Source organism: Taudactylus pleione, unplaced genomic scaffold (genome assembly GCF_031769625.1).
Source record: "Taudactylus pleione unplaced genomic scaffold, aTauple2 ptg000244l, whole genome shotgun sequence".
Classification (NCBI taxonomy): domain Eukaryota; kingdom Metazoa; phylum Chordata; class Amphibia; order Anura; family Myobatrachidae; genus Taudactylus; species Taudactylus pleione.
The window spans coordinates 2097099-2222500 of record NW_028284646.1 but is presented as its reverse complement, the minus strand read 5'-3'; the positions used below and the strand labels follow the sequence as shown (position 1 = coordinate 2222500).

The 125402-nt window shown below is 43.2% G+C and overlaps 1 protein-coding gene across 1 annotated transcript; it reads left to right on the top strand.

Annotated features, from left to right (window-relative positions):
* Positions 1–3945: 3945 nt before the first annotated feature.
* Positions 3946–116436, top strand: LOC148516632 (elongin-A-like). Its single transcript, XM_088479748.1, has 11 exons — positions 3946–4068; positions 48345–48401; positions 52417–52529; positions 55517–56177; positions 85302–85398; positions 90824–90991; positions 92162–92259; positions 93184–93364; positions 102715–102838; positions 111368–111498; positions 116171–116436. Exons 1-11 carry the CDS (start codon positions 3994–3996, stop codon positions 116230–116232), a joined length of 1767 nt encoding a protein of 588 aa, XP_088335874.1. The 5' UTR covers positions 3946–3993; the 3' UTR covers positions 116233–116436.
* Positions 116437–125402: the final 8966 nt, after the last annotated feature.

The following is a 125402-nucleotide window of genomic DNA, read 5'->3' as shown; positions in this document are numbered from 1 at the left end:
AATGAGATGCAGACAGGCAGTGCTAGCACATGTAACATACAATGTCAAACCGGCATTATCCTCAACTACATAGACTCAGGGTCTGGTAGGCAATAGTGCTACATACACTGACCCCTTTTTATGGGGAGAGGTGTGCAGGGGGACTGGACCACGCATTTCCTGGGAGAACTGCGACTGCACCATGAGAAAATGGCCACCGGAGACCTCAGAGGGGGCATGTCCGGTGTAGGAAAGCAGTTCAGGGAAGCCAGACCGCAGTGGAAAGACGTAAGGTCTTTCCACCATTTTGTGAGTGACAGCAATCTGATTCTGTGAGAGAGATTAATCTGCAGTTAACCACAGGGTGTGATGGCATACCATATCTATATTGCGCAAGGAACACGTCCATTAAGGCATCAGCCTTTATGATTGTAATTTCATTGCATTTTGAAGTTTGAGTGGCAGAAAATCAATAGGTTTTGTGAATTTTCAGATCATGTCTAAGCAGCCTTAATGGGATATATGAAATTGTAAGGTTTTTTGTCTATGGAATTTCATAGCTTTTTTAAAATGTATTAACTATCAGGGTTTGGATGAGCAAACCGGGCGACCTGCAGGGGAGAAGGGCAACAAAATGGTACACTAACACAGGTGGAAGAGTGGACAGCACACAGGAGATTGTTTTGGGAGGTGCAGAGTGCGAGACGGCTGCAGGCATGTGGGGTAGCAGCAGAAGCAGTGGTGCAGAGCAGTGGCAGCGGTGCAGTACAAAGGGGGCATCAGTGGGTGACAGAGGGCTCATTGGTAGTGCATATGCACCTGAGAAAATCAAATCAAAAAGTCACAGATGCACGAATGCAGCAGTGAGATCCATCTACGCATCTGTTAAAAATTGAATGTGTAAAAAAAAAATAAAGCATAGCCCCGCCCCCTAAAAGACAACCAGCACCGGGATTTGCAGCCGCAGTGCTGGTTGTGCTACATACAGGGGACAAACAACGTAGGGGTCCCCCATATTAAGAACAACCAGCACCGGGCTTTTCAGAACCTGTCCTTGTTGCCTAAATATGGGGGACAAATGACGTAGGGGTCCCCCGTATTAAGAACAACCAGCACCGGGCTTTTCAGAACCTGTCCTGGTTGCCTAAATATGGGGGACAAATGACGTAGGGGTCCCCCGTTTTTAGCGCAACCAGCACAGGGCTCTGAGCCAGTCCTGGTTCTGGAAATACAGGGGGGAAAAATGCATAGGACCCTCCTGTATTTCCCAGAATCAGCACCGGACTACTTCTAGTGGGGGGGGGGTGATGCCACAGCCAGGGGAGCCCTTTCACGGGACCCTCCAGCCGCAGCATCACCCCTGACCGCTAGTCAGTCCAGGCCAGGGATCCCTGGGGAGTTGGGGGTCCACCCTTCTCAGGGCATCCCAGGCCCAGGCTGATAGCCCGGGGCTGTCTCCAGCACCCCTAGGTGGTGGGTGCTGGGTTGATTATGTCAAGTGTGGTGCATTTGAAAATATAAATATTGGCTTTTGCTGCGGAACTACATTTCCCAGCAAGCCTCCCCCGCATGCTGGTACTTGGAGAACCAATATGCGGGGCATTACAGGCGTGCTGGTAGCTGTAGTTCCACAACAATAGCAATATTAATAAAACACACAACACACACCGTAGAAAAGTATAATTTTATTAAAACATACATGCACACACATATGCACACACACTATCTCACATACTCACCTAGTATCCCTGAAGCCAATCTGTCCTCTTCTCCAGTAGGTAATCCAAATGTGTACGTGAGCTGAGGGGAGGAGCCGCTTAAACAGGAAAGCTGTCTCCCCTGGCTGGTTATTAACCCCTGGGACGCTGGTTTCTCGCACCAAATTGTCCCTGGTGGTCCAGTGGAGCGCGATGGCCGGAACCTGCGTCCACACCCAGCCATCTCCGGTCTGTCCCCTGAGACCAGAGGTATCGACTGTCACACGCTCGCGACTCGCCTTACCTGTCACCTGATGTCCGGGTGCACTCTGGGTCCTCTCCGGGGCCCTGGCTAGCGCTGACCCCGGAACACCTGCTGAGATCCCCAGATCAGTACTGGCGTCGCGGCAGCAGAGGGGTGATGGAGCGGCAGCGCAGACTTCCCACGGACAGTCTGCTGCTGCGTGCTCTTCTTTGTAAAATTTAAATAAAGAAAATAAGCTTATGGGGCTGTTTAAACAGCCCCCCTGTGAAATAGTGACCCAACTCTGGCCGGGAGAGTGGACCCAATGCATGGTGCCCGGATTGGTTCCCATCACCTACACCCCAAGGTCTCCCTGTGGAGCCTATGGACCCTGAAGAAGAAATGTGATATATGATCATTTTCCTCAATAAAAAAATGAGCGAGTCTACATGTTTTGTCTCATTTGTTTGATATATTCTGTATATAATGTCATACTAGCCTACTCTCTCGCAACAGCTGGGAGACTTCAGAAAATCGGGTGGCGCTCCCGACCGCCTGGCAAAGTGGGCAAGAACCCTGGAGGCAGTTGTCACCTGCCCCCAACCGCCTACTTACCTGGTGAAGTAGGCAGTCCGGGTGGTATTTGACACGATTTGCCCTGAATCGCATCATCATATCCATGCCCCTGCTGTACAATGCCAGAACTGTAAGAATTGTATAGCTGGGGAGTGGTCATGATGATGTGATAGTGCCGCCACTCCTTCCACACTGCCTGCTTTGCAGGGCCAAGCCCCGTATTGCCCTCTATGCAGAAACGGCCCTAGGCATAGACAAACTAAGCAAATGCCTAGGGCATTTGGAATGCTTGGGGGCATTAAAGCCCACTTAGCATCGGTGGAGGTTTGTTGCAGGCACGGCTGGGGCACCTGCTGCCGGCTGGGCAGAGACTCTGGCAGCTGCTGCTTTCAGGTGAGCTTAGATTGGGCCTGGCAGCAGCAAACAGTGAGCGGGCAGCAGCAGAATAGCCGGCAGCAGTTGGCGGGGGTGGGGCACCTGGACGGCAGCTAGTGGTTAGCGCCGGGCTGGCTCATTCAGGACTATAAGTAATGGTTGCGGGAGGCCTGCTACACCATGGGCTTTTGTGGAGCTCTGAGTAGTGAGTCACACGTCATGGCTCTGGGGTCCACCTCCAGCAATCAACACACATAGCTGCGGCCTGCCAGCCTGAGACCCGAAAAACAGGTCCGCTGCCCGCGGCTTGCTGTACCTTGTCGGACAGCTCTGCAGGCTACGCTCAAGTAAAGTAAGTTTGGAACTGAGAGAGGGCTGGGGTGCTGTGGTGCTCACAGCTGGGAGAGGGGTGCTCTGCTGGGGTGCTCTGCTCAGGTGGTAGGTGAGGGTGGGTGCTGACACTGCAGTGCTGGGATAGGGGGGTGCTGTGCTAGGTGAGGGTCCTTTCCTTGAGGACACACCCCCTTTCAGAGGGGGGCACCACCCAAAATCTTGCCTAGGGCACTAATTTGGCAAGGGCCAGCTCTGACCGCGGCTATGATGACAGGCAGCCAAAATGTCAGCAAGTATGCATATTAATGGATAACTGCAAACTTTTTGCAACATTGGTCAGGTTTTCAGCAGAATATAGAGGGTATGTCATACTGCTCTCTTCTATTCCATTGATGCTTTCTGGAACATCTAGAACACAGAAACAATTGTATGGCATGTTTATTTGTATACTATTCCAATCTTCTTTAAAGCAGCAAAAAAATCATAACACAAATTGGCAGGAAAATTATATATATTTGGGGATCTGAATGAAAAAAAAAGTATTAAATTCCATTATAATATATACACGTCTGCCTACAACATATTGCTATAATTAAATATACATTTGAAATGATTTCTTTTGTTGGTTCTAACTGCTAACCAATACCGTAACATGGTAAGTTTTTATGAAGTCACATGATGGTCCATAGCAGGTGATTTAGGCAGTCACATGGTGCAATGATGTCACTTGTGACATCAGAATCCACTGACTAGCAACCACTACCTGCAAGGAGCTGCTGAGCCTGCAAAATGGACCCTCAGATTAAAGTGCAGAGAGTCCAGCAGCTCAAAGAGCGTCTTGGCCACACACTGGATCCTAGAAAGGTATTATTCCCAGCACATACTATTGAAAAATAATAAATGTTCAACATCTTAAATTTGCATTTATGCCAGCCCTTTGCATCTAATGTTAAAATTTGCATAGCTAAACTCATCTAGGGGGTAACAGAAATATTAATTTGGCTCCAAAACAGCTAAAAGTGTTCTATGTTTTATGTGTATCATAATAATAAAATGTATACCATGGTGTGTCCCTTTAGGCACAATAAAAAAGTCCATGCTCCATACATCTCAATATGACCCCTTTCATCTAGTACAACATTTTCAGTTACTGAGCTACCCACTTAATAAGTGACTTGTGCTGCATAAATTGGTCTTTTAAAAAAATAAATAAATAAAAAAAAAACACCATCTTCATTAGTGAATAAAGCTGAGCAAACTGCAATAGTAAATGAAGTAGGCAGTTTAGTGGCGGAGCATTTTGCGCATGTGGAGTAAAGTTGCGCAGTCTGATACTTTGATACATTAAATCTAAATTGCACGTCTCTAACTTTTTTAAATTTTGCAGGTTTTTGGTTGGAATCTTTTAAGGAGAATTGTAAAAACATTGTATGATTTGTTGCTTTTGTTTTATTAATGGTAAACTGCACTTGGAAGACAATGAGTTACTAGCTGCACCCTGTAATTGGGCACAAAATCTAAAGTTCACATGCATCCACTAATTGCCAGGTATTCAGGAAGTGTATTCACTGCTTTGTTTGTACTCTGGCAGGATACTATATTGGAACAGGTGTTGGGGGAAGTGCAGAGCTGCTTATAGCTGAGAGAGGGATCATCTTGCACATCAATCCCATTTGGTGTAATGTGTTACATTTTGAGACAGGGGTTGGTGCAACGTGATTACTATATTGCAATACAGGATTTTATAGTCCTAAATAATTACTTCTATGTACTGTAATTTTACCCAGTTGAGTTCTGACAGTTTCTACACTTTATTTTTACATCTGTCAAATTTCCCTCAGTGCATATACATATTATTAAATGAATAATTTCTAAATAATTGCAGGGCTCAGGGAACAACTTGTTTTCCATCTGTTTTTGCTCTTCATTACCTTTTGTGCTTTCATATTTGATACCAACCCTGATTAATTTTTCTGATTTCTGTTTGATTCCTTAGGGCAGTGGTCTCAAACTCGGTCCTCAGGACCCCACACAGGTCACGTTTTCCAGTTCACCCAGCAGGAGCACAGGTGTACTCATTTCTAACTGACACATTTTAAAAGATCCACAGGTGGAGCTAATTATCGCACTTGTGATTCTGTGAGGAGGCATGGAAAACATGACCTGTTTGGGGACCAAGTTTGAGTACCTGTGCCTTAAGGCCCCCATAATTCAGCAATTGATTGCAGCAATCATGCAATTTGCAATCGATTGTGTATAAAAATCTTTCCCTTTTTCAGTCGATTGTGGTATCTCTGCAATCGATTGAAAAAGGGAAAGATTATTATACACAATCGATTGCAAATTGCACGATTGCTGCAATCAATTGCTGATGTATGGGGGCCTTTAGGGGCATATTCAATTAGTTGCGAAAAGTCAGTTTCTGTGGAAAAGTATCGCTGGTGACGTTTCGCCAGGCGAAAACTTATTCCCGTATTCAATTCCAAAGACTTTTCGCCGGTGTGGAAAGTCAATGCATTGGAATAGGTGAGAAAGATTAGCCTACGAAAGCTGTCAAAAAAAGTGCAGAATTGGGGTTTTGGGGTGCAAACTTGCGGGAAACATCCTGCACCCTTGGGACAGCCCCCAAAAGGTAAATTCTGTAAAAAAAAAAAAAAAAAAGTTTAAAAAATACTTAAGAACACCCCAAAAAATTACTTTGAAAAAGGGGTCGAAAAAGTACAAAGTTGGGGGACAACCTTTAAAACCAGCGAAATAGACTCCTGGGGGGACCCCAAGGATGCCCCAGGTGTTTTTAAATTGCAGGTGCTTGTGGTAGGTGGATTTTTAACGTTTCTTAACATTTCACTTTAGCAACTTCAAAATATGCAAACACCAGTTTTCATGTACCCCAAATTTGCCGGGACTACTTATTTTCTGCAAAAAAACCTGCAAAATGCTATTCTTCACCACTTGTGCAAAGATGCTAATTGGCATCTATTGAGAGCATTTAAGTACCCCAAATACCTGCAGCAGGCCTATTCAGGGGTTTCTACAGTGATCCCCAATGTCACTGCATCTTTTGGGGGGTGTCAGGCTGATTTCCCCAAATCTGACATTACTTTTCGCTGGTTTAGAATTTGCCGGGTTCCGTTTTCGCTGATTTGTAATTGAATACGGGGATAAGCGGGGATGAGTGCGATACTTTTTCGCATGGAAAACCAGCGATGTCGGCGAAAAGTCCGGCATGCGAAAACTACGGGACTATTCGCTTCTAATTGAATATGCCTGTAATTCTATAGCTCAGATACACTAGCCTATATCAAATTATGTTCTTGCTATGTATTATGTACCTAAATTGAGAAGACGATATCCCAATTGAAAGTACTTGGCATAATATGCCTCTGACTTGATGGTAAAATATGGATCTTTTGAGGATTGGAAAAGTTCTGAGACACTTCATGAACTCAGGATCACTTCCCAATTTGTCCTACTTTATTACCACTTCTTTCTGTTCTTTTTATATCTTGCTACCAAGAGAAAATGGCTTATTCTAAGGGCCTGATTCAGAGGTGGACCCAAACGCCGTCGCAGCTGCGACTCTATACACAGCGATTATGCCAGAACATACTAATGTCACAGCCATTTGTACAGAGATGTCCATCTTCTGTGTCTCTGATCCGCAGCAGATGGTTGCTCAGAATGTCCGTTGGAAGTGTGTCGCCGGGGCCTAATCCACTGTGTACAAATTCGCAGTTGTGCGCTTAGATGTGGTCGCGGCCTGTCTGCATTTAACTTGCCACCCCCCATTTTCCCCACGAATGGTCCCTGACTGTTAATTACTTTGTGTCCAAATCCTTACTGCCATCACGCATGTGGCGTGTGACTCATACCCATGCACAGTACAAAAGGAAATCGGAATTGCGTCCACCTCTGAATAAGGCCTTCAGTCACTTCTATGGCCGCTTTTGCCAAATGCTGCGGCACTGTATTTTCATGTCTTAATGCGACAATCTGCCAATGTTTGTTGCAAATCTGTACATTTGAAAGTGCAAGCTTATCCTGGCCACTGTTCTAGAGTCCATAGATGTAACAGACATCATTAGTATCGGCACTTGCAGCACACCCATGCTAGGTGCAAGAGATCTGTCAGAAACAGGCATCCCTTACCAGAACCTACACCTGCTATTCGTGTCAATAAGAAATTAAGTACCGCCGGTATGAATCATTGAACACATGCAAGTATTGGATACTGTCCCTGTGTAAAGGTAAAGTGATCGCATTAGTGGTCAATTTACTTTAATTTGCTGCCGCACTACTGCGCATTCACAGTCTGCTAACCACGCATGTACGAGTGGTAAGTGCTGGGGAGGGATTCTGCAGATCCCTCTCCCGATCCTGTTTGTGGAATGTAGCCTATAGGCTAGAAAGGCTAATGCCATCTTGTGATGGCCATGGGGACCAAGCATTCCGGAGCTTGGTAAATTCAACAAGAAAGCAGCCCCCTATGGGGGTTTGTTTTGTGGTAAAAAAAAAAAAAAAAAAAGGGACTGCAACGGATATAGATATCTGCTGTGATCCTCTGTAGATACATTCAGGGGATATTTATGCGGGTGTTTTAGGGGGTGATCTCCCACAAATAATAGTTAAATATGCCCCTAATTAAACTGTATGTAACACCCCTTCAAGGATGCAGAATTATAACAGTACAACACGATTCAAGACTCCTACTTACCTACTCACCAGGAACCTGCTGGAGACTCACAATTTTTGGGGGCTCCCTGAAGAGTGAGTACTCCTCTCACATCCTGCCCACTTCCTAGTGAACTGGGCAGGATGAGGAGAATAACACCATGAGGACCCCCTCCTGGGGGGCCTAGTAATGAAATTCTATGCTAATTGCTTAATTTTGGTCACACCCCCTATTTGCGGCCAAATGACTCAAATATTCTAGTCTCCATCTCCAGCTTCCTGTATCTGCTCTTCGGGCTTATAATAATTATGAAAGTAGGTAAGTATGTAAAGACTACTAATGCGGTTAAACATTGGGAGTGATACCCCCGGTTACAAACCAAGCTACTATGAAAATACAGTTTACTGACACATATTAGGATAGCATAATTGCTTGTTATAAAAATATGCTACAAACTCTTTGAAATTGAGTTGCCATCAAGAAAGTAATTTAGCTGCAAGAAAAATTGGTATAATATCTTAACTTTCCATGAAAGCACAGCCCTCAGATGCAAATACTACATATACACTTTTCTAACAGTCAATAAGGATACAATAAACTATCTTCAGTATTAAAAATGTACCCTTGATATGACATTTACATCCAATATTATATTATTTAATCTAGATGTAAAAGAGATTAGAATGTGTACCACCATAGACATTCCGATAGATGGTGGAGTTCCTCAATATTAATATGTCGACTATGTAGAGGCAGTGGTGATTTCTATTAACATAAATAATAATTCACACAGCACAGTGGGGTTCATTCAGACCAGCTCGTGAGCGGCAGTACGCTCGCAAGCGGGTCGACGTTCCCCCACTGCGCATGCGCACAACGGAGGGAGCTCCATCGTGCGCATGCGCAAGACCCGGCGAGCAACGGGCTCTCCATCGCTCCGGGTCTCGCCCCAAAGGGGGCGTGATGTCGATGTTGTTTGACAGCACGCCCCCTTTGGTGGGCGTGCCGGGGGCGTGCCTGCCAGACGGAGGCGTTCCCATGGCAACGCCTACCGTCTCAAGCCGGCCCCACTGACATCACTAGTGATGTCAGTTGGAGTGATTTTGGCTCTGATAGAGCCAAAATCACTCCAGGGCTTGTAGCAGCGAGACCCTACCGCAGGGTCTCCGTCGCAAGCCCGATGGTCACGATGGTCAAGACATCATCATGGACGCTCGCATATGCTGTGGGTGGTCACCCACAGCTATGCGAGCGTCCATGAGGACGCTCCAAAAAAAGATAGGAGGGCCTTGATTCAGAGCGAGCGCTCTGGTCAGAGCGTTCAGCTCTGAATCAGGCCCAGTGTGCAGTAGATAGTGAAAGTCCTGATGCATTGTTGTAGGGTCCCACTTTGCTCCCTTTCAATGCCAAATAAACTGCTTAGAACAGGGGACTAAAACTCTGTCCTCAAGGCACCCTAACAGTCCAGGTTTTAGGGATATCCATGCTTGTGCATATATGATCGAACTGACTGAGGTACTAAGTAAGTCATCTGTGTTTAAGCATGGATATCCTTAAAACATGGACTGTTAGGATGCCTTGAGGAACCAGTATGGGAACCACTGGCTGACCCTGAAGGGTCAACAGTAATATTGGCTGCAATGTATAAAGATTTATCCAAGTAATGTAATAACCAACACTCTTCAGTACAGATGCCATGCAGCAATAGGTGATGAACCTTCTTTATAATGATTACAACTGGACGGGTATTGCAATCTTTATCCACCTCTTTGTGGCTTTAATTTTTGTTATAGTGACTGCACAATTTACTTGGTGGAAAAACCCATTAACATCTTAAGGGGGGAATTCAATTAGACTCGAAAATATTCAGTTGTTACATGCGAAAACTTTGCACACTGTTCGCCCAAATGTGTTGCTTTTTGCATTTATCGTGTCCTATTGCAAAAAAAGTGAAGCGTCATTCACCTGAAAGGTTTTCAATGTGTGATATGCGAAAGTACAGCTGAAAATAGGGAAATCAGCCTGTACACCCCCCAAAAAAAGTTAAACTAATATAGTGTAAAAGTGTTGAAGTGTTTTAGTGACCATAATCAAAGGGTTTGGGGTTTTACATTTGCGTCAAATGACTGTTTATATGAGATTGGTATGAAATACCGCCGGACATATATCCAGACACTGCAAGCCCGGCACCAGTGAAGATCCCGACTGCTCTAAAGGTAAGTACTAACTAACCTGACTCCCCCCTAACCCTCCTTTAGGGGTGCCTAACCTCCCTCCCTAGTGCTTAACCCCCCCTTCCCCTAGCCTAACCCTAACCCTTCCGGGGGGTGCCTAACCCTAAGTCCCACCTGGGAGCCCCTAACCCTTACCTCCCCTCCCCCGCAGCTGTTCGCGCCTGGCTTACTTTCGGTCGATATGTCAGGCTCCCGGCGTAGGTAAAATGACAGGCATTGGGATCTCGACGCCTGTCACTAGACTCTTGCCGGAATTATACAGATGGGAAGCCGGCGGTCGGCATTTCGACCGTCTGCTTCCTGACTGCATCACGTATATATGCATTACTCTCTAACAGTGGAAAAATTATAGGAAACAATATCTTTTTGGGAAAAAATACTGTAGTTAAAGTGGGGTGTACATTTAAATGGGTATAAGTATGTTTTTGTGTCCTAAAAGTGTATTTTTAAAAACTGTTAAAAATACACCTGTCACTTGCACCTGCAATTTTAAAAATACTTATCCCACCCATACAGCCCCCCGAGATACCTAGCCCACTACTTTAACACAAATTCCAAGACTTTACATTTTCACCACAAAAATGACGCGGTGCGATCGGGTGGGCGACCGCCCAATATGCTGATTCCCCCCTGTCTCACCCGCATAGCAATCCATGGAATCGCACATCGCATCCCCTGATCTCATGGTCCTGCAGACAGATCAGGGGGTGCGATGCACAATCCCGCAGGAGCGCACTCTGCTCGATATCAGGACCATACACAGTGCGATCTAGCAGGTAAATCGCACCAATCAGTCGGATCACCTGCTATAGCACCCCGTGTATGGGAGCCTTAAGAGACCTTTTCCTTTTTTGTCATATGGTTACGTTAACAAGGGTCCAGAACCAAATTAAATTATTTATGGTCAATGTCATAGATAAACACAAGCACAACCCTATCAACCACCACATAATTGAACCTAAGGATGACAGTTGAGCATAATTTACTTATTTTATAATTTTTTTACGGAGTTCCTCAATAAGAAACATGGGTGGCACACAGTAGACTCTTCATAAATTTCAGATCCACACCCATGTGGACCTTAATATGGCACTGCCTACACAGGAGGGTGGTTCTAAGCATCTGCTGTCTGAGCTGTTGGTCATGTGACTGCTCAAGCCTGACCCTAAGGCAGATTTTTCTATAGCGCAGACCAATAAGGAAGCTGTTAGGTATGGCCTATTGGAGTTCATGAATTGATATTCTGAAGTGATACAGGATGGACATGTCTGAAGTGATGTATCACATATACGGCATTACCATACGATCTGCTGTACAATGGCGTGATACATCCTTGCATGTCCAATGTAACTATGCCCCATCATCCCTGGCATCGTCCCATCTGATGTGCAGCACATCCAATGGGAAGATGCGACCACCAATTCATTGTACAATGAAATGAGTGGTTTTTCAAGCTATACACTGTATACGATGGTCCTTCTGATGTCTGTCACAGGATATATCAGATAATGTTTACCCAGCTTTAGTGTCTACTGGTAGGCTCTTTCAGAGAATCTCAGGATAGCATAAAATGGTTACAATAGAGAGTTAAGAAGGGAAAAGGAGGTGGGTGGAAGAGAAATATATATCACTGCTGCTGAATCAATCCAAAGCAGTGAATTCTCTAAATTTTGTAACTTGTTGTAAACACTGCTTATATAGTAGATACATTGTTACTCCAGTCTTGCAATTCCAAATAAATGTAGCTCACAGTCATAGACCACTATGTAGATATTAATCTAAATATCCCATGTATTGCACTTACTGAATGATGAATACAATTTTGTCTCCTGCTCAGAGACAGTGCTCTGTAATAATTGCTCTGGGCCTGATTCAGAGCCGGACGCTATTTGCGCTGGCTCATTCAGAAAAAGGGGCCGGCTATTTAAATTGAGCACTCGCTCTTTGCGGTCTGTTGACGCCTCTATGTCTGAGCGAGTGAACGAAACTTGCGCTCGCCATTATGTAAAGATGCCCCCTGGCCGCTCGCATCATATGTCATCGCTATTTATTAGATTAATCGAGTACATCGAAAGGCGTCTGAACTGCTCGCAGTGCTTATGGTTGGATTTTCCTACCGCAATCATGCGAACAGTTCAGGCTAAGAAACAACCAAGTGACGTGGTCGATGATGCTGTTTTGTTAATTATGCACACCCTTAAAACGCCCGTTTTGACCGTTTGGCACGCCTGCGTTCGGATTTCCACTCCCCATTTTCAAGCACCTTCCCCTGTTACCACCCACAAACGCCTCATCCTGTCACTCAAATTAGCAGGCACTCGCAATTTTGCGAACACACGTTTTCCAACCGCACTGACTGGTTGGCGCATGCGCATTACGACCCATACGCATGCACAGATGTGCGAACATCGCTCGGAGCGAGCGGCCGCTTACAAGCGGCTCTGAATCAGGCCCTCTGTTAGGTATGGCCAATCGGAGTTCATGTATTGATATTCTGAAGTGATACAGGATGGTCAGTGCCCAATCCCAGATAAGGGCTGCCGAATATCATGTGTCCGAGCAGCAAAAAAATGATTCATGACACTGTAGGTATGCACTATCCAATATTATACTGATGTGAACGTGATGTGCTGAATCATGCAATCACTGCTGAAGTTGATGAAGTTATGGCAGCAGTACAATACAGTGGATTACCGGCATAGTGGGAGAGATGTATCATCCGCTAACACTTGAGTGCTAAATAACAGGGGTTGAGTGTTAAAAAACAAGGGCACTTCTATCTACAAGATGCCAATGTGCCACCCAATGTATGAACGGTCAGTGGCACTGACTGTTCTGGACAGCTGCAGCTGTCGTTCCCCCACCATCACAGCAGGGGCAGCTGCAAATGAGATCTCGCTATACTTGCGAGATCTCGTGCGTGCCCAGTGGAGCTGGCCTGAGGTAAGACAGCGCATTAGCACTAGGCTGATGCACTGTGGGCTCTGGCAGGGATCGCCGGAGGTGGGAGTTTTCACTCCTCCACTCTGGTAGACGAGATGTTCTTGCATCTCGTCGGTACTGCTTCCTGCTTTGCCTCGGTAAAGAGGCAAAGCAGGAAGCGTTATGGAGGCACAATGCGTGCCACTATAATAGATCTCCCCTACTATCTCTTGATACACCACAGCTGTTCACCATTGCCTTGCATGTGTGGCAGAAGAGCTTTGCCAGTGATTTTTTATCAGTTGAACTGTTCTTTATAGTTAAAAAATAAATTACTTCTGCCAGGTAAGTGTAGTACATTATTTCAACGGCAAAGTCTGAGGTAAGTCACTGTAAAAAAACACTCTACTCCTTCCTGTGTTCGCTTCCTGATAAGAGCAATTCTTTATCAGTTGAAATGTTAGTGATGGAAAAAAAAAACATTTGTCTGTCATGTATTGTAAGTGGAATACAATTTTTCTACCTCAGATTCTGAGGTAAGAATCAAAGCTCTGGCATTGACCTTTCCCAATGTAAGGGACACTCCCTCCAGATGCTGTTACCACTAGTGTGACAGCAAAATGTATACAGTATCCCTACATTCTATAATGCATGCCAGAGGTGTATCTAGGTGTCTGAAAGCCCTGGCAAAGTAAGGGACTGGTGCCTTCTCCACCCCCCCAATAAAAAAGGGACATGGCCTCATGGGACACATTAGTGTCAATTCAAATTACGCCACACAGTAGTGCCCCTTATTTTCTGTTATTCACACTACAGTAGTAAACCATATTCCTATATGCCACACAGTAGTACCTCTTATACAGTACACGTAACGTCACACAGTAGTACCCCTTATACACATGCATATGCTCTGCAGACCCCATATCAGCTGCAGCCCCCCTATGATGTGATGCTCTGCAAGCCTCATATTATGTGGTCTCCGTTGTGATGTGATGCTCTGCGGACGAAGGCTCAATGAGTGGAGTGGGGGATGTACATGCACAGAGCACACTGAGCCAGCACCGCCGGGTCTCATCCTCCTGCCCATGGCTGCTGTTTCCTCCCCCTTTCTGCCATGCACAGAGCCTGGGATGGGCTGGCACCTGTTGGCGGAGGGTGGGGCAGTGCTCACCTGTTGCATGTACACTCCAGAGACCCCTGCCCAGTTCCTTCAGCAGGAGCTGTTCTGCATCCCAGGGGCCATGGGAGGAAAGCACTTCTCCAAACTGCTGCAGAATGTGCGCCAGCTGCCCCACCTGTACCACCTGCTTGGGGTGGAGGGGAGCGAGCTGAAGATGGAGGTCAGTGGCTCTGATCCTTATACTGGTGGTTATACTGGTAGGGGTCATTTCTACTGGGACCTCAGTGATGACTAAGGATGGCTCAAACCAGTAGCTGGCAGCGCTGACACAGCATTTGTAAGTGGTGCCAACTGCTGATTGGTTTGCACCTCCGTCAGTCATCAAAAAGTGAGGAAACTGGATTTGGTGGTGGCTGTTTGGCTGTCACTCAAGCCAGCTGAGAGGGAGGGTGGGAAGAGTGGCTATTGGCCGGCCCATGAAGCTGTCACTTAGGAGGTAGAACTGGAACATCCAGGCCATCGGTTGGTCCAGCGGGAACTGTACGAGTGGCCTATAATGTGATTAAACACCCTGGCCATGGGTATCTTCCCTAGGCCAGCACCACTGGTGAGTGTCATTCTGGCCAAGGGGTAGATACACCCCTGATGCCCACTGCTGCTCATTGGTCCTCTGATCGAACATTTCCCAAGCATTATTGGAAACTAACTGATCTGCAAAGATAGTTTCTCAGAGCAACCACCAGGTATGTTGTAGTCTGCCCTTAGCTGTTGTTAGGAATAGGATTGCAATCTGGCAACAGAACTTACTCTATGCACCATGAACCTTGCCAGGTCTATTAGTTTTTATTTTTTCGCACAGTGCTTACTTTTTTTTTTTTTTTAGCACGTCCTGACCAAGTGCAAAAAATTGTTCTGTACCCCCCCTCAAAATGACTAAGCAATTGGAAGTTTCCAATTAGCTTAATTAGTCAGTAATATTCACCTTCTGCAGTGCTGTCTTCCTTCTCCAGCGGTGTGAGTGTGACCCCTTCCAGTGTGTGTGCTGCTGGTGTCAGTGCATGTGTGTGTGTGTATCCCTGTGTGAGACACCCTTTCAATAGTGTGTGGGAAGGGGGGGTTGCTGCTGCTGCTGCTGCTGCTGTCAGTGTGTGTGCATCCCTGTATGAAAGCATGTGGCAGCCAGGAGAGGAGTGCCGGAATACAGGTGGGTGTAGGTGGCCGCATCTCTCCCTGCAGAATTTTGCCTGCAAAAAAAATTTGCAACCTATTTTTTTTATTGAATAGAGCAGATATCAAGAGCTCACAGTTTTAGCGGGCAAAATCCTGCACCCAATTGCATATGCCCCAGAGGGTTTGCAATTCATAAATTCCTGAAAACTACTGTTGATGGTTGACTGATGCTCTAGTAAAGAAAAATGCTTAGCAGGAGCGTCACATCTAGCCATGCCAACAAGATTCCTTTTAGCCTTTTAAAATGTTACATTCTTCTCTTTAAATACTACTTGGTTAGTCTCATTTATGCACTATAGTACTCATGTGAATGAGGGTACTTTAGCAATTGCCTTTATATGTTTGAAGCTGTTTATTACAAATTACAGTTGTTAAAATGTTCCTTTCAATGCAGACTCTTGCAACTGGAAAGTAAAGTGCATCCTGCTGGATGTTTATATAATGAAGCCTGATTTCCAGGACCTTCAAGGTGGTAAAGAATTACAGTAGTCCTTTTTCAGGGAGATAATAATGTGCACCTTACTGCAGTGTTGCACACCTGTAATTGTGTTTTCACCACTTTATACTTTAGTCAACAAAGAGATACACAATAACAGGTACTGTAACATGTTGCAGTAGTCTTATTCCAACCAGCCAAGGGGAAGCTATAGAATATATATTTAAGAATGTCCATATGCTACTTCCATTTTCCTTGCACTTTTCACATTTCTATTAATTACAGGAATAGTTACAAATCACCTAGTTCCTGTGCAGGACATTTCATAATGTCCCCAATATTTTCACATATGTACATCTTCCAATGTTCCCAACCTATAGATGTTTAACATGGCGTCACATTGTTACTAAAGTGAATTGCTTACAGTCCTTTACCAGATGAGTTTTTTGTACTTTTAAGTAGGGATAAATTTGGTCACTCATTCGATCTTCTGAATCTATTTGCATAGTTTGTTACTGGAATGGAATCTTGATTTTGTATAGCGCAGTGGCTATGCCTGGGTAAGTGTCAGTTCACATGCTGAGGAATGTTGATTGTCTGCACAACTTCGGAAATTGAATGTTGGGCACCTGCCCCATTTGAACTAATAATTCACCTCGCCTTGCCATGAGCAGCCTAGCTGGTGGTCAAACTGACTCATGGGATGTCATATTACAACTGATCAGTGGTATAACTAGGGCAGGGCAGCCGAGGTTTGTGCCCTGGGACCGGCGGCCTGGGAGTTGCGCCGCCGGCCTGGTACAGGCCCCCCCTAGTCAGCCAGTGTAGTGCAGACTGCAGTGAGTGTGGTCCGTACTACACTGTTACACATCGCCGGCGCTGGGTAGCACACACGGCAATGTGTGTGTTTCAGCAGCCAATGAGAGTCAGACACTCTCATTGGCTGCTGTGCCCACTACCCGGAGCCAGGCTGGAGCTTACTCATGAGCTCCACCTTCCGGCTCCTGCAGTGGGTGAATGGAGAGATGTCATGACGTCTCTCCCATAGTACCGAGTGAGACCCAGCAGGAGGATGGAGTAGCAGAGAGCGGCAGGAGCAGGCATTCAGGTAAGTCAAGTCAGTGTATATATGTCTGTCTGTGTGTTTTATGCACTATGGAAGGCACTGTATAAGGGTCAACTCATAGGGGGGCTCACTACTGGGGGCCTTCATAAAGAGGACCACTACTGGGGACACTGTTTAAGGGGCTAAGCATAGGGGGGATCACTACTGGGGGCACTGTATATGGGGAACTACTGGGGGCCTGCATAAGGGGGACCACTACTGGGGGCACTGTATATGGGACACTAATGGGCGCCGGCATAAGGGGGACCGCTACTGAGAGTACTGTATAAAGGGCACTACTGGGGGCTTGCATAAGAGAGACCACTACTGGGGGGGCACTGAATACTGGGGTACTGTATATGGGGCATTACTGGAGGCCTGCATAAGGGTGACCACTACTGGGGGTTCTGCATAGGGGGGCCACTTCTGGGGGCACTGCATGGGGGGGCACTCTATAAGAGTGCACTACTGGAGACAGTGTATAAAGGGCACTACTACATGGGGCACTGCTACTGTGGATATTGCATAAGGTGCACTACTACAGTGGGCACTGCAAGAGGGACACTACTACTCTGGGCATTAAGGTGCATATGGAATGGTAAGGAATGTTCCTAGAGTGATGAGAAAGGGGTGTGTGTAATGTTGACATGCCTCATTTTCTGTGGCTACGTCCCTTGTGGCATGTGACTATACCCATTTTTTTGCACATAGAGGGGGGGCGCTCCATTTTTCAATTTGCCCTGGACTCCAAATACCCTAGTTACGCCACTGCAACTGATGCAGGTCTGGGCATTTCAAAGATGTCACCGTACAGTGGTGCCACCTACCATTTATTTTACATACTGCTATCCCCCATGACTTTTGGTACTTCATTGTATATGTGTGTAATATACATTACATACACACACAGCATAAATTTAACCTGGATCACCCCTCGCAACCTCCTGCCATTAGTCGGCAGTGTGTAGCTGGGTAAGAGAAGGGAGTACACAGTTTTCCTGATTTCCTCAGAGCTCGGGTTTCAGGAAGACTGTCTATCTGCATCTACAGATGAGGATTCCCCCCTTCTGAAGCTTGGCTGGCAGGAGGAGACTGAGAAGAGGTTGCCGCAGCAATTGAGGGCATGGACGGGTGGGCTGAGCCCGGCAGCTGTTGGAAGACTAGTTTTTACCAGGCGTGGGCAAGCTCCTTTGCACTGACATGGTCACAATCAGATGTGAATGTCAGGGAATGCTCATCTGATACGACCACCCCAGGCGAGTGGGTACCATTAAATACAAATAACGATCAGGTGGTTTTGTCTGTCTGTTTTCTTCTGTCCAATGATATCTCCAGTAACATAAATATACAGTGCTTCCTTTAAAGCTCTAGATTTTGTTTAAAAGCAAAAAGAAACAAAATACCAGATCGATATGTGTAATATAGAGGTTAATTTTCCATAGATCAATTGCACAAATATATTTAATATTGGATGTAGGAATACTTTTTGGGATGTAGTCAAAAGGTTGACAAAGTCAGAATGTTGATATATGAAATGTTGACATTATGGTTAGGCTACAGGCGGGGGAGGATAAGGGTTTAGGGTACAGGGGGATAGGTGTGGGCACTAGAGGGAGAGGTAGGGATTTAAGAAATAGTGAAGAAATATGTACCGAATGCCGGAGGATCAGAACTCTAGCCCAGAAGTGACAGTCAAATGCCAGCAGGAACCCAGAAGATGGCACTACAGCTGTCAGGAGCCGGTAAGTCAACACTGGGCCACCAGGATGGAATATCGACATTCTAACATGTTGAGTAATAATTCATGACTGTCTACATGATGAATGTCGACATGGGTGACAACAACATTATGATCGTGTTGACATGATGAATGCCTTAACAAAATAAGTCAACTGCGCTGATATACTCTGCAGTGAAGATATTTATGTAAAGACCAGTAGTTCACAATCAATTTTATAAAAAACATCATTCTAAATAAACATTCAATTATCACAGTTCAGAGTTTTCCTATGGCTACATGGCCGCAGAAACTGAGGTGCTGGAGACATTTTTATTGTGTACAAATTCGCAGACACAGGCTATGACACACCTTGCAAACAGCTGCGACATGTCTGCGTGCTTGGCTGTCACTTTTCATCACCTCCCACAAATGCACCCTGACTGTTAATTACACTGAGTAAAGTCGCTGCGTGTGTCTACGGTAATGTACCTTGACGCATGCTCAGTTTACCAACAATTGCTCAAATGCGTAAATATCGGCATTATGTACAGCTCTGAAACAGGCCCTGCGTGTGTTACACTAGGAACTTCCGTATTTGCTTCAATCAAGTTCAGTTACATATGCTGGTCTGAGAGGGAATAATTTGCAGCATCAAAATGTGGACAGGTAGGATGTAAAGTCACAGTACATTGGACCGTCTGGTCCAGAGAATAATGGAATATTATAATAATTTTAAACGTGGATAGAGAGGGTATAGAAATACAAATACATACTCTGCTATAAATCAAACATTAATGGGAACCATCTGTAATTCTGCATTTGTACATATTTATACATGTTTGTTGCCGTATGTTTAACAGAGGATGTACTAATAATCTTGATATTTAATTTATCAAAATGAGTGTAATTGGCCTTTTTGATCCTAAATAACGTAACATTAGATATTTACTGTAAATAATGAGAGAGAAATACTCTGAATACCCTATTTCCTTGGCAGATAGTGTTCCTCAACAATATATACAGTTATCTCTCTCTGCATGTGAAAAATGCATTAGTGATAAACACTAGACAGTTGGTTATTTGAACTGTGCAATTTGTTGGTCACTGGGGACTTATAATATTTATACTTCCAGAGATGTGTGTACGTTGCCACTGTTTCCAGTCTTTTATCAGGTAACCTTGTGTAGTGTGGACAAGGGCACCTGGAGACTCAAACATATTACTACAGATAGCCTTCCTGCGTCTCTCACAGCTGGCTTTAACAGGAATTGATACTGAGAAATGAAATACTGCTATAGAAATTGCTGCATATATCACGGCCGCTCGTTCCCTAACGCATGATGGCTGCAAGTTAGGAGAATAACTGATAACATTTAAACACACGGAGAGAGAACCTGCAGTAAAAGGGACGATGATATATGTTGCTGTTCAGTTTACTCGCTTCAGCTTTGTGAGGTCAGCCTGTTTTTACCCATGTGGCTGATGGCATTTGCATTGCTCATTTATAGCTCAGAGTAAACTGAGCTGTCTATATCCTTTGGCATTCCCATACATAGCTAGTGAGCTCACTGCACACTCAGCCATTCCAGGCTTCCTAGAGAACAAGAGGCCCTTCCCATACATGGCTGTCCACCTTATACCTATCAGGCATGTTCATTTTCCTGGACTTTCTTGACTAAAGCTGTTAAGTTGTTATGGATGAGAGTAATCCATTCTTAGTACAGAGTTTGTATATGCTGTGTATTAAATGCCAAAAAAATAGAGATCCAACACCTGCTGTATAACCTACACAATGCAAGAGAAATCATTTGCGAGCATATTGGAGAATTGCAGCAAAGGAGTTACATTTGCTGTCATTTAATTGAACATCTAGATTTTTCCTCAACCTGCCTTTTTAAAATGTATCTAATGTGTCTCAAAGCCAAAACAGTAATTTATCGCTTTTAACGCTCTTTCTAAGTAGTTGTAAATACAAACAGATAAAATGTAAACACAAGAGTTAATATTTTTGTTTCTACCTTTTCTCTGCAATCTCTGATATCTTGAGGAAGTTTCCTGGATCAGCTTTTAAAAATCTTGTGCTCAATAAGCATTCATAGAAGGCATGCTGGCCTATGTTACTCTGGTGAGAATATAGCCTACCCAGATAGAGCTGCTCATTTATTTTTCATTAGTCATCATTACTTGTATTGCTAGGTTTGGGAGGCATATAATGTTTTTAGGGTTGATTTGATGAACCCTCTAAACCAGGGATATTCAACATTTGGCCCTCCAGCTGCCGTAGAGCTACATATCCCAGGATGCCTTGTCACAGTTTTGCTACTAGGGCAGGCTAAACCTGTGGCAGGACATCCTGGGATGTGTAGTTGAACAGCAGCTGGAATGCCGCATGTTAATGAATACCGCTGTATTAAACATTCTGCTCAGCAACCATGTAACTGGTTTTCCTGTTCTGCCTGTGGACATGGATGCTCCAGAGGTTTTATAATTTGACATCCTTTATCCAGCCCGACCAAGTGAACTGGTATTCCCAGTGCTGACGTTTCCACCCCGTTGTTCCCATGCAGTACCTTTACCTTCATCCACTTTTTGAAGAGGGGAATATAAAATCTATTTAGCACTGAAAATGATTGGTAAAGGATTTTAGAAAAGTGCTATTTAATTACTTAACTACAAATAAAACCGTTTGAATTAAAGATGCTGAATTCTTCTTACTGCTGGTTAGTCTTGTGTTAGGGTAGTGGCATCCAGTGACTTCTAATGGTAACGCTGTCTCAGCTTCAGAAGATCTCTTACCCTGTTTTATAGTGTAAAGTGCAGCTCTCCCTGTGTGACAGCATTGGCCCAGATTGGGCAGGAGTTGTCTGTAGGAAATACACCTCCTGCATGCACCTGCGAATCCCAGTGTACCATCTGCAGACGCTGTTTTGCATCACCATTGCGACCATCGTTCAGTCTGCGTAAGCTGAAGCTATCTCAGCCTGGCCATCGGACCACCCCTGCAGGTTCAGGAAGTTTGCGCCTACAAAACGAGGGGGCAACACACCCACGTTTTGTATAACTGTCCTGATCACTGCCCCCAAATGCAGCAGCATGTTAATTATGCTGCAGCTAAGGGAGAACTGCGAGTGCACATTTGCAGAACAGGTTCCACATGATTAGTCTCCCAAACTTCGGATATGTACATAAACCATCAGGTTTAAGGGCATATATGAATCAGGCCCCTTATTCAGAAATGGAAATGCAACCGAGGAAAAACTGGCATTTGCAACCTAATTGGAGTCTGTTCTTGCTATAGTAACAAGAGTGGCTCCCTCTCAATGCAAGTTAGTACTGTATAGCAGGTGTGCCAGGAATAAGATAAAGTAGGTGGTGTGGCTTGCTTTAAGTATACAGAAGTTGCCAAAAATCATAGTATGCAATGCATATATATTACAGCAAATGGCAGGATGGTACAGGCAAGTTCCACATTGGTTGGAGCATAAATATATAATAATAATTATTATTACTATTTTCTTCAGATAACACTAAGAAATATATGGACCACCTTCTCCTTCCCAAATTGAGGTGCAAATAGACTTTATTTTTGTAAAATGAGCCCGTAAGTATAATGTAATCTTGCTTTTAAATAACAGTTGCAGCACTTTAACTTAATTTGCATTAATATAGCACAAACTAGTGAGAAAGGAACCAATTTACAATCTAAATAACTAACATTAAAAATATTGTTATCTATTAGGTAGCGATCCAGGAACACTGGGGGTTACAGATATTACTGGGGGGGGAGGGGGCTGCAGCTCCTAGGTAAGATTTCCAAATGTGGCCTGTGCAATACAGAAAAATCACTTCAGTTTTCCTCTGCCTGTTTCCCATAGAACATCTGTTTCCTGAAGGGAGTTACTTAGCTAACCTTTACCTTATGGAAACAACATACTAGCTGAAACTCTTAATTAGGTAAAGGGGTGAGGTTAAATATGCATAAGTGATTTTATTTCGAATTATTGGTTTGAGGCGCTCCTTAGTAGAGTGCGTCTAGTAAGTATCTTTAGGGGCCAGATTTTTCAGTCTTTGTGGTGACTTTCATATGCAGTCCTTGACGCCTGCAGGCAGCCAATAAATATCTGATGTCATCCTGTTTAAAATAACTCAAAAACATGATTTTGTTAATCAGTTTGAATTACTAATGTTAATTCTAAACTTAGCGCAGGGGTTATATTTTCAATAGTTATTGGTCTATTTTTTTTTTTTTTTATATATATATATATATATATTGAGCTTTGATTTGCCCTATTGCGCAAATGCCAATCATGCTTTTCATGTAAGTGGTGTGTGAGTAAACTTTTTAAAAGCTTACCATAATTTATGTTGTATTGTGTATTAGTTTTTTTTTCTTTAGCTAAAGTTAAGTCTTCAACATCTTACTGGCATTCGATCAATAATTTTTGATTAGGGTGGACAGGTAACGGTAAGGACCAAATGATATGTATATTTTATGTGGGTGGGTAAGAACATGCGCCTGATAGTGTAGTATTATTAAAAAATGTTTTGCACGTGCTCAAAATAATCAATGTGCGTACCAAATAGAAAACTTTAAGGCTTATCTGTGGTTTCCGAATGGCTGGGAACCTTTATAGGAATGGCTCAATCAGAGCCAGAGGAGACACGTATATAGTGTAGCACCTCCTTTAGAAATTAATTTGTATAATTTAAATGAAATGCGTACCAGAAAGATACTTTGATATCAGTGTGTTGAAATGTCCTGGTCATTCCATCATTGTCCCAAATTGGCCCCAGTGGTTTGCATATGGTTAGGTTAATTGGCTTAAAATAAGCAGAAAATAACCCTTTCTCAGCAACATTCAGCAAACAGGGGTTTATTGAGACATAATATAGAGGGACATGGAATACAGGAACCAAAAAACATTAAAACAAATAAAAATAAAGTGCTTATCTGCAAATGGTCAATGGCATGGAGAGAGACTGGTACAGAGGCTCCAACGTGTTTTGTCCTGTTGGACTTCCTCAGGGGTGAAAGACTTCCGCAGATATAGAATATATATATATATATATATATATATCTATATTAGGGGTGAGCGGGTTCGGATTTCTGAAATCCGAACCCCCCCCCCCCGATCCGAGGCCGATCCGAGTCAGGCTCGACTTTTCCCGCCTGACTCGGATCTGAAATCGAGGCAAAACGTCATCATCCCGCCTTCCGGGTCTCGCGGGTTTTGGATCCTATATAGGGTACCCGCGTTTGCGCCATTTTCTCACACGGCTATCGACAGTGAAGAGGGAGGGTGGGAGTTAGGGCTGGCTGGGCAGTGTAGTGTTGTGCTGTGCTGTGCTGCTGTTGTCCATAGGGGCTGTGTCCACTACTTCAAAGTCCATAGGGACTGGCTGTGTTGTGCTGTGCTGCTGTTGTCCATAGGGGCTGTGTCCACTCCAAAGTCCTGTGCAGTGTCCCAGTCCTAAAGGGGTGCTGTAGTGTTGTCCAGGGGGTGCTCTGTCCATCAGGGGTGCTCCCCCCAAGTGCTAAAAAAATATATATTTTTTCTGTGTTTGTGAATTGTGTGCGCAGTAGCTGCACGTTCATCAACAAAGTAGTGCCAAGCGTGCGCCTGTGTCATAAGTAAAGGGCCGGCTGGCTTGACCGTTAAAGGGTGCTGTAACCCCCAAAGTACACTCCAAACCAAATAAAAAAATATTTTCTGTGTTTGTGATTTGTGTGCGCAGTAGCCGCACGTGTATCAACAAAGGAGCAGCGCCAAGCATGCGCCTGTGTCCCATAAGTAAAGAGCCGGCTGGCTCATTTCTTAAAGGGTGGTGTAACCCACAAAGTGCACTACTCTCCAGCAAAAAAAAAAAATATTTTCTGTGTTTGTGTGCGCCTTAGCCGCACGTATATATCAAATCGATATAACATAAATGGAGGACCAAACTTTCTCCGATAAAAATAAAATAGAGAAAGATCAAGAACCACTTCCTCCTAGTACTGAAGCTGCTGCCACTAGTCATGACATAGACGATAACATGCCATCAACGTCGTCTGCCAAGGCCGATGCCCAATGTCATAGTAGAAGCCACATACAATCCCAAATGACAAAGTTCAGGAAAATTACCTTAAAAAAACATTTAAATCATCTGAAGAGAAACGTAAACTTGCCAATATGCCATTTATGACACTGAGTGGCAAGGAACGGCTAAGGTCTTTCCCTATGTTCATGACTAGTGGTTCAGCTTCACATGACGATGGAAGCCCTCCTCCCACTAAAAAAATCAAACGAGTTAAGCTGGCAAAAGCACAGCGAAGAACTGTGCTTTCTAAGAAGATATCACAAATCCCCAAGGAGAGTCCAAGTGTGGTGGCGGTTGCGATGCCTGACCTTCCCAGCACTGGACGGGAAGAGGTGGCTCTTTCCACCATTTGCACGCCCCCTGCAAGTGCTGAAAGGAGCACCCACAGTCCACTTGCTGATATGCAAATTGAAGATGTCACTGTTGAAGGTACAACAGGATGAGGATACTGGTATAGCTGGCGCTGAGGAGGAAGTTGGAGAGGAGGATTCTGATGGTGATGTGGTTTGTTTAAATCAAGCTCCGGGGGAGACAGTTGTTGTCCGTGGGATGAAAAAGCCCATCACGGTCATGCCTGGGCAGAAGACCAAACATTCCACCTCTTTGGTCTGGCAATATTTCTATCCAAATCCGGACAACAACTGTCTTGCCATATGTACCATATGTAAAGGTGGAATAAGTAGGGGTAGGGACGTTAACCACCTAGGAACATCCTCCCTTATACGGCACCTGCAGCGCGTTCATAATAAGCAGTCCAGGGACACCTAAATCCCGTTGTCCTGTTGTATCCAAGCGCCTGCAAACCACACAGTCAACTCCCTCCTCATCAATTTCCTCCTTAGTCAGGATCAGAAGTAGTCCTGCAGGCCATGTCACTGGCATGACTGACTCTCCTATCCGGGATTCCTCCGGAGGATCCTGCATTGCTACGCCTACTGCTGCCGCTGCTGCTGTTGCTGCTGCTGGGAGTCGTTCATCATCCCAGAGAGGAAGTAGGAACACCACTACTTTTACTAAACAATTGACCCTCCAACAGTCCTTAGCGAGGAGGATGAAGTACGACAGCAGTCATCCTGAAGCAAAACGTATAACTGAGGCCTTGACTGCTATGTTGGTGTTAGACGTGCGTCCGGTATCCGCCATTAGTGCAGTGGGATTTAGACAATTGATGGAGGTAGTGTGTCCCCGGTTCCAAATCCCGTCTAGATTCCACTTCACTAGGCAGGCAATACCGAGACTGTACAGAAACGTCAGAAAAAGTGTCCTCAGTGTTCTGAAAAATGCCGTTGTACCCAATGTCCACTTAACCACGGACATGTGGACAAGTGGAACAGGGCAGACTAAGGACTATATGACTGTGACAGCCCACTGGGTAGATGTATCACATCACGCAGCAACAGCAGCAGCGTCACCAGTAGCAGCATCTCAGAAACGCCAGCTCGTTCCAAGGCAGGCTACACTGTGTATCACCGGTTTCAGTAAGAGGCACATCGCTGACAACCTCTTAGAGAAAGTGAGGGAAATCATCGCCCAGTGGCTTACCCCGCTTAGACTCTCCTGGGGATTTGTGATATCTGACAACGCCACCAATATTGTGCGGGCATTACATCTGGGCAAATTCCAGCACGTCCCATGTTTTGCTCACACAATAAACTTGGTGGTGCAGAATTTTCTGAAAAGCGACAGGGGCATGCAGGAGACGCTTTGGGTGGCCCGAAAAATTTCTGGCCACTTTTGCCATTCAGCGACTGTGGGCCAAAGACTGGAGCACCAGCAAACACTCTTGAACCTGCCCCGCCATCACCTGAAGCAAGAGGTTGTGACGCGGTGGAACTCAACCCTCTATATGCTTCAGAGGATGGAGGAGCAAAAGGTCATTCAAGCCTATACATCCACCTATGACATAGGTAAAGGAAGGGGTATGCACCTGACTCAAGCGCAGTGGAGAATGATTTCCGTGTTGTGCAAGGTTCTCCAGCCCTTCGAACTTGCCACATGTGAAGTCAGTTCAGACACTGCCAGCTTGAGTCAGGTCATTCCCCTCTTCAGGCTTTTGCAGAAGCAGCTGGAGAAAGTGAAGGAGGAGCTAAGGCGGAGCGATTCCGCTCGGCATGTGGGACTTGTGGATGAAGCCCTTCATTCACTTTGACCACCCTGGAATCCTGGCAATCTGTTGAAATCAGACCACTACATTTTGGCCACCGTGCTCGATCCTAGGTTTAAAGCCTATGTGGTGTCACTCTTTCCGGCCGACACAAGCCTGCAGAGGTGCAAAGACCTGCTGGTGAACACACGTGTCATGTTCCGCTTCAGCTGACAGTCAACAGCTCCTTCTTCATTTTCTCCCGCAACTGGGGCTGCCAGGAAAAAACTTAGCTATCCTAAGCAACCCACTGGCGGTGATGCAGGGCAGGCAGGACCAACTTTGGACATCTTGTCGGACTGAAGGACCTGGCAACAATTTCTGACATGTCTACTGTCACTACATATGATACTGTCACCATTGACAGAATGGTGGAGGATTACATCGGTGACAGCATCCAAGTAGGTATGTCAGACAGTCCATACCTGTACTGGCAGGAAAAAGAGGCAATTTGGAGGCCCCTGTACAAACTGGCTCTATTTTACCTGAGTTGCCCCCCCTCCAGTGTGTACTCCGAAAGAGTGTTTAGTGCAGCCGGGAACCTTGTCAGCAAAAGGCATAGGAGGTTGCTTCCACAAAATGTGGAGAAGATGATGTTCATAAAAATGAATTATCAACTCTTCCAGGGAGACCAGCCTCCAGAACGTACAGAGGGACCTGTGGTGGTGGATTCCAGTGGGGATGAGTTAATACTCTGTGAGGATGAGGATGTACACAACACTGAAGAGGGTGAGGAATCGGTGGATGAGGACGACATCTTGCCTCCGTAGAGCCAGTTTGTGCAGGGACAGATTAATTGCCAGCTTGTTTTGTGGGGGCCCAAACAAACCAATCATTTCAGCCACAGTTGTGTGGCAGACCCTGGCGCTGAAATGATTGGTTTGTTAAAGTGTGCATGTCCTGTTTATACAACATAAGGGTGGGTGGGAGGGCCCAAGGACAATTCCATCTTGCACCTCTTTTTTTTTTCTGTGCATTATGTACACTTTGGGGCCTAGTTTTTCAAACTGCCATCCTGTCTGCCACTGCAGTGTCACTCCTAGATGGGTCACGTGTTTGTGCCGCCCTCTCGTGTCGCTTAGCATAGTCATCCAGCTACCTCGGTGCAGCCTTTTGGACATAAAAACACTATTGTGAGGTGTGAGGTGTTCAGAATAGACTGTAAATTAGTGAAAATTAAGGTTATTGAGGTTAATAATAGCATAGGAGCAGAAAAACCAACACATTCTGTGATTTTAGCTGTTTTTATGCTTTTTAAAAAAAAAAATACAGATCCAAAACACAAAACCCAGAACCCAAAACACGGAAGGGTGGTTTTGGCAAAACCAATCCAGATCCAAAACCAAAACACGAAAAGTGGCCGGTGCACACCCCTAATATATATATATATATATATATATATATATATATATATATATATATATATATATATATATGAGAGAGAGAGATTTATATATTATACACTAAACACGCATGTGTAGCAGGTGGCCAGGGTGCCCAGAGCATGAGTGTGCTACTGCGCCACCCCACCCCCCCAAAAAAAATAAAGTGTGTGCTATATTAAATGACTGCTACATACTTACATACATAAACACACATACATACAGGAACAGTCATACACACATACAGGCAGGGTCATACATACATAGACACACACATGCAGAAGGGTCACACATTCAGTACAGACAGGCAGGGAGGGTGATCGAAATAACTGGTGTATAACCTCTTTTACCTTAATGTGGGCCCCTAAGTATGGCGCAAATCCAGGGGTCCAAGGGGGGCACGATCAGTCTGATCATCCCCCCCCCACCCACAGGAAAAGGAGACTGCAGCAGCAAGCAGTCTCCCATTGCAACCCAGCACACAGCAGCGTGTGCTGGCATGTTGACAGGTAGGAGGAAGGGGTGGTAGCATCGGACACCCAGGCCCCACTCGACTGCCCTGACTGGACCGGCCCACCGTGTGTGTGTGACTGTGTGACTGGGTGCAGGCGGAGCGGAGGGCCACAGAGGCAGCCACACCCCTTGCACTCATATTAGTTATGCCACTGTTTGCATGCATGTTAGCAGACACTGGGGCCCTTTCAGGATCAATGGAATGGGTTTGTAGGTGAGGACAATGTAAACAAAGGCTGCAGGTGTACTTCAGGGTCCAGTCTTCAACCCGGGCAACGGCGGGTATCCCAGCTAGTATATAATATATAGCTAATAGCTTGCCATAAACCTACACAAACAGAGAAACCTTATATTTACATAAATACACTGGGTTATAACAATTGCACTTTGAAGCAAGAAAGACCTCTACAGTGCTTCACTTAACTCCTGTGAACCTGTAAGCACTGTATATGATGGTACTTTAACGGTGATGATAAATATTTACCAGAAAGTCTCAGTGTGTGTGTGTGTGTGTGTGTGTTTTTCTGTATTGTGTACACATTTGTGTTTGAATGTATTTAAAGTAACCAGAGCCGTACCTAACGCATTTGGCACCCGCGACGCGTCCTTCATTTGGCACCTCCATCCCCACAAATCATTCTAAAACTTAAATGCAGGAAAATGTTATACTTTCAATTAGCTTTTTAAACAGCATAGTGCTGTCACAAGTACATTGAAATAAAGGAAAATAACTGTTCTTTAAAGGTAAATGTAAACCTCATCAAAATTCACCTTCCTTAAATAATCATGTTCAATGGAAAGTAATACATTATTTGTCAATCTTGTCTGGCTCATGGTCGTGCGTAAGTAATTGTTTATCAATTTCAATTTGTAAAAACGACTTCACATGAAGAAATATGCACAGAGCAAGTCAAAAAGAATCTCAAGCACAGTACAAGCTTGGCAGCGATGTGCAAAAAGCCCATTTCACAGTAAACTTCAAAAATTGTAATGCTGTCTATTTCTTTGAGTCTTCAACACTGATTTTTGCAGCCTCCAAATGTCTCTAAAGACATAAAATTTACACACTGATACGTTCATCTAAGAATTTATCAAAAATCTCATTCAAATTTGGAATACTCATACACTTCTAAAATTCTGCTTCAGTTACAGCAACTAAAGCTTTTTGGTTGAATAATAGCGAAGATTGATAGAATTTTACCAATTGCCTTAGAATGAATCTCCAATTGTTGACAAAAGTGATCAAGGCATATAAACATAGGGCCTGATTCAGCAAGGATCGCAACTGCGATTATGCACGCAATTGGCCGATTGTTGCATTCTGTGCGTGCGTGTGCATCACAGTGCACGAACACACCACTGCGAGTGAGACTACGCAGACCCATCGCAGAGTGATTGACAGGAAGTACCATTTGGGGGTGGTCCTCAAAACGCTGGTGTGCTAGTGCGTTTGAATGCCATTGCAGGGGTGTGCATATATTATACACTGTGATACCATAGGCAGCTTGTATACTCGCTGCGTGCTACGAGGTTAACAATTCCTGAGTAAGGTCAGAGCTTGTGCAAGTGTGCGTGAGGCTACAATTGTACTCTGTTACAGATGGTTTCACAGTCTTGCTAAGTATTATGGATGTGTGTAAAGTAAGGTGGATGTCCTTATGTTGTGCTATGATGGCATAGCGATCGCAGAGAATTGGCATATCTTCACAGTGAGACTGCATGAGTAATCTCTATTCGCAGTTGCGATCCATACGGAATCAGGCCTATAGTCCTTTTTACTTCCTCTGGTATTGTGAGGCCAGCAACCTTTGCCATCTCTCCTGGCATCCTTTTTCACAACTTTACTCTCCCTCTTCTCTCCATAGAAATTTCCATTTCTTCACATGTAATAGTTTCATAATGAATGGGCCTATTCACAATTTCATTCAGTTGATTATCAAGAAACCATTTTAGAGCTCGGAGTTTTATAATGCTTACATCCAGGCTGATTTCAATCGTTCTTAAATGCTTTTGTGTGAGATTAATTTCTTGCAGGACCTCGCACCTGAAATAAAGGTACAGATGTGTCCTCTTGTATGTTTGCCACATATGGGTGCGCACCCACGATTGATAGGATTGCGTGGTGCGAACACTGCTATGACTTGGCATACCGTGGTGCACATGTCCGTGGCAAGTCGCATTGCGCGATGCGTGTGCACGTTTGCCGTCAAAGCGGCAAAGATGGAAGAGGACATATCTGTAACTGAAAAAAGATAAATCGCATACAACAGCAAAATGTGAGCTTTTCCCAGCGTGCGAAGCCTAATTGTATATGCCTCTGTCTGACTGTATGTCACAGACAGTCAGACAGACTCCATAGTTCCACAGGCACAGCAGCCATTGTTTACATCTGGAATAGCTGTGCACTGGTGCGGGCCACCCTCTCCTTAGTATGCCAATGGAAGTAATCCCTAATTTGATATCAACCCACTGTTTATACATATCAGTCTTTCTTAAATGTCATCTGATTTAGGTTTGTATAAATGAGGAAGTATCTTTTCAATGTATCCAAAGGGAAGGGTTGGGAGTGTTTATAATACATCCTATAGTAGAACACACACACACACACACACACACACACACGTATATATACAGCGGCGCCGTCACTATGGAACAGAGAAGTGGGATGCCCCTAAAGTATTCCAGATGGCCTTGGCATTTGCTTAGAATGCCTATGCTTGGGGCCGGCTCTGCCAGATATTGTATATGCTTCTACTCGTCATATAAGGGATGCAGTCCTAGTGTCCACATTTACAATGTTGACGTTTATAAGGTCACCACCACAATATTGACCATTATGATATCAACATTGAACACTATTTGTTGGCACCTGCAGAATGTTGACATTCTGCGCGGACTGGCAATGGAGGATTAGAGTTAAGTCAGGGAGGTCGGGGTGTGGTTAGGAACTCGGGGGAGGGGTTGGGGCTAGGATTAGCAATACTCACTGCCGAAAGCACTGCAGGATCTATTGGAAGTCATCCTGACATCACTGCCAGACCAGTAAGACACTGCTGGAGCCGCCGGACCTGCCATACCAAGAAAGTCACCTCCGCACCAGCAGGGATGTTTTGACAACAAATGTCAGAATGATGAATGTCGATGTTGTTGTATATTTGGTTAACCTTTTCATGTCAACATGATGAATGTTGACAACATTAATCACATACAAAGAAAGAGATTTTCTTCATTAAAATCCATGGCAAGTATTACAATGAGTTAACATTCACACAGACGGGTAGTTTTCAATATGCCCCCTGCTGCCATTGGTAACATATGATAGTACCTGTATTCAGAGTTGGACGTCCACTTGGAGCTCATTTTGGGCGATGTGTTGATGGTCATTATCCCATACTCTGACTATAGTGTCCGCCAGATAATCATAGGGTATCTACAGATGTGTCCTCACTGGGCATCCCTACATCATACAGTGCGAGACGCAGGGTGCAACTGAGATGCTCCAAGAGCAGTAGTGTACTGTATTTTTCTTAACATTTTGTGTCTTAATCGCATCACAGACACAGCAATAAGCCACTCGGTGTGTTACAGGCACTAGTCTGCAGATGAAGCGCAAAGGATCCTGGCGTAAGGAAAAGCCTGTGTTACACAGGGACTATCACAGATACCCTAACGTCGCACGCCCCATTGGTCAGTTTATGCTAGCAATGCAGTTTAGTCGCTTTTATGTGTTATAATTATGAAAACTGCATGGCCAAGGTGCGTGGGACTGTTAAGAGGGGCCATTTGGCGTGACGGAAGGAACAGTCAGAAAGTAAACATCTGTAAGTTGTTTTGATCAATAAAAACATTGATGTTTCCCCAGGTTTAAAAACTGCTCTTTCTAAGGAGGAGAATCACATTAGACATTTCAGATAAGCCTATATCAATCAGTTTGAAGTGCCATATTACTATTCATACCACATCAGTTCAGATATTAATTAACTATTGTATTATATAGCGCCTGCCTGTGGTGTGTGTGTGTGTGTGTGTGTGTGTGTGTGTGTGTATTTATAACGTTTCAATCATTTATATGATTTTCGTCAGGTAAGTGCAGTGTTGTATTTTCTGAACGTTTGCACAGCCCTGAGTGCCGCACCCAAGTTTTTGTATTTATCTGTGTTTGTGGAGGCACCGGGCGCAGCTACTATTTTATGTGAGTGCTGGACCATTGTGGCTGACTCTATCTATCTATCTATCTATAAAAGTCAATAAAGCCAGCACTTCGCATGAGAGCTGAGTACTTACCCTGGTGCCATCTCAGGTGTGGGTGACCATGCTTGCAGAACAGAAGACAACAGCGGCACTTGAGGGACTTAAAAAAAAAAAAAAAAAAGACTCAATACACAATGGTGGATTCAACGTTTCAGTCAATGAAGAATTTTATCAAGAACGGTTCTCGATAAAAGTTGACTTCTGTGTGTGTATGTATGTATGTATGTATGTATATATATATATATATATATATATATATATATATAAAATCTGTTATGAGACAGAGTGAAAAGTGATGATAAGGTGCCAGCCAATCAGCTCCCAACTGTCATCTCACAGGCTGTGTTTGAAAAATGACAGTTGGGAGCTGATTGGCTGGCACCTTATCACTTTCTTATCACTTTTCACTCTGTCTCCTAACACTGCTTAGTAAATAGACCCCTTATTAATATATCCAAATATTTCTTACAACCGCTTATTGCAGAAGAAGTAAAATTTCTAAGGGACACCAATTTGCTTCTCCAAAAATTGGACAGTTTACAAAATGTTCCTAACAATATATTAATGTGTAGTATTGACGTGGTGTCTTTGTACACTAGTAAACCACAACAACAGGGTTTAGATAGTGTCCATACAGCGAAAACAAGCTTACAAAGTCCAGATATTTTATTTTTCATTTGAAGCCTTAAAGAAAACTCTAGTCCAGAATTATTATTTGTGTAATAATGAATTCTACCTGCAACTAAGCGGGTGTGCCATGGGGTCACATGTGGTCCCCTCTTTAGCAAACATATATGTTTTCAAATTAAGCAAGATTTAATTTTTGACAATTCCAACTTTCAACCATTTGTTTTTTTGTTTTATTGGTATATTGATGATATCCTGGTATTATGGTCAGGGTCTATTGAGTAGTTTAACACCGCACTGGAATACATAAAACGACAGCATCCGGCAATAAAATTTATCTACACCGGTAGTTATGAGGAGATCCATTTTTTGGATGTCAAAATCAGCATGAAGGATAACGAGTTTATAACAAATGTTTATCATAAGCCCACCGATTCTATCACAATCCTACTGTGCATGCCCAGAATTATCACCTATGAGTATTGAAACGTGGATTGCCATATTCGCAATTTTTGCGCATCTGACGCATCACAAAAGACAGTGCAGTAGCCAGTAAAATCGATCAGATGCTCAAAAAATGTCTACAATGAGGCTACAAGTTGAGGGACTTTGAAATAGCGGAAAAGAAAGTTCTGGACCAGACACAACATGATCTCTTGAAGAATACGGTTGAGAAAAATAAAAATAAAGTACTGTAGAACAAAAAAGGATGTTTTTCATCAGTGAATACAACACCTCCAGTAACTTTGAAAAGAACAGCCAAAAAATTATGGCCTATTATCAATACGGATCAGTCTATTAAACCTCTTGTTGAATCTAAGCTAATGAAAAGGGGTAGAAATCCACGTGACTGGCTTGTTCACAGTGATGTAGCTGATAACTCCCCAAAAATAGGTTCATAGCTCCTAGTTAGGAAACCGTTGTGCTATAGGTGCCATGGTTGCAGTACATGCAGGTATTTGGAAATTGTGTAATCACACCAGATCAGGTAAGCATATACCCATTAAGCACGTGGTGTCATGCACTAGTAGGTATGTTGTGTACTGCATTAAGTGCCCCTGCAGCAAGATGTATATTGGGAAGACCAGCTGCACATTCCATGAAAGGATGGCGCAGCATCGGTCTGCGATACGGATGGCTTTGACCAGTAGAGAAGTGGATCAGCCAGATGCCAAACACTTTAGTGAGATGAAGTATTCTCTGGCAAGTTTGACCTATAAAATTATAGATCATATTCCCCCCCCTTAAAAAGAGGTGGCGACCGCGATTGCAAACTTTTGCAGTGTGAAGCTGCTTGGATACATTCCATGAACACAATCTCTCTCTATGGTCTTAGTGAATCACTGTCTCTGGCATGCTTTACTGTAAGGCAATATATACCCAAGTTATTAGGACATATGTTTTGTAAATTCTCTATTGGTTCAGTTACTGTGTGCTCTTGATATATGGCATATTGGTGGTTTATTAAAGTTCCTATCATGGTTTTTAAACATTGTTGATTTTTATTATTGTCTTAGTAGCTGGTATGTGACAGACAATTTATTTGTGCTCTATGGTCTAGCTGTTTTGTTTTGAATATTTTAATATTTATATGATGTACAACAGTTAAATACTCTATATTTAAAATAACATACTAAAAAATATTCAATATTATAGGATACAACAGTGTATGATGATTAGGGGACATGTCTTTTTGTTGTGTCCTTTTCTTCATATTTTTGCTTAGGTTTTTTTCTGCTCACTATCTATAAGTAAGCAGACTGCCGTTTAGCAGCAGATTGTATGTTTAGTTCACTGTTATGGGTACGCCGTGCGGCTCTGATTGGTGGGGATGGGCAAAGAGCCCTGGTGTGCACCGGGATTGGAGTGTGTAGCTGTGGACATGTTACCATGTCAGCAGCCCTGGCCTGCGGTGCTCATGTAGAACGCTGTGATATACGTGTGGGGCTGTGGTATAAAGGTGTTTTGTTGTTTTATTCTATTTGTTCTTGACAAAGGTTGAATAAACTGAAATGTTGAATAGAGTTATATCTTTGTGAATTCCTGGCATATGACCCGTGAGTGCCATCGTGTTTTGTTGGACTTATATTTGGGCTTGGAACACGGAACCTGGATGGCACCTGGGAAAGTAATGATATTATGATATGGAGTGCCGGTCTGTTTGCATTTTTTATGTATAGAGAGAGAAATATATAGATTAGATAGAAAAAATATATATAAATATATAATTAGCACTCTCAGGACTTTCAAAATGATTCACAGGCGGGTCATCAAGTATACCAACCTTTCAATTTCTTTAATTAGAGACTTTCCTCAGGGACACAGAGATTAGATTAAAACATTGGCATACTAGCTGACCCGTCTGTGAATTATTTTGAAAATCCTATGAGTGGCGCCTATATTTCTGGATGAATAATGATGGAATTTATTATTTTATTTTTTTTAACCTAAGGACAGCACCAAGGCAAGCTGCTGTTCTTTAATTAGTGGAATGCCAGTCACTTCTGTATGTATATATTGTGTATATAATACATATATAAACAAACAAGTGCACCTCCTAGTGCAGTAATATCTTTGAAATTAATTGTGCTCAGTAAGATACAGTATGTAATTGGTCCCTGTACCAAAAATCAATTAATTAGTCTTATGGTAATGGATAACTCCACTGGAATCCTCCGCCTTCAACTAATTCCACAAGAATTAGCTGTCAGAGAAGAAACTGTAAGACATAATGGTGTAGTTCATTAGCACAAAGGCATTTTAATAAATTATAAGGACATAGCCATAAAAAAATATATATATACCAGGGCTTATCTGAGAACTGTACTGTCCCATTGTGACTATATCATACGAGGTCATCAGTCAGCATACAGGGAAACTTATTTCACCCAGACACCACCAAGGTGTCACTATTACTTTTTCACAGGCACAGTCCTTCTGATGCCTTGTTGGTTTAAGGATCGAGTGGTCAGCGGCTGCACTGCTTGGAGAAAGAAATAATCACTGAAGGGACTCAAATTAAATGTGTACCATTGGTTGATTTATTATTTGTGCTGGGAGTATAAGGACTGAGATTGGCAGGGATCGTGGGGGGTTAGCCCTGAAGGTTTTGTTAGTATACATACTGTGGATGTGTCCTGGAACTTGGCACTGAGACTGCCATTTGTGTGAAGAAAAGAAAATGTGAGACTACAAGTGGATGGCGTCATGGGAATTTAAGGTCTCTACCATTGTCCTCAGAGACCAGCCTATCTCCAATATAAAGTAGCTTGCAATTGTACACATATTAAAAAAGAAATACAGTAGCTTCAAAACTAAAGAGTTTTGGGATCTGTAATCAATGCTCTTTATGTAAGCAAGAACTTTATTCCATCAAAAATTGTACAACGTTTCAACAAAGTTAATTGTCGTTAATTCAAACCCGAATAAGTCCAATTAAATTGTTTGTTTATTTTTTGCATGATGGGGCTTCAATATGGACCTAGACCTAGCAACACTTAAAGTAAAAAGTATAAACACTGAGTATATTCTTAGGGACCAAGGAAGAGATTTATCAAGGCTTGGAGAGGGATAAAGTACACCAATATAAAGTACATCGATTGGCTCCTGTCAGTTTTCAAACACTGCCTGTAAAATGATAGTTAGAGGTGATTGGTTTGTACTTTGGGCCTGATTCATTAAGGATTGCTATTGTGATCACAGCTCTGTAATCGCTGCAAAAATATGCTAATGATTGCTATCGCAATTCCGTCGTACTGCCAGCATAGAGACGCCCACTGCCTTCCACTACAGCTATCTCACATCCGTAATACCTTGCAAACCTCCATAAACATCGGTAATATAGAGTACCATCGGCCCCTCATGCAGAATTACAGCAGCCCTGACCTTAGAAATTGCTAATTTGCTTGCATGCAGCGAGTACTGAAGCTGCATTTGCAAACGCAATGGCTAATTTATTAACGCCCATGCAACGGCGTTCAGACGGTCAGGCACGCCTGTGTTTCTCCGACCACCCCCCGTCTCCACCCCCAAACACACGTCAATCACTCTGCGATGGCTCTGCGTGGTCTCTGTGGTCACAGTGGTGCCTATGCTCACTGCAATGCATGCGCCAGAGGCGTATCTATAATGGGTGCAGGGTATCCAGGGGGGCCCGCACCGCATGCCCTGCACCCATATTATTTAAAACTTACCTCTCCGAGGTCCCGCGCCAGGTGTCAGCGCTGTGCAAAAAGCCAGAAAAATGGCCGCCGTTTTTTCAGAGTAGTGAAAGTAATAAGTAATGTGCCCCATTATTAGATCATTTCTGGCTCCTTGGGATTTCAATATGCTACTAAATAATGTGTGTGTGTGTGTATATATATATATATATATATATATATATATATATATATATATATATATATATATATATATATATATATATATATATTAGGGGTGTGCACCGGCCACTTTTCGTGTTTTGGTTTTGGATCTGGATCTTTCTTCGTGTTTTGGATCTGGATTGGTTTTGCCAAAACCACCCTTCCGTGTTTTGGGTTCTGGGTTTTGTGTTTTGGATCTGTATTTTTTTGAAAAAAAGCATAAAAACAGCTAAAATCACAGAATTTGTAGGTTTTTCTGCTCCTATGCTATTATTAACCTCAATAACCTTAATTTCCACTCATTTCCAGTCTATTCTGAATACCTCACACCTCACAATAGTGTTTTTATGTCCAAAAGGTTGCACCGAGGTAGCTGGATGACTATGCTAAGCGACACGAGTGGGCGGCACAAACACGTGACCCATCTAGGCGTGAAACTGCAGTGGCAGACAGGATGGCATTGAAAAACTAGGCCCCAAACTGTACATAATGCAAAGAAAAAAAAGAGGTGCAAGATGGAATTGTCCTTGGGCCCTCCCACCCACCCTTATGTTGTATAAACAGGACATGCACACTTTAACAAACCAATCATTTCAGCGCCAGGGTCTGCCACACAACTGTGGCTGAAATGATTGGTTCGTTTGGGCCCCCACAAAACAAGCTGGCAATTAATCTGTCCCTGCACAAACTGGCTCTACGGAGGCAAGAAGTCGTCCTCATCCTCCTCATCCACAGATTCCTCACCCTCTTCAGTGTTATGTACATCCTCATCCTCACAGAGTATTAATTCGTCCCTGCTGGAACCACAGGTCCCTCTGTACGTTCTGGAGGCTGGTCTCCCTGGAAGAGTTGATCATTCATTTTATGAACATCATCTTCTCCACATTTTGTGGAAGCAACCTCCTACGCCTTTCGCTAACAAGGTTCCCGGCTGCACTAAACACTCTTTCGGAGTACACACTGGAGGGGGGGCAACTCAGGTAAAATAGAGCCAGTTTGTACAGGGACCTCCAAATTGCTTCTTTTTCCTGCCAGTACAGGTACGGACTGTCTGACATGCCTACTTGGATGCTGTCACCGATGTAATCCTTTAACAGACAGACGCACGCTTGTCGCTGCTGCTTTGAGGATTCAAGTGCGGCTACAGCCCACACAATTCACAAAGACAGAAAAAAAAAAAGAATATTTTTATTGTTTGTGGAGCACACTTTGAGGGTGTCACCACCCTCTAACAGACAGACGCACGCTTGTCGCTGCTGCTTTGAGGATGCAAGTGCGGCTACAGCCCACACAATTCACAAAGACAGAAAAAAGAAGAAGAATATTTTTATTCTTTGTGTAGCACACTTTGAGGGTGTCACCACCCTTTAACAGACAGACGCACGCTTGTCGCTGCTGCTTTAAGGATGCAGGTGCGGCTACAGCCCACACAATTCACAAAGACAGAAAAAAGAAGAATATTTTTATTGTTTGTGTAGCACACTTTGAGGGTGTCACCACCCTTTAACAGACAGACGCACGCTTGTCGCTGCTGCTTTGAGGATGCAAGTGCGGCTACAGCCCACACAACTCACAAAGACAGAAAAAAAAAGAACAATATTTTAATTGTTTGTGTAGCACACTTTGAGGGTGTCACCACCCTTTAACAGACAGACGCACGCTTGTCGCTGCTGCTTTAAGGATGCAGGTGCGGCTACAGCCCACACATTTCACAAAGACAGAAAAAAAAGAACAATATTTTAATTGTTTGTGTAGCACACTTTGAGGGTGTCACCACCCTTTAACAGACAGACGCACGCTTGTCGCTGCTGCTTTAAGGATGCAGGTGCGGCTACAGCCCACACATTTCACAAAGACAGAAAAAAAAAGAACAATATTTTAATTGTTTGTGTAGCACACTTTGAGGGTGTCACCACCCTTTAACAGACAGACGCACGCTTGTCGCTGCTGCTTTGAGGATGCAGGTGGAATCTAGACGGGATTTGGAACCGAGGACACACTACCTCCATCAATTGTCTAAATCCCACTGCACTAATGTCGGATACCGGACGCACGTCTAACACCAACATAGCAGTCAAGGCCTCAGTTATACGTTTTGCTTCAGGATGACTGCTGTCGTACTTCATCCTCATCGCTAGGGACTGTTGGAGGGTCAATTGTTTAGTAAAAGTAGTGATGTTCCTACTTCCTCTCTGGGATGATGAACAACTCCCAGCAGCAGCAACAGCACTAGTAGGAAGTGGTTCTTGATCTTTCCCTATTTTATTTTTATCAGAGAAAGTTTGGTCCTCCATTTATGTTATATTGATATATATACGTGCGGCTAAAGCGCACACAAACACAGAAAATATTTTTTTATTTTTGCTGGAGAGTAGTGCACTTTGTGGGTTACACCACCCTTTAAGAAATGAGCCAGCCGGCTCTTTACTTATGGGACACAGGCGCACGCTTGGCGCTGCTCCTTTGTTGATGCACGTGCAGCCACAGTGCACACAAGTCACAAACACAGAAAATATATATTTTTTTGGTTTGGAGTGTACTTTGGGGGTTACAGAACCCTTTAACGGTCAAGCCAGCCGGCCCTTTACTTATGACACAGGCGCACGCTTGGCACTACTTTGTTGATGCACGTGCGGCTACTGCGCACACAATTCACAAACACAGAAAATAATTTTTTTTTTGGTTTGGACTGGAGTGTACTTTCGGGGGTTACAGCACCCTTTAACGGTCAAGCCAGCCGGCCCTTTACTTATGACACAGGCGCACACTTGGCACTACTTTGTTGATGCACGTGCGGCTACTGCGCACACAATTCACAAACACAGAAAATAATTTTTTTTTTGGTTTGGACTGGAGTGTACTTTCGGGGGTTACAGCACCCTTAACGGTCAAGCCAGCCGGCCCTTTACTTATGACACAGGCGCACGCTTGGCACTACTTTGTTGATGCACGTGCGGCTACTGCGCACACAATTCACAAACACAGAAAATAATTTTTTTTTGGTTTGGACTGGAGTGTACTTTCGGGGGTTACAGCACCCTTTAACGGTCAAGCCAGCCGGCCCTTTACTTATGACACAGGCGCACGCTTGGCACTACTTTGTTGATGCACGTGCGGCTACTGCGCACACAATTCACAAACACAGAAAATATATTATATTTTTAGCACTTGGGGGGAGCACCCCTGATGGACAGAGCACCCCCTGGACAACACTACAGCACCTCTTTAGGACTGGGACACTGCACAGGACTTTGGAGTGGACACAGCCCCTATGGAGAACTGACTGCACAACACAGTCCAGCCAGCCCCTATGGACTTTGAAGTAGTGGACACAGCCCCTATTAACAACAGCAGCACAGCACAACACAGCCAGCCCCTATGGACTTTGAAGTAGTGGACAACAGCAGCACTACACTACACTACACTACACAGCCCTAACTCCCACCCTCCCTCTTCACTGTCCACAGCCGAGTGAGAAAATGGCGCTGACGTGGGTACCTTATATAGGATCCAAAACCCGCGAGACTCGGAAGGCGGGAAGATGACGTTTTGCCTCGATTTCAGAATCCGAGTCAGGCGGGAAAAGTCGAGCCTGACTCGGATCGGACTCGGCTCGGGGGGGTTCGGATTTCAGAAATCCGAACCCGCTCACCCCTAATATATATATATATATATATATATATATATATATATATATATATATATATATATATATATATATATATATATATTAGGGATGAGCGGGTTCGGTTCCCTGAGAACCGAACCCACCCGAACTTCGGGGATCCGGGGCGATCCGAGCCCAAGCTCGGATCTCCCTGTCTGCCCCGGATCCCTCTCCCGAGGCAAAACCTCGAGATCTGCTGTCGGATCTCGAGGTTTTGCCTCGAGCGGCCATTTAAAAAAAAATGCCTTTGCCTTTAATGGGCAAAGTGCTGATTGGCTGACAGAGCCGTCTGTCACGGCTCTCAGCCAATCAGCATTATGGTGCTCATTTGCATGTAGCACGGACTCGTGAGATCCGTGCTACATGCATCTGTGTGATTGACAGTGACACAGAGCACAGATGGGTCAGTGAGACCCGTCTGTGCTGCTGTGTATTTCAATGACACAGATGCACGCACGGACCAGGAGATCCGTGCTACTTGCATCTGTGTCATTGACACAGAGCACTAACGGGTCCGTGAGACCCGTCTGTGCTGCTGTGGTAAATAAAAAAAAAAAAACCTGTGTAAAAAGAGAAAAAAATGGCGTGCCCCCCCCCAAAAAAAAGAGCAACCAGCCCCGGGCATTAGTGACCCAGTGCTGGGTGTGCTTAAATACAGGGGACAAATGACATAGGGGTCCCCTGTACTTAAACACAACCAGCACCGGGCTAGTCAGAACCAGAGCTGGTTGCCAAAATACGGGGGACAAACGACGTAGGGGTCCCCCGTATTCTGCGCAACCAGCTCTGGGCTCTGATCCGGTCCTGGTTCTGGAAATACAGGGGAAAAAAATGAGTAGGGTTCCCCTGTATGTTCCAGAACCAGCACTGGACTTTCTAGCGGGGGGCTGATGCCACAGCCAGGGGAGCCCTTTCACCGGGCCCCCCAGCCGCAGCATCAGCCCTGACCGCTAGTCAGCCCAGGCCGGGGATCCCTGGAGAGCTGGGGACCCCCCCAATAAAGGGGTCACCCTCTCCAGGGCACCCCAGGCCCAGGCTGATAGCCCGGGGCTATCCCCGCCACCCCTGGTGGCGGTGGGTGGCGGGTTGATTGTGTGGTGTGGTGTAAATAAAGAATATCAAACATTGTCTTTACAAGTAGAACTGCAAGTCCCAGCAAGCCTGCCCCGCATGCTGGTACTTGGAGAACCACAAGTACCAGCATGCAGGGCATTAAGGGCCCACTAGTACCTGTAGTTCACCTGTAAAAAAATGTTTAAAAAAAACACAGGACACACACACCGTGACAGTATAAGTTTATTAAACATACATACACACACACACATGTACACATACTCACCTATGTAACCTGTAGCATCGGTCCACTTGTCCGGTAAAGTATCCATAGGGGACCTGTGAAAAAAAACATACTCACCATCTCCTATGCGAGGTTCTGTCCTCTTCGTTCCAAAGTAGGCATCCCCGGACTTGGCAAAAAAAAAAAACGAAAACGCGATCCACGAACTTAGTACCGTTCTATAGAACGGTACTTCCCGAATGAGAGCTTAGCGGCGGGGTATCACCATGGAAACCCCGCTGCTAAGCGTTCATTGGCTGAGAGAGGCCATCTCCCGTCTCTCTCAGCCAATGAACGGCTCCCTCCATTGTAGTCAATGCTGGGAGCCGCAAGGTTATTAAAGTTTACCCTGCGGTTCCCACCATTGACTACAATGGAGGGAGCCGTTCATTGGCTGAGAGACGGGAGATGACCTCTCTCAGCCAATGAACGCTTAGCAGCGGGGTTTCCATGGTGATACCCCGCCGCTAAGCTCTCATTCGGGAAGTACCGTTCTATAGAACGGTACTAAGTTCGTGGATCGCGTTTTCGTTTTTTTTTTTTTGCCAAGTCCGGGGATGCCTACTTTGGAACGAAGAGGACAGAACCTCGCATAGGAGATGGTGAGTATGTTTTTTTTCACAGGTCCCCTAGGGATACTTTACCGGACAAGTGGACCGATGCTACAGGTTACATAGGTGAGTATGTGTACATGTGTGTGTGTGTATGTATGTTTAATAAACTTATACTGTCACGGTGTGTGTGTCCTGTGTTTTTTTAAACATTTTTTTTACAGGTGAACTACAGGTACTAGTGGGCCCTTAATGCCCTGCATGCTGGTACTTGTGGTTCTCCAAGTACCAGCATGCGGGGCAGGCTAGCTGGGACTTGCAGTTCTACTTGTAAAGACAATGTTTGATATTCTTTATTTACACCACACCACACAATCAACCCGCCACCCACCGCCACCAGGGGTGGCGGGGATAGCCCCGGGCTATCAGCCTGGGCCTGGGGTGCCCTGGAGAGGGTGACCCCTTTATTGGGGGGGTCCCCAGCTCTCCAGGGATCCCCGGCCTGGGCTGACTAGCGGTCAGGGTTGATGCTGCGGCTGGGGGGCCCGGTGAAAGGGCTCCCCTGGCTGTGGCATCAGCCCCCCGCTAGAAAAAGTCCAGTGCTGGTTCTGGAACATACAGGGGAACCCTACTCATTTTTTGTCCCCTATATTTCCAGAACCAGGACCGGATCAGAGCCCAGAGCTGGTTGCGCAGAATACAGGGGACCCCTACGTCGTTTGTCCCCCGTATTTTGGCAACCAGCGCTGGTTCTGACTAGCCCGGTGCTGGTTGTGCTTAAGTACAGGGGACCCCTACGTCGTTTGTCCCCTGTATTTAAGCACACCCAGCACTGGGTTACTAATGCCCGGGGCTGGTTGCTCTTTTTTGGGGGGGTGCACGCCATTTTTTTCTTTTTTTACACAGGTTTTTTTTTTTTTTTTTACCACAGCAGCACAGACGGGTCTCACGGACCTGTCATTGCTCTGTGCCAATCACACAGATGCATGTAGCACGGATCTCCCGGGTTCGTGCTACATGCAAATGGGCACCATAACGCTGATTGGCTTCCTGTCTGCCACTGCAGTGCCACTCCTAGATGGGCCACGTGTTTGTGCCGCCCCCTTGTGTCGCTTAGCATAGTCATCCAGCTTCCTCGGTACAACCTTTTGGCCTAAAAACAATATTGTGAGGTGTGAGGTGTTCAGAATAGAGTGGAAATGAGTGGAAATTAATGTTATTGGGGTTATTAATAGCATAGGAACAAAAAAAGGCCCATTTATGTGATTTTAGCGTTTTTTTTTATTTTTTAAGAAAAAATCCAGATCCAAAACACAAAACCCAGAACCCAAAACACGGAAGGGTGGTTTTGGCAAAACCAATCCAGATCCAAAACACGAAGAAAGATCCAGATCCAAAACCAAAACACGAAAAGTGTCCGGTGCACACCCCTAATATATATATATATATATATATATATATATATATATATATATATATATATATATATATATATATATATTAGTGTGTGTATGTATATATGTGTGTGTATATATATATATATATATAATATATATATAATATATCTGTTAATTATCTATCAAGAACTTGGCTTACCACCATAGGTGAGAGCATCTACATCTTGTGGTGAGAGAGAGCAGTCCCATTGTATTTATCTAGGAAAGGTGCCTTTTTATGGAACAAGTGCATGTGCTGCCAATGGTATCTCAGAAAAGTCATGTTCCTTCCAATCGGGCCACTTCCAGATGAATAAGAGAAATAATCTTATATAATTACAAGAAAAATGGCGCTAGAAAGCCTGACCATTAGCTAACAGAAAGTAATCTTAAATTAATTGGTATATGAAACCCCTTTCCTTTTATTTCTATTATCATTGAGACATTAATTGTATATTATCTCTTTATCCTTCTTGGGTAACAGACAACCAAAATATCACAAGAAAGATGAAGGAGAACATGACTAGTCTATTTGTAGGGCACTTGAAGATAGAAAAATAAAATTTTAACCTTTAAAAGATAGATTACAAATTTTATCCCTAACAAATAGTCAAATAATGAATTTATAGCGATTAGAAAGAAAATTTGTTTAATATGCTGTGCATCAAATCAATAAATTACCTTATTAAACTGGGGAAATGCGGGTGTGTGTTTTGTTTTTAATATAGTCAATAGCTATACTAACAATCATGTTTGACTACTATACCAAATCACTGGACATTGGCCCTGATTCAGAGCAGGACGCTCTGACCAGAGCGCTCGCTCTGAATCAGGGCCCACCTCCATAATTATGGAGCGTCCTCCTGGACGCTCGTATAGCTGTGGGTCACCACCCACAGCCTATACGAGCGTGCAGGTTGATGGTCGCGATGGTCTTGACCATCGCGACCATCGCCACTGCGAGCTGGAGCCTGAGGTTGAGTTTCTCAATCGCAAGGCCCGGAGTGATTTTGGCTCTATCAGAGCCAAAATCACTCCCACTGACATCACTAGTGATGTCAGTGGGCCGGCTTCTGACGGTAGCCGTTCCCTTGGGAATGCCCCCGTCTGGGAGGCACGTCCACCAAAGGGGGCGTGCTGTCAATCAACATCGACAGCGCGCCCCCTTTGATCAGACACAACGAGCGAAGGAAAGTCCTTCGCTCGTCGCGTCTCGCGCATGCTCAGTGCACACCATCGACCCACTTGTGAGTGGACAGCCGCTCGCGAGTGGGTCTGAATCAGGCCCATTGTCAGCAGTTTGGAGGGTCTAAATTTCTAAATGCAGCATTTACTAAGTATTGTTTTTGTGTGTCTATTGCAGGCACGGACTGGGGCTGCAGATCAGCCTTTGCAGTCCCGCTGCCCGTGCGCACAAAAGGGGCGTGGCCTCATCACAGAAGGGGACATGGTTAAGTCTCATGGGGGCATGCCATGAGTCACGGGGGCCTGGCCTCGCTGCACGCCCCCATTTTCAGTATCCCAGCAGAGCAGAGCCCAGGGATGTGGAGCTGCTCGGTAAGGTTTTAAGACCTGACCGGCCCATCAGGCCATTGGCCCTTCTGGAATTTGCCAGAAGTGCCAGATGGCCAGTCCGGCCCTGATCTATTATCTTTCTTTGGCGTTACCTGTTTTTTTTTTTTTTTTTTTTTTTTTTTTTTAACACCCTGTCTGATTTCTCCCTTTACGATACTCTGCTGTTAAATAGAAGTATGAATCCACTGTCACAATGAAGACCCCCATACACTGTGCGATATAGCAGCTGATCCGACATATTGGTACGACATCGTTGCGATATCGTACAGTGTGTGGGCATGATATCGGCTGGTGCGTGCTCCTGTGGGGTCATACATCACACCTCCAGATTTTACTGCATGTTCATTTGATCTGGGGATGCAATGTATGATCCCATGCAGCGCTATGTGGATGGGGGAGTGGATTGCTGGCATATCGGGCAGTCAGCCACCCGATCGCTCCGTGTTTGGGGACCACCCAATATGTTGGCTGTCAGATCGCCTGTCACATCGCAAGTTGTATATCGCACCGTGTATGGGGGGCCTTTAGCCGGATGCAAAGCACTGCACAGATCAGTATGATCTTAGGGTGGGTACACTTGGATCGTGGCTGACGGGATGACCAAGGTAACGATACATTAGTCGCCCATACACACAAAACAATCTAGCACACAATCGCATGATATATCGTTCACTGGCCTTTCCAGGAGCATGCTGCCATATTGTCACATCAGCTGCGCAAAACCGCAGACGTCACAATGTCCCTGACGACCCTTGAGAGTGCGCTGTTGCGGCTACACAACAATGTGCCAGATATATCATCTAATGTGTACCCTGCCTTATATAGCAGATGGGATGTTGCAATGAACAACCCGGTGCTGTTACATGCATCATGTAATGACACATCTCGCCATCATACGGCGCGCACTATGTATCATTACATCGGCTGGGTCATGCATCGTATAGTGTGTGTGCCCAGCTTAAGAAAGAAAAATACAGTAACATTCTGCAAATTCAAGCTGGTAGATCTTTTTGTCTTTGTAATTGTTCTTCAGTCAGAGCTGTTAGTCTATCCCCTACTTCACTTATGTGAGTTAAGAGCCATCAACGCATGAAGCACTGCAGGAGCACTATCATGGCTAAAATCCAAGCTCTTGGTAGTGCTACACAAACAGGTTCACTTGTACTGTAGGACAAAATAGTCACAGGCCACCAACGTAACAATATTCATGTTCTTTTAGACATTTATGGTTAAGAATGTCCTAAATTTATTTATTGTTTTTAAATCTTGTTAGTTTGCTTAATGCTATACTTCTTTACTATGACCTATCAATAATGAACACTGAGTTTACAGTGCACACATGCCCCGGGAAACAAAGCCTGCCCGTCAGCACCATATTTACAAACAAATAAATGGCTATATAGTGCATGTTTCTTTATGTAGGTTTGGAAAGATTTCAGACACCTGAACCAGAATGCTGTAACTATATACAGCTTGCTAGGAGCAACTGACCACTGCAGAAATGATTTTAAGCAGAATTGTCAGGGACTGCATTTTGTGTTGCACAAGATTGAGGAGTATGAAATGGTTTTCTGCACCAAATAAATGGTTCAATCTGCTAAAAGGTAATCCATTTATATATTATTGTACCTACAAAAAATAGAGGCTGTGCTTCAGTGTGAATGACATAACTATACTCCTAACAGTACTTAGAAAGTGAGACTTTTCTCTTGCTTAAAGTTTAGCCCCATTCATTGTTAGAACTTCAACTAAATCTTGTATGTTTTATACTATTCTAGATTTCCAAAGCACTGAAAAGCTTACAGGAACTTGACATCTCTTTGGATATTCTTGTGGTGAGTACAATATCTGGTATTTAACCAATTTTCCTGATTGTGCTCCTATGTGTGTATAATATATCATAGGGAAACCGTTCTGTTTTATGTAACTGTATACAGATGTACTGTATTCATTATTCTAGTAATGAATGCAGTGGCTTCTCAATATATTTGGAGCATGTAACATTTAGAACATGAGTGACGGCCACTTATGCCTGACTTACAGTACATGTACAGTATTAGTCAAGTACACTTTAAATTGTCAACAGTTTTAACACTTTCCATCTTCATTCTTTCATTCATTGAATCCCTGCTAATGATTTTGGCTTGTTAAACTTGGTGTTTGTGTTTTCAAATTGCTAGACACCGATAGATGGACACAGGCAGCTCAACCTGTAAAGGTGTGGGCAGACTGTACTCTACTTTTTTTATTTTAATCCATATTTTTTATGTAGACTTTCCTCTCTTTTTATAGTACTGACACTCAGCCTGTCTATAACAAATTTATAATTCTTAGACATTTTTAATCTATATATTTTTGGGTATGTTGCCAGGTGACATTTCTGAAGGGGTTGCTAAGCTGCCCAATTTTCTCTCTTACTTACATGCATCTGTTTGTTGGGTGATGGCAGTCAGGAAAAAAAAACTATTTCAGGGGCTCACAAAGGCGCTCCTGTAGGCACCCCAACAGCTCAGGTTTTAGAGAGATCCATGGTTGAGCCCAGGTGGTTAAATCAAATTGACTGAGGTACTAATTAAGTCACCTGTGGTCAAGCATGGATATCCTTAAAACCTGGACTGTTAGACTGGGTACTCACTGGAGCAATGGTCATTCGTTCCAACATCAGAACGAATGCCTGTAAACAGTGATTGTGCATCCACACTGGACGACTCTAATGAGAAGAACGTGACTTAGGTGGGAAAGATGATCTCTGATTGGAGATATGTAGTATTTAAAGCCAATGCTTTACTACTGGTGAGACTGCGTCTTGAAGAAATGGCAGTAGCCGAGAAATGCGTCAAGCTGGTCATTCCACTTGCTACAGCTGAACCCATTGTGGGTTCTCTCCCTCTGCACCGACATCTGCCCGGCGTCTCCGGCTTTTGCTGTGGGAACACAGCTGAACATTGAAGGGGCTCCGGCTGACACACGCGGCCACGAGTGCACTCGTCTCAAGAGCTTACCCGGATAGACCTGTGTCGTGAAATCCCCCACACCGGAGATTGAAGGTACCATACTGACTTCATAGCGGCACACGACTGATCCTCTCAGCGTGTCCCCACACCAGAGATTGAAGGTACCATACTGACTTCACTAGCGGCACACAACTGATCCTCTCAGTGTGTCCCGTCTCCTGGTGTGTGCACCGCAATTAATGTTCCTGTACCCAACACTAGATCCCAGCATTGGGACTTTTTACTGTTCCAACAAATCTTGGTTTCATAGAAGGAAACTGTATCATCGGTGCTCATTTGGGAATCTAATATATACATCACTGTGCATAAGGATTGAGATTGACATTAATCCCTCTATTTCTGGCTGCTCACATGGATGCACCATGAACCCACTTAGCTGCTGATACTTATCAGACTACACACAATATTAGTGGATTTCTATTTTTTTCATCCTACCTTTATAGGACACCATTGTTACAAATTGGCAACAGTGTTGCACATTATTGCAGAATTGACATCATAGTCAATACTCACGGCAGCTTCCAGATTAGGGTCTACTGATCATCCTCAGGATTATTGTATCCCGTGATTGTCATTTGGTTACATTCAATTGTAGCTTTTAATCATTTATTTTTTATGTTTCATGTTCATGTCACTGATGTTACTGTTGTCCATGTGTAATTTTTTCTTACTGGGTATTTATATTTGTATTTATTTGTATTTATTTTTATGTCTATAAAGATTTTTTTATTTAATGATTTGTGAGACTCTCCATTCCTGATATTCTGTGACATTTCTTCCTTTTAGTGGATTTATTATCTATATAAAGCATACTCAGGCCTCTAGAGATAGCGCTCCTTTTTTTGTCTTGTAGACTTTAATGAACGACTGAATTATCACTGTTTTGTCATTCATTAACAATTCACTGGCCGCTAGCGATATCGCTAGGTTTGATGTGCAGCACATCAGACCTGGCGACTGTCACTCATGACCGCGGAAGCGCGCAATCATGCATACACACTGAGAGATGATGGCGATATGTCATTACGAAATGGCATATTGGCCAGACATCTCTTCAGTGTGTACCCAGCTTTAGGGTGCCTTGAGGACTGAGTTTGGGAACATCTGACTTATTTCATCATTGCTGGGGCTAACCTGTTCTAGCTAGTGAAGCAGCTGAGGTGGTCGGGTGTAGTGGGCCTGATTCAGACCTGATCGCACGGCAGCGTTCGCTCGCAGTCTGTCAATGTTTCCTTTCTGCGCATGCGTCTGCATCCCAGTGCGTGAACCGGCCACTGCGATCGGGAATCGACTGCAGCGACCACATGGAGCCTGCATACAGTGATTAAAAGGACCTGACCGTTTAAGGGTGGTGAGAGAAACACTGGCATGCCTGGGCATTTAAACACCATTTCAGGGGCGTGCATAATTAAGCCCCAGCGACGGCATATGCATCCTAACGTCTAGTTACATACACAAACATTAGCAATGTCTGTGGTAGAATCAGGTCAACAACAACTTGTGCATGTGGGTCCGATGGTTCTCGATGTTTTCGTTGTCTTGCGAGAACCTAAGTAAAGGGAAGTAGGCGGCATTATATAGTATTGGGTGTCTACATATTGTGCTGCAGTTACATTGTGTATGGGATGATTAGCATGTTTTCGCATTGACAGGCTGTGTGCGAACAGGTCTGAATCAGGCCTATTGCTCTTAACTTATGTGGATCAGATTGATTACATTGGGGCAAGTTGGGAAGTCTAATGGCATAAAAGGGGCCTGTGTAGGGGACTAATGGCATATAAGGGGTATGAGGCGGAGTCTGATGGCATATCAGAAGTATGTAAAGGGTTCTGAGACATGTGGAAGAGTCTGTGTACTATCCTTGCAGGGGTATAGTCTGCTGCTCTTCACAATGTCTGTGCCTACATCCTTGGGGATTTCTTTGTGCACTGTGTGTTTGTCTCTGTTCATTCTTATCTTGTGGTGTGACAAAGGTCAATAAGGGGCAATCTATTAAGCCCCAGGGCTGACTGTCTTTCTTAAATTTCTCTTGTACTACTGAGAATGACCGTCATCAGCTCCATGGACTTAACTCTAATTAATTTTACTAATCGTGAAATGCATAAGAAAAAAACAACAATAATCCCAAAATAACACGTATTCAAACTAAGACTGAGACTCAATCTTGGTAGTGAAATGCTGTTTCCAGTCGTTCAATGTATATTATCCTCTTTGAGTTAGAATCTGGACTGGCATGTCTATATGCACCTAAATTTATCTACTCACTTTATGGGGTATCTTTATTAAGCAGCGACAACCCTTTTATTTGGCTTTTTTGTTTTCTGCCACTAGTTAACTTCAACTTCAGATAATTGCACATTCTATTGTATCAAAAGGGGGCCAACTACTTTAATGCTCTATATAATCCATGGGCTAGACTCGCTACCTTTTAATGGTTGGCTCTCACTATTCACTGGCTACACTTAATTTGGCAGATGACCATACCCCTACCACTATATTATCCTGGTAGGCTATTTGTCCCCAAGTCCAACACCGAGGTTTCCCAAATGGAGTGAGCACACCTACACCTAATGTGTACCTAAAATTGGTATACCTAAGTAGCCGTGGCTGTACAATACATTTTAAGCAAATCATATATTGTTTTTATTACAATTTTTTTGTCATTTGACTACTTTTATTGATCATTTGGGAAAGCACCCTTTCATGTATTCTTTAATATATGCTGTGCACTCTTAAGGGTACCATAGCTTCCAAGTTGGCAACTTCTAAAATTTAAGATTTAAGCTGTTTGTGGGTGGGAGCCAAATATAACAGATTATTATTATTTATCTTTAAGGAAACGGGAGTTGGAAAAACCGTGAACAGCTTTCGCAAACACACTGAAGTGGGTGACATTGCTAAATCTATTGTTCTGCAGTGGAAGAAATTGGTTCCTGAGGTGAAGGAAAAGTAAGTTGTTGCTTTTTTTCTTTGTAGTCTATTCTCGTCATCTGTTCAGCATTTTTATTAGTGACTTATACAATACAAAGTTTATAAAAGAAACATGCTAAGGATAAGCATCAATTGTAAATCATGGGTTCAATACACTGCTTAGACTGCTTGTTAATGTTAGGCTGCCGGGGGGGGGGTTAAGTTTAGGGTGCGATGAGGGAGGGATAGGCTTAGGCACTAGAGGGGGAGTTTAGGTTTCGGCATCGGGGAGGCGCTGGCATTGCAACCTGGTCGGGATGCCGGCAGCAGGATTCTGACTGCCGCTGGGATCCCGAGCGCCGGCATCCCGTACCCAACCCAGAAAGGAGAGAGGGATAGGGGAATGTGATAAAAAAGTGAACAGACTAGGGGCTCTATTTATTAACATTATTTTTACTAAAATAAAGTGAAAAAGGGTGTTTTCAAACCCTTTTCACATTATTTTAGTATCACCTGTAATTATTACAGGGCAATTGGAGTAGAATTCGTAAAATTCTACTCCAACCCCTAAGTATCACTTATTTTTAGTAATCAGATCACATTTCCAATCGGAAATGTGATCTGGCCAAAGTTACTAAAAATAAATTGTGAAAAAAATACCTAGGGAGGCCCTGTGATAATAACGCCACCTGGATGTGGCGTTATCCAGGGTCTCCCCTGGTTACCGGACTCTTGCTCCGCTGTAATGGGGAGAGCAGAGCCGGGAGTCGGTCCCAGTAATCAGCTGTGTGGTCTAAATAGACCGCAAGCTGATTACTGTAAAAAAAATAAAATAAATAAATTGTAAAAAAATTTTTTTTTACTTGCCTGACTCCAGGGACCGGTGATTTGGCCTCCAGAGATGTCTCCCCTCCGGTCAGCTGGTCTCCCATAGTGCCCTGCGGCCCGGTCATCAGGTGATTGGGTCCCAGTGCAGTATGGAGGTAAGTGCTATTAAGGGAGGGGGAGGGGGGTCGCAGGGGGTCTGTGATCGCGGGGAGCGGGGCTCAGTGCCGGGAGGAGGAAGCGGTGGCCGGTCGGTGCATGTGCGGGCACTTTGTCATGGTATTTTTTGCAAAAATACCATGGCTTGTGTGCGGAGGAGATTCACAGGGACAGAGCTTTCTCGCAAGCTCTGTCCCTGCAAGGGATTTGTAGTAAATCCCTGTGATATTGCCTGAATTCGCAATGCGAATTCAGTCGATAATATCACACTACAATCTGAATTCAATATGCGGATTGTAGTAAATAGAGCCCTAAGAGATAGAGGGATAGGGGGAAATCCACTGGGATCCAGATCACAAAGGAGAGGGTATCCAAGGTAAAAAAAAAAAAAAGGCGAGATCTGTAATTTTCTACTGAGGGACTTCAACTTCTCTGAATCAAGAAACTCCAACCAACTAAACCACAATATAGAGTAATCCCTCTACCTATCGGCTGATGATAAAATAATATTTATTGATCTATACAAACTTAACCTTTAACAATGGTCAACGAAGGTTGGGGGCGAAGTGGGTGGCCATCACACAGAAATTATGTCTTTAGCCGCACTGTTATATTTCAAGAGAGATTTAGGGCTTTATTTACTACAATCTGCATTTGTAACACAGATTGTAGTGTTATATTACCGACCTGAATTCCCATTGCGAATTCAGGCAATATCACAGGGATTTATTACAAATCCCTTGCAGGGACAGAGCTTGCGATAAAGCTCTGTCCCTGCGAATACCCTCCGCACACTTATCACGGTATTTTAAAATACTGTGACAAGTGCCGAAGCATTCGCCTACCAACCATCGCTAAGCCCCGCCCCCCACGTCCCCCCTTCCTTAAATACACTTAACTGCAGTCGTCGGTGCTCCGGTCAGCTGACATCCCATACTGCACTGGGACTAAGTCAGGTGACGACCAGGCACCAGTGCAGGCTGGGAGACCAGCTGACCAGAGGGAGGACATCACGGGAGCCCCGTTCACCGGTCCCTTGACTCAGGTAAGTTTTGGGGTTTGTTTTTTTTTAAGCAGTGATCAGCGTGTGGTCTGTTTAGACCACACAGCTGATCACTTCGATCTGCTCCAGGCTCTGCTCTGCCTGTTAGAGCAGAGCAGGAGTCCGGTAACCGGGGGAGACCCTGGATAACACCACCTCCAGGTAGCGTTATAATCGCAGGGCTTTCCCTGGTATTTTTTCACAATTAATTTTTAGTAACTTTGGCCAGATCACATTTCCCATTACAATTATGGGAAATTTGATCTGCTTACTAAAAATAAGTGATAATTAGAGCTAGGAGTAGAATTTTACAAATTCTATTCCAATTGCCCTGTAGTAAGTTTAGGAGGTGTTACTAAAATAATGTGAAAAGGGTGTGAAAACACCCTTTTTCACTTTATTTTAGTAAAAATATTGTTACTAAATAGAGCCCTTATTGTACACAGATAATGGTATAGGAAGAAGTTTCAAAAGCTAGAACTCTGGGTCATCTGGAACATCATTGCCCAAAATCTCCCGTGCAACAGAGATCAAGTCAAAACTGGACATGGCCACCAGATGTGCAAAGGTAGTACCCAAAGCATTCCCACATCTCTAATAAGTCACAGAAATCCTGGAAATATTTTAGAGAGAACATTTGGGCTGCTTTAACCACCTCCCTTAATTCATCTGAAGTAAAGGGCTGGTCCAGGGAACAAGCGTCCTCTGGCAGAGTAGGGAAATTGATATTTGATATGCTCTAGCCTCCATGGCAGACTGTGAGGAACCCACTGCAAGATTATCATATACAAATTTTAAGTACAGTTGTTCATACATATATTGGTAGCACTTGTGTATTATGGAATGTGTTTGTATCCTCTCAAATTTGTTAGCTAAAATAGATCAATTCTATATAACAAGTGTATTTAATTTTTTTAAGAATTTGAATGCATGATTGCTCTATTACACTATAAAGGGAAAAAGCCTGAAACACTTTAACCTGTATACAACTTTGTTCTAGTGACCACAAATCAAAATCCAAGCATGAACTAAAAGATATTTTGGAAGATAAGAAGTTGCTTCCAGACAAAGACTGGTATAATGGAAATATATGTAATTCTCAAGTTGATGCCAACAAAAGGATAGAGACCAATAAAACTGAAGACTCAAACGTATATGAAAAAAAAAATCTGCCCAAAGAAAAGTCCCCTGAGAAAAAAATGCAAAACAAAGAGCAAAGACTTGAAAAACCTCATTCAAATCCCCAGTTAAAAAGAAAGAAGTCCAAAAATATTGAGCCACAGGAGGTGGAGAAACATTCTCTCTTATCCAGTGCTGAAAAAAATGCAAAGTGCTCTACAAAGGATGAAGGCAAGCCTTCGCAACACAACAGGCATAATAAAAAGGATGCTGTACGTCAGAGCAATGCGAAGCAAAGTGTTGACAAAAAAGCAGAAAGCATGTTGTCCACTGAGGAGTTTGACACTCCCTCAATGTCATTTGAGTCATATCTCAATTATGACCAAGTTTCAAATAAAAGGAAAAGGAAATCAAAGTCATTCAATGAATCTCCAAGAAAGATACAGGTGTGCAAGCAATATGCTAATGTGGATCAGATCAAATCTGTAAACCGAAGTAGCTCCGAAAAGAAAAAAGAAGAGGCAGGGGATCATGTGACAGAGGTACTGTAGGTTTAACATTTTCACTTCCTGAGAGTGATGTTGAATGTAGAAGTTTCCCAGTGTCTGAAAGCAAGCCAGTGTACATACATAACATTCTGCCAGATAAGCAAAGAGGAAGTTGTCCAGACAATAACCAATTCCAAATAACCAGTTCCACTATTGCTGGATTCTGTCAACAATGCCCACTCTAGTAGCTGGCAGGAATTAAGTACATGGGGGAATCGGTGTGTACTATAATTAATGTTATAACATATTAAACCTCTGGTACAATCCTTCCTATACCTTCTAAGTCCTGCCTATACCTTCTAAAATTGACGCTATTTGCGTACGCAGTCATACAGTAAAATAAAAGCCTTCAGACCTTGAAAATGTGTTTCCAAAGCACAAAGTATATTATTCAACATAAAAAACAGTAGGTTACACGCTGTGATCTAAAGACAATTTAGCGCAAAGAAAGTATACAGACCCAAGGTACAGTTATACATACGCACGCGCACTGGGACCAGTTACCGGCATCCATAAGAAACCTCCATCAACAGCATCAACATGAAGACTCCAGATTGGAGTCTGTAAGCACATTTATACCCTTACAGGTATAAGCAATACAATAGAAAAGTTTGGCATCGTCTCATTGGTTCCCAGTGCGGGTGCATCTGTTACAGGATATTTAACAGGTTGATTCAAATGGACACAGGTCAGCCTCCAGCCTATTGTCTCCTCTATTCCCCCTGCGTGCAACTGCTAACATTACAAAGTACATTTTGGTGTTTTAACGCTCTACAGTCCATAAGTTGAGAATGCATGTTGCGATCTTCTCACCGATGACACAGGAAAGCTGTTGAGACAGAGTAGATCAGTACGCTACCAAACATGGTTGGCTTATCATGTGCTAAACCTTAGATATCAAATAATCTTTATTTCACAACATTAATAATCACTTGAGTAAACCTTGAATGTTACACTTTAATATTGGGGAACCTTTCATGTAATTTGTGTAAGTGTAAGAGAATATTGCATAAAGTTGCTAATAGGCATGGTGCGTTTATTTCTAGAGTGAAACAGCGCAACTGTGCGTAATGTGCGGTGTTTATGCATGTGAGTCTATTTATGATGGATTTAATATAAATATATATATATATATATCTATCATTCCTTACTAACATTTTTAAACTGCAATGTGTTATTAGTAATGAGTTTCACACCCAAATAGGGTGGAGACCCCCAGCCGTTTGCTGGTGCCAAACTGTCTGACAGTGAAACTAAGGGTTTTCTTCTGCCTGTTTACAAATTCAATTGTGCAGATCATTGTCTGGGTTATATTTCAATTGCCATAGCTATACCTGCCTACATGTGAGGTTTCTTAATTTACATGCAAAAACACCCACAGTTCCTGGTGTATTGTTTTTTTCTAATTACTTTTCTCAGGAAGCTGTTTTTCTAGTTACTAACTGATACTGTGTTTGTTTTGGTATTTTTTTTCTATGCAAGGTTGTCCCCAGAATGGGCTTGTCATGGCTTCTAAAAGGATTACCAAAAACATTGCCATCTGTACTTAGCTCGTGAGTTGTAACTTAAAATGGCGCTGGGAGATCAGTCGCAAAATGGCGTCTTGCAGATTCCGATTGTAAACAGATGCTGCCTCAGCCAATCATCCGGCCTCGACATTAACCAGGGGTTAAAGTGGGCAGGAATGGGTTGGAACTGAATTTCGCCACCTCTAATGGTAGGTTGAACTAGTTCCACCTCCACCAAGTCCCTGCACACTCTGTCTGCCTAGGGAGTCTCAATTTCTTCAGAGTTTCCTCATTTCTGAGAAACTAGCATATAGGTAAGGAAAGAATCAAGAGAAGGCAATACATAAGGGTTGCAAAAAACATTGGGCATCCCAGTGACATAGACTAGTTTGTGGGGACCCCATAAAAGAAAAACTCAGAGGCACGACAGAAAAATAACACTGATGATATATAACTTTTTTTTTCTTTTTAAGTGATCTAACATTGTAGTCTCAGCTGATGGCAGGAGTGATAAAAAAAAGCATCTAACATCTATTTCACACTGTCATAGCCCGAAAAGCTTCTGGAGCCTAGGTGGCCCCAGGCCTCCCGCCATTCACTTTATTGTTTCCTATACACAATAGTGTGTGTAAAGAATAGTTTTTACACTAGTTTTGGCCTTTTGGACTGTCAAACTAGGGTGGTGGTGCTGGGGGGGGGGAGTAGACGGCAGGGCAGATGAGTTCCACCATCTCTCCAGGACACTTTAAGCCCTGCTATAAACCATTTGATTTTCAAATGTACAACCCAGCAGGAGGGGTGTATGTAGGGCACTTGGTAAGGCTGACACCTTGTTTCTTCTTAGGGGTCTATAGGGATACCATGGGGATATTATGGTTGGATAGACCAGGCACCAAACCATTAAAGCTTCAGCTCCCAGGATGCCTTGGGTCCTTCTCCATGTATATCCCGCCCCTAGCCATAGGACTTCAGTTGTTCGTTTGATGTGGCAGTATCAAGACTCTGCTTTGTATCCAGCTTTTATGTTAAGTTTTATTTTATTTTCTATGTTTTTGGGTTGGTAGTACTAAGCATCTGAATTGAGATGCATGTACTGCGACTCCATCTACCTCTGCCGGGCCGCAACACCACTAACTGGGCTGGTGATTTCGGCGGGTCGCGGCTGAGCTTGCTAGCGGCAATGCTGTGACCCGGACTGCAACCGGATGCACGGAGATGTCTGGTAAGGCGATTCCTCGCTTATGGGGAATCATGCACGGCAGTCTTTGTGCCTGGTGTCAGAGACGCACCAGAAACCGCTGCAGTCAGGACCCGGGATTGACCGCGTCCTCACTACACCATCGGGGCCGTATTGTCTGATGCCGGGGATCGGCAGCAGATGCTACTGCTGTCACGAGGACAGCGTACCCGGCTTGTTAACACAGCTTAGGAGAGATGGGCGCTCCCCCAGAAGCTCCTCCCCCAACCCAGATGCAGTCCCTTTGAAGGGTTTTGCACGACTGGGTTGCTCCGCCTACCCTCCACGTGTGTATGAGACGCTCACGGGCCACGCTCGATGCGCCTTGTAGCTGTTTGTTTCAGGAGGGTTTGGATCAGTCACATTGTAAACCTCTCCCTTGGTTAAGGTATATAGTGCTCTATATCCTACCATTCCTTTGTGTTTGTGTAGTTGATTGAGTCAATTGTAATTTTAATTTGATGTGACTGTTTGCTAGCTACTGTATTGACACTGTCTCTTATTTCTGTCTGTCAATTATAAATATCACTGGCCCTCATTCAGAGCCGCACGTTAACAACAGTACGCTCGTTGCGTTCCGATGTTGACTAACCGCGCATGCGTCGGTGTTACACCGCGCATGCGCGTACGGCAAATTGCGAGCTTTTTTTCTCTCGTTCCTAAAATAGCGTACAGGAAGTGACATGTCAAATGTGATTGACAGAACAGGGCGTTTTTGGGTGTTGACGGGGGTGGAGATGACAAAACGCAGGCGTGGCGAAGCGTTTTTGGGGCGTACATACATTAGCAGATGCGAACGTCAAATGTGTTCGGACCGTCTCATACGTCACTGAAACATCCGCTTTCCCTTCAAAATGCTCGCACAGCTTAGGGTCAGGATTACTCGACCACATTGGCGATGGCCTTCTCCTCCGTCCCGGGACTCCACGATGGTGCTGCGATTAATCGTGGCTGGTCAGTAAAGTAATTAGTGTTGGATTGAAATCCGGCTTGGTATGTGTTTGGAAAGCAGTTTATTGGGATAGCACAAAAGCGTACGCAGGTGGAAATCAGAGCTGCTAATGTCATGATTACATAATCAATTAGCGTACATTTTTGGGCTTTTATTTTGGCCACAATTTGGTGGTTATGGCCTATTGTAAAAATAATGTCATCATCTTTTAATTAGCTCCCCTTTTTTTTGGTTTACTGTGGAATTTGCATCGCTATGTGTTTTTTTAAACGTTCCTTAAAGAGGCCTTTTTTTTAACAAAAGAGGGTCAGTTTTTGCGTTTAAGGCCAGGATTAAATGTAACCCATTTGTACAATAATGTCACAATACAATGTCTGTTTTTTTTGTAAAATTTATTGTTTACACACAAACAAATTGGCATAATATTGTATTGCCTTTTTTTGTGGCCAAGATATTTGATCTAAAAAAAAAAAAAACATAACTACTAACATAATCGTAAATACAAAATTTAAAAACATTTCACAAGAAAGGAGAGGGAAGTTTTGACCAGAAAGGAATATGAGCCAAGCACAGAAGGAAAGTGGGAAAAGTCGCCATTGCTGTCACCGTTTTCTCGGCCGTTTGGATGGGTGAGGGTGGGCGCCAGACCGGGTCCGGGATGCCATCGGGCTGGCCTGTCCAGAGGCAGATGTTGTGGCCTCTGGACTAGGCACAGGGCTAGGCACATTTGGAGGATTGCCTGATGTTGTGCCAGAGGTGGAGGATCTGGATGTTCCGGCAGGAAGGGAGGTCGGCTCCACCATGTGCTGGCGAACGAGCTGCTCCAGGGCATCGGCGATGCGGATGTTGGCCCTGGTATTTTCCGCCAGGGCCTGAGCAATGGTCACGTTGGCCGCAGCATTTTGCTCCAGGGCCTCAGCCACCCGTATCAGACTGGCGTCCATCCTCTGCAGAATCTCCGTATGGCAATCCGATTTAAAATTGAGTTCTGTGAGGAGGCCCACTGCCTGCGATGGGGCACGCCCTGGACTGGCTTCTGCAGGGTCCTCAGCCGGATGTACTGGTTCCTCCCCTGCAGAGTCAGCAGAAATTCTGCGGCCAAGGCTCCCCTCTGGAGCAGACTCATCCGCCTCTGTCTCTGTTAGGAAATTGGAGAAAAGACTCACATTAGAATCTACATATTGGCACAATAGCATTTCTGAGATGGTGACATCACAAGACTTACCTTGGCCAACATGAGGAGCCGCAAAGTCTGGCATGTCCGTATCCATGTTGGACACGCCAAACACCTCCACAGCCTGCACACACCCCTGTGCCATCTCTTCTAAGTCTGTCAACTCCAATGACACAGGGGTGGGACCCCCACCTGTCCCCCTTGCATGCCTAGCCCTGTCGGCAAGTTTTTGCTTTAGACGATATTTGAAGTCTGCCCATCTGTGGAATGAATTTGGAACCATTATCCTTTTTTTAACAATGGGGTTTGTTTATAGGATGGGAAAGTGTTTACTTACCGCCGTTTGACATCCCGGGCTAGACGGACATAATCACCCACCCTATTGACAGCAACGGCGACCTCCTCCCACATTCTCCACTTCTGGCTTTGGCTCATATTCCTGGCTGCCTGGGGCAGGATGTCAACGCACTTCTGGATCAAAACCTCCATCTCCTTGCTTGTGAAATGTGGCTGCCTTTTTTTTTTTGCAGCTTTGGCGGGTTGACTGGGGCCAGCAGTCTCTTCCATGTCATCCTCCTCACCTATTTGGGTAAATATGCAGATTTAGCCACTTCACAACTTGCACAATATTATGTTTTAAAATACTCATTGACACAAAATGCATGAAGGCCTTACCGCCGCAATTTTGACCATTGTTTCCCTGGTTTGAAGCCATGTCTCTGCTTCCAGCATGAAATCATCCAGAAATTCTATGTGATTTCGTGACGTATTTATACATGCGTCGTTAGTTTGCGGCCGCATCATTGATTGTGCGTCCCTATGATTCATCCTTAATTTGTGCGGGAAAATAAACACTATTTATGGCTTGGTGTGTGTGGATTCGAGGTGGGGTTGTTGGAGTGTTGTCGGTGAAGTGGTTTGGATTTGGTTGGTTGGTTGCGTTTGGAGGATTTTGGAGAGTTGTTTTTTTGTTTGTTTTTGCTACATTTCTTTGGTTTTTCCGTTCGCATTTTTTTCATTTTTTCAACATCCTTTCCTGATTTGGTAAGTTTTGTGCATTCAAATTTGTGGCCAATTGTTGTATTCTTCTGTTTTGTGGTTAGGTAATTTGTTTAACACTCATTTCATATTTTTTAGTTTTTTTTTGTTTTCGGACCCAAAGAAGTTTTTTGAGGACATCTTATATATTCGAGTTGGGTAAGTCCATTTTTTGTCTTGCATTTGCGAATGAATTACCGCATTTTTGACTGTTGGTGTAGTGACTTGCATTTGCGAATAATTTACCGCATTTTGGACTGTTGGTGTAGTGACTTGCATTTGCGAATAATTTACCGCATTTTTGACTGTTGGTGTAGTGACTTGCATTTGCGAATAATTTACCGCATTTTGGACGGCTTATTCATCATATAATCCAGTTTTGCTTTTCCCTTTTCCATTTTTTGGGTCCATTTGAACCCTATTTGACGTACGGTGTGCAATGTAGTTTTCATCGATGGCCAAATGTGTTTTTCCGTTATTTTCTGTGTTGGCTTGCAACAATTTTTTACCTAAAAAAAAACCCTTTAAATTTTTGACGTCTCATTGTTGCCTTTTTTACAGTTTATACATATCATGACAATACCCCGGCATGTAAGCAGCTATGGATGGTATCAGAAAGCTAAGTTGTTTTTTCTTACTTTTGGGGTGGGTCAAAAGCCTTACATTGTAAACTTTGAATTTCAGATAGATCTGGGGCGAATTGTTCTGGCCCTGCTCCCGGAAGCCGACCAACCTCAAACTCGTCCCAGGCGTAGGCATCGTAGGCATGCAAGGCCCCAGATATTTCGAACACGTGTCACCCTTTTTGGAATGCCCGATGATGAGGTTTTAAGACGCTACCGTCTACCTCCCAAAATCATCATAGACACTCTCTCATTAATAGAAAGTGATCTTGAGCGGCAAATTGACAGTCCAACAGCAATACCACCACTGACGCAATTTATGGCGGTGTTACATTTCTGTGCCTCAGGATCGTTTCAAACAACGGTCGGAATAGTGGCGGGCATCTCCCAATCCTCCTTTTCCCGGATCCTGAGGGCAGTGATGGAGGCACTTTTCAAGCACCTCCATCATTTTATTCAAATGCCTTTGGATATGGGTGCCCTTAGTGTGGCCAAGGCCAATTTTTACCAAATAGCTGGCTTCCCACACATCATAGGGGTTGTGGATGGTACTCACATACCACTTCAGCCTCCAGCACGGCTGGAGGCCATATTTAGAAACAGGAAACACTATCACTCCCTGAATGTAATGGTGGTATGTGATGCCTCCCTCCAGATCCTGTCCCTGAATGCTAAATTACCCGGAAGTGCTCATGACTCCTTCGTCATCCGGCAATCAGGGATATGGCAGAAATTAACCAACCTACAAGCTGGTGATGCGTGGCTTCTGGGTAAGTGGAGACCTTTAGTACATAACAATGTTAAGCTTGATACACAGTGTTCCTGATGTGGTCTATTTTTGTTCACAGGAGACAGTGGATACCCTTGCATGTCCTGGCTGCTCACTCCTTATTTGGCTCCCACACCAGGGCCACAAAGTGCGTATAATTCCGCACTTACAGCCACCAGGCAAGTGGTGGAGCGCTGTATCGGCCTTTTAAAAGGCCGATTCAGATGCCTCCACCGCTCTGGTGGCGAGCTCATGTATGTGCCGGATATGGTGTCTAAAATTGTGGTCCTGTGTGGGATATTTCACAACATTGCCATAAGGAGTGGTGTCCCAATGCAGCCAGAGGATGCCTTACCTGAGGATGGCCCCCCCGAGGTTGGTCGAAGGTCAGTATGTGGGGGGGCCATACGCGATGATGTGGTGGCCAGATTTTTTAGGTAAGTTTGTTCAAAACTCCAGTGTTTATACCTAATGTGTTTTTTTTTTTTGGCAAACATCTAATTTATTTTTATTTTTCTCACCATCTTCTGTTTGTTCACATAATCTTTGGCACTCCAACGCTCACTACTTCCTGCTACCCTTACCAAACCTGGATCTGGTCCTTTTGGGCATATATTCTGGAACCCATATCGCAACGCCATGTTTGTGGAATCATGTTGGCATGGTCCTTCGTCAACCAGTTCTTGATTTTGTGTTTTTATTTAATTATTTCTTGGTATGTGTTGTATTTGAATTTATCACTGTGTATTTTTTTTGGGAGTGACCACTTTGTTTTCTCTGTTATGTGGTGAATAAATGTTTGAAGAGTGAAATGGTCTTCCTTTTTTGGGACGTTAACAGCAAGTGTAACCAGGTTAACACAAGTTACATTTGACTAAGGGGTAAACCAGTACTGACGCCAGATGAGCAAAACTGAAATATGTTTTCAGCTTTCCAATCCACACCAAAAGGAAGCCTGGCCCAACCTTGGGATTTGTAAGATTGGCCTAAGCAGCTTGCGCACCAAGTAGGAACCTGGAAAATGTAGAAATCTGAAATTGACACTACACCCAAAAAGGGAAATTACATTGTTACTGTTATGTGTTTCTGGTGTCTGTTTGACATACAAAGACAAAACACAATCTAACTTTTACAAAAGGGAAATCCTTGCAGGAACTTATGTCAGGCTAAACTATCTTGGTTTTGGTTTTTAAAAATGAGCCACAACGTATATTTGTCTTTAAAATTTTATTGGGAAAATACAACAAAAAAAAAAAAACTAATGCCGAAGGAGGCCAGACAGCCGGTCGAGGGCCACCAGAAGGCCAATTACATGGTGGCGCATCTGCCCCACAACATCCGCCACCTCTTGCCGACGCCTCTGTTCCTCTGTGGGTGAGAAAAGTGTGTGGGTTAATACAACAATAGGGACTCCACAGAAAAACATTAATTAAAAAACAAATCACTCCTAAACCCAAAAACATAAATAAAAAGTGTGGGCTGGCAAAAATACAAGGCCTAGGTACAAATTCCCACAGGTATGATATGTGTATGCTTAAATCACCAGGAAGAGGTAAAGGCAAACCTTCACAATCAACAAAAGTCAAGCCACAAAAACACGAAGAAAGGCACGACACATGATTACATACAAACAGTTTGTGCTTTAAAAAAAAAAAAAAAAAAACATACCGGGAAAAAAATCGGGAGCTCCGGCAAAACCTCCATGATCCTCCTCGGAGGATCCGTCATTCCCCAAAGAATGGGGCGGAGTTATGCTGGACTCCGGGGAGGGGGTAATTGGAAGAGGGGTGGGTGGAGGAGAGGGGGAAGTGGGACGGAGGGGAAGGAGTCCCGACATTTCCGGGAGAGGGTCTGGGAAGGATGGGGAGGAGTGGGGAATAGGGGAAAGATTTGGGGTGGAGTGTTGGCTGGGGGTTGGGGAGAGTGGGCGGGAACGCCGACGTTGACGGCGGAGTCTTGGCTGTCCCCCTAAAATATGTCAAATAAATTGCGTTTAGTTTATGGACAAATCCGGCCAAACAAACAAAAAAAAAAAAAAAAAAAAAACAAACAAAAAAAAATAGCAGTAGAATTAAAAATTCATAAAAAGAGGGAAAACATGCAGACGCAGATATGAGTACAAATAATAAATAGTACAGACAGGAAAACATGCAGACGCAGATATGAGTACAAATAATAAATAGAACAGACAGGAAAACATGCACACGCAGATATGAGTACAAATAATAAATAGAACAGACAGGAAAACATGCACACGCAGATATGAGTACAAATAATAAATAGAACAGACAGGAAAACATGCAGACGCAGATATGAGTACAAATACTAAATAGAACAGACAGGAAAACATGCAGACGCAGATATGAGTACAAATAATAAATAGAACAGACAGGAAAACATGCACACGCAGATATGAGTACAAATAATAAATAGAACAAACATGAAAACATGCACACGCAGTTTGCCCCACAAACACAAACATTAAAACCACAATACATAACACTTACTTGCCAGGATCTGCATGCGAAAGCATGCCAGCAAGCGGGGCGTTCGCCGTTGCAGGTCGGACCACCTGCGCTCCAGCTGCCCGATGTTGCGGCGTGATCCAAAGGACCGCAGGCGGGACCGTACCTCCGCATACGCGGAGCGCTTCTGCCGGTTGGTCATGGGTTCTGGCTGGCTGGTGATCCGGCGATCCATTACCTCCGTAAGCACCAGCAGCTCACGTCTGGTGAATGCGGAGGCTCTCATGATGGCAATGGTGTTTTTCTTAAAAATCATTTTTGATAAAGTGTGTAAAAATTTTCTGATTGGCTAATGTATTTTGGAAATTAACAGGAGCAATTTTATTGGTTAGTGTATGAGTCATGTGTTCGACAGGGCCAGAAATCTCTGGAGAGTTAGGATAGGCTTGATGCAGTGACATGCGTAAGCAAATTTAAATAAAGAAATGAACCCAGGGAAATATGCGGGGATACACAGCAATAGTACAATTGTTTAATTGTGGTTCACATGTTTTTTAAACAATACAAGCGAATGTTTCATCCGTACGTATTCTGCGGGTAAACACAAACACAGACAAGAGTAAAGTTTCTTGCATTGTGTTGAAAAAAAACAAACAATTAAGCTAATTGATACATTGATTGGCATGATACGATTGATGGAGGTAGGCAGAATAAAGGAGCAGGTAATCGACATCTGACAAGGCCACTTCCTGTTTATACTTGTGCGTGCGTTCCTTTCAAGCCATTTCGGGGATGTACGCTCGCTATTTCGTACGCTCGTTAGTTAGAGGAGGGGTCGTCAGAGTTTAGGGAGGAATTTTAGATGCGAACGAAAATACGAGCGAGCCATTGAATTTAAATATTTTTGTATATACGCCTAACGTACGTGCGCCCGCTTGCGTGCGGCTCTGAATGAGGGCCACTGTTTTTTCTCTCCATCCTCTTGGGGAGGAGGTTTTTCTCTGAGTACTTCACATTCAGTAAGATTTTGTGAAGGCTGTCACATTGCAATTATTGCCTTCATTGAACATGTCAAAGTATAAAGGGATACAGGAGGGGGAGGATGTTTATGCTCATTCTTTTTTTAAATTAAATATTTTTTATTGATTTTCAGAGAAAAAGACAAACAAAGAAACAAAACAAATCAAACAAGGAAAGTAAAAAACAAAAAGCAATCTATATATATATATATATATATATATATATATATTCTATAAATCGTCATACTTCTATATTGATTATTGATAACCCTTCATTATAAATATACAAAGAAAAACAGGTTACAAATAAAGAGATCCACATACTAACAAGTGGTTGTGTAGCGCTATTCCCCCCCCCCCACCCCACCCCCCAGGGGGGCTCCTAGATGTAGAGTTATTGACAGACTGCAGCTCATGTGAGGTCTGAGCATAGGCGGAGTTAAGCCATTTGGCCCATATGCGGTCAAATGTAGATTCAGCGTTTCTCGCCAAATAAGTATATTTCTCATGCGCAATTGTGGTGGAGACTAGGGATAACCAATTATAGTACTCCAGCCCCGTGGATGCCATCCAAGAGCGGGCAATACAAACTTTGGCCAGCATACAGACATTCAGTACATACTGACGAGTGTGTCTATCAAGCAAGTGTTTGTCTATAATTCCAAGCGTGCAAACCATGGGAGTAAGAACAGCCCGAGAGACTCCTGTAGAGGAGATTAATCTGAGTATTTTTTCCCAGAATTACATAATCCTAGGGCATTCCCAGAGCAAATGCCAAAAGGTGGCTAAAAGGGCATTGCATTTAGGGCGATTGGAATCTGAACGCCCCCAAACTTGAACCGGCGATAAGGGGTTAAATAAACTCTGTGCAACAGAAATAACTGTTCCAACTGTTGTTGGAAGCAAATTGAGTTGGAAGCTAGTCGTGGACATTCCCAATGCATCCTGCCATGATTCATCCTGTATTACACCCAAATTAACCTTTCATTTAGCTCTGAAAGCTGGCATATCATCGTGGTGGTGAGCTTGCATTACAAAAGAATAAGCGTAAGAAACAAAATGACGAGATCTGTTTATAGACAGAAATTTTTTAACAGGGGAATCCTGAATATTTGGAGTAGCATCAAGGAATTGGTTCCCTAATGCATGTCTGAGCTGCAAATATCTGAAAAAATGTGACGGTGGGAGGCCAAATTCAAGTTGTAACCGAATAAAGAATTTAAGCACACCTGCAGTGTACAGCTGCCCCAAGGAGACCAATCCCCACCTGCCCAAATCCCCCTGGTCTGCAACGCTGAAAGCTCATGCCAGGCTCGAGACCACCATAAGGGGAGTAGCCGGATCTAGGCCCTGTGTCTTCAGAAGTTTTGAGACAGATTCCCATATTTGGACAGCTTGATTAAGTAGAGGTAACGTATTATTAGACATATTACCGCTAAGTAGTGCCTTGCAGAGGAGTAATCATAAGAGCATGTAGGGTCTGAGGATCAGAATCATTTATCCAGTATCACCGATGTGCCAATTGAGACGCAAAATAATACATGCAAAAATGGGGAAGTGCAAGACCTCCTTGTGTACGAGGCCTAGTAAGCACATTCAGTTGAATGATAGCACGGCGATCCACCCAAACCAGAGAGGAAATCAGGCTATTTATTTGAGGAAAAAGTTTCTGTGGAAGGAAAATCAGGGAATTATGAAATACATATAGTAGTTTAGGTTGCAACACAATTTTGATTAAGTTAACCCGCCCAGTGAGCGAAAGCGGAAGTTTACGCCAAATCTTCGCCCGAGCCCGTAGATAGTCCACCTGAGGCACCACTTTTAAGTTCACATAGTCTGGGGGAACATTGGATACCCATATGCCAAGATATTTCAAGGTATTGACCCATTTCAGTGGAAGTATGATACCTGGACTCACAGGGCATGGTCAGTTTTATGCCCATTCTAGTCAGAGTATGGCACCATTTAAAGTTGATAGCAGACCGGTAGTTACTAAGGTGCCTAAGCACAAGTTATCTTTTATCAGTCTGTTCAACATATGGATTCAGATGCATCATCAGAGGATGCGCAAGGTTCTTCTCCAGGGTCTAGCTGGGTGGAGGAGGACCATCCATCCACAGTGGATGTTCCTTCTTTGGTGAAGGTGGTTAAATCAATCCTAGATATTCAGGATGATGAACCAGCTCATAGTAAGAAGACTCCAGTGTTTAAACACCACCGGAAGGTTGTCAAAATGGAGTTTCCTGTATCTGAACAGCTCACTGAGCTTATGGATGAGGCATGGGGTAACCCTGTCAAATGTTTTTATGTGAATAAGAGAATAACATCTTTGTATCCTTTCATGGTTTCTGTATGTACTAAGCGGGAGGTACTTAATACTGTGGATGCTCTTGTGATGCATTTAATCAGAAATGCTACATTGCCTATTCAGTCAGTATCTTCCCTGAAGGATTCCATGGATAAAAAGATTGAAGCATGTTTTAAAGCAGTATTTTCATTATCTGGAGCTGTTACTCGTCCAGCTATGGCTGGAGACTGGGTAGCCAAAGTTGTTGAAGAATGAATGGGAGCATTGGAAGATTCTCTACCAAATGCTACCAGAGAACAGATGATTTATATCTCCCATATACGGAAAGCGGTTTCCTATATGGGAGTAGCTGCTGTAGATGCTGGAATTTTAGCTTCTAAAGCATCAGCAGCTTCAATAGTGGCATGCAGGGCCCTATGGTTAAGATCCTAGAAAGTTGATATAGGATCAAAGAAGGTGATGGGAGTTTTGCCTTTCTATGGAAAAGTACTTTTTGGAGCAGAGTTGGATAAAAGCTACTCTGGCTAATTCAAAGTCAGAAGGTCTGTCATCTACGGCAACTATAAAGTCTAGGCAGGTTTATTTTCGGTCCTTCCCTTCTCAGGAACGAGCAAGGGAACAGCCTTCCTCTAAAGCTTGCCACACACTAGACCAACTTACATCCAACCAATCAACTAGTTGATTGGTTGGAATGAAAATCTGGTAAGGAATGAAAGCAAATGACAATCAGCAATTTGCTCCCAAACGCCGGCAAATGGACAAAAACTGTTGTTTGAACAAATTGTTTAGACCAAACAATTAACAAACTTGTCTAATGACCATTTTCATCTGTTTTCTGGCATTTAGGAGCAAATTACTGATCATCATTTACTCCCATACGTTACCAGATTTTCATTCCAACCAATCAACAAGTTGGCTGGTTGGATGTAAGTTGGTCTAGTGTGTGGCCAGCTTATGACGTCTAGTTTTCAGACTATCAAGTCAACAAACTAAGAGGTCTGGCCCAGCAATACATCCAGCTTCTAAGACGGATGACATACCCTCTGCCTGATGGGACAGGCCTCCTCCTGGGGGATCCTGGGGCGAAAGGCCGACTTCTTCAGTTTGCAGATTGTTGGCGTCAAACAACAGATGCCTGGGTCAGAGAAGTGGTCTCTCAGGGATATGCCCTCATTTTCAGGAGGCATCCTCCCCAGAAGTTTTTTTCACAGATCCTCCAGCAGAGCCATTCACTCCCCACTGCAGGGGTAATAATCCCAGTTCCTGTGTCAACAAGGAAGAGGTTATATTCTAATCTATTTTTGGTTCAGAAACTGAATGGGGCTTATCCCCCTATACTACATCTAAAAACCCTCAACAGGTTTATTATTATTATTATTAGTTACTTATATAGCGCACACATATTCTGCAGCGCTTTACAAATAATATTTGGATTCACATCAGTCCCTGCCCCAGTGGAGCCTACAATCTATGTTCCCTACCACATGCTCACATACATACACACTAGGGTTAATTTATGTTTGGAGCCAATTAACCTACCAGTATATTTTTGGAGTGTGGGAGGAAACTGGAGTACCCGGAGGAAACCCACGCAAGCTCAGTGAGAATATATATCTCCACACAGTTAGGGCCATGGTGGGAATTAAACCCATGACCTCAGTGCTGTGAGGCAGTAACGCTAACCATTACACCGTCTGTGCTCCATATATCCATATACACAAGTTTTGTATGGAAACTCTCCGATCAATTATTTTGGCAACTGAGCCATGGGATTACATGGTTTCCCTGAACATTCAGGATGCATATCTGCATGTTCCTATTATACCATCCCACCTGCAATTTTTATGGTTTGCTGTCCTTCAGCAACATTACCAATTTCAGGCTCTACCCTTTGGCCTATCTACGGCTCCCCGAGTATTTACCAAAATAATGGCAGTCATGACGGCCAATCTCAGGCATCAAAGAGTCAGAATTCTGCCATATCTAGACGACCTCCTGATATTGGCACAAACCCTGTTTTACAAAACCATCTTCAATTGACCATAACCTGCTTACAAAAGCACGTCTGGATCATCAATTGGAAGAAATCGTCACTTTCTCCAACACAGCAGATTGTACATTTGGGAGCTCTTCTGGATTCTCGGGTACAGATGGTGTTTCTGCCAGAGGACAAGATTGTGGCCCTATCGTTGCGAATACGCAAGCTGCTATGCAAGCGAAGGGTATCCATTCTGTTAGCAATGCAGGTCCTGGGATCAATGGTATCCACCTTTGACATGGTGGGGTATGCTCTGTTCCATTCCAGGGCTCTGCAAAGATTGATTCTCTCCAAGTGAAACAGACAGCATCATCTAATAAGGTCTCAGAGGATCCTTCTTACTCCAGAGGTTTGTCAATCCTTCGTGTGATGGCTTAAAAAGGATCATCTGAACAAAGGGCGCTCATTCTGGATTCCAAATTGGGTGCTTCTCACCACAGACGCCAGTCTTCGCGGATGGGAAGCAGTAACAGGTCATCACACCTTTCAAGGAAGATGGACAAATCAGGAAAGTCATCTGCCAATAAACATTCTTGAACTGCGAGCAGTATACAAAGAACTTGTCAGGGCACAGGACCTGCTCCAGGCACAATAAGTTACGCAGCCATGAAAGAAGTGATAAGGGTTCTGATTTGGGCAGAACGTCATCTTCCGGCCAACTTGGAAATATTCATACCGGTAGTACTCATTTAGGAAGCAGACTTCCTAAGTTGCCAGGACATACATGCTGGAGAGTGGTCTCTCTATCCGGGAGTGTTTCAGCTCCTGGTAAGCAAATGGGGGTCTACCAGAGATAGATCTCATGGCATTGCGTCACAACCACAAGGTCCCCAGGTATGGGTCCAGGTCCAGAGACACATAATCAGCCTTCATGGACACACTGGTAGTAAGATGGGACTTCAATCTGGTGCATCTCTTTCCTTTGATCTCAATCCTCCCAAGAGTTCTCAGGAAATTCAAGCAGGAAGGCGTAACAGTAATACTGGTGGCTCCGGCTTGGCCCAGACGTCATTGGTTCACCGACATATGGAATCTGTCAATACACAGACCATATCCTTTTCCTCTATGGCAGGATCTGCTAATGCCGAGCCCCTGCCGGCATCCGGACTTACCTCATCTGGCTTTGACAGCATGGCTCTTGAATCTTCCATTCTAAGAGCAAAAGGTCTTTCCAATTCAGTAATTCAAACAATGCTTACGGCATGGAAGCCTGCCTCTGCCCACATTTTTTAAAGAGTTTGGCATTCTTTTGGTCAATGGTGTTCCCACAAGTATGATACTAAGGTATTTAGGATTTCCAGGATGCTGGCTTTCTCCAGGCAAGATTAGACTGTGGTCTCCGCCTGTCTATTTTGAGAGTGCAGGTTTCTGCACTGTCAGTCTGGTTCCAGAGGAAGATTGCCTCATTACCAGATGTTAGAATTTTTTTCCAATGAGTTCTGCGAGTTCAGTCTCCTTTTATTCCACTGGTAGCACCGTGGGAATTGTCTTTGGTTCTTAAGGAGCTACAAGCTCACCCATTCGAACCTCTAGATTCTGTAGATTTGAAGTGGTTGACAGCAAAGAAACTTTTTCTTCTCACTATCTCTTCTGCTCGCAGATTCTTGGATTTAGCAGGGATCTCTCTTCGCTTCATATTTTTGATTTTTCACCAGGATAAAGCTGTTCTTCCTACAAGGGATGGTTACCTTCCTATCGAAGTGTCCCATTTTTTATGAATGAAGAAATTGTAGTTCCAGCTTTCAGGCTCCAGATCTTTCTGTTGGTGAAGCCTCCCTGGATGTAGTTTGTGCTCTCCGTATCTATATGGAGCATACAAACTCTGTTAGAAAATCAGATGCTCTTTTTGTATTATATGGTTTTCACAAATGAGGATGGCCAACTAATAAGCAGACTCTGGCGAGATGACTATGCTTGACTATTTCTCAGGTGTACTCACAGGCTGCTCTTCCTGTTCCAAGCACTGTGACAGCACATTCTACGTGGTCTGTATGGCCATCGTGGGCATTTAGGCCTGGTGCTTCTGCTGAACAATTGTGCAAGGCAGCTACATGGTCTTCTGTCCACACCTTTCTTAGGTTTTATGCATTTGATAACTTTTGCTTCTTGGGCTGCTTCCTTTGGGCAACAAGTTCTCCTTTCTGCTCAGGAGTGTCCCCCACCCTAGGGGATCTGCTTTGGGACATCCCCATGGTATCCCTGTGGATCCCTATGGACCCTGAAGAAGAAAATCAGTGTTATGGTAGACTTTCCTCGATAACTCCTTTTCTTCGAGGTCTGCATGGCACCCACCCTGGCTGAATGGGTAATTTTTTCTTTCAGTCACAGATTCCCTCATCTTGTGTAAGAGTTTCTGGTGTACAATTGCTTTTCCTTCTTCTCCCTTGAGGCTTGCTAACTAAACTGAAGTCCTATGGCTAGGGGTGGGGTATATATGGAGGAGAACCCAAGGCATCCTGGCAGCTGAAGCTTTAACTGTTAGGTGCCTGGTTTCTGCAACCATAATAGCCCCATGGTATCCCTGTGGACCCTATGGACCTGGAAGAAAGAGTTATCTAGGTAAGTCTACCATAACTATGATTTATTGCAAGCCCTCACCCATACACATGGCCTTATCAAAGGAGGTGTACACTACCCTACATAACTCAGTTGATGGCATCATTAACTTATCCTCTTGAACAGGAGAGGTATTGAATCACTAACTGCACTGTTTTTTTTTTTTTTCCTTCAGTGTGAACTCCAAGTTCCCTATGGGTTTGATACAATCTTGTGCAAGCACCTCTAACAACAAATTACTGAGTATTGTGTAAGCCATGGCACCATCCTCACTGGCATTGAGGCCTTTATCCTTAGACCCTTATGCCACCTGTTCCCACTGCTGCCCTACTTCTCTTGAAGCACTTATAGATGGGTTAATTTACAAGCAAAGCACTTGTGGATACAGAGAACTGATAGTCCTGCCTACATGATCCTCATTAAAGGCCAAATAGTAATACTTGTCTTGGTCTGACTGCCTAGTTCTTTAGAGGTCACCAGGCCGATGCCTGAAAGGGAATGATAACCATTGATCAATATCCTTATGCCACCACTGCATGCAGGGCTGGATTAACGGGAGGGCAGCAGGGGCTATCGTCCCTGGGCCCCCACATGTAAAGGGACCCCAGCCCTAGCGGGGTTAAAGTGGGCCAGAGGAGAAGGAACTAGTTCCACCTCCTCCAGCCCACCTCTGCCTGGTGCCGCAGGGAGGCTCTATTTGCCGGGCGCCCGCTGAGATTTTGTAACTAGCGGGCACCCGGCTACCTCCACGCAGCTGCAGCCGGAGGCTTGAGCTCACTCGTGAGTGCCTACTTCCGGCTCCCGCAGTGCACTATGGGAGAGACGTCATGACATCTCTCCCATAGTGCAGAGCAGTAACCGAGCGGACCGGACAGCAGCGGTGCTTAAGGTATTAGGTTTTTTGTTTTTCTTTTTATGGTGCAAGCAGCTTTACTATTGGGGGCACTACTACAGGAGCATTACTACTGGGGGCATTTATACAGGGGGCATTACTATTGGTACACTACAACAGGAGGCATTACTGCTGGGGGCATGACTACTGGTGGCACTACTAATGGGGGCACTGCATAAGAGGCACCATTCCTGGGGGCACTACTACTGGGTGCACTGCATAAAGGGCACCACTACTGTGGGCTCAGCATATGGGGCTCTGACACTACTGTGGGCACTGCATAAGAGGCACCGCTACTGTGGGCTCTGCATAAGTTCCCCATTGTGCATACCCCCAGTTCGTTCACATTTAATAGGGGCCCCCATATGTTTGTTGCCCAAGGGTCCCCACGGACCTTAATCTACCTTGAATGCATGTACAGATGTACCACATTCCTCTAACTTAAAGACTTGTGAAAGTGCCACTGGGCTAAGCCTGTGCTTTGTCTGAACTTGTGACTCAATCTTTATATGCAGGCAACAAAGTAACCTTGTTCACACTTTTCCCTCTCTCCAGATTTTCCCTTAAATCATGAAATGCAAGCTTAATGTCGGGGCTATATATAAATATTTCCCTATAGTTGGCAAATGGCACTTGAGGTCTCTGCTCACTCCCAGGCCTGCTGGTGAGCTGCATCTTAATAGTGGGGCTACAAGGCCAAGCCCAACAAAGCAGGTACAATATTTGATGTGGTATGTAACTGGCATAGGGGCATATTCATCAACACTAAAATAACAGTTTTAAGGACATTTTCCTTAATTATCGTTTTTTTTTTTTTTTTTTTAGTATTCATTAACACACTTAAGTCCGCCTGCGTTCATTTCCACACTCCCCATACATTAGTATGGGGATGTAGAAATTAGGCTATTGATCAAATTCCGAAAATTATGTATTTTTGGAATTTGATGGTGTTACTACACGCCACTCTGAGGTGGCGTATAGCGGGTTACACTCACCTGCTGTCACCTGGTCCCTCCTCTGGCTGCTGCTCTGACACTATATTCTCCCGGCAGAACACAGTAAAGTTTAGAAAAGAAAAAAAATATATATATTTTTCTAAACTTTACTGTGTTCTGCCGGGAGAACACCGTGTCAGAGGTGGTTGCAGCGGGCAGGGGGGAGGGGGACAGGGAGGTGAGTGGAGGGGGGGGTTGGGGGACACACAGAATTACCGCAGCTGTAGGCAGTGCTGCGCATGCGCTGCTTTTGTGAATGTAACGGCACATGCGCATCACTGATTACAGCTGCGGTAAGGTAGGACTGGGCAGGTAAAAGTATCTATTTCCCAAAACAAAGCTGTCATCGCAAAAATGACAGCTTTTCGGAATAGATACTTATGGAAAGGAGGAATTATGAAATTATTGTACCTTACATTTATATAATAGTAATTGTGTGGTTTGTCACAATCAGTGTACACTCCCTTCTCTGCAATGTCTGAAAGTGGGGATGATGTGCACGATTCTGCTACAGGCCTGCTGTCATGCAAATCCTGTGCTGCAGGGCTAGATGTGGGGGACATGGTCTTAGAGGGATTATGTGTGAGGTGTTATAATCCTCCAGGCCACTATGTAGTCCCAGCCACCTCGCAGGAGCCTCCTTGGGCATCCTTGCTCAGGCATTGACAACCACGGCAGGGCGGTGGGCATTACCCCCTGTGTTTCCCCAGATGGGGTTCACACAGCAGTCGGATTTGCCCTCACAGGGCCTGCCTCTACAGATTTCACCCATGCAGGTTCAGTCTGTCTCCTCCATGGGTGGATACACTGTGTACTACAGTGCGGACCCTAGCGGATACCTCTAATGCCCTCCAGACTATGTCACAGGGGGATAAACCCCTTAGACCGGCTAAAGGCCTATGTCGTCATCCCAATCTACACAAAATGATGACGATGTCACGGATACCGATGAGATTCTAGACGAAGATGACTCTGAGTCCTCTCAGCGATAGGAATCTAAATCTAAGATCAATATTCCGGCTCTGATATGTGCTGTCCATTCGGCCCTAAGCATAGAGGAGGACAAACCACCAGCTCCTCGGTATAAACATACTCTGTTCAAGGAAATAAGGACTACTTCAGCAGTATTTCCTTTTCTGTTCACCTAGTGGAGCACATGGAAGTGGCTTGAAAATAGCCTGGGAAGTGATATCAGCCTCAAAGATGCCTGGCTTATGCCTATTCCTTTCCTGAGGAACATTGTACTAAATGGGAATCACCTCCTGCATTGGACTCTCATGTGATGCGCTTAATTAAAACCGCTACTCTGCCTATGCCGTCCATTTCTTCCTTAAAGGATACCACGGATAGGAAGGTAGAGGTGTGTTTAAAGTCAATGTATTCTCTTTCAGGGACAGTCTACAGACCGGCTATGGCTATCTCCTGGGTGGCCAAGGCTATGGAGTTCTGGGCAGTCTCCCTAGAGGAGTCCTTTCCTTCAGATGCTACCACAGATCAAGTGGCTCTAGTAGGTAACCTCCGTGATTCAGCTGCATACATTAACAAGGCTGCATTTGGATGTCACCCTCTTATCCTCCAGGATTTTGGCTGCTGCGGTGTCAGCTCACCGTTCCTTATGGCTGCGCTCTTGGAGAGTGGACAAGGTGGCCAAGAAAGGATTAGTGTTTACCTTTAAAATGGTAAGATCTTGTTTGGTCCTGACCTGGACAAGATTGTGGATACATTGGCAGCAACTAAGTCTGCGTGTCTACCTTCGGCATCTTCTACTTCAGGATCCCGGACCTCCGTCCTTTTGGTCCTTTCTGCCCCAAGGTAAGCCAAGGGTCAGCCCTCAAAAAGACGCCCAAGAAGCAGGCCTGGAGTACCAGACAGGCCTCCCCTTGGGGATCCCAAGCTGGGAGGCGGACTTCTTCAGTTCACCCAGTGCTTGTCAGACCACCACAGACACTTGGGTAAGAGAAGTGGTCTCTCGCAGGTATGCCCTCACCTTCCGCAGAAGGCCTCCCCATCAATTCTTCTGCACAAGCGCACTGTCAGACACAGACAAGGCACTACAAATCCAGAAGCCATACAATCCTTGCTTAAAGTAGGAGTTGCCATCCCAGTCTCGTTTCCTCAGAGAGGAATGGGTTACTACCCCAATCTTTGTGGTTCAGAAACCGAACGGATCATATCGGCCTATCCTCAATCTCAAGTCCCTGAAAAGATTCCTCAGGGTACCTTGGTTCAGGATGGAACCCTATGCTCAATAATACTGGCTATGGATTCAAGGGATTTTATGGTATCGCTGGATATTCAGGATGCAAACCTGCATATTCCAATTGCTTCATCTCCCCAGCGTTTCCTCCATTTTGCTATACATTTCCGGACTCTGCCATTTGGTCTCTCTACAGCTCCTGTTTACCAAGGTTATGGCTGTCATGGCAGCCCATCTACGGCATCAAGAGGTTCACCTGTTGCCTTACCTGGATGACCTCTTATTGTTGGCAGGGTCTCCAGAAGTACTTCACCACCATCTACAGCTGGCAATTTCTGTGCTTCAGACTCACGGGTGGTTGATCATTTGTACAAAGTCCTCCTTGACTCCATCCCAGAGGATGCTACATCTGGGACCTCTGTTGGATTCCCAACAGCAGAGAATCTTTCTGATCACAGAAAAGATCTCACTTTGCAGATGTCTCTGCAGTTGCAGAGTGTCAATCCACTCAGCAACGCAAGTACTGGGGTCCATGGTATTGACGTTCGACATGGTGGAATATGCCCAGTTTCATTCCAGGCCTCTGCAGAAATTGATCCTTTCCAGGTGGGACAGTTTACCCCATTGGATAGAAGCTCAGACGATGGTGCTCTCTCCGGAGGTGCTTCTGTTTCTGGCCTGAGGCTACAGTCGTGCCACTTTACCAAGGGGTGCCCCTTTTGATTCTGGAATGGGTCCTTCTGACGACAGATGCCAGTCTTCGGGCTTGGGGTGCAGTGACAGGTCCACACTCATTTCAGGGATGGTGGACAGCAGAGGAGTCTGCTCTACCAATCAACATATTGGAGATTCCGGCAGTCTTCAGGGTCCTAGAGCAAGCCAAACTCTTACTTCACGGAAAACCTATGCAAGTTCAGTCAGATAACGTCACGACTGTGGCTTACATCAATCATCAAGGAGGAACTCCTAAGTCAGGTGGCTATGACAGAGGGGTCACTCATTATGATATGGGCGGAAGGTCATCTCTCAGCAATATTGGCAGTTTTTTTTAATTCCCGGAGGTCTCGATTGGAAAGCGGACTTCCTCAGCCATCACGATGTGCATCCAGGGGAATGGTCTCTTCACCAAGAGGTGTTTCAGCTCCTAGTGGACAAGTGGGGCCTTTCAGATGTGGGCCTCATTGCCTCCTGACACAATCACAAACTGCCAGTGTACGGGTCCAGGACAAGAGATGCCGAGGCGTTCCTGGTGGATGCTCTGTCAGTACAGTGGACCTTCCAGTATGCATACCTGTTTTCTCCAGTCTCCTTGCTTCCTCTAGTACTTTGGAAGTTCAAACAATAAGGAGGCACAGTCTTGCTGGTGGCTCCAGCTTGGCCCAGATGGCACTGGGTCTCTGATCTTTGGAGTCTCTCCATCGACACTCTGTTGCTGTTGCCTCAACATCTGGACCTGTTGTCTCAAGGTCCTTGCCTTTACCCAGACCTGGGTTGTCTGCCTTTGACAGCGTGGCTCTTGAGACAGCCCTCCTAAGGTCTAAGGGTTTTTCTAGCTCTGTTGTAGATACTATGATCAGAGCGTGGAAACCAGCCTCTGCGAGGGTTTCTCATAGAGTGTGGCATACCTACTTCCAATAGTGTCAACCCTGAGGTTATGATCCCCAGACATTTCGGAATTCCAGAGTGTCGGCCTTCCTTCTAGCTGATTTGGATTTTAGTCTCCGTTTGGCCTCGCTGAAGGTGCATGTCTCGGCTCTGTCCATATGGTTCCAGAGGAGAACTGCTCCTATACCTGATATCCAGACCTTCCTCCCTTTGTCCCTCCTGTGGCTCCTTGGGATTTGGATGTGGTACTTAGGGCCCTCCATTTGAACCCCTGGCTTCAGCAGATCTCAAATGGCTTACAGCAAAAACACTTTTTTTTTCTGGTCATAGCTTCCGCCAGAAGAGTGTCAGATTTGGGGGCACTCTCCTGTTGTTCCCCATTTCTGATATTTCACCAGGACAGGGCGGTGCTTCGGAATCACCCTGGGTTCCCTCCTAAGGTGGTTTCCAGTTTCCACATTAATGAGGAAACTGTTGTGCCAGCCTTTCAGTCTCCAGATCTCTCGGCAGGTGAGGCCTCTTTGGATGTGGTGCGGGCCCTCAAAATTTATGTGGACTGTACCAGTTCCCTTCGGAAGTCAGACTCCTTGTTTGTACTTTATGGATTTCACAAGAAGGGATGGACTGCCAATAAGCAGACACTGGGTAGATGGCTGCCTATGACTATCTCTGAGGCTTACACTCAGGAGGGCCTTCCTGTTCTGCCTTCGGTTACCACTCATTCTACTCTGTTTGTGAGTCCTTTGTGGGCAACTCGCTGTGGCACTTCGGCTGTTCAGCTTTGTAACGCGGCCATTTGGTCTTCTGTCCAGACCTTTCTGAGGTTCTATGCTATTGATAACACTGCCTCTCAGGATGCTTCCTTTTGGGCGGTGGATTCTCCTCTAGGCACAGGAGCGTCCCCACCCTTAAAATGACTGCTTTGGGACATCCCCAAGGTCTCCCTGTGGATCCTATGGACCCTGCAGAAGAAAATTAGATGTATGGTAAGAACTTACCTTTGTTATCTCTTTCTTCAAAGTCAATAGGGTCCACAGGGCACCCACCCTGACACACCTCACTTCAGACAGACTTCACTCTGGTCATCGGTTTTTCTGTCTCCTGAGTGAGAATGTGATTCTTGAGTGTTCCAGACTTTCTTCTCTCTCTCTTTTATCCTTCTCTGGCCTTTGGCTTGTTATGAACTGAAGTTCCTCTGGCCTGGGGGTGGGGTATAGGGAGAGGCCCAGTGCATCCTGGTAGTTAAAAAATGAACTGCGTGGTGCCCGGATATCCTTGCCATCACCTAAACCCCAAGGTCTCCCTGTGGACCCTATGGATTTCGAAGAAAGAGAGATAAAAAAAGGGAAGTTCTTACCATATCTCTAATTTTTTTACAGTCCCCATATATCTGATATCTGCTTCTGCAATTCTGTATAAAATCACAATCTTCCACAAACAATGCATTAATATAGAAGTATGGCCAGAAAAAGCATTAAAAAAGGTTTGACTTGAAGCAATTACCATTACATGTATGTAGGCCAGGGGTTCCCAACCACGGTCCTCAAGGCACACTAACAGTCCAGGTTTTAAGGATAGCCATACTTGAGTACAAGTGACTTAATTAGTACCTCAGTTATTTTGATTTAACCATCTGTGCACAATCAAGGATATCACGAATACCAGGACTGTTAGTGTGCCTTGAGGACCGAGGTTGGGAATCACTGATGTAGTTTACACCCCCCAGGAGGGTTTGGGTAGGGAAAGAGGGGGTTAGGAACCACTAACGGGGGGAGGTTAGTTACCACTAAGGGAAGGTTAGGGGGGGGGAGAGGGGAGGGTTAGGATACTTACTAGCCACAGTCGGGAATTTGATCCGTCGGTGTTCCACTGTCTGTATTTGATTCAGCGCCTATTCAGCCGTCGGCATTAAGTACCGATTCCGAAAGCCCAGGAGCGTTTGTAGAGAGCAGGGGGCACGTGTGCAGTCTCTGACACCGGCCCCCTTCTCTCTGGCCGGCGCCCGCAGTGCCCAGGGGCGTTTGTAGAGAGGAGGGGGCCCGTGTGCAGTCTTTGACACGGCCCCCTCTCTGTCTGACACTCTGCACCCATTATAGATACGCCCCTGCAATAGCCTATATGTCGTGCAAATAGTGAAATTTATATAAATAGCGATAAGCGTGTTTAAGATATAAATATATATGTGACGTTCGAAAGTGCAGGTACAGTGCAAGGCATAAAAATTTTATAAAATTGTTGGATTTTTACTTATTAATAATTTTTTATCAAGTGAGAGAATAAAATAAGAATAAAAAATCTAAAATAATAAAGCAAGAAAAAACACTTCATTAAATATTTGTCTGCTCCACCAAGGATCATATGGACAAAAATACAGCAAGACATGAATCAATACAGTTTTTTTTTATAAAAAACTTTAAAAAGGATTTAAATTTTTTTTGTATGCTTATTTGAATTCAAGAAGTAAAATAGCTCATATGGCAAGAGATAGGAGCCTATATGTCGAACTGCCCCACCCCATCCATGAGTTTGGTTTTATAGCTCAAATCAGTGGTCCCAGCCCCACTTAATTTTAGCCACAGAAGAGAATGTACCAACTCTGGAACAGCGGCGGCAATGTGTAGAGATGTGCCCTGCAGGAGACACATCTCGATCGGTGGAGGCACTGGCATGTAGCCGGACAGAGCATCATACACCCATACTCCATATCTCCATACCCCCACCTCTAAATTCCCACTTCGAGCACTGGCTCAAATGTAAAAAGTTCCTTTTTTAGCACAGGTTCCACCAATTGAAGAGTCGCTACCAGATGGAGATATATGGGAATCCAATCTCACCAGTAAAGGATAGTAGACGTTCAATAAATTTATATGTAGGAAATTTGCATAAACTTGTTGTGACACGTTCTATGGGTATGCTGCCCGCTTCCTCAGACAGTTTATGCTAGTATCTAGATTCAATTATGTACATAGTGTAAATGCACTATCCAAATGATCATCTTTAATAAAAACAATATTAAAAACAATTAATGTAATCAATAAGATATTCCATTTAAAATGTATTCTACAATAATTTAAAGGGTTAAAAGGGTAAAATAGTGGAACAATTTATGTTGCAAACAAAAATAAAATGTGAAACTAAAGTTAACTAAAAATATAACATTTCTTTGTATGAAATCTGTAAACCGGTAAATAGAAAGGTCTTTTTGTTACAAGGCCACCAGTGCAGTTGTTATATGACCAGCATCATGGAATGTTAGAATAAAATGACAATGATAATGTTGTTATACATATTAATCCACAATAATGAGAAATAAAAGGGACTACAGATATGTAAAGATATATATTTGTTTTTAAAAACGTGCCGTGTTTCAGAACGTTTTTTAAAGGTTTATATAGCTTTAAAGTAAAAGTACCATGAGGCATCATGTGTAATGGGGTATTGACCCATAAATAGTTAAGTTCACAATTCCAAAAAGGAAATGGGAGAACTGAAAAAACAGATAAAATATATACTTTTTAGATGGTCAGTCTTTTAATCCTAATAGTGTGATGAAAAGGCTGCACTTTCTATTCCTACGGATTTAAGAATGTAGCTACAGTATATAGATTTTGTGTAGGCACAGAGTGGGTGTTTTATAGCCGCCATTAATGATATCAGTGTGTCCTTGCATTAGCCTTTTCCTTCGTGCAAGAGATTAGACTGAAAACATACGCACAACTCAGCATAGCTTGCAATTCAGTTAACACATCCTCACTAAACCTATGTGCGAACGCCCCACTACGACCAAGATACCCCACTTTAGCTGCAATTGGAGATCTGTACACCTACCTATGGACGATGTGCAGAGTAAAAAACTGACCTGTGTGCAACTCTGAATCAATCCCTTAGTGCAGTGGTTCCCAACTCTGTCCTCAAGGCACCTTAACAGTCCAGGTTTTAAGGCTATTCATGCTAGAGCACAGGTTGCTTAATTAGTACCTCATCGATATGTTTGAACTATATGTGCTCAAGCATGGATGCTTTGAGAACCGAGTTTCGTAATCACTGCCTTATCTCTAGTTGATTTTTTTTTTTTGTTATTTAGAACATTGTAGGTGTAACTTTGTAAAAATAAAACCTCTGTACATTTAAAGGACCTCTAAACCTATAATGCAAATGCATATACATTTTTTAATTTGCAAAGAGATGAGTGTTAGGACATTGCAGTCAGTCTGTATACAGACTTTTTCTGAAAATGTCTGATACCCGGGAACCAAAATTTGTTCTCCGCAAACACAAAGCCAAATCATATGGACAGCGAGATCGATATTATTAGCAGATACCATGTTTAGTAGTAGCAAAAAGAATAATTTAAACAGGATCAAACTCATGCCACAAGGAAAAAACAGAAACCGTATGAAAACAAGGAAAATGTGATGTATAGATAGACATACCTCTATTTATAAAATTATGTTAAAATTACGGAAATCCCACTAATATGATAGTGCACAGTCATGTTATTCAGTGTGCCCTATTTCCCAATGGCTGCACACTTCCCAGTGTGAACTACTTCCAACTGTGACCAAAACCTTATCGCATATGGTGCATACACACTGTCAGATTTTTCTTCAGATCTGAACGATAACGATTTAAAAAATCGTTCAATCGTTCACACCTGAAGGAAAATCTGACATATCTGACATGCCTGAACAATGAACGATGCGCGTTCCCGATGGTCAGATAACGATATCTGACATCTGATGTGTTTGCAGTCAGACTTGGATGATTCCATTCATTTTAATGCAGTCAAAAATCGTTCAATCGTTCAGATCTTTGGTAAAATCGTTCATCTGACAGATCTGAAAAATCTGACAAATCTGACCGTGTGTATGCTCCAATAGCCACAGCAGTATCACTCCACAAGTGTACACAATAGCATCACTCGCGGAGAAAAGCAGCACCTCACTGACAGAAATACACATCACTGCCTCACTGACAAAAATACAAATTTCTGTTTAATTCACTTACAGTATTATCCAGTTAAATGTTTATTCATTAAAATAATTCAAATGAAACAGCCTATTCTGAAAGATTTTTATCTCCTTTTCTGTATATGTTTCACCCTACATCATCTCCACATAGAACTACAGGGGCCACTCCAGGACTTGGCTGCAGTGGGTAACACCATCTTCCTGATGGCGTTACCCATAGAAACCTATGGGCTTCTCTCTGCCAAGTGCTGATAGAGAGATCCAATCGGATCCCTCCCAGCACCCCCTATGGCACGCACGTCCATCTGCGCATGCACAGAAGGACGCTGGAGGGGCTTCTAGATCATAGACCCAGAAGTCCCTCCACCACAAAGGGGCGCTCTTACCAACAGAGCGTACCTTTGCGGGGATCGTCATGCATGCCGGCGTTGCCAACGCCGGCATGTATGCGATGACCGAAGGAATGCATCGCGAGTGTGATGTGTCATGCATCCCACCCCCCTTGTTTAAAAAAAATATTGTGCTTATAACCCTAAGCACCGTGTGGTAAACTTCACCATAGAGTGAATTTTGTAGTGGAAAATTTTAATAGAGGTATGAGCTTCCTGTCAGAATAATGCAAGCATTTGTGAAGTGTCAAATGCCGCTCTGTATGAAACAATGTTAATCTATTCATCTTGTTTATAATGTAAATATGTGAATTAACAATTGCAACCTACAACAACAGGTATGTGGGAATGTTCTTTGTGAGTTTTTACGGATTTATTTTCAGGTCAAGAAAAGTTGTCTTGAAGATTTACTTAATGTCCCACTTCCTAAAATTTTACTGGATTACTCATTCTTGAATTCGCCTCCCAGTGAATGTAAAGGTAAGGTGGATTGTTTTAGAGTTCACTTTGTTTTGTGGCTGTAAAGCAGACCTGTTAAGAGAACTCACAACTTTCTCCTTGAGGCATGGTACCTGACCTATGGATGCTATGCTGACTTGACGTGGGTGGGATGTGGGGTGGTGGCAATGCTGGTCCATTTGCTCAGCCCTTTACTGTGATCTATTGAGTAAGTGTGGTGAGAGGCACGTGCACAGTGAAGTCACAGCTGGGCTTTTAGTACACTGATCTTCTGGAGCCGATGCAGAGTTTAATTAAAAGCACATGGGGCTCTACGCAAGATAATGGTTTAGGACCCCCTTTCCTGATTCATTGATTTACTTACTGTATCCTATTCATATCTGATAAACACTGATCATTATACACAGGTCACACTGACATTACACACTTGATGCACACAGATTATACTGATATTATCACACACGTGATAAACACTGATCACTATACACAGGTCACACTAATATATCACACAACAGATACACACTGCTTACTATACATAGGCCACACTGATATCACACACCTCATACACACTGACCACTATATACACAGGTCGCTCCAATATTACTTTAAATTAATAAATATTTAATGTTCTCTTGGTGAAATTTTCAAGGAACAGCTGTCCTACTGACATCCTTGGTCTGTGAGATTCCACTTTTTTCTTATGTATATTCTTACATTGAATAGTAGATAACTTTATAAGCCACGCAGTGTGACTTGCCTGGCGTGAGTGAGCCGCCAGGTCCCATGTAAATCTGCTAACGTCGGGCATCTTTTTGGAATGAAAAATGCTGTGGCCGCTACACTTCGTATACAGATTCAGGGACTCAGTTGCACACCGATATACAAGTGTCACATATTAAATTAATCAGCACAGTCTGCTTGTGCGTCCTAGTTGTAACACTTTGTGGTTTATACACTATATCGAAAAAAAATAGATGCAAAAAAGACGCCCACTAGCAGAGCAGAGTCTCTCGGCATCTAGCGCGCTGGGAGGGGCTTTTTGGAGCGACTGCTGCAAAAACGTAGAAGGACACATCTGTGTGAACTGTAAATATGAATGGCATAGATGCAGTACAGTGTTATTTAAATATAGCACTTTAAGACACAGTAGAACAGCGCAAATTATTTATCATTATTGTAATGTCACTTAACCATTCAAAACCATCCTATTAACAAAATCTATTTACGAGTAAGAGTTGTGGTTATATACTGTACTAAGCTCATTATAGAAACTTTACAAATGAGTGATGCAAATATTTGCTATTAGGTAGGGAAGCCAATCCTGGGAACCAGACCCACAGGATCCTGGGGTATAGCCTCAAAATGTCTGGAATTTAGTCCTGGGATTAGAGGCAGCAATCCCAAAATTTCAGAATTAGTAGAAGGGGACCGCCACAGCAAGCAGTGACCATGTTGCTGGAGCCTCAAGGGTTAATGGGACGCGGCAGCTACATGCAGGGGATTGGGGCACACAGTAAATTCCATGAGACACTGCAGAGTAGTCAAAGGAGATGATCTGCAGCAGCAACGAGTGATTCGTCTGAGCTGTGACTGCTCTGCCAGCTGACTGAGGGCACGCAGGCAACTTTGCAATGCGATCCTTGCAATCCTGCAACTGCAGCAGGAGGTGTATGACACCCCCTGATGCATTTGCGATCCCAGCACTATGACGGGGGGAATCTGCATTCAGCAGTGCACTTGCGTGCACTGCTGAATTGGCCCCTGAGGCTGTGGCTTATTGTGAGTACAATTCTCTGTTCATTTGACCACAGACCACAATAACAAGTGTGTCCCGTAACCTTCAGTCTCTACCTGTCAGAGACCTTTATTATCTCCTTTTTTAAAGATGCCCATATGTAGACAAATGTAGAAAAGAGTGTAATTGAAAACTATCAAATTCGTTTTTCAAGGAAAAAAAATTAATTAAAATGTCTCTTAGAGAATAAAGTACCATAAAATACCAACCTGATACACTTTAGGGACTACAGAATAATAAGTTTCTTTGTACAATTCAGTCCAGTGAATGCCAGGATTAATATTATTCTCAAACCCGGGATTACAAAAATAGGTGGGGATTGGCTTCCCTACTATCAGGGGATTAGTGACAGTTGTGTTCCAGAAAAATGTTTTCAGTTACCTGACCACTGTTCATAGCTAATCTATGTGCTACATTTTTGTAGTCCACCGCTGCATAGTGCACGAGGCATGCTCAGTGCTTTAACCAAGGGTGTGCCAGCAGTGCTGTCTTGCAAGGCCCTGGGGCGGCACTGTCGCTACCCCATGGCCCCTGCATTTGACTTGCAGGATGCCTGTAACAGCACCCTGCTGCCAGCAGAGGTGGATTGGCCATATACTTCACCGGGTACTTTCCCGGTGGGCCAATGGCTCAGAGGGCTGCAGATTTTATATTTTTACATGCGTATATTAAAAGTTTTTCCCTTATCGGGGCCGACTCCATCTTACTAATGCACTTCCTGGTGGCTGGCTCCTCCCCAGGGACCAGCCACCTCACCACAAAAGAAGCCCATCCCTGTTCTGCCTCCCGAACCTGTTATTGGGCAATTCATAGTGATGCACATGCCCACTGCCAACCCACTCTCAGTTCCCGGCCTTTACCACTACCGCCGGGAACACAGAGAACACATTGCACAGAAGTGGAGGAATTACAGCAGCGTAGTATCCTGTGGAAGCTCCACATCAGTCATTGGGGACATACAGCATTGGAATGGCCCCTCAGTCTGCTGGTAGGATTCTCACAGCCACAAGAGTAGAGAGCATGGTACCAGTGATAAGGGCATAGATATAACTGGCAAGGGTCTGACAGGGTCCCACTGTGATAGTACTCACGGAGAAGGGGTGGGAAGATGAAGACCTCCCCCTGATGTTCTAGTAATAATACAGCACATTATACTAAGAAGAAAGAATCCAGTCACTCCATAGATACGAGACCTAGAATCCAGCTACTGTCTGGCATTATGTCATGATCACCGACCACCTGGATAAACTGATTTTTTAGGGGCCTGGACAGGCGCAGGATAGCACAGGTACTGAGGCCCACACTGGAAGACCTAAATATCAGGGGTCACCACCAAACCCCAATGCACCCCTCTAGCTGTCCCTGTGAGGACAAGTTCATAATTCATTGTCGCCCCCCCCAATCTGACATGAAGCCCCCAGTAATCACCTTGCTGACCGTACTCCTGCTCGTAACTCCTATCCCCTCCCATGTAATCCCCTCACAAGTAATGGTTTTCACAAAGTCTGCTGCTTCAGTTTTTATGATGGCAATTTGCATATACTCCAGAATGTCATGAAAAGTGATCAGATGAATTGCAATTAATTGCAAAGTCCCTCTTTGCCATGTCAATGAATTTAATCCCAAAAACATAATTTCCACTGCATTTCATCCCTGCCACAAAAGGACCAGCTGACATCATGTCAGTGATTCTCTCGTTAACACAGGTGAGAGTGTTGATGAGGGCAAGACTGAAGATCACTCTATCATGCTAATTGAGTTAGAATAACAGACTGGAAGCTTTAAAAGGAGGGTGGAGCTTGAAATCATTGTTCTTCCTCTGTTAACAATGGTTACCTGCAAGGAAACACATGCAGTCCTCATTGCTTTGCACAAAAAGGGCTTCAAAGGCAAGATATTGCTGCTAGTAAGATTGCACTTAAATCAACCATTTATCGGATTGTCAAGAACTTCAAAGAGAGCGGTTCAATAGTTGTGAAGAAGGCTTCAGGGCACCAAAGACTGTCCAGCAAGTGCCAGGACCATCACCTAAAGTTGATTCAGCTGCGGGATCATGGCATCACCAGTGCAGAGCTTGCTCAGGGATGGCAGCAGGCAGGTGTGAGTGCATCTTCACGCACAGTGAGGCAAAGACTTTTGGAGGATGGCCTGATGTCAAGAAGGGCAGCAAAGAAGCCACTTCTCTCCAGGAAAAACATCAGGTACAGACTGATATCTGCAAAAGGTACAGGGATTGGCCTGCTGAGGACTGGGGTAAAGTTATTTTCTCTGATTAATCCCCTTTCAGATTGTTTGGGCCATCTGGAAAAACACTTGTCCGGAGAAGGAAAGGTGAGTGCTACCATCAGTCCTGTGTCATGCCAGCAATAAGGCATCCTGAGACCATTCATGTGTGGGGTTGCTTCTCAGCCAAGGGAGTGGGCTCACTAACAATTTTGCCTAAGAACACAGACATAAATAAAGAATGGTAACAAAACATCCTCCAAGAGCAACTTCTCCCAACCATCCAAGAACAGTTTGGTGATGAACAATGCCTTTTCTAGTATGATTGAGCACCTTTCCATAAGGCAAAAGTGATTTTTAAGTGGCTCGGGGAACAAAACATTGAAATTTTGGGTCCATGGTCTGGAAACTCCCCAGACATTAATCCCATTGAGAACTTGTGGTCAAGCCTCAAGAGGCGGGTGGACAAACAAAAACCCACAAATTCTGACAAACTCTAAGCATTGATTAGGTAAAAATGGGCGGCCATCAGTCAGTATGTGGCCCAGAAGTTGATTGACAGCATGCCAGGGCGAATTGCGGAGGTCTTGAAAAAGAAGGGTCAACACTGTAAATATTGACTCTTTGCACAAACTTAATGTAGTTGTCAATAAAAGCCTTTGACACTTATGGATGCTTGTAATTTTACTTCAGTATACCATAGTAACATCTGACAAAAAGGTCTAAAAACACTGAAGCAGCAAACTTTGTGACAACCAATACTTGTGTCATTCTCAAAACTTTTGGCCATGGCTGTACAGAGACTTCTGTGCAGGAAAACTCCGCCTCTACTACAGTGCAATTTTCATCAGAGCTGTCGAACTTGCAGCTTGCTTTCATTTTTATGTAATTATGTGTGTACATAAAATTGCAATACTGAACCAGAATTTCCCTGAGCTAAAACTTAGTGCATCCTGATAAGCCAGATCTCATTGTATAATTGAGCAGTGGCATATCAGCCTATGTGAGCAGGGATCATCCTCGGACAAGTGTTATCTAGATGTCATGGCGAGGGCGCAGGGCCAACTGGACCAGCAAGAAGAAAAGTGCCCAGAGCGGTGGCTGTACAACGGCAAGTTAAATGACTGGAGCCAATAACAAGTGTCATGGGGCAGTGACTGTGCCTCCCTCTGGACCCTGCACCTCGTACACACTCCTTGTTACGGCCCTGGATATTAAGCCCTGAGGTGAGAGGCTCAAACCATTTCTCTACAGTTATGTAGCATGGTACACAATGTGCCTCATAGGCCCCGCCCAGTTAAGCAATGCATCTTCATAGCCTTAGGCAGTGTATTTCCATTCAGCAGTTTAGAATTGTAATAGCATATTGTGTTTAAGGAAAAAATATAATTTATTATGTGTGGTTTTTTTTTTTTTTTTTTATAACAGTGAATGTTCCGGAGCCCTTACCTGAAATGAGCTTGGAGTCAAGTGGTTTTACTGGGCGCCGTCTAAATTCAAAAATGTTGGTCTACTCTGGTTCCAAAATAAGTTACCTTCCAAAGATGCTAAAACTATATGAGCAATGTATACGTGTTCTTCAGAATAATATTGACTGTAAGTGTGGTTATATATGTCCATTTCATATTACATTCTCTGCTTTAGAAAAGTATATACAGCTTGATTCTCCCATATCTGAAAATCTTGGGACCACAGAAGCATTTCGGATTTTTCTGTATATTGGAATATTTTCATACCATAACGAGATGTCTTGGGGATGGCACACTCTGCCACAGAGTAAAGGCTGCTAGTGATCCATACAGTCAGGGATTAAATTGAGTCCCTGGATGTCTCATTAACAGGGCCACTAGCAAAATTCACCCCACCAGGATCTGCAGATATGCAGAGGCAGCCAGGAGTGCAGTTGGAGATGGCATCCCAAAGGGCAGTGGGAGAGGACATCTCTGTCTATGTCAGAAGCACCGACCAGCGCAGCAGGTTTCAACCTTAACTGAACATCAGGCAGCGCCCAAGGGAGTTGGGTAAAGCCACCAAGGCAGGTAAAGTTGGGGGAGGAGGACTGATCCAATGAGTCTTTATGGGGAGGCTGCGAATCTCTAAGGCCGAACTCCAGTGGGGAGATGTCAGTTTGCCATCCAATGCCCACCTCAGAGGGGTCAGATAATAGCCAGACAGAATACCACTGTGAGGGTACAATGACAGGCTATGTAGTATGGAGGATGAGCTTGGGAACAAGTACAGAGGTCAGTGTCATTTTGGCGCTTGAAACTTTCAGTTTATGGAACATTTTGGCTTTTGGAACTCCAGATATGGAAGACTCAACCTGTTATCAATGTAATCTAGCATGCGATTTATGTATAGACTATTTAGCCAATAAAATGTAAGCTAAATATATACCATAGCTAATTACTTATTAAATGTCAGTGACAAGTGAATTGTATTGGGTCAATTATTGCTTTTGATAATTATCTGCTTGGGAACAAGAAGAGCCATCAAATAGATTGTATACAGTGACGCATGATTTGATATGCAAATATCTATTGACTACTCAGTAGACATCAAGGTAGGAAGCCTTTTAAATGTACATTTTATTTTTCTGTGATCCTGTATAAAAGAACTATGTAATAGATGGATAATCAGATCTATCTATCTATCTGTCTATCATGGAAGAGTTAAGTTGTTGTCATAAGAGCTCCTGATTCTATCTATATGCATTAAACTATAAACCATTGTACCTACAGTGCATGTATTTTGTTTGCTTTGTAGCCATCCAAGAAGTTGGAGGTGTGCCTTTTGAAATCCTTAAGCCGGTTCTAGAGCGCTGCACTCCAGAGCAATTGAATCGAATTGAAGAATGTAATCCGGTATGATAGAAAGTTTTTCTAACAGATGTATTGTATTGTGAATGACACTTAAGGGGCATACACACTAGACAATGTGCTGAAATACATTGGTGAAAGATATTGGGTGTACACACTGAACGATATCGTTAACTATATAATTCAGTGACATCATCTTGTCACATTCCTGAACAGGCACTTTCTGACTATATCATCAGATTGGTCTGTATGTTTGCACGACAGCAAATATCGACAACGACCCACGGGAGTGTGCATTGTTGGTCGTTTGGTGCATACCAGGGCCGGGCTGCCCATCTGGCACTTCTGGCAAATGCTAGAAGGGCCAATGGCCAGATGGGCCTGTCCAGTGTCAAACCCCGGCCGAGCAGCTTGTACCCTCCAGGCGCTCTGCTCGGCCAGGGATACTGAAAAACGGGGGCATGCAGCGAGGCCAGGCCCCTGTGACTCACAGCACACCCCCCACAGGGGCTAAGCAGCCCCAGTCCATCCCTGGTGCATACACACTGGATGATATGAATGATATATCGTTGAACGATATAGTTATCGTTCACTTTAATCGTCTAGTGTGTATGCCCCAGTACAGTGCCCCAGACAAGGCAGTTTCAAGTAATGGCAGTGCAGCACATGGTGTATACACTGTAAGGGGTAAATTTACTAAAGTGAACGTTTTTAGAAGTGAGTTTTAAAAGAGATGTTACCCATAGCAACCAATCAGATTCTAGCTATTATCTTCTAGAAGGTGCTAGTGTAGAATCTGATTGGTTGCTATGGGCAACATCTCTTTTAAAACTTGCTTCTAAAAATTCTCACTTTAGTAAATTTCCCCCTAAGGCTTGTTTGTTGTTTTTTTTTCTTTGCCATGCTATATAAAATACTAATTTTAACATATAGCTTACCTATTTTTTTTTATATATATATATACTAAAGGCATTTATTGAGGACTCTGGCCACCTGTGGAAAAAGCACTGCGACAGAGATTTCAAAGGTCATCGGCTCTTGGAATATGAGTCTTGGCGAGAGATGTATTTAAGGCTTTTTAGTGAGAGAGAGGAAAAGTTGAGAATGATCACACAGAACATAAGCTCTGCACATTCTGGAAAACCAAAAGGTTTGTTGTATATGTGTTGTAGGATGTTTGCAGCTTTCAAGTTTGTGTTCTGCTAAATTATAATGATATATGCATGATAGCCTGATCCCATTCAGAAAATGGAAACGCTGTCTTAGGCTGTCTGCAAATTAACGTATTTGATTGGATGTTAACAGCAGGAAACTAGAACATTACAGATATGCAGCCGACCTGTACATCACTTCAGTGTGTCCAATCATGCTTTACCCAGTTGTTAAAGAAGAATATTATATTAAATGTTATTAGTCACTTGCTGTTTCCATACACTGTTCCTAGTCTAATTAATTGCCCTTGTGATTTTTCATTATATACCACACCTACTCCAAGTCTTACCATAACTTCAAATAACATACTTTTACTTTATGAAGATGGTATGAAACCCACAACCAATATATACAGTAATAGTTAGTGTTTCGCTACGATCTTCAAGGGGGGAATTGCACCAATCTTCCTGTTCGGAAGGTCTGCCTTGATTGTGTCTCCTCATTGTTGGTGAGAATATGTATTCTTTAAGAAAACCAATAAGATACCTCCTAGTGCAGAAAATCTTCCAAAAAATACCAGTATAAACCAAATGCAATATGTGAAAATATAGTTTGCCCTGGACCAATAAGGAAAATAACTGTGCTTATCTGAACCTTGATATATCATTCTTAATACATCAGCTGAAAATATTTCCAGAGATCCAATCGAGGATCTCAAAGAAATGCAAGCCATGAAATTGTAGTGTACCATTTAGTGTTTTTTTTTTTTTTTTTTTTTTACCAGATAAAAAAATTTAAACATAAAATAGTTTAATATGAAATTTAAATGTAAGTGCCTATTAATCCCAAGACTAAACCCAACGCGTTTAGTCTCTGGCATTGAGACATTCTCAGCACAACTTCATTAGGGGTTAAATATATATATATTACATAGGCAGTGGGACTGTGTCTAACAATAATGCTCAGTAGGTGTCACACCACAACATTAATATCCGCACTGTCAGTCGCAGTGTGAAGTTGTAATTTTTTATTTTTTAAAGAATAAACATTGTACTTTTAAAAATTTGTGTGTGTTCAAGCAGGCCAGGGAGTGGTACTGTGTTAAACAGTAATGTTCAGTAGGTGCTGTGCTACAGCTTTAATATTATAAGCACTGTGAGTCGATATGGATCAGTCGATAGAAGAGCAGGAGTAGAAACCAAGTAATATTGCAGCAGCTGCTGCCAGTCATGATACTAGTCTTTCAACATCTACTAAATCCGGTGCTCAAGGGCATAAGACCAGGCACCTGAAATCAAAACAATATTTCACAATGTTGAAAAAAAAAATCACATCTAATAATAAAGGGTATGTTTCCTACCGAGAAGTATAAAATACATTTTGGTGGCCATACTTGTTCATGTCAAGTCGAACATAATGTCTTTTTTTCCAACTGACCCAGATCTTAAGAGATGCAAAGAGCTCCTTGTGAGCAAGTTGGCAGCTCAAGTGGCACATGACAAAACACATCTCCTCCTTCAGTTTCTCCTGCAACTGCTGCTGCCAGGAAAAAACTGCGCTTTCCCAAGAGACCTACTGGTGATGAGGCTGAGTCAACTCAGTGCAACAGAGTAACACAACATTTTGAGTCTAATCAGGTCTAAAAGAATTGGAAAAAAATTGTGACACGTCTACCCTGAATCAACCTGGTACAGAAACCATCCATAGAATGGTGGAAGATTATTTTAATGAACATGTACAAATGAACATGTCAGACAGTCTCTTTGACTACTGGAAGGAAAAAAAGGCAATTTGTAGCCCCTTGTACCAACTCTTTACTTAAGCTGCCCACCCTCCAGTGTGTACTCAGAAAGTGTTTAGTACAGCGGGAACCTTGTCAATATACAGTGTAGGAGGCTACTTCCTCAAAATGTGAAAAAGATGATGTTCATAAGAATTAACTGCAAATTCCATGAGGAATACCTTTCCCACCAATTACATCAAAGTACACAGACTTCTGTAATGATGGATTCCAGCAGAGATTAGTTAATATTGTGTGGATATGATCATCATGATAACACTGATGTGGGTGATGATGATAATGATATCATCTTGCCACTGTAGAGATCATTAACAACACTGTTAGCTGCCTTAAGCCCATTCATATCTTGTTTTGTAGGGGTCAAAACAAAACAAGCACTTCAGCCACAAAAGTGTCAGTCCTTGATTCTGAACTGTTTGGTTTGTCAATCTGTGTAAGTCCTTTTTAATATACAACATATAGGTGGGGGGACCATGGACCATTTCATTTTGCACCACTTTTATTTTCATCATGGGCTATATTTTTGAGGGGCATTGGTGAGGGTATTTTTGTATAGACAAATATTTGTATTGGTTATTGCTCTAGTACATTAGGAATTTACAACAATGTTAATGGTCAAAGATTCCTGACAAGGGTTGAAACAAGAAGCCAAGAAAATTAATAGTTGCACTGCAGAGCTGAAAATTCCAAATTAGCCTATCTTACACTAGCAAATACCAGAAGGCTAACCATACTACCCCCTCTCCTTCCTTCCTAATTGGTTAACACAAACCCTTGTAGTACATTTATGAGGTGCACCAGAGTCTGAGACTGAGGGATAATACCATGTTTTTTAGTCTACAATGAATCCTTTCTTCCTTTACCTGCCTTCCACTACATGCATACTACACCTCCATTTCCCTGCACTGCCCTCAGGCCTCTGATCTAGTTCTTGATTAGTCAAAACATTCTTGGTTTCTATGGGGTCGTATAGTTTATTAAACTGCTATCCTATTTGCCACTGCTGTGTGCCATAGGCTTTTAAACTGCCATGTGTTTGTGTTACTGCACTGTTGCTCTGTTAAGCCAGCCAGCCTGCCTTTGGGAAATATTAGTGAACAATATTGTGAGCAGTGAAATGGTCAAAATTGACTGCAAATTAATATTATTGATGGTAATAAAACTGTAGGAACATAAACAGGCCCTGTTACATGATTCTAACTTTTTCTTTTTTTTATACATTTAAAAAAAAATACACATCCTAAACCAAAACATGTAAGGGTGGGTTTTCCAAAACGCAACGATGAATTAGAACTAAAACACCAGGTAGGTGCACATCCCTATTAATAACACTCACTATTTGGTGCATTAGTGAGTGTATTTTTAAAAGGAAGCTGGACTTGATTGAACTGATTTGTTCATTATTGTTACCCATTGAACGTCAGCCATTTCTGAATAGTTTGCAACTGGATTTTTATTTATTCACATTCTGACATTGCTTAGTGCCACACTGACACAGTGGCATATTCACAGTGGTTGGCAGTATATTATCCATTCACTTCCCTTTGCACTATTACGCATGTCCACCTCCACACATAAGGAAGCAGAAGGTGTCCATCAGAGAATCATTTTAACACCTGGAGAAATGTTTTGCTTCAGCGACGCTGAAGCAGAATCAATCTTACTTAAAAATAACTTAAACGATCACGTGGGAGTCTCCAGTGTACATGAGTTATATACAGAAATTCTATAGTTGAACAAAAGGGAAATGTAATTATTTTACCAGATTCTGACACTTTCTAACTACTACATTTATAAAGCAAAAAGCCCATGTGGAATTTTGTAAAAACTATACATCCATACTGAATAACTGTTCATTTGATTCGTTGTTACTTGTAATCGATGAGTCAGAGAGAATTGACTATTACTAAAGATAAAATTGCTAACTTTAAGATTTTCCATATCAATACACTTAATCCTTCATACAGCTGGTTTAACGGCAACTTGGATACTTACCACTAATAACCCCCACTGCAAAGCCCCTGATCCTAACTTGTTATGTGCAAAATTAATTTTAGGAGTTGCACAAACTACTTCTTCTATTATGGTGCCTATTACTTACAAACTTCTGGTTGTGCAAAGGGGACCAATGTGGCCCCATTGTACGCAAATGCATACATGTTCATTCCCTTAGAATGTAAGCTCTCATGAGCAGGGACCTCTTCCCTCATGTGCTTCTCTTTACATTTTCTTCTACTCTCTACTACCCATTAGGGCACCTTACACGGGACCGCCAACTCCCGGCAGCTTATTGTGAGTGCTTTAATCACTATTTCAGCAATGTATATAAGTCGTGTCCTTGTCCTGCACTGTAATGTACTGTAAGTTACTTGTTTCTTGTTCACCTATTAGTTCTATGTAAGGCGCTGCGGAACACTTGTGGCGCCATATAAATAAAGGATGATGATAATAATAATAATAATAATTGAAGAACATGATGTCTTTTTCTCTAACCCAGAATAGATAGCCAAGTTTTTGTGAGTCTCTCTCTTTCTCTTTCTTTCACAAGTGTCACATAACAAATTGATCTGTGCAATCGCGCATTGCAAATTAGATGCATTTTTAGGCGAAAAAGATGCAAGAAAGATGCTCAGTGCTAGCCGTGTCTCATGGGACTGCAGGAATAGACATACTTGTATATGATCTTTCAGTTACACTTTTTCTTTCACAATGTAACCAAGTGCTATGGCATTTCTCTGAATGTATGATCCATAAAGCTGCAACCATGTTGCTAAAATCATTTTGCTCTGGTATAGTTGCAGTAAAGATTGGACTATCGCACCTTGGCAAGAGTTATGAATACAGCAGCAAAAATTAATACAATTGATCTTGATTTGGGTATACCAGAATTACCGTAGATTTTTTTTGGCTGCTAGATAGTGGTTAACATAACTACAGTGTTCAACAGTGTGGGATAATTGTTATGTACTGTTGCGTGTAACAATGGTCTTTCCAAAGCTTGTAAAGTGGTATCTGTGCCTTTTGGCTCTTGCAAGTTGTTAGTAAGATTATTTCCGATCTCCCCAGAGATTCTGTGTACAGGGCACTGCCAGTTGTTTTATATACATATTTAATATAAGGGTATATATTCTTATTACTTTGTAGAGTATATACTGTACTGTACAGATGTGTCCTCATATATCTATTTGTCCTGCATGTGCTAAGTCCTTTACTAGTTAGTATACAGGATGCTAAGTTCTGCAATGACTGTCAGAAAGATTCTTCCCCATCAGATAGTCAGTCTAAACAGTTACAAAATTTAATGGAATGGATGAAAAAATCTTTTGTTACTCAGGAAGAATTTTTGCAGTAACAGGGAGCTAAGAAATCTAGATCCCAAAATAGTCTGCACTTTGATTATGAACCAATTTCACCTGAGTCTGTTCTTGAACATGATGAAGAGAATGTTTCTAGTAAGGAGTCAGGTGAAGTTCGAGATGATGATGATAGAACATTCAATTTGGATATTGTGGATAGTATATTGAAAAATATATATAAATATGATTTATAATGATACAATGGAGATTAACAAGATTTCCTATTTGGAGATAGGACCAAAGGAAGCAGACATTTTCCAGTACATAAAGTTCTGATAGAGATTGTTTATAAGAATGTCAAAATGTTGATAAACGTCTGGGTAAGGGAAAGAGAATTGATTGGTTTAAATTATCCTTGATCGGATACATCCTTTCTTGTCCTGGTGTACTATTCCTAAAGCTGATGCAGCTGTCGCTGAGGTTGTTTCTAAACTACTACCCCTTTAGAGGAAGGGGCAATTCTAAAGGACAGCATGGATAAAATAATTGAAAGGTCTTTAAAGAAATTGCATAGCTCTGAAGCAGTGTCCCTGAAGTCTGGTGTCGGAATAGCGTCAGTATTCAGAACCTGGAAACTATGGGCATCAAGTATGCATACAGATCTTTAAAAAAAAAAAAAGAAGAAATTTCAAGGAATTATTTACAGGGGAGTCTTTCTATTATGAGTAAAGCTATTGAATATCTGTGTGAAGCTTTGCTTGATATGATAGTTTTCTGCAAAATCTATGACTGCAGGAGGGATGGCAAGAAGAGCTTTATGGCTATGTTCTTGGGCAGCTGATATCCATTAAAAAAAATAGGCTGGTCTCCTTACCATTTGAGGGTTCCCTACTTTTTGGTAATAAATTGGAAAAGTTTTTTTAATAAAGATGACAGGAGGTAAATCTGTAAAATTACCTCAGGATAAATGAAGCAGGTATCCTATGCCATTTGCGAGAAAGCAGTATAAAGAAGCCATAAGTTTCAAACCTGGGCAGCAATAAAGTGGCAGATACTCTGCAGGGGTGATAAGACAATCCTTTCGCCAATTCTACAGGAAAGGCAATTGTAGACAATGACTACCACAGGATTCCTACACGTGCCAGTAGGGGGCAGACTTCTGGAGTTCACCAGTCAGTGGAAGGAGTCTGTACGAGACTGTTGGAACCTGGAAGTAGTGTCACAGGGATACTGTATAACATTTTTAGATATACCCGAAACATACAAATTTGTGTAATCGAGAGTTCTAGGGTCAACTTTGGAGGTCAAAGTTTTAGAAGACAGCATAAGGAAATTGATCAGCTCAAAAGCTGTGGTAGTTTTTCCACGGTCAGAAGAGAAGTTTTTATTCTCCATTTTTTTTATATTTTTTTTTTGGTAAGGAAAGCTACAGGAGGTTTCCGAACCATTTTAGATCTCGGACAATTGAACAAATGTGTAAGAATAAAGAAATTTTATATGGAAACCCTGAATCCAGTTTGATGGGCATAAGACAAAACTATTTCCTAGCATCAATAGATCTAAACTATGCCTATTTTCACATGCAGAAAATATTGAACATTTCTGAGATTCTGCGTTCAAGGAAAACCTCTCCAATTTACTTGCCTACCTTTCAGTTTGGCTATGTAGCCAAGAACGTTTACAAAGGTGTTGGTGACTCTTTTATATCTTGCCTGAGAACACAAGGTATAGCAGTATGGCCATATCTAGATGATCTGCTAATTGCTAGAAGCTCAAGAGAGAGAGAGTGAGAGAAGCCCTGCACAGAACCATAAAGTTTCTTCATATCACGGCTGGATAATAAATTGGGAAAAGTGTTGGTTAAATCCAGCACAGCAAATACAATTTCTGGGTGTGCAGATAGACACTCGAAAATACAATATAGCACGGTCAGGAGAAAGATGTGGAAAAATCTGAAGACTGGCATCTTTAGTTCAGGTATACAGCAGAATACCATTACGTTCTGGGCTATGCCTATTGGGAATGATGTCATCTACCACAGATATAATGCCATGGGTAAGGTGGAGATGAGAAAGTTACAGTGGAACCTTCTTCAGTACAGCAGGGAAGGGTTTCCTTTATCTTACCGGATAAACCTACATGAAGACACAAGATATTCTCTAAGGTGGTGGATAAGTACAGAAATAAACTCTAGAACAGGGGTCTTCAACCTTGGCTCTCCAGCTGCTGTGGAACTACACATCCCAGCATGCATTGCCATCTTTTTGATATAACAGCATGCTAAAACTATGGCAATGCATGCTGTGGGATGTGTAGTTCCACAGCAGCTGGAGGGCCAAGGTTGAAGAACCCTGCTCTAGAACAACATCATTGTTAGAAACACAGAATTTGGTTCTAACTAACCGACACAAGCTCGACAGGATGGGTAGCACATCTGTTAGCGTTAAGTCTGCAAGGACTGTGGATTGCCAAAGAATGGTTGATGTCCTCAAATTGGAAGGAAATGAGGGCGGTTTGGAATGCTATAACAGGTTTCCAAGATCACTTAAAATGGAAACCTCTAAAGACAATATAGCAGTAGTGGCATTTCTGAATCATCAAGGTGGTTCCAGAAGGCCGAGTCTTAATGTAAGAAGTGACCACAATCCTGAAATGGTCAGAACAGCTCTGTTCCTGGTCAGCCATTCATGTACCAGAGAAGGACAATGTCATTGCAGATTTCCTCAGCAGACACAAAGTGCTACCAGGAGAATGGGAACTGGATGTCCAAGTTTTTCAGAGTATAATGATGATTTTTGGTCATCTACAGATAGACTTTCGAAGAAAGGAAATTATTGGTTATAATTTGCTGTTTTTATGTCAGTTTAAGCAATAAAAAAAAATTGGGAAATCACTTGTAACTCCCAACTAGAATTTCAAAAACTCATTTCCCATCTACACCTCGGCATACATGTCCCACATAATTAAATTTTTAAGCTTTGTACAGAAAATGACCAGAAAAATGACAATTATTTCTACAAATTGCAGTATATGCTTTTTAAATGCCTCTCAGTGCATGATTATTCATTGGCCGGGGTGTACCAGAGATTCTGCACTGTGTCCTGACCTTCTTACTTTAAAATAATTTTTTCCCTACCTTTTCACTTGCTCAGGGTCTGCAAATGAAAAGCCACATTAAAATCCCTTTGAGTCCTGCAATAACTTAACACAGATTTTGCTAACCATAAAAGCAAATGATGGAGGCCGTGTTTTTTTTTTTTACGTGTGGTAACTTTAGTCAACAGAACCCGCAGCTAATTGAATTCGGGCATTTTAGTATAAGCAGGCAACACAGAGGCTGCAGTGCTGCTCTACCCAGAAATTATCTGGTGGGACTGCAGCATAATCTCCTGTACAGTACATGTCTGCAGAAAACTTTCACGTTCATACCAAAGTACCTGCTCAATCTTATACCACTGCCAGAAGTAGCCATTTTTTCCTCTCTCATCCTTTTCTATTTGTGTTCAAAATGTGGCAAATGATCTGCAAATCCATTTTGACATTTTTTCTCATTTCCAGTTAGAAGATATTTTTTTCCTTGAATTGTCAATAATTCATGGACAATAATTATGGAGCAATGCAGTAAAAAACATATAAATAAAACAATACTAATCTGAAGCAAAGAATGAAATACTTTTTAAATTAGTATTTATTAATGTATACTATACTTGTCTTAAAAAGTCTCTATTTGCAAAAAAAAACATGTACACTTTACCACAACAAGATTTCTAAAAATATATTATAATAAAAATATTAATAAAATGCAATTTATATATATGGGTCTATATGGTTGTAGCTATGCAGTAATTGTCTTGACAAAGGTCAATCCAGACCGAAACGTCGACTACTTGTTAAGTGATCTAAGAGTAATTAAAGAGCAAACTTTTTCTACAGACTGGTGAGTGCCCATTTTCTCTGGATTGTTATATGTATTATATATTATATTATAAAAAAAACAGCGGCCATTGCATCGTAGCACTTCACATTTCGTATACAGGTTCAAAGACTCAGTTGCACACAGATATAAACGTGACTCATATCAAATTAATCAGCTCAGTCTCCTGGTGTGTACTAGTCACATCGCATTGCAACTAAGGTGCATTTTCGGCATTGCAACTAAGACACAATTTCGGCAAAGAAAAACAAAAAACTTAGAACTGGACCATGAGTGAGAACACATCTGTATAATTATTTTGCTATTGTTAATTGCAGGTCGGCAGGTAAAACTGGCTTATATCCATGGTATAGCCAAGCCTCCACGGAACATTCGTCGTCAGCAAGAAATTTATGGAACTGCTGGACCTATTGCACAGCCTCATCCGATAGACAAATACAAGTAGGTTTTTTAACTGCACCATAGATACAGTATGTATCGAACCTGTATTAAAATAAACTTGCTGAAATAGTGATAAATTCAACAATAAAGTTTAATTTATTTAATTACCGATTTACATGTTGGGTGAAGGATTACTTGGGTGTGCCACATCCTGCTGGAGAACTCCTTGTACTCCTGAGTCCTGACACACAGCCCATTTCCCATCCTTAAATATGCCACTGCAGTACATTGCACACCCCAGAGCAGTAGTAAGTGGGACATATCTAACATTTATTGAAATACTAGTAGCTCCCATGAACCCCATATTACATTACCCAGCGATGCTACAATGCGATATATTGATATATAGCATTCTTGCACAGACTGCACAATCCGCCATATGACAGCATGACATGGGTAATGTAACTAATCTGCTTCGTGCGTCGCATCGTCCCATCTTATGTGCAGCACATGGGATGGGATGATGCGACCACACAATTCATCAAACATTGAATGTACGTACTATCTGATGGTCCATGCAGAGTGGTCGCAGGTACCATGAGTGCTCTGTACCCAGTGTCAGAATACTTCCCATAAGCATTGAATGTAGTAAAATTCTCTGGTGCAGGTAGAACACAAAGAGAGAAATTTACATAAATACAGTCAAGTATTAAAAGGTAGTTTTTATCCAAAACAAGCACTTTTTCTTTAGTCAGATTTTCTCAATATATAGTAGCACCTTTTTAGGACAGAAGAACTGGAAAATAAATCTACTGCACATTCTTATAAAGGTACCAAGTAACTCACTCATGATCCTCAGATCTCCGTTTTCCTTGTGTTTAATCATTGATATATGTACACTCTCACTCATTAGCTCTTAACTACAGTCTGCCTCATACAAAGTGCAGTGTATGCAATGCTACGGACATATACAATGCAGGGGATCACAGTAACCCTACGAAACGGCAATAGGGTAAACTCGTCTGAGCTAAATGTTTTTTTTTTTTTCCCCTGGATGTAGTCTATCTGACTCTCATTGGCTACCAAAAAAAAAACACTGCCGCCCGGTAGTAAGAGTGTACTACAGGCGCCAGCGTTTGTTACTGTGTAGTGTGGACCGCACTCTGTGCGTCCCGCACTACACTGACTTGAAACCAGAGTCCTGGACCACGGCCGGCAGCTCCCCCCTGCACCACCGGTCCGACGGTGCCCAGGGCACGTGCCCTGCTCGACACCCCTTGGTTACACCACTGGCCGTAGCTCTAGTAATTTTGCAATGAACAGCAATAAAAATTTTTATATTTGGAGGGATCTTCATAAATAACCCCCTTAGTGGACATAAGCTGAGAATAGGAATAGCCTTCACAACAATGACTTTCAGAGTTAAGCTGGCCACACACTAGACCAACTTACATCCAACCAGCCAACTTGTTGATTGGTTGGAATGAAAATCTGTTAATGTATGGGAGTAAATGATGATCAGCACTTTGCTCCTAAATGCCAGAAAACAGATGAAAATGGTCGTTCAGACAAGTTTGTTAAATGTTTGATCTAAACTATTTGTTCAAACAAAAGTTTTGGTCCATTGTCCAGCGTTTGGGAGCAAATTGCTGATTGGTTGGAATGAAAATCTGGTAAGGAATACAATCAACTAGTTGGCTGGTTGGACAGATAATCTTTAGATGTGTGGCCAGCTTTAGTGAATGTACCAAGATTATGATGTATCCTCCAATAACTGTTCTCAAAAGCCATGAGACTTCAAATTGGCACCAGATAGACCTATTGAACAGTTATTAAGCCTATGCTCCAACTAGCTGATATCAAAATATAATGGGATAATAAAGCTCCAACTTTCCATCTTATAATTGACCCTTAGGTGTAAATTGTGTAAATAAGCCTCCAGTTGTGCTAAAGGAAAGAATTGCACAACCCAGGGTGACTTTTTCAACCACTACTAGTGCTAACCTTTATTAGCTCCATGTATTCAGTTAGGCATTGCAAAGAAAGTAGCAGGTACTATAAACATCTGATTTTATTGGGTAAATTTGCTGTGGTCACTTATTCTGGAGCAGCAGCTTACTGAAAAAGTAACTATTAATAATTAATCACCTGTGGTGGTGGTAACGAGAAACAAGAGGCTCATAGACTTTCTGTCTCATGAACAATAAATCTGCATTAAAATAGTTATAGGAATTTAATCACCTTAAATTGTCCAGTCTAATCAGTCTAACTCCAGAAAAGTTTATTCTCGTAGAGTTCAAAGATTTCATTTGGCAAAGGCCATCACTAACCTAGGAAAACCTTAACACACAGTGAGCCCTGTGAGAAAGAAGCAGTCTGGCTATTTTCACTCATGCAGTCCAAAAGCAATGGGCTGCTCACATGAATTACAGAGTCACTGATAATGAATACAACCGTTATGTCCCATATGTTTATGGACTGTGGGAGCACATAGAGGAAACTGCAAACTCTGCCCAGATAGTTTCCTGTTCAAAATTGGACTCCTGACCCCAGGGCTTTAAGGCAACAGTCGCTGTGCAACGGTGCTGCCATTTATGGTTTCAAGTATATTTCTCTCAGCTCAGCAATGCATATGTAATGGGTCTATAGTCAATTGGCCTGACTATATCATTACAAGCCTTATTCTACATATTGGTTGACAATGTTCATCATATTTGATTTATCAAAACAGTGGGTTTATTCAAATATTATTGATTGACTTGTAGTAAGGCATTCAATAAGGGAATATTCTCTCTAACATTTATCCCATAGTAAAATAATAATAATAAAAAAAATAATAAATATATATATATATATATATATATATATATATACACTGTGTATGCGTGTATATAGATATATATAATATATGTGTGTGTGTATGTAAACTACAATTCACAACAGCTGGTGGCATTTGCAAAAGCTTGAAATATCCTGTTGAGGACATTGGGCCTGCCTCAGTTGTACGCTGTTAGCATCGTTATTCTGCCTTTGGACCCCCTTCCTCAAATGGCGGCAGCCTGATTGACAGACTGATTAGGAGGTGCTGCATGCGACGACGCAGGACTCGTTGCACATGTGCACAAAACATGTGCACATGTGCAAAACAGGTTGTGTGCATCAGAGTTATATCAGAGTTAAATGCAAACCATCTGGTTTGCATATAACTCTAATATAGGGCCCATTGCTTCTTTCTCTTCAAATTGAGCTGCTTCAGGGTGATCTTGCCACCTTCAACACAATCATTTTTATTATTATTATATCTCCCCCCCCCCCCCTCCCCAACCATGCATTAAATTACATTATAGAGAATATTCATTGCTTTTCTCTCAAAGACATGAGTATCTGTATACCTGAGTTTGATCATTGGTGGTTGTTTTTCAGTGTACTGTGCCAGTACTGTCTGTGGGTCACAAGCAGAAACTGATTTGTGTACCTGGAGGCAATTAACTATTGGCTGAGTATCTAACTATAGAGTGAAACAAGATCTTGGAAATGTTTTGGAATTCAGTAACTGCCTGTTGCTGTCACACAGACTGCCATGCCTCATGACGCATATAAAATCACATTTACGTTTTTGTACTTTGAGTAATCGTTTATAAAGATGTTTTTAATTAGCAATGACTATAATTTACTTACACGATGGGTCATGAATAACATTGATGTGAACACATGTATTAATTTGGTTAGTGAAGCACTTGTCTGCCAGAGGCATGCTGTGTGCTGTTTTTTTGTTTTGTTATAATTACTTTAGAATTCATACTGTACTTGATTGTTTTTGATGGTGTGGACATTTTTGAATTATATTGTGTATGGAGACCTTTATGTTGAATACGCCTTAAAATGCCATAGGAATATAATTAGTCTTTTTGTATGTGTGAAAGATGGGGAAGCCCTGCAGCTGTTAATGCTGTTTGTAAAGTTGTACAATTACAGTTTACATGACTCTCTTCTTTCTTTACACCAGGAGCAAATTTATCAAACATTGATTTTGTGCGCATGTGTTCACCCCAGTTTCACTGCTACAAAAGTGATGATATTCAGATTTGCTGTCTCCACATCGGAGCAGTGTTGAATTGCTTTGGTGTTTTAGTATTCATCACTGCTACTCACAGAGAGTTGGATACTAAATTAGCACTGTCAAATGGAATAAGATGCAATGTCACATTATAGTGCCCCCAGTTGATTTTATGCACATTGTAATACCTCCAGTTCATATTGTGCCTCATTATAGTTTCCCAGTTCATATGATACAACATTACAGTACTCTCCAGTACATATTCTGCCACAGTACAGTGCCCCTAGTTCAGTTTATGCCGCATTATAATGCTTCAGCTCATTATAATATATACTGCACCAACACCCCTTTGCCACTAGAATATCAACTACACACACCACTCACAAAAATGGAATGTAACTCCATTAGTCAGCCTTATACTACATCAAATGATAAATGGCCCAATAACCATGCGGAAATTATAGTTTCCGCATATTTAAGTTACCCGGCATTCATCATCAGGGGTCCGAATAGGACTTCCTGATATTAAGCAAACGCTGAAAGTTTTTGGAGTTTGCTTGCGAGAACAAGCGCCATCTTCAGATGGTGTTTGTTCTCGGATCCCCGCTCCTTCCTTTGAGGAGTTCCCGAGATGCGAAGAGAGATCCAAGCAGATCCCTCCGCCAGCTCACTACCTCCCCGGCGGCTTTGCGAATGCATGACCTCTGATCATGTGTGGAACCCTACTGGTACTGTGGTACACTTACTCCGGAGTACCTGAATGTACTGTCTCTCATCCCTTCGCGATGACTCTCCTCTGTTCTGGCTATGGCGTGGGTATGGTGTTCATGACCAGCAGGGCCCCCGAATACTCGGGTGCTTAGCACAAAGTACCTGATGGAGGGGAACACATGAGGACAACAAGTGCAGTGCAATAAAGAAATGTTTGGCGCCAGACCATCTCATGATGTACGAACAGGAAAACTTTATTTACACTCCTCCATATCCTCCAGCACAGTAAGCATAACGGTTACAAGCTCTACTTCAGCAACTTCCTCCAGCACAATACTTGCAGCAAATGGTAAATGCTGTATTTTAAGCTTTTTAGTTACAGAAGGTTAGTTATGTTCCACTCCAAATGAACACCTCCAGCGCAGTCTTACACATATGACACAACAGTGAAATGGTAGCACATACCTGATGTTGCTGAGCTCAGTAATTCTACCACAACTCAGTCCAACAAATACTTCACATGGCATACAGGGGACTCCAGATTCAAAGTTCATCGCACTCATCTCCATCCTCACGGGAGACTCCTACTGTGCGGTACATCCCATTACACAGGGACCCTCTCTCCTTCCATCACCCCGCATACACCACGTTCAGGCTTACTGACGTCCTGTATATACCAGGACTCTGCCTCTTGTACACGTCCCACTATCCAGGGACCTTTCACCTGACATGCTGGTAACTTAATGCATACCATTAACTCATTCATTGCTGGGCTTCTCTACTTCAACATATGGATTCCTCTCTAGCCACACTGCCATCTTGCACTGTCCCCTCCCTCACTATGGGGCACTTCTCCAGGGGCTATCAACCAAGGATCCAGCATTATGCATCACAGACACTCACCTTCTGCACACCCGGACTGTCTTTTCCCAGGAGATACCTCATCTTCCACTGTGGCATCAGGCAGCCCTTTCCAATCCTCTTCTAATAAGGGGCTCAATATCAGTGGGGCTGCTCTTTATCTGCAGCTCCCTTGTAGGACTGTGGGGAGAGGTGACCCCCCCCCCCTTGTCTGTACTCGGGGGCTTCTCTAAAACCCCTTATTGCCTAGGGGTTTCTTCCAGGGGGTCCTTGTAACTTGTGGCTCATGGAAGCCACCATGCACTGTCCCCTAGGATGCCAGGGTACCATGGGATCTCCCTCCTCTCATCCCGCGGCCCCATCATGAAATGACTGACCTACTCCTCCTCCACGAGGGCGCCAGGAATCTGAGTCTTTATAGATTCAGGCCCCGACGTCACAAGCTCTCGCACCTGCCGTTAGGCCACGCCCCCTTTTAGTTTCACGAGGCCACGTCCCTTGTGCAGCCTGATCCCTCCTGCCCTCTCGGTGATTGACTGATGTCACCGGGAGGTGGGGTTTAATTGTGACAGTGCTGGGAGGCAGGGCTTCATTTTAGGGGTTGAGCTTAAGTACGGTCGCTGCCGGGTATTACACATGGATGCGTAGCCGTGTCAATTGGGGAGAGGTAAGTAACACGGCTACTTCTGTAGCTGCGCTACTAACTGCGGGCATAGCTGCTTTTCGGAGCAGCTGTCCCCACACCAGAGCAATGATGATTGTTCTGGTGTAAAGTATCCCCCGCTGCGAGTTGGATTCTTAGTCATCGGATAATAGGCCCCTATATCCCATTTGCCACTAATTTTATGTCCCTTATGCATCCTTCTAGGCAGCTTTTAATGTTACACGGCAGACCCACAACTGCATGGACTTCAAGGCTGAGACGATTGCAATTTCCAGTGTATGGTGGGAACCAACTAACTCCTACCTGAGGAGTATACTTCCTAATACAGAAAATTCCACTTTAAGTTGAGATCTTCCTAATTTTGGCACACTATCCCTTTCTGGGACAGTTCTAATCTTGGAGCTAAGGGCCTGATTCAGACACCCTCACTTGGAAGCATTCGCACGCAGGTTGCCGATGTTTGCATTGTGCGCATGCATACGCATTGCACTGCGTGTGCAAAAACCTGTCCGAGCGATTGGGAAGCGTACGCTTGCCGCGCATAGACTACCCAGCCGAGTGAGTGACAGGAGTAGCCATTTATGGGTGGTGACAGGAGTATGTCTTTGAAAACGGGGGAGTGGAGGTCCGAATGCAGGCGTGCCTGACCATCTCAACGCCATTCCATAGGCGTGTATAAGTAAGAGGCAGCGTCATAGTACATGTCACATGGCTGAATTTTACACTGACGTGCTTGCGGTAGGGTGTGGTCAACCACAAGCGCTACGTTCGCTACCGATGGTTGTATACACATCCTGGAGATGACGTTTATAAGTGGGCGTCTTAAGACAGGCTGGTGGGTGTCTGCATACACAGAGCGATCGCATGCCAAGACATAGTGGGCATGCTTATGCCTTGCCGTGCGATCACCTGCCTTGCTGTCACTGTCCCAAATTTGCATACGCATCTAGCGAGCGGGTTTGAATCTAGCCATAAATTCCTACCCTTTTCCTCACTTTACAAGCCTATACTCTGTCAGTGGAAGCTCGCTGATTACTTAAAGATCAATCATAACTGTGGAGCTTTACTGAGGGCAAGAACAGGGGGGGAATGCAAGCTTCAGGAGCCGAAGGTGTCCGGAGGGGCCGCCCACTGTGTACCCGGCAGCTGTCTGTGCCATGTGCCCCCCGGGCTGCAGCGCCATGTGGGCCGTGGGCAGTCTGTGTCTCTGTGACACAGCTGCACCGCACATGTAGCGCTGACTGGACTACACAGTGTCTGTCAGACTCTCATTGGCTGCTGCACCCTCTGCCAGGGCCGGGCTGGAGCTCACTCATGAGCTCCATCTTCCGGGTCCCACAGTGAGTAATGGGAGAGACGTCATGATGCAGAGTGGGCCGGCCTGGGAGGACGGACGGAGGAGTGGATGGTGGCGGCGGGAGCGGGGATTCAGGTAAGTGTGTGTTTTTTTTTTTTTTTTTTTAAATTATATGTATCTACTGGGTGTGGACCACTGCTGGTGGCACTACAAGGGGGGGGACTACTACTTGGTGCACTACAATGGGGGACTACTACTGGGGGCACTACACGGGGGGAGGGACAACTACTAGGGGCACTGCACGGGGGACCACTACTGGGGGCACTGCATAGGGGGGGGACCTCCACTGGGGGCACTACTACTAGGGACACTACAAGGGGGGAACTACTACTAGGGGCACTACATGTGGGGACTACTACTAGGGGCACTACAAGGGAAGGGGACTACTACTAGGGGCACTACAAAGGGGAGGGTGGGGACTACCACTGGGGGCAATGCATCGGGGGACCATTACTGGGGGCTCTATATAAAAGGCAATACTGGGGGTACTGCATAGGGGGGGGGACTACAACTGGGGCCACTATTTAAAGGGCACTGCATGGGGGATCTACTGCTGGGGGCACTGTATAAGGGGCATTGCATAGGGGGTACCACTACTGGGTAAACTGCATTGGGGGGACTACTACTATGTAAGGGGCTTACTACTGTGGGCACAATGGGTGGGTAGGGGTCCCAGTGCATTTCTTTGACAAGGGCCCACACTGCATAGGAGCATCTGGTTAACACTGAACAATGTTTTACCTTCATGGTTCATGAATGCTAGTTTTGGGGTTTAGTGGTCATTTAAGCGTAATTTAAAATAAAATGGTTTTTGATATGGTTAGTTTCTGTACACCACCAAATAATTTTCATATATTGTGTTCCATTATGTATGCGTTCATTTCTTTTTAAAATTTTGTTTTCTTTTAACTACATTTATTTTTTATGATGTTAACCTAGGTTACAAAAATCAGAATCAAAGGAAACCTCAGTCTCAAATCAAAACCCAAGTGTGCCCACTATTGCTGCTGTGCCTGTCAGTAATAGCCAATTTGGTTGTCAAAATCAAGATCCAAAAAAGACTGCAAGAAGTAAGTGTCTGTCTTTACCGTATATTGTATAGATGATCACAAACTAGTGTTGCTGCCCTCTTTCATGAGGTTTGTGAGAGACTATCAGTCAGTGCTCAGTTTAATGAGCCTGAGAACTTAAAATACACATTTTTCACTAAAATACAGCTAGTAATAGTATTCACAAATAGACATGCTACCGTTTCATGTGCTTATCAAATATGAGACTCCTGTACAGTACATATTTGAGATTTTATCTTGGAGGGAAATCTCTTCCAACACAGCTGATTGTCTGATAGTAATATCTAATAGCTGAGTACAAGAACTTGCACATATGTGCATTGGATTGTCTGATAGTAATGTCTAATAGCTGAGTACAAGATCTTGCACATATGTGCATTGGATTGTCTGATAGTAATGTCTAATAGCTTAGTACAAGAGCTTGCACATATGCTGATAGTAATGTCTAATAGCTGAGTACAAGATCTTGCACATATGTGCATTGGATTGTCTGATTGTAATGTCTAATAGCTTAGTAGAATAGATTGCTCACGTGTACAGTGTGATATATACGTTTTCATAAGGTACTAGAACTTACACTTACAAACAGTGGCGTACCTATCATGGGTGCAATGTGTGTGGTGCACATGGGCCCATGGATACAGAGTGCCCCCAGCCGCACAGACTGATTTCCCCACTGCTTCTGGCTGTGCTGTGCCTCCCCTCCCTGTACTCATCCAGTAATGTATTTAGAAATAATGGTACATCAAACAGGCTTTTTATTGCCAGTATTTATGGGATTTTGCCAACAATATAATTAATCAATTTGATATTTAGAACCTGTCTATGCCAGTCTGTGCAGCTCACTCTGGCTTCTCCGTCATATTCAATCCACCTGACAAATTTTGCCATTTTTCTTGGTTCTGCACACAAATTGGCAAAGCTTATCCTCATCTGTGAGGAACATGTGGCTTTTTTATTGTTACTATCCTCCCTTCCACAGTCACAAAAAAAGATAATCAAAGTACCGTACATTTGTAGAGCTGACAGATCCAGACTAAACCAACCTATTAATGAGAACCTACAATGCACAATCTGCCCACAGCAACTGGGAAAGCACTACTGCAATACAGAAATAATAGGATGAGGACCTGTGCCCAAAGTGTTCAGGACAAGGAGCTGGGAGAAGGCAGAGGAGCCTTTCTGCAGTGCTTTTGCTCTGATTTGGTCTGTAGCAGTGCCAGTTGTCCATGGCAGAAAAGAGATACACCTCAGACATCTTCATCACACAAGTGCAAGGGCAGAGGAAAGTAGAGGGAGTAACTTCTGACTAACCAAAAACCTGCTGGATACCCTTGCCACACTGCAATCCACCTGCAAGAAGCACACAATGCACTCCCACAATGCTCCTGACACTACCAAGTAATATATTCCACCCTAGCCAATAGCAACATGCAGTAAAACCCTAATAACCATAACTGCAACAACAAACTCTGGCTTAACGTACTACCTTAACTGCTTAACAAACCTATCGCAATACAGAACAGTGAGGTAATCTGATAACAATGCACAAAAGTAAATACTCCAACAGCCTAATTTTAATGAAGGCATAAAGGGAATAATGCCTTTGACTAACTGTCCAACTCTATGTGCACCCATATTGGTGGTAAAATATGGGATGGAATGCTTTTGGATTTAGTGGGCTTCTACTGACAGGCAAAGTTAATCCTTGGTGGATAATATATTGGGGTTTTGGAGGCATGGGGCAGGTCTTTATGGGCTCCTCTAGTGGTGCAACTGAACAAAAAAAAAGATTGAATAAATTTGTGCAGTCTTCTCTGGTAGATGTTTCCTCTTCTGGCTCTGACATTGAACTGAACACATACGCTTGTTCCAGCTAATAATAGCTGGTGGCATGCTCAGATTGGCTCGCTGCCATGGTCTCCCATTGGCAAGCTTGTATCTGACAACACTCAAGTGTTTCAATGCCAGAAGCCAGCAACAGTTTACCAACAATGGCTCCAGGAATGCTGCATTACCTATTCAGTGGTGGATCCAGATGTCTTTTTTTCCAGCTCTCACCCATCAGTGGCGCTGTCTTCAGCTGAGTACCTGTTCACGTACAGATGTGTCCTCATGCACTATTGCTGCAGTCCTTCTCAGCATGCCAGGTACCGTGCGACTTGGCTTGCATTGAGCGTCTTTTACACCCAAAAATGCATCCAATGGTGCACTATATGAATGATAACGATATATATCATATCGTTATCGTTCATATCGTCCATTTTTCGGTGCCTCCAACCCACCAACGACCTGCGATGCGTGGGCACGTATGGACGATTACTATAGGGACCCGCAATCATTGATCGCGGGTCGCTAGCCGTCGTTGGTGGGTTGGTGGTGTGCTGGATGATCAATATCGATCATCCAGTACACATGGGAGATCGTTCAATGCAGGGGCGTATCAATACTGGGTGCGGGGAACACTGGCCCCTGGGTCCAGGGAGGCCCCGCACCACACACCCTGCACCCATAATTATACTTACCTTTTCGGAGTCCCACGTCGGCGCGGGCGTCCGGCACTGTAAAACGACTGGAAAATGGCCGTGATGGCCATTTTCCCATTGTATGCGCAGTACAGGGAAAATGGCCACCGCGGCCATTTTCCCGAATACCTGTGCATACACTATAGACTCTGGGCACACTATAGTACCCAGAGTCTATAACTCCGGCGCTGGCTGCGCACAGCTCAGTGCGCTGCCGGCCGCCGGGCAGAGGAGGGGGCCCGTGTGGGAGACTGCACATGGGGCCACTCCTCTCTAGAAACGCCCCTGTTTCAACAATATCGTTGACTATCGTAACGTGTGTATGCACCATTAGTCACAAGTGAGTCTGAATCTGTATACGCAGCAGCTGCGGTTTATTTTCAGATATATGTGTTGCATATCAACTTAATCAGTGCGGCCTTGTGATACAGTTTGTCACATCCGTTTGTGACTTAGACAAATTTTCAGGCAAAAAGACCCAACTAGAAGCTTGGAGCAAGCCGAGTGGCACAGGACCTGGCGTCTCACTCACGCCAGGCATCTCACGTCGCATGCCATTTTGAGACTAGGTGTTTGAGAATCTGTATAGCCTTTTAAACTATGAATACTGAACACAGACAGAGTGCACAAAACAAAGTATACCATATATATGGATAGCTCGCACTACTTGCATCCCCTGAGTCCTAAACATATATAGCAGATTCACCACCATTGAGAAAACACCAAAGCAGCAATTCATCGCTTGCAAATACTGTAAATTGGCTGCATTTGAGTACAATTTCCATATACACCTTGTTATTGCATATGTGTATATTTGTAAGTTATACTTCAAGTGTAATTAAGAATGAATACACAATTAAAACTGAACATGGCAAACCTAAAATATAAGAATTGTACACAATATAAGCAAGCTTAAGCAATGCATACACATTGCCAAAAACAAAACCACTTAATAATAAAAAAAAAAAATGTTTAGCATGCCACCTAGTGGACAAAAGTGAAGTAAACATCCTTGTAGTTTGGAACATCATATAAAATTTAAGAATTTGTGGTTACTAGTAAACATTAAAGGGCTAAATTATACCACAGTTATCTGGTCTACACCCCTCTGAAGTAATTGAGTATATTAGAAGAAACGCATTAGTGATCCAATTTTTTTTATATTTCCTATGGAGCAGTTTGTAGCAACGGATAGCTCCTGATACAGGACATAAGTGAATACACTGTTGCCGTGGTATATAATTTGCAGCTTTACTTGAGCCTGTTCTGGTCTATTATAAAGCTATTTCCGTGCTGTCACAAGCACATTTACATAGGAGGATACTGCTTTGACTTTTCAGCCACAGAACTCAGACAGCTCCTGCCTCCAGCAGGAATACAAGCAGATACCGTAATCAAATCTCTACATCCATATTTTGTATTAAATGGAAGTAAACTTAAACAAATAGCAATATACTGTATATGCAGGTCTAAAAGCGAAAAATCAGCTGTATATACAGACACTGACTGAATTGATATATTATATTAATCTTTCTTTATGGATTGTTGGATAAATGACCATAGTAAAATGTTATTCTTTTCTTTAAATTGTTGCTAACAGGGCAGGTTTTTTTTGTCCCCCAAGTCTGTGACTTGGTACGTGAGAGAGACTTTTACGTCAGCATGCATTTGGCATACCACTCTCCCAGAGAAGGAACATTAAGGGGCCATTTCAATTCAGCGCAAGTTGAATAGTGCCGGGAAGTTGGTCCTGAAGCTATTTAATTCCTTGTGCTGTTTAGTCCGACAGTTGCAAGTTAAGTCGGATAATGCCGGTACTAAAGTGCCGGTCGCGAGGCTGTTAGTAACGCGAGGCTATTAGTACCACGCTACGCCAGAAAACCGCCTCGTTGCCAGTGCTTTAGTCAGATTCCTACTGACAGAACAAATAATTTGTGGTATGTATGTATGTATGTGTATATATATATATATATATATATATATATATATATATAATATATATTTATATTATTTTTCAAGTTTATTTGTCTCAAGTTTTTTTTTTTTTTTCTAGTTTTGTCCTATGGAAATTTGGTTTCCCGTTTGATTTTTCATAGAATTTCAATTTTCATAAATAGCTTTAAAAACATTGTTTTTTCCTCCTTTAGAAATTGCACCAATGATGGCAAAATCCATGCGAGCTTTCAAGAACAGAGTAGGACCAAGATAAGTTTTAAGATGCCGTGATCTCCGTGTTTCAATCATTTAGTTTGAAATTGAAAACCACAAATTGTTAATATATAGTTTTTTTTGTTTTGTTTTGTTTTTCTTGCAAAGCTTGGTGCCTAGATGAAAAGTGTTTTGTCAATTTATGAATAAATTGGTTTATATTATATTCTAATAAAGTATAATACTAGAACTGTCAAACAGCTGTAACATATTTTTAATGATCTAGTGTGTGGGGTTGGATCTTCTACCTTACAGCATTGAAAAATTATTTATTTTGAATATCTTTTGATGGTTTTGAACATATTCAATGTAAAATATTAGAATTTGTCTAGTTGGTTTTTAGCATGCTTGATAGTCCTCAGTCTCTTTTATGGGGATCCGGTAAATATCCCGGCACTTGGGATGTCAGCGCTTAGAATACTGGTGCCAGAATCCCAATACCTGTCAAAATCCCGGCGCCGGCATCCCAAAGATAAGTAGCGGGATTCGGGGGAGGGTTAGGTACTAAGGGGGAAGGGTTAGCTTTAGGTACCGGGGATGGAAGGGTAGGCGTAGGGTTAGGATGCCTACCGACAGCTGTCGGTATGCTAACCCTGTTGGGATGCCGACATCAGGATTTTGATTGGTGGGATTAAGAGCGCCGGCATCCCGCATCCAACCCCTTTTATGCATTTAACACTGTTGATCAACTCTTAACACTGCAAAAGGTTCATTCTCTTGTATTCTGTGATACTACATATTACCAATTTTCATCATGTGTGTCCAGACAACCCTTTGTGGCTTCTTGAAGGAGATTGCATACTTCCTCCTACCCTTTTTCTTTCTGTTGGAGCAGAGCCGAAATTAGGATTTCTGTCACCTGGAGCAAGGCAGCAATTTGGCACCAGACTGGTGGAGGGTCCCCACTTTTTGTCTCTGACTGTCTTAGAACCCAGTGTTGAGGCCCTGGTTGGAGTAAACATTACTGTTACTCTGGGTAAATTTATATTCACACATTCTCCGGTATGACTTGTATGCATATGGAATGTAGATTTACTTCTTCATTCCTGAACCACCTCCTTCTGTGCTAGCAAACACTTCACACATCTGTTCAGACCTCTTGAAGGCATCTAAAGTCAAACTTAGTGTAACTGAGTATATTATCTTTTTTATCTTCCAAGCTACTGCCTGATATCTCTTAAGTCATTGGTACCATAATTCTACCTATTATACTAGTTTACTGTCTCTGTTGCCTTCAATGTTATAATCACCTTTATATATTACATTACAACAAGCTCCTAGTCCTGATGCTTCTACCTCTGCAACATGTTTCTTCATTGCAAAAGATGCCACCAAGCTGCTGATCCAGGCCCTTCAAATATTCCACCTTTTTGACTTTTGAAACCTCCTTCAGTCTTGCCTGTCGATGACAATACTGTCCACCTGTAGTCTATCATGAATGAAAGCCTCCCCTGCACTTCCCATTCTTCCTCATCTGCTGCCTCTTGTGTCTGACCCTGGAAAGAGTGACAAAGTTTTCTACAGCGAGGTTTAACATTGTTTGATTTTAAATCAAAGTAAAGAAAAACTGGTACAATAAGCCTATAGCAGACTCGATTTATTGTAGTTACATTTTTTCACTTACAAATGGATGAGTCCCAAAGTTTTTTTTTATTCAGTCTAATCTAGTGAGATTAATAGCATATTTAAAAGGATTAAATAAAATGAAACTATAAAATATATTTTACTCGCAGAGAAGTTGGATGCAGCTCCTACGCAATGTAAGTTCAGGTCTGTAGCAAGATATGCACATTTACATGTACAGGATATAGTTTTTGCAGTGTCCACCATGTGGTTAATGCCACTGAATTTACTGCAATTAAAAGACTATTGTTTTACGTGTTCATGGTTACCTAGTGTGTCTCAGCCCTTAGAATGAATACTGTAAACTTGCAAATACACAGTCAAAGCTGTTATTAAATATAGCCATGTTTGATGGCAGACTGCTAGTCTGCACTATAAAAACAAGCTTTATACAGGGGCTACTGACGGGACCAGAGCCTTAAATAGACTTTAGCATCCTGGATACGATACAGCACCAACCACATTCCTAGTATTAAATATAGTTTCAGAATGGGATGTAGTTTTGCGGCCACCGATCACAATCCCGACTGCAGAATGCCGGCTAGGGATTCATGACAGGCGTCGAGATACCGACGCCTGTCATAATCCAGACACCGGAACCCCGACCCCTGCCATCCCGATCGTCGCAGACGGGGTAAGTATTCTCTTAGCCCAGGGTTGGGGGGGTAAGGTTTTGGGCATTCCGGGAGGACTTAGGGTTAGGCACCCCCAGGGCAAGGGGGGGTTAGGGTTAGGCCCCCCACGGGAGGGTTAGGTTTAGGGAGCGGAGAGGGGGGGGGGTTAGGTTTAGGCACTAATGGGGGGAGGTTAGGGTTAGGCACCCCTAAGGGAGGGTTAGGGTTTAGGGGGAGAGGAGAGGGGAGGGTTTGGGTTACTTACCTCCGCTGTCGGGATTCCGTCCTGCCAGGCTAGCCTTGTCGGGATTTGAACCAGCGGCTAAACAGCCGCCGGCATAACAATCCCATTCCTTTTTTAGTACCCTTTTGTACAGTAAGTATTTATTTTTTTAATACTGGATGAGCACAAAGATTGATTGGGGGAGTACTTATGGGTGAGGTCTGAAATACAGGTGGGACAGGCAATAAGAAGATACTTGTAAGGTGATGCCTTGTCTTTTATGGGAAACCAATAAGAGCAGGCCATTCATTTTTTGCCCAGAAACACAGTTCCTTCCCCCAGGGGTGATGAACAGGGTGTATACCTCGCTATGCAAGAGCTTTGGATAATGCAGGAGGTTGACAAAGAGGACTGGTAAGACTAATATATAAGGTGAGGCTAATTGAGCAAGCAGAACAAACCAATCAGACAGTTCCAATAGGGAACTGCCCTGATGGGACTCTGCAGATGCCTTATCCACAAGGAAAGAGTGAGCGAGCACTGTCAGTGTGTGTCTCTGATCTGTGAGCCCGTCTTCTGTCACTGTGTCAGGAGTGAAGCAACCAGTGCTATCACCCAGAGCACAATGCCTTGTAGGCAGCACAGCCACTTCCCCATGCTATAATAGCTCTGCACAGCTGCCAATGTAGTGCTAGAACACCAGCTGCAATAGATGCAGGACAGGCAACCAAAGGTCTTGGGTCCCAGTTCACTGATATTTCTTGGCTCAAACCACCCCCCCCCCCCACACATTTAACCTCTCCTCCAAACATTTGTAATTGCGCAGATACTGGAAACCACACGATGTGGTGGGCAATGGCATAATAGAGGCAGAATTCTCTCTCTCGCTGTCTCTCTATCTATATACGAGATATATACGAGTTATATATATATATATATATATATATATATATATATATATATATATTCATTATTGTCCAAATAGGTCCACACTCTCGTCTTCAATAATCAATTGCTGGGGTGACACACCCATATGGGATCACAATAATCCTCTTCATGCAAAAGTAGAAAAAAAGGTGGGGGGGTAGCACTCACCAGTCTTCTTAAAAACATCTCTTTATTGCATCTCAGTAAAAATTTCAAAATCCGACGTTTCGGTCCTGTGCATGGACCTTTTTTTTCTACATATATATATATATATATATATATATATATATATATATATATATAAAATAGGTGAAATACTGGCGCACAACTTTCAGATTCCTAATAAAGTGAATAGTCAAATATTGATGATTGATGGTACATTGTGTAGAACACTCCTGAATGTAACAGGTGGCTGCAGTCTTTCCAAACAATCCGTATGGCAATAGGAGAAGAAGGTGCTGAAAAATATTAAATGAAAAACGTGCGCCTAATAGTGTAGTCATTTAAAACAACAGATAGATCCGTGCTTAGGTGGATAAGTAATGTGCGTACCGAAATATAAATAAATACAGGCTTATCTGGTAACCAGGTATTACTGCAAAGGTCAGGTAACTTACCTTTAGGATTGCCTTAAATATGGGCTTGTAATTTTTTGCCCATCAAAAGAAACATATATAGTGTAGTATTTCGATGCAACACCTAAAGACACCACTGGACAAAAAATATCTGCGTACCACAATGAGCGTATATCAATACATAGATAATGTCATTTCTCTGTGGTTCTGGTCAACCTCAGTAACAGTCTGGCTTCATATGGCAGCAAGAAAGAGATGACCTCAGACCAGAAATGGAGAAAATTCTCCGTGAATATGTTTAATTTCGACCATACATACAGTACAATGACAAAAAAAAACTAACAATTTAAAAGAAAAAACGCTTATCTTAAGGAATGGCAGCAGATGATAGTCCACTATTGGGGGTTGTGAGAATCTGGTCCAACGCGTTTTGTCTCTCTGGACTTCCTCAGGGGTAGTAGTAGTGTCCTGGAGCACCCCTTTTTATACCCTCTAACTAGTTTGTGGAAGCACGCTGTCCCGCGCATGCGCATTGTACGGCGGCCATTTTTAGTGACGTCATTTCCGCATCGCTATTTTACTAGGGCTATTGAACTTAGATAGAGATATATATATATATATATATATATATATATATATGCATACATACACACATAAAAGACAAGAAAGCGCTAATTTTGTACTATTTAAGACCCAATTGGGATAAAAGTAAGTAATGTGCGTACATTTAATAGAAAATGGTCATCTCAAAGTGATTTTGCTTGAAGATGTAATGGATCAAGCCCTTCATTGGATTCATCAACTTCAGAATAAAGCCCAGTGCCAGAAACAAGATCAAAGAGAACTCATAGGGTAGTATATAATTGTTTTTTTAACAAGAATAAAAGTTAAAAACTAAAACATAAAATTAACTTGACAAATTGCATGAGTTTTAACTTTAATTCTTGATAAAAAAAATGTATATACTACCCTATGAGGAGTTTTCTTTGACATTTTTTTTTTTTGGTGCTGGGCTTTATTCGGAAGTTGATGAATGTAATGAAGGGCTTGTCCTGATCCATGACATCTTAAAGCAAAATCACATTGAAATAAGCATGACCATTTTCTATTAAATGTACGCACATTACTTACTTTTTATCCCAATTGGGTCTTAAATAGTACACAATTAGCGCCTTCTAGTAAGTACTACCTCTGATCTGCTGCCTGAACCTGTGCTACAGGATTCCTGCAAGCTGCTGCCTGTCTACTCCATCCACTATGCAGCTTTGTACTGTATCCTGCTAACCAGCCTGTGTTCAAGCACTGGTCCCAATCTAACTAAGCTAGTGTCCTCTCTGGTCCCATTCCGGTTCAAGCCTCCTGTTCCACCCAGCTCAGCGGCTGTAACCTCCAGTTCCATTCTGGTTCAAGTCTCCTGATCCAATCCATTTCTACATCTATTACCTCAGATTCCTATGCGGTTCAAGTAAGGTCCAAGCCTGTGACCCATCCCTGTCTCCATCCTGCATAATAGTCTGAAGTCTCCTGGGCATCATATAGCCTTTCCCAGTGCTCTAAGTGCCTAGACTTCTGTCTGCAGTGATCCTGACTACAAGCAAGTCTCTTGAGTACAATTCTCCTCCTCATTGAGGGTTCACTTGTACTATACTTTCACTGAACTTTATTATTCTGCTCTGTAATTATATTGCTTATTCTTAGCATTGCATCTCCTAACCTACTCTGAGTTTCTCTACTCACTATACCATTGGTACCACTATCAATGGTGGTCATTGCTCTGTGAGTCCTCTCTTAGAGTGTTGGGGTTCGTGCTTAGTCTCTGCTCCAGCATTCATTCTGGTTGCTGGGTACTGGACCTAGATTTCTCATTGAGGGTTTAGGCTCCAGTGACCCAGCTCTGGTAATCAGTTTGCAGCATCTGTTAGCAGATTCCAGACAGGCTACAAATTATCTGTATTACTCACTGCTCTGTTCCCTAAGTTCTTTGACACTGGTCCTGGCCCCTTATCCCTATATTTAGGGTAAGGGGTTGAGTTCCACTCAATTGGTTCCAAGGACAGGCTGGGAGTCTTCCAGGTATCACTGACCTCTATGAAGGCACCAGGCATTTACCACATGGGTTTCACCTATGAGTAGACCTCTGATTCAACCATCACTATCCCGCTTCGATTTGTCAGCCCAGTCCACTGGTCCTGACTCGGGGGTCTATTTACTAATGAACTTAACCTGCTATGTTATTTACCGTTACCGCTCGCCGCAACTTTTTTTTTTTTTTTACTTGAATTTATCAATGATGTGCTCACTGGCGATCGGTAGTGTTAAAATCCTATCAGCGCTGTTTCTTCTCTCCAAACGTTTCTGACTAATTAAGTTTTGTTTTTCTTTTCTGTAATGGGCGCATGCGCCGTGTTAGCATTCCTGGCACATGCACAGTCTGTGAGACCTGGCTCCCCTCTAGGATCCCTGCCCGGCAGTGGCAGAAACCTCCCTTCCCTGTACAGCATGTTTGCTGGGCTGGAAGAGAGGCTCCTGCTGCTGTCTCACAGGTAAGGAGCGGATGCTGTGGGAGGGAGGAAGGAAGGAAGGGGTCCGCATGTTGTTGTGCATTGGAGGGGGATTATGGGTATAGACCTGGATACTGAACGATGGGACCACAGCGCTTGTGAGTGCAGATTAACAGAAGCATGAGGCTAGAGAGTTTCAATAATGCAATGAACGGTTATTAACAAATAACCACTTATTGATAAATAAAGGCAGCCTTCTGACTTTAATGTACAAAACAAAAATCTGCATTACAGAGCCACAAACATACTTTAATAAAAAACAGTTTAGTGTGTACACAGCTTAACTTTGGATTTAATATGAACTTGCATGAGTCATAACGTTTGATACTTGCTCAGCCTATGAGATTTAAAGGATAGTTTTGTAGCCTTCACACAGGTTTTTTTTGGCAGAATGCCAAATTTCACTGGAGCCTTTGTAATCTAAGAGTGTCCCCCATTTTTAGGGAGTGTGTAGCCCTGACGAAGTTCAAACCTAGGCAAAAACTGAGGGGTCTATTTACTAAGCTGTTAGGAGGTAAAGAGAACGGTGATAAGGTTCCAGCCAATCCGTTCCATACTGCCATGTCACAGGATGTGTTTGAATAATGACAGTTAGGAGCTGATTGGCTGGTACCTTTATTACCGTTCACTGTATCTTACCTTTAATCCTGGTCAAACTACACCCAATGTCAAATTTTGTGGCGCCAAGTCCAAAGCTCTGGCCGTGCATAAAAAACAGACACACACACTTTCTAGTTATTATTTACTAGCTGTGTGTATGGCGTGTGTTGAAAGTCTGATCACCTACTCTTTAGCAAACTGCTTGATCATCCAAAGTGAACTGTATCCATTTGCTACCACGAATTACATCAATTAAAGATTGATTAATTGTGATTGAATCTTTCCTAGCGTAATTTACATCATTAGAAGCATTTGGCTAATGAACCAATAGATGAAATAATGTTATTTTATTTTACTTAAATGAGCAATGCTTGTTTGCTTTTTTATTTGAAGTGTTATTGAGATAAATTAGGCTAATTTTATGTGGGAGATAATTACAAATGTGCCACAGGTACTGGAACAAATTGAAAAAAAGCCAAACCGGAATATACCAACATGAAATACTTATTTTAAAAAGAATATTTTGAGACCACTAAATATATTTGAGCAGCTGCAGAAAATGTAAATACTGTGCAGTCTGCTTCGAACCATCATACAATTCATAATCTGCATTGGCCCATTACAGCCTCCATTTTCTGTGACTGAAATAAAATAGGATTCAAGGTCTGGCTGGTATGGTGCTGCCCAGCACATGCCAGGGTAATAGCATATACACAACTCTGCCACAATGAAGATGCTATAACTCCTCTCTGTCACCCCATGTGTACTCTCCCAGCATTATACTAACCTATAACACAAAGGTGTAGACCTTTTAATTACATGTTATGTATTTTTTTTTTCCAATACAACCTTCTATTACAAGATAATAGAACATACAGCAGAAAAAGGTTTCTAACACATTGGTTAGCCCATGTATTTAGAGTGAATTATTTCTTCCAACAATGTTAACCCTTGTGACTGTTTACTTGTCTTATACTGTACATATCTATACACCAGGGACTTGCGGGCAGGGGAGGCAGAGCCTCCCCTGTCATACTCCCTCCCCGATTATACTCCCTGTCATGCTCCAGAGTTTTGATATAAAAATTGTGTTTTTTATACATGTGCCTCCCCAGCCAGTGACCTCATCGCATGTCACTGCTATACACTGGATATTAAAGGGTCTATTCATCATGATAAAAATAAGTTTTCAATTCCCACTTATATTTTCACAATTTTCCCGCAATTCATTATCCATCATTCATAAAATTACTTCCAAAAAGCAGCTCATTTAGCGGAGACCGCTTTTCTGAAAGTGGTATATTTCCCCGATGCAGAGGTGTGTGTTTGACCTCCCCTCTGTAAAGCCCCCAAACTCTGAGCCACTGGGACAGGTGGGAGCCGAGGCCGCCGCTGAAGGCGACAGATAGCCAGAGCCACTGATGGAGGAGACAGACGAGCACCCCGGAGCAGCTGCTGAAGTGGACCTGTGGGAGCCAGAGCCGCCGCTGAAGGGGACAGATAGCCAGAGCCACTGATGGAGGAGACAGACGAGCACGCCGGAGCTGCTGCTGAAGTGGACCTGTGGGAGCCAGAGCCGCCGCTGAAGGGGACAGAGAGCTGGAAATGGAGGCTGAAGGGAGCTGCATTGTTTTTAATGTGGTTAATGGTTATTCTAAATGCATGTCGGGGAGGACTTGCATTAGTGCCGTGGAAGGAAGACTGCAGGCACCACCATTATTGGAGTTTAATGAATTACACAATTTCTACATCCCCATACTTTACTTAAGTATGAGGAGTGTGGAAATGATGGTGGCAGGTCTGTAACAAGGAGATATGAGTGATATCTCCTTCGTTATAGCCTTGATGAATAGGATTCACACTTGGATTTGAGAAAACATGAAATACTGTAATTGTAAAAAGGGCACATTTTAGTGATTTTGAATAGGGCCCTAAGAGAAGTTTAGTACTGTATTGTGTGTTTATGAAATCTGCATGTTGAGACATATATTTTCTTACTAATACATTTTGTATCCTGTACTGAATGCCTGCTAATACAACAATCTAAT

What these genes read in the sequence shown, in the direction of transcription:
- LOC148516632 (XM_088479748.1), top strand. Translation starts at nt 3,994, where the DNA reads ATGGACCCTCAGATTAAAGTGCAGAGAGTCCAGCAGCTCAAAGAGCGT. An exon ending in CATCCGATAGACAAATACAA is followed by an intron (nt 102,839 to 111,367) that starts GTAGGTTTTTTA and finishes ATGTTAACCTAG; the next exon opens with GTTACAAAAATCAGAATCAA. An exon ending in TCCAAAAAAGACTGCAAGAA is followed by an intron (nt 111,499 to 116,170) that starts GTAAGTGTCTGT and finishes TTCCTCCTTTAG; the next exon opens with AAATTGCACCAATGATGGCA.